Below are 144179 nucleotides of genomic sequence, written 5' to 3' on the forward strand. Positions count from 1 at the left end.
GGTGGTGTCAGGAGCTTGACGGACTGGTGACTGAAGGTGCAGCTGCTGGTGTACAGGGAGAAGAGCAGAAGGGAAATAACACAGCCTTGAGGGGAACCAGTGATGATGGTCCTGGGATGAGAAGTGTTTTCCCAGCTTCACAGACTGCTTCCTGTCTGTCAGGAAGTTCAGGGTCCACCTGCAGGTGGAGTCAGGCAAGCTCAGCTGGGAGAGCTTGTCCTGCAGAAGGGCCAGGATGATGGTGTTGAAAGTAGAGCTGAAGTCCACAAGCAGATTCTGCCGTAGGTTCCTGTGGAGTCCAGGTGCTGCAGGATATGGTGACATTAGCAACATAAGGATAGTTTGTTGTAAGAGTTGTACATTATCGCTTTGCTAATTTTAAAACATAACATAACTGTCCTGCAAAGAATTTAAATCAAACATTTATGTACATAAAAATAAATAATTTTCCCATGATTGTACTGATGTCATTTTGTTTGTTTTGGCAGTATTTTAATGACATTCAACGTGTTTGATTGTTTAAATTGTTCATAATAATAATAATAATAATAATCATGCTGCTCCAGCTCCAATTGCTCTGCAATCTATGCCTGCTTCTGGCCACAGTGACAGCAGACATTTTTGCATCCCAGTTAGCACCTGCATTTCAAACATGCTAAATCAAGACGCAAAAACAGCGCCCACAATCTGAGGTTTGTTAAAGGTGCCGCAGGTTGTATGGCAGCCTGGCTTCTGCTGGTCCGTCTTGTTTTCCAACCAATTTCCTTTCATGTGAGGGTAATTGTCTGGGTCAGATATTTTATAATTGGACATAAATGGGTGTTTCTTCAAACTGGTTTTGGAATGGCTAAAACAGGCAGACATTACGTTTCTGGAATGGCTCTGACCTTAACCTTAAGAGTGGTTAAACGTAAAACCAAAAACTTGTTAACAGCTACAATATATTATATTTGATATAATATTTTGGGTTTCTCCGCAGCTTGTTGAGGCACAATTTTTTAGTGGGGATATATATACTGAATTGGAAAAAGTCCATCATAAACTTTTGCACCCAATTCTTATTGGTTGTGCAACCATTTCATCCTGGAAAAGGAACAGCTAAAATGCATCATTAAATCTCCCCAAATTATAATGACAATCATGATGGTACTTTGTAAATAAGCATGACTTGTGCTTTCCTTGTTACCTCCCTCTTGTCTCCAGGCAACATCTTTGTGGTGAGCTTGTCTGTAGCGGACCTGGTGGTGGCTCTGTACCCGTACCCTCTGGTGCTAACAGCAATCTTCTACAATGACTGGACAATGGGGGACCTGCACTGCCAGGCTAGCGGCTTCGTCATGGGCCTGAGTGTCATAGGCTCAATATTTAACATCACGGCCATTGCCATCAACCGTTACTGCTACATCTGCCACAGCCTCCACTACGACCGTCTGTACAGCCTGAGGAACACCTGCTGCTACGTGGGCCTCACTTGGTTGCTCACTGCCATCGCCACAGTGCCCAACTTCTTCGTTGGCTCTCTCCAGTACGACCCTCGTGTCTACTCCTGCACCTTCGCTCAGACTGTCAGCTCGTACTATACCATTTCAGTGGTGGTCATTCACTTTCTGATCCCGCTGCTAGTGGTGTCCTATTGCTACATGAGAATATGGGTTCTGGTGATTCAAGTGAAGCATCGGGTAAAACCAGAGCAAAGGACGAGACTGAAACCCACCGATTTGAGAAACTTCCTCACTATGTTTATGGTGTTTGTCTTGTTTGCTGTGTGCTGGGCTCCACTGAACCTTATAGGTCTGGCTGTAGCTATAAACCCTGCAAAGGTGGCGCCCAACATACCTGAGTGGCTCTTTGTTACAAGCTACTTTATGGCATACTTTAACAGCTGCCTCAACGCCATCATATATGGACTACTAAACCAAAACTTTCGTAAGGAGTACAAGACCATCCTCCTTGCTCTTTGCGTCCCACGTTTGCTCCTCATGGAAACCTCCAGGTGTGCCACCGAGGGGCTGAAGAGTAAGCCTTCACCAGCTATAACGAACAATAATATAGCTGAAATAAATGTATAAATTGATGTTACACTGGGCAAGTAATTGTGCCATGGTTCACTCAGTGCCTGTTCTGGATGTGAATCTTTTTTCTTGTTTTTATGTGTGGAGTGATTCAGATGTCCCCCCAAATCTATACATAGTGGAAATTTGACAACATTTTAAATACCTCTCAATTACTTTAAATTTCATTAAAATCTTAATTTATGTCAGAAATTTAGTTCAAAAACTGAGAATCATCACACTCTGTGATATAATTCAAGGTTTTATTTCTTTTCATTTTGGTGACTATGGTCTTTTTCTCATAGGAAATTAGAATATTACGTACAACTAATAATAATAAAATGTAATACAATAATTTAGAAATGTCGGCGAAGTGAAAGGTTTGTCCATGTACTGTACAGTATTTACACTTTTTACTTGATCAGTGCTGCTTAACATGACTTACTGCATCAGTGCAGCCTGGCATAGAGTTTATCAGCCCATTGCTATATTGAGGTATTACGGAAGCCCAGGGGGCTTTATTGAGGCCTGTAGTTCATTTGCATTCTTGGATCGGGTGTCTCATCTTCCTCCTGACAATACTAAATAGATTCTCTTTGAGGTTTAAGTGAGGCCAATTTGCTTGTTAATCAAGCACAGTAATGCTATGGTCATTAAAGCAGGCATTGGTGTCGCGTTGTGGTTTAGGATTGGACCAAGTGCAGACAAGAGCTCGGCAGGATCATCTTTGTAATTCAAAGATTTATTTACAAGGTCTAAAAACGTAGCAAAAACACTGCAGGAAATGAACCAGAGCCTAGATACAGAGCTTACAAAAATCACTGCAGGTTTCCCAAGGCAAGGCGTGGCAAAAGATTCCCAAGGCAAGGTAATGCAAAAACATAGCATAATCAAGGACGAGAACAAGGTGTGACGAACACAAGGAACCAGCAACGAACAGAGACACCAAACCAACTAATTTACTGGGGAAAGACAAAGGCAGGTAATCAAGGGAACTGAGAACAGGTGCGACAAGGAGACAGGGGAGCAGAAAGAACAGGTGAAACAAATACAAAGGCTGAGGAAGAGTGAAAGGAATAAACAATAAACAGAAAACACAAACTAAGCAAGAGAATAAATCAGAGGAGGAAATAAAGAACTAGAATAACTATGAACTAAAGTAAACAGAGAACTAGAGGGAAAACAGAAACAAAACAATAACCTATTAAATAAACAAAGAGCCCATAACAAGAATCTAACTTACAAAATAAACAAACCAAACGTAAACAATAACTAAAGCTGGAATAAGAACAAATACCTAACCATAACTAAACACAGAGACACTAAATAAGAATCCAAGGGTGAATAATAATAATAATAATGATAATAATACAAAAAAAAAAATAAGAAAGCAACAAGAAAAGGAACTAAGAGTTAGAGGAACACAATACACACATGGAGATGGTAGAGGGAGGAAAATAAACTAATAAACATGATATAAACATCTAGACATAATAAACCATCACAAGACACCAAAAACAAAGTCCAAAATGTCAAACCGTGACAATTAGTACTTCTGGCAGTGTGGGAAGATAGCAATGTCTGATGAAAAATGAAATCAGCATCTCCATGAAGCTTGTCAGCCAAGGGAAGCATGATGGACAGCTGTTCTGACTTTGGACTTGAGAAAACTCAGTGGACCAACACCAGCAGATGACCCAAAATCATCACTGACTGTGGAAACTTCACACTGGACCTCAAGTAACACGGATTCCGTGCCTCTCCACTTTTACTCACAACTCTGGGAGCTTGATTTCCAATTAAATGCAAACTTTAATTCAAAAGCTGATCTTCCGTCCAATCCTTTTCATCCTTAGCCCAGGTAAGATGTTTGTGATGTGCTCTCTGGTTCAGGTTGAACACAATGAACGTGACAGCTGTTGGCCCTGTCTTGGACGCATCTGTGTGTTGTAGCTCTTGAAGCTCTGACTCCATCTGCATTCCCCCCAAACTCTTGAATGACCTTTGCTTCACAGTCCTCTCAAGACTGAGATTACTCCTGATGATTGAGTACCTTTTTCCATCACACTTTTTACTTCAACTCAGTTCTTAATTAATACGCTTGGATCCAGGACTCTGAACTGCCAAGTTCCTAAGAATTACCATTTGTGGCTTACCCGCTTTGTGGAGGACTTCAGTGACTGCCAGCTGGACAACTGTCAGGGGATAATGTGCACAAAATATAAAACATGTTTGCTGTATATTCAGTATTTTTATTTGTCAGTCAGTCAGTCAGTCATTTTCTACCGCTTCTTCCATAGTGGATCGCGGGGAAGCCTGTGCCTATCTCCAGCAGTCTTTGGGCGGGAGGGGGTGTACAACCTAGAGGTCGCTAGTCCATCGCAGGGCGTATTTTTATTTCTCTTATGTAATATTATATTTTTTTTGTGAGACAAAATTTAAAGTTATAATTGGCTTTAAGAAATGATAAAAATAGCCAAAATGTGTGCTTTATGTATAACACTCAGTACAGAACAAGTATAATATATAATCTTTCCTTTTGATCTGAATTACTAAAGCAAATAAAGTTTTTTAACATTTTTCCTAATTGATTTAGATACATCTGTATACCCAAGGTTTGGTATTTATTTGAAAAACAACCGAGGAATTTATGACCTCAAAAATAACAAACCTTTGCAGAGATGCTTTTGTCTCAAATACAACAGCATGTACGTTGGACACAGGAAGTCATGCATGATTTATGATTTCTACTTATCAGTTTACAAAAAGTAATTAATTCACAGGAGCATTACGTGAGAATGGATTGTTCAATATGTTCCCATTTGAAACCGTTGAGAATATGTTCCCTCTTCACTGTGATAGCCTCTCTACCCTGCATTAAAATACCGGCAGGCAACTATCTGACAGGCAGAGACATGAGATCCCATAATTACAAGCAACTGAAAACATTGGTAAACGAGTGGCACAAAATTACTTTCGTGGATATTTTTTTTATTTCATTACAGCCTATATTTATGTTAATTATTTATTTTCTACCATACCCCTGCATGTGAACAAAACAATTACTCGCTTCCTTTTTTTGCACTGATTGATTTGGTCAGAAACAGAAAGCAAAGACAATATTTTTTCTTGCTACTCTTTCTTTCCTCTCTCAAATGCAGCATTAATGAAAGAAAAGCCACATGATTTGTAATTTCCCCTAAAGTACAATCCTTTTGAGCTTTAATGCTCAATCAATTACCAAGTACCTAATGGTCTTATTTGGATTTAGTGGCTTAGAGTATTAGAGGAGGGTAAGGTGCTAATTTGGAGAGTTGTTGTGAACATCTCAGGCTTATTTGTGTGGAGAATGTAGGTTTATTAATTCACCACAACACGGTTTCACCCTCTTGCTTGTCTTCGGAACATGTTGCCCTCACAAAAACACAGAACAATACTGGGGAAACATTTGCTGTGGTTTTAAATAAAGGAAACACAAAATCTCAACAGGCTTTGTGTGTGAATGGGAAATTGCCTTGCGGTTATAAAAAAAATCAATTATTCTAACCATTTGGCTTTTTTCATGTATTGACTTATTTGAGGAGTTAAAAGCCTTTTTTAAAATTATTCTAAACTGTCAAAATAGGAAGAGTAGCTGATAAACAAAACTGCCCTACTTGTTTATTAAATGCCTGCGAGACATGATATGCATCAGAAGCCAGAGAGATGTAATTTCATGATAATGCAAGTGTGTCTGAGCGCATGTCACCCTACCCGAGATGAGCTCTGACAGCCTCCCGGCATAGCTTCCACCCCACAAAACAAGCATTTCACCTCACGGGGGAGGCTTTGAGATGTCTGCGTTACACATTCTTAAAATGATTCACTGTTTGTTGAAATATAAAAAGATTATACAAATGGATTTATAAACTTTCTGAAGGAAGATAGCATTTCACGTTTGCTCAGAGATCCATCCTTGGACTTTTTGACACTTTGCTGTGGTTTATAGCCTCTAAGCTTGGATGGGTTATTGGATGTCAGAGTCAAGCGTAAAGAGCCAGGTGTTGTCAAGTTTCCGAGCTGCAAAATGGAGCATATAACTGTTTACTTCTGCTTCTTAGAAATAAGTGATTGTGACGTGCAAAAGAAATGCAGCACACATGCCAGGGAAATGTCAGCTACTGGTTTGTAGCTAAAGCAGCTCAGGGGGATATGACAGCATTAGCTCTACCACAACAATAACTTATACACAAATGGGTCAACTTTCCTTCCTCCCATCCTATCTTCCACTTATATTTCTTTTCAACTCTTTTTCAGCTCTTTTTTCAAAATTATTTTCCGGTCTACTGAAGCACCGTCCATTCCTGCTGATAGTTTCATGAGCGGACTGATCAGTCAGTTCACAGGAATTTCCAGCTACCATTATGCTTGGGATACAGTACCTTGCAAAAGTATTCACAATGCTTAAACTATTTCTCATTTTGTCACATTACAATCACAAACTTTAATGCACGTTATTGAGATTTTATGTGGTAGACCAACACTACATAGTGCAGACTTTTGTGGTGTAAGGGAAATTATATATGGTCTAAATTTCATATACAGTAGCAAACTAAATATTGAACTTCATATTCAATATTATTAAGTTCATTTATGTAGCACTGAAGCACTGATTCAGGAGTACTTTCTAAAGTACAGGAAAAGTAAAGCATTAATAGCAGCAGTAGCTACTTAAGTGGGTTAATCTAGGAGAAACACAGCTAAACAGATAAGCCAGCAGTTAAATCAATAGCATGAGAGACATAGTATACGTAGTTAATGACAGCACCTTTAGCTGCCTTGTCTAGGAGAGAAGAAGCTAAACACATAAAGACAGGGTCAAATGTATCCCCTTAAGAGAGAGAATTGGAATTTATTGGCTGCAATGACTCAGCCGGGGACCCCTTTGAGGAAGGTGTCTAGGAGAAATGCTTTATCAAAAACTGTGTTCAGAATAAAATAAATAGTTCATAAATAGTGCAGCCATAAAACAGAAAAAGAAGACAAAAATAAAGAAAAAACAGAAAGAGAATATAAAGTGGATTACTGCAATCACTGCAATAAATTCATAACTGAAGAGTAGTAGGAGAAAGTAGCAGAGTGAAGAAAAGTGGTTAATATGCCCTTCAGCAGTCTAGGTCTATTATATAACTATAGAGATAGCTCAGAATAACCTCAGCTACTCAAACTGTAAGATTTATTAAAAAGGAAGGTTTTAAGCTGAGTCTTTAAAGCAGAGTGTCTGCCTCAATGACAAAAAACTGGGAGTTGGTTCCAGAGGTGAGAAGTCTGATAACTAAATGATCTGCCTCCAATCTAGTAAATCTAGTAAAATCTAGTAAACCCACAGTCAGATAGTGAAGTGCTCTGTTAGGGATAGTTGAGTTTAAACTGTGCGTGTAAGTACAGACCAAAAAACTTCTCTCCATTGAAACTTTATTAGAAACTTATGGTTTGGTTGTACAAGAGCTCTTTCTCCATTTAACTTATTGCCCACACTAAGGTGTATTTCTCAAAAAGAGCAACAATCATTCAGTACATTCATGTTTTATACATTGGATGATGTGGCCCAAATTTACAATGATTGATTGTAAAAAGGTGGGGGTTGGAATCCATGGGTGAGACTTTTTACTCCCCTTCGTGAAGATGAAACATTACTTCATCTCTGCCCCGGGTTAATTTTGATTCCTGCTCCAATCTGTCGCACAAAGCAGCTGGCTGTTGTTTTAGCCTTTAAACAAGTATTCACAGATCACCTCTAAACGAAGCATTACCAGATCACTGATGTATGATGGAGCTTTGTTTTTAAGGCTTCATCAGCGAAAAATAACAATTTTAAATTCTATTCTGGATTTAACAGGGCGCCAATAAAGGGACGCTAAAATTGGATAAATATGACCTCTATTTTAAATTTTCATCAGAACCCTTGCTTCAGCGTTTTGGATAACCTAAAGCTTTTTTTCTTTTTTTGGATTTCTGGATAGTAAAAAATTTAAATAGTCCAGCCTTGAAGCAGTAAATGCTACTAATAGTTGTAGCATCACTCTTGGACCATATATATTTCTAGTTTTGGAAATATTGTGGAGGTTAAAGAAGGAAGTCCTAGAACCATATTTAATATGGAGTTTAAATGACATATCCTGGTTAAAGACGACACCAAGGTTCTTTAAATTATTACCAATTTAATAATAATGGTCAATTTAATGCCAACCAGAGTGACTGGTTAAGTAGTTTGTTTTTCAGATGATTTTGTCAAAAGACGACAACTTCTGTCTTGTCTGAATATAAAAAAGGAGAAAAACAAAAGGTTATCTAGATTTTACATCTTTAAGACATGCCTGTAGTCTACCTATATCTAATTGAAATAATGGATAAATATAGTGGATTCCATCAGTGGAAATACATCCCATGCTGTCTGATAATTTTACCAATTTGAAGCATATGGTAAAGAGAATTGGCCAAAACACTGAATCATGTGGTACTCCATAACCCTGATGCTTGAGTAAGAAATATAATTAACCTTAACAAATTTGAATCTGTCAGATAAATATGGTCAAACCAGCCTAGTGCTGTTGCCTCGATCCCTGCTGCATGTTTGAGCCTTTGTAGGGAAATACTGTGATGGACTATGTCACATGCAGTACTAATGAATAATAATTCAGTTCAATTCAGTTTTATTTATATAGCGCCAATTCACAACACATGTTGTCTCAAGGCACTTCACAAAAGTCAGGTACATACATTCCAATTAATCCTAATCATTGAACAGTGCAGTCAGATTCAGTTATTTATTCAAATTGGATAAAAAGTTTTTCTATCTAAGGAAACCCAGCAGATTGCATCGAGTCATACATTTGTAGCATTCACTCCTCCTGGATGAGCATGTAGAGACAGTGGACAGTCACTGGCGTTGACTTTGCAGCAATCCCTCATACTGAGCATGCATGTAGCGACAGTGGAGAGGAAAAACTCCCTTTTAACAGGAAGAAACCTCCAGCAGAACCAGGCTCAGTGTGAGCGGCCATCTGCCACGACCGACTGGGGGCTTGAGAGAACAGAGCAGAGACACAAAAAGAACAAAGAAGCACTGATCCACGAGTACTTTCTATGGGAAGGAAAAGTAAATGTTAATGGATGTAGCTCCTTTAGTCGTTTCACCTAGAAAGAAAGAACAGATAAACTCTGAGCCAGTTTTCAAGGATAGAGCCTGAAAGAGCGCACATAGAGTTAGTCACAGTAAAATCAGAATCAGCTTTATTGCCAGGTTCGTACATACAAACAAGGAATTTGACTCCGGTAAACTTTGCTCTTTGGTTTGGTTTTTGCATTACAGAATATACATATTTACAATGTACAATATACACATATATAAATAAAAAGGTGCATTTACAACATCTGTATGCTGTTGTTTTGTACTTTATTGAATGTTCAACAGAGAAACAGCCTGGGGGAAGAAACTGTCTCTGTGGCGGCTGGTTTTAGTGAACAGTGCTCTGTAGCGGCGCCCTAAAGGTAAAGCTCTGAACAGTTTATGTGCAGGGTGTGTGGGGTATGCAGAGATTTTAGCAGCTCTTTTCTTGACCCTAGACCTGTATAAGTCCTGGATGGAGGGAAGGTCAGCCCTGATTATTCTCTCTGCAGTCCTGATTATTCGTTGCAGTCTGGACCTGTCCTGTTTTGTGGATGAGCCAAACCACACTGAGATGGATGAAGACAGGACAGACTGAATGATGGCAGTGTAGAAGATGACCAGCAGCTCCTGTGGAAGGTTGAACCTCTTGAGTTGCCTCAGGAAGTACAGTCTCTGCTGGGCCTTCTTTCGAACAGTGTCTATGTGTGAGGACCATCTCAGGTCCTCAGAGATGGTGGTTCCTAAGAACCTGAAGTGATCCACGGCATACAGTGTTGTTGAGGATGGTGAGGGGGTGTATGGGGGTGGTGTTCTCCGAAAGTCCACCACCATTTCCACAGTCTTGAGTGGGTTCAGTTCAAGGTAGTTCTGACCGCATCAGTGTACCAGCCGATCCACCTGCTGTCTGTATGCAGACTCATCACCGTCCTGGATCAGTCCAATGACAGTGGTGTCGTCTGCAAACTTAAGGAGTTTCACGGACGAGTCCGATGAGGTGCAGTCATTTGTGTACATAGAAAAGAGGAGTGGGGATAGAACACATCAATGGGGGGCACCAGTACTTATTGATCTGGATCGGGAGAAGATGATCCCCAGTCTCACCTGCTGCTGTCGGTCCGTCAGGAAGCTGTTGATCCACTGACAGGTGGAGGCTGGGACGTTGAGCTGGGTGAGCTTCTGGTGGAGGATGTCTGGTATGATGGTGTTGAAGGCCGAGCTGAAGTCTACAAACAGGATCCTGGCGTATGACCCTGGGTGGTCGAGGTGTTGCAGGATGAAGTGTAGACCTAAGTTAACAGCATCATCTGTCGACCTGTTTGCTCGGTAAGCAAACTGCAAGGGGTCCAGCAGGGGTCCTGTGATGTCTTTCAGGTGCTTCAACACCAGCTGCCCAAAGGATTTCATGACCACAGACGTCAGGGCTACAGGCCTATAGTCATTTAATCCTAGGATGGTGGGTTTCTTGGGAACCGGGATGATGGTGGATCGTTTGAGGCAGGAGGGGACCTCACATTTCTCCAGTGATTTGTTGAAGATCCTTGTGAAGATCGGAGCGAGTTGATTTGCACAGGCATTCAGGCATGATGGGGAGACGTTATCAGGTCCTCCAGCTGTCTTTGTTTTCATGTGCTGAAAGAGCCTATTTACATCTTCCTCAGAGATCTTTAGTGCAGGCAGAGGATCTGAAGGTAGGGGGTTGGTTGCTTTATGGGAAGAATTTGTTCCTGAATGGGATGTGGAGGAGATGGTTTGAGGTGTGAATGGCTTCTTGTCATGTCTGCAGTAGAAGCCATTCAGACGGTTGGCCAGGGGAGGATTCTGTTCAGGATGAGTGGGGGAGCTCCTATAGGCAGTCAGGTTTCTCAGACCGGTCCATACAGCCGAAGTGTCACCAGTAGAAAGGCTGTTCTTAAGCTTCTCACTGTAGCTTCTCTTGGCTGCTTTGATCTCCTTTGTTAGTCTGTTCCTGGCCTGCCTGTACTGCGCCCAATCTCCACTGCTGTGAGCTTCTTCCTTATCCCTGCGCAGATTCCTGAGATGTGGAGTAAAAGCTCAGTCAATTGCTATGTCTAGAAGAGAGAAAGGGTTAAACACTAAAAGACAGGGCCATGTGGATCATCGGTAGAGGGTGAGCATTAAGTTGTTGCCAGCAGAAGCCCGGACAATGCCCCTCTCCAGAAAGGTGTCACAGGTAAACACAGTGTCAGGCCAGGTGTAGCTTCTCGGAAGAGAAAAGAGAGAGAAAAAGTTAAAAGCTGAAATAACAGCAAATAATGCAACATTGGAGAGTAGTGTGTGAATGTAACGAAGAGGGTGAAAGTGGTCATTATGTCCACCAGCAGCCTAAGCCTATAGCAGCATAACTACAGAGATAGCTCAGGATAACCTAAGCCACTCTAACTATAAGCTTTATTAAAAAGGAAAGTTTTAAGCCTAGCCTTAAAAGTAGACAGTTTGTCCATCTAGAGCCCACTGATGGCCATTGTTATACTAAAAACCACAAGGATCGGGATCGGAATAATAGGACAAGTACAGACAGTATTATCAGTCTATTATCTGAGGACATGAAACATTCAACTTCTTATGATCTTTCTTTTAGCAATGATTTTATTCTTGGCACATTTCTGTAAAGGCCGTTTGCCCTAGTCTATTTTCTCTTCCACATCACAAATATGTACTTCTTTAAGTTGGTCTATTGGATGAAATCACAATAATATACTTTGAAGTTTGTTATTTTGACAGGATAAAATACAGAAACATTCCATGAGTGAGAAGGCGCTGTAAAAAAGCAGTCATATGAAAAACATGTACACTAATGGACAGCACCTTCCACATTTATTGACACCAGCCCTGGCAAAGATGTATAAAAACTAAATCTTTCACTGTAGTTTAGAAAAAAATTAACCTTTATTCAATGCAAATATCACAATCATTTTTGCTTTATGTTTCATTCTGGTCAGAGTATCTAGTATCTACTTTTAATCAGAAGTCCACTGGTTCTTTTTTCCTGCAGTATAAATATGATGAGATACAATGAGGGAGCTACATTTCTCTTAGCAGCTCTTCAAAATGGGAAAGACAAGTGAGGGATGTATTTCAGGTAAGACAAATGTATGTCAGGAAATTGATACAAGGAAACATCATCTGGCCTAAATTTGCCCTTATCTCCAGTCCAAGCAAATAAGACATTTCATCCATTTTGGCACATTTTGCATGGACCATGAACCTCTTCAAACATGACTGCTTCAGTCGTGGGACTATTCTTCATACTTTATTTGGTAAAGTGAATGTTAAACTGTTCCTTTAAATTTGGTAAACAATTAATTTACAGGTTTCAAAAAATTACTCAAAAGTCCTTCACCAATCGGGTAATTTTTGGATCTAACAGGGTTACAAAGTTATGATTATTTTCTTAAAGCTCTTCCAACTTAAATAATACTGTTTCCAAGTTCACCTGGTTTCTTTGAGATATCAGCTTTTATTTTTGCTATTTTGCTTTCACTTTCCAATAGAAACTGGCATAAACTATATCATTTTCTAATATTTATTTTTTAAGATGGGTGATTTGTATCTAATTTTTTGACCCAAGGTCTAAACAAGCTGCAGTGTTTTATGTTTTATTAATGGGTAATTATGTTGAAAAATTGCACTAAGAGAACTAAGGGTATGAATCGTTTTTTGTTTTTTTTCCAGTGACATAATACTTTGCTCTGTGGATTCTGATTTCATTCTCCTCCAGAGGGCCTTTTTGTTTGAACAAGTTTCAAAGACAGTAATTATTTGAGTGAGATAAAGGTCATTTCCACACCAGCAGCAAAACCTTGCCATGAAGGCAGTTCACACAAGATAAATGAGCAATGAGACATTATATAGCCCAACGTTTGCATGCAAAAATGTTTTTTTGCCAGCTGCATGAAAACCAGACTTAGCTCCTGCTCCTGCACCGAGGAATTTTTACTGTTCTTTCACTTCATTGCACTTTACACCAGCAAGGTTTCTTTGTGAGTCTACTGCTACAAAAGCAAGGCGCCTAATGGATTTTTGCAACAGTTTTAGGAATGCTGTGCTCTCATGCATATGATGGGTTGCTACATCTCCCGAAGGGCTGTGGGGAGTTTTAAGGTATAGTGGGTCCGGAGAAGTTGATAAAGGCTGGAATAATAAGTGAGGGTAAACATTTGATTTTATTTTTTCAGACTGAATTATAGACATCAGAGATTAGAGATTAATCTCTCTTTTGCTTGGGAAAACATCCCCATGCTCCCTGTTTTGTCAGAGTTCCAGTATGCCACAGTAGATACACAAGGTTCCCAAACTAATGTATAAATACAAGTATATTTACTTATATAATATAATATAATATGATATAATATAATATAATATAATATAATATAATATAATATAATATAATATAATATAATATAATATAATATAATATAACAAAAACACATGATTATTGTTGAGCATATTTAGAACAAGTAACCTGTCATATCCATGCTCCAGTGTTTTTCTGTGTACATATTTCAGACTGCCACTAACTCTACTGTCTCTCCTGCTAGAAAGGTCCTGGGAACAATAACCTTTTCCTCTGAAAGAAGTCATTGTTTTGTGTCTAAAACAAGATTCTTTACCTAATGTAACAGTTCCTCTTTGTCTGCCTGCATTAAGGTCCACCAAAGATTTAAAATTATGACAGTTACTATTTTGACCACCTAAGTTACACTTTTAGAATTCAATCTGCTCTTCAGAGACATTTTTATCACAAATCACTGAGTTTTATGAATGTTTTGAAGTCAGAAAGCTTGCAGTCATTGGGTTAATCAAAAACCTTTTGCTGCAAATCTTATGCTAAATATTAACCCGTTATGTGGGGTTATAAGGCAGCATTAATTATCATAGTCACAAAAAACATTCATAAACACAGATGTGTCTAAATTTATTCCACCTCCAACTATATTGACAGTACTGTAATTATTTTCATATAGTAGCCTCCCACAGTCAAATAATTGTTCTATTTAGGGACTTATGTGCAAATGTATAGTATCTCCACTTATTTACACTTAAATAAATAAATAAATAATAATAAAAATATAATATATTTATGGTGCAAAGTTTCAAAGGTTACATGTTTAGGTATGAATTTTCTGCTGATGGTTAAATCTATGGTGACATCTTTGTGATACATGTAATAAAAGTTGGGGGAAAAAAATTACTGTCTTACTGTGAGTAAAATATGTAATATTTCCTCTTAAATTAATAAAGAAATGTCAAAAAAAAACTCAATTATAATTTGGAGGCAGGCTATCTGCTGTGCCCCCCCCTTCTTTTAGCAGCCAAAAGAAGAAGACTCTCATATTACTCAATATGACCTTCCAGTTCATATTTTTGATTCTCTGCCCTATAAACTCAAGTTCTAGTCCTTCTAAAACTGCTTAGAAATTATTGGTTCACCACTAGAATCTTTATATTGAATATCTTGATTAGTTTGTATTTTCTTGCATTTACATGTTCTATTATTTCTCTCATAAAAAATCTAACCCTGTAACAAATTTGTAAACTAAATAAAATGTTTTTTTTTTTTTTAAATAGGAATCATAAAACAATCATGTTGTAACATATAACCTATGGAGGCAACCTTACAAATACAGGTCCTTCTCAAAATATTAGCATATTGTGATAAAGTTCATTATTTTTCATAATGTCATGATGAAAATTTAACATTCATATATTTTAGATTCATTGCACACTAACTGAAATATTTCAGGTCTTTTATTGTCTTAATACGGATGATTTTGGCATACAGCTCATGAAAACCCAAAATTCCTATCTCACAAAATTAGCATATCATTAACAGGGTCTCTAAACGAGCTATGAACCTAATCATCTGAATCAACGAGTTAACTCTAAACACCTGCAAAAGATTCCTGAGGCCTTTAAAACTCCCAGCCTGGTTCATCACTCAAAACCCCAATCATGGGTAAGACTGCCGACCTGACTGCTGTCCAGAAGGCCACTATTGACACCCTCAAGCAAGAGGGTAAGACACAGAAAGAAATTTCTGAACGAATAGGCTGTTCCCAGAGTGCTGTATCAAGGCACCTCAGTGGGAAGTCTGTGGGAAGGAAAAAGTGTGGCAGAAAACGCTGCACAACGAGAAGAGGTGACCAGACCCTGAGGAAGATTGTGGAGAAGGGCCGATTCCAGACCTTGGGGGACCTGCGGAAGCAGTGGACTGAGTCTGGAGTAGAAACATCCAGAGCCACAGGCGTGTGCAGGCTACAGGTGCCGCATTCCCCAGGTCAAGCCACTTTTGAACCAGAAACAGAGGCAGAAGCGCCTGACCTGGGCTACAGAGAAGCAGCACTGGACTGTTGCTCAGTGGTCCAAAGTACTTTTTTCGGATGAAAGCAAATTCTGCATGTCATTCGGAAATCAAGGTGCCAGAGTCTGGAGGAAGACTGGGGAGAAGGAAATGCCAAAATGCCAGAAGTCTAGTGTCAAGTACCCACAGTCAGTGATGGTCTGGGGTGCCGTGTCAGCTGCTGGTGTTGGTCCACTGTGTTTTATCAAGGGCAGGGTCAATGCAGCTAGCTATCAGGAGATTTTGGAGCACTTCATGCTTCCATCTGCTGAAAAGCTTTATGGAGATGAAGATTTCATTTTTCAGCACGACCTGGCACCTGCTCACAGTGCCAAAACCACTGGTAAATGGTTTACTGATCATGGTATCACTGTGCTCAATTGGCCTGCCAACTCTCCTGACCTGAACCCCATAGAGAATCTGTGGGATATTGTGAAGAGAACGTTGAGAGACTCAAGACCCAACACTCTGGATGAGCTAAAGGCCGCTATCGAAGCATCCTGGGCCTCCATAAGACCTCAGCAGTGCCACAGGCTGATTGCCTCCATGCCATGCCGCATTGAAGCAGTCATTTCTGCAAAAGGATTCCCGACCAAGTATTGAGTGCATAACTGTACATGATTATTTGAAGGTTGACGTTTTTTGTATTAAAAATACTTTTCTTTTATTGGTCGGATGAAATATGCTAATTTTGTGAGATAGGAATTTTGGGTTTTCATGAGCTGTATGCCAAAATCATCCGTATTAAGACAACAAAAGACCTGAAATATTTCAGTTAGTGTGCAATGAATCTAAAATATATGAATGTTGAATTTTCATCATGACATTATGGAAAATAATGAACTTTATCACAATATGCTAATATTTTGAGAAGGACCTGTACATCCCTGTTCTGGTTGGGTGCTAATTGACATCCAAATTGAACCATTCCTTCTGGGCGCTTTAACACTCAGAGTTACCACCACAGTGTGATACCAAAAGCAAAGAACTGGCTGCATAAATTAATGCTTTTAATCATCTCCTACTCTGAGAGGTTGTCCTGACAGTAGAAGATAAAGCTATGAATAACTCAAACTATTCTTAAAGCACTGTAAGTCCCACTACAGTCTCTCATGGAAACACTTGAAATATCTTCAGAAGGTCACGGTGTTGCATGTCTAAACAACAGGTGTGAAGTGTACAGTGCCCAGTTTTTGGCATGCACAACTGGTGACAATGCAGGCAGCATAACTTGGGGAGCCCAGAGAGCAATGGAAAAACTTCCAAAAAGCTCGTAGGAGAACCACAAGGAAAGACATCTTTGCATGGACCATGTAAAAATACAACTTTACTTTTGTCAAATACTTTCGTCAAGCTGTATTATTAAAATGCCTCCTCCTATTACTGGGTAAGAATGTGTATCTATATCTGGCTACATCTGTTGTGGGTTATGGTTTATTCCCAAAGCTCACTGCAATAAGCCATCTGATTTATTTTCACGTACACTCTTGTTTTCAGAGAAAATATATAATCAAAGTGTATCACACGATGAGTTCTTTATTTGGAATGATTGCAGATGACCCGGTTATGAGAAGGGGTCATTATTTATTTAATAATTAATTGGCAAATCTTCTCTTATGAGAGTTTTGTGCTTGTCAAAGTATTTCCCGTTACATCAAAGAGATAATATTTACAATAATAACCCCCCGTTCCTGAAGATTAGGCGATGCCATGTCCATCTTCTTGGACTCATCAACATCTTGAAAAGTGTGGTGCGTACATGTATTCAACCATCCAGTACAACCAACTGCCTTCAGAGGTCATCCAATTAGTAAACAGATTCCACCTGAGTATAATTTAATGTCAGTGTAACTCATGCAGGTCTGTGAAGACCTCAGAGGTTTGTTAGAGAACATTAATGAACATCATGAAGACCAAGAAACACAGCAGACAGGTCAGTGATAATGATTAGGAGAAGTTTATATTAGGGTTAGGTTATAAAATTGTGTCCTAACATTTCATGAATGTTCAATCCATCATCTGAAAATGGCAAGTATATGGTACAGCAGTAAAACCACAAAGCAATGGCGGACCACTTATAATGAAAGATTAGCGTTGGACAGCATTAAAAGAACAAGCAACCATGAGGCCCATAGTAAGTCTGGAGGAGCTGCGTGAGCTCAACAGCTCGGGTGGGAGAATCTGTTGACAGAATCTAAACTATCAGTAATGCATTCCACACATCTGTCAAGATTGTCAAATTATTGAAAGAAAGCTATTTAATTTACCTCTGCAGTTTACCACAGAGGACACAGAAAGAAGGAGCTCGGATCAGGTAAAAAAAAATATTTTTAGCCTGAATTTAAACCCTCTGTTGCAGAAAACCAACATTGTGAACACACCCAGTCCAGACCTTTTGAGCTATTTTGCCAAAAATTGTTAAAGATTTTGGTATTACTTTCCAGTACATTCAAATCCTGCCTTTGGTTCTTTCTATATAGAGTCTATATATTATCTCCATGCATGCTTGCATAGGTCCTCTCCAAATTATCTGGCTTCCACCTCTGTGGGAGGAAGCCAGAGCATATGTCAATCTTTTCAAGGAAATTCATGGTTTAAATGCGTTGCAGTTTTGTCCTCAGCAACCAATCACAAAGGGCTGTATAACAGTACAAACAGTTAAAGTTGTCATGCATCTTTTCTTGTTTGCAGTGTAATTATATTGCAGAGTTCAGCTCATTTGCATATGACACATTCACCATTCCTCAACCCACTTACACTGACACTTCTCTTACCCCTGAGCTGCATTAGCAAAACAAAAAAGTGTTGCTGACAAGCTGGGACAATGCTGCCAAGATTGATCCATGATGTTATGCATCATTTGATTTATTTTATTAGGACACACAGATGGCAAGCAGATCATGATGAGAGACACTGAATTTAACAAGTCTCTTAGAGTAGGCTGTTGGAAATTACTTTTTGGTCTATTTAATGCTCATTTAATTTCTGTACCTGCTTACTGCTGTCCATGGTGCAGGGGGATTTAAAGCCTCTCCCAGCAGCCAACAGGTGGGAGCCAGGTGTCATAATCCATGGCAAGTTTAATTATATAGCACCATTCATACATGAGGTGCTTTACATGACATTGAAGGAACGACAAATAAATAAGACCTTTAAATTTTGCTTAAAAGAGACCTTAATATGTCAAACTCTGAAAAACATTGCATGAATTATTATTATTATTATTATTATTATTGTTTAATATAAAATTTAAATCCAAATTCAGTCTTCCATCTCATGCTTCAATTACTCCTCAGTGATCAGGCAGACAGCTCATTGGTCAAATTATTTTATCAAAAGCTGCTGTAAACACAAAACATGTTTTCCTTCATGATTTGAAAGAATCAACAGTTTCTGCACGTCTCAGGTTTTCAGAGAATTTATTCCAAAGCCGATGAGCACATAAATGCTGACTCTCCTTGTTTACCTCTGGTCCTGGAAACATAGTCTATGCAGGTCTCTGAAGACCTGAGAGGTCAGCATGGTTCTTACCTGGAAAACAACTCAGAAAGGTATTTTGGACCAACTCCTTGTAGTTCTTTATAGATCAATGGCAGAGTTTGAAACTATATAATTTTACAAACATGAAGCCATCGTGGTGATTTAAGAACTGGTGGGATATGATCCATTTTTGGGATTATTTTGGGTTGTTAATTTATTTCAGTAGTAGTAGTTATATACTAAGTGTACTTCTTGTGATCTTTGTTTATTGGTTTAGATTCTTATTTTAGTGTTAGTGTTTTAGTTTTTGAACCGATTTTTATGCGCTGCTGTTTTCTTCTGATGCTCTCCATTGCTTATCTTTTTTTTTACAAGTTACTCATTAAAGGTTTATCTACAGCACACTAATGTCTCACTAAATCACTAAATATCTGCATTTGGGTCCACCTCCACCTCTAAATATGACACCAGCTTACACCCTGGGAAGCTCATCAGCCAAGCCCGAATGAGAGACGCGAGGCCATCCCCAAGTGGGCCCACCACCTGCAGGGGGAACCATGAGGGACCAGTGCAAAGAGGATTGGGCGGCAGACGAAGGTGGAGACCTCAGTGGCCCGATCTCCGGATGCTTAGGCTGGCTCTAGGAACGTGGAATGTCACCTCGATGGGGGAAAGGAGCCTGAACTTGTGCAGGAGGTCAAGAGATATCGACTAGAAATAGTCGGGCTCGCCTCCACACACAGCATGGGCTCTGTCCTCGAGAGGGGCTGGACTCTCTTCTAGTCTGGAATGGCCCACAGGGAGAGGTGATGGGCTGGGGTGGGTTTGCTTGTTGCCCCCCAGCTCAGCCGTCTTGTGTTGAGGTTTACCCCAGTGGATGAGAGGATTGCATCCCTGCGCTTTGGGTTGGGGACAGGTGTCTGACTGTCGTTTCAGCCTACGGGCCAAGTGGTAGTGCGGAGTACCTGGCCGTCTTGGCGTCTCTGTCTGGGGTGCTGGATAGTGTCCCTCCCGGGGACTCCATTATTTTGTTGGGAGACTTCAGCGCCCATGTGGGAAACGACAGTGACAGCTGGAGAGGCGTGATCGGGAGGAATGGCCTCCCCGATCTGAATCCGAGTGGTGTTTAGTTATTGGACTTCTGTGCTAGTCACGGATTGTCCATAATGAACACCATGTTCAAGCATAAGGGTGTCCACCAGTGCACTTGGCACCAGGACACCCTAGGCAGGAGGTCGATGACCGACTTTGTTGTCGTGTCGCCAAACCTTCGGCCGCATATTTTGTGTGAAGAGAGGGGCTGAGGTGTCCACTGATCACCACCCGGTGGTGAGTTGGATCCACTAGAAGAGGAGAAAGCCAGACAGATTTGGCAGGCCCAAGCGCATAGTGAGGGTCTGCTGGGAACATCTGGCAGAGCCCTTGGCCAGGGATGTATTCAACTCCCACCTCCGGGAGACCTTTGACCAGAATCCGGGGGATGTTGGAGACATAGGGTGCGAGTGGACCATGTTCTCCGAATCTATTGTCGATGCTGTTGCCCATAGCTGTGGCCGTAAGGTCTGTGGTGCCTGTCGCGGCAACAATCCCCAAACCTGGTGGTGTACACCATCAGTAAGGGACGCTGTCAAGCTGAAGAAGGAGTCCTATCGGCTGTGGTTGGCTTGTGGTACCCCTGAGGTGGCTGATGGGTACCGTGAGGCCAAGTGTGCCGCGGCCCGGGCTGTTGCAGAGGCAAAAACTCGAGCCTGGGAGGACTTCGGTGAGGCCATGGAGAAGGACTACCGGTTGGCCTTGAAGCGATTCCGGCACCTCAGGAGGGGGAAGCAGTGCTTCACCAATACTGTTTACAGTGGGGGTGTGAAGCTATAGACCTCGACTGGGGGCATTATCGGGCGGTGGAAGGAGTACTTCGAGGATCAATCCTGCCATCACGCATTCCCTGGTGGAGACAGAGGCTGGGGACTCTGGGTTAGACTTTTTCATCACCCAGGCTGAAGTCACCGAGGTGGTTAAAAAGCTCCGCGGTGGCAGGGCTTCGGGGGTGGATGAGATCCTCTCTGAGTACCTCAAGTCTCTGGATGTGGTGGGGCTGTCATGGTTGACACGCCTCTTCAACATTGTGTGGCAGTCGGGGACAGTGCCTCTGGACTGGCAGACTGGGGTGGTGGTCCCCCTTCATAAGAAGGGTGACCGGAGGTTGTGTTCCAACTATAGGGGATCACGCTCCTCAGGCTCCTTGGTAAGGCCTATGCCAGGGTATTGGAGAGGAGAGTCCGGCCGATAGTCGGACCTCGGCTTCAGGAGGAGTAGTGTGGTTTTCGTCCTGCCCGTGGAACACTGGACAAGCTCTATACCCTCTGCAGGGTACTCGAGGGTTCATGGGAGTTTGCCCAACCGATCCACATGTGTTTTGTGGACCTGGAGAAGGCATTCGACTGTGTCCCTCGTTGTGCCCTGTGGGAGTGCTCCAGGAGTATGGAATTGGGGGCCCTTTATTAGGGGCCATCCGGTCTCTGTACATTGCCGGCACTAAGTCGGACCTGTTCCCGGTGCATTTTGGACTCCGGCAGGGCTGCCCTTTGTCACCGGTCCTGTTCATAACTTTCATGGACAGGATTTCTAGGCACAGCCAAGGGCTGGAGGGGGTCTGATTTGGGGACCAGTGGATTTCGTCTCTTCTTTTTTCAGATGACGTGGTCCTGATGGCCCCCTCTAGCCAAGACCTACAGCATGCACTGGGGCGGTTCGCAGCCGAGTGTGAAATGGCTGGGATGAGGATCAGCTCCTCAAAGTCGGAGGCCATGGTTATCGACCAGAAAAGGGTGGCTTGTCCTCCTCAGGTTGGAGGGGAGTTCCTGCCTCAAGTGGAGGCATTCCAGTATCTCAGGGTCTTGTTCACGAGTGAAGGAAGAATGGAGCAGGAGATCGACAGACAGATCGGTGCAGCTGCCACAGTAATGGGGGCGCTGTGCCAGTCTGTTGTGGTGAAGAGAGAGCTAAGCCAAAAAGCGAAGCTCTCAATTTACCAGTCGGTCTACATTACTCCTCTAACCTATGGCCATGAACTTTGGGTCATGACCGAAAGAACGAGATCCTGGATACAAGCGGCTGAAATTAGTTTCCTCCGTAGGGTGGCCGGGCACTCCTTTAGAGATAGGGTGAGGAGCTCGGCCATCTGGGAGGAGCTCAGAGTAGAGCCGCTGCTCCTCCACATCGAGAGGAACCAGTTGAGGTGGCTCGGGCATCTATACCGGATGCCTCTTGGACGCCTTCTTCGGGAGGTGTTCCAGTCACGTCCCACCGGGAGGAGGCCCAGGACACGCCCCAGGACACGCTGGAGGGACTATGTCTGTTGGCTGGCCTGGGAACGCCTTGGGCTCCCCCCAGAGGAGCTGGAGGAGGTGTCTGGGGAGAGGGACGTCCGGGTGTCTGCTGAGTCTGCTGCCCCCGTGACCCGGTCCCAGATAAAGCGGAAGACGACGAGTACGAGTTCGAGTTATTTGGAAATGTTGAAATGCGTTGTTTTATATTAGTCATGTGTTCTACCTGCGCCACAAGTATAAAATGAATTGATAAGTTAAAATCAAATAAAATCTTGTCCAATAATATAACCCAATTCACTGAGCTTAATTTGTTCTCCTCAGCTTTTATGACATCAAAGTATTGTTACATGGAAACTCTAGCTCAGTGTCACATTTAAATACTAACACTGATTTTCAGCTACTGATGTCTCATTAAAGGACACAAGTCTTTCTAACTCTCTTTAATTTAAAATGAAAGAAAATTACCTTTGAGACTCGTATTACCAGATAAAAATGTCTAATTACTAAACCAGCCAAATCCCTTGTGGAATATGTTACGGCCCAGCTCAGCCAGCCTCAGGCCATAACAGAATGGAATAGAATAGAAATATCCTTTTTTGTCCCTTTGTGGAGAACAATATTGCTATCTGTCCAAAAGAAATCAAGATGACACATGTAAAAATTATGTGACGGGAAAAATATCTCTCCGTATGTGGTGCTGCAAAAGCAATGAGGATAGATATTAGGTTCTCACTAAAACCCAGGAAAAATTAAATTAAACAGTACTTTTAGTAACATAAATGAACCGAACTGCCAGCTTTATTGTCCAATTTAATACCTGGGATGATGACTGTTGAAACAAAGAGAGCAAAACTGATTTCACGAGTCATCAAAGCAATCAACAGAGTAGTAAATGGCTAAGCCACTCATGAATGGCTGTGATGAAGATGAAATTTAATAGAAACAAAGCAAATCACAGGAAACGAATGCAGAGAGCTCATAAACATGGAAAATAAATAGTTTTTATTTGAACACAATGAGAAGCTGTCAAAAACAAAACTTAGTGTCACACCACTGCAGGTCAGGGAGCACATTTCCAAAATCTCATTTCCACATTTAGTCGCTCCACACTGCTTCAGTTGCAAATCAAGCTCAATAAATAGAGGTGAATGAAGCGTTGTGCATTTAAGTTACAAACCCCGGATATGAACAAAAAGTGATATTAAGAGTTGTGTCTCCTGGTTCCTTTGCGTTACCAGAGTGCATCATCATTGAGAACAAAAAGGGCGTAAAATAATTATTCAGATTGTTCCCGTTTGTTCATCCAGCAACGGGCTAAAGAATGATGTAATTCACCATGACAGCCCTTCGTGTCTTTAGAGCCTGTGATATTCCGGCCGTTTTCGCCGGAACTGCTTATGAGTGAAATTGCTTCAGAAAGCAAAACGCTTATTTTGAACACACTTCATTGGTTTGTTCCTCCTGCTTTTGGTTGGTCCCTTTAAATAGTCTTTTTGAATTAAGTGTGTTTCGGGCAACCTGCTGAGCGTGGGATCACGGAGTGCAAAGCCAACTAGAGCAGAAAGGGTCACTACGAGAGGCTCTGTTAGGGACGTCAAGCCTAAATCACAGCTGGTGCATCAACACAAAACGTATACTTTGCATGAAAAGGATTAAATGACTCCACTCCTGAACCTCAGCAAGGAAGGCATTATTATTCATTGATAGTATGAGCACAAACGTACTCTGAGGAAGATCATCTAAAGGTCCTTTTCGGTGCAAATTTGAGTCACAACTGCAACACTTTTCTTAAAGATATTTAACTTGTTTCTATTGTTTTTATATTTGATTTCCCTAAGCAGTTGCTACTCATCATTTTGTTAAGAGTTCTGAGGTTATTTCCAAATAGTTTGGAGTTTAGTTTTCCAATTATTTAAGAATCTTAGACCTCTGCGAGGTTACCCACAGGTCAGCTTCACCAATGCCTCGAAAATCAATGGGCAGAAGGACTACAGGGATTGGAAAGGTGTTTCCATTCAAGCTCTGACTGCATGTCTAGGATTGTTGTTCTGCTGGAAAGAGAACCTCCGCCCAGTGACTAGACTTTTGCAGTTTCCTTGATACTGCTAAGGAAAAGCATCCCCACAGCATGATGCTACTACCACCGTCTTTCAGGGGAGCAGGGAGTTTAGGGTGACATGAAGTATTAGTATTCCCCCATATAGAGCTTTGCATGTAGGCCAAACAATGACTAATCACATATATTTGCCGTCTTCCCTCCACAATTTGTGGCTTTATGACATTATTTCAACAATGTCTTTACTTCTTGACACTCTTACATAAAGGCCAGCTACTGTGTGCTAAAGACACTGTGCACTGTTATGGACTGGCAACCGCCTCTTGCCCAATGACAACTGGAAATAGACACCAGCCCCTCCATGACCCTCCATGGAAAAGCAGGTCCCGGCAACACCTGAGCTCTGGATGCTCTCCTGGTGGATGGCCATGTCTTGGTAGGTTTGTAGTTGTGCCAAAGCTGAGGATATTGTTCCATAACCTAACCCTACTCCAAAACTATCCCTAACCTGTCTCAGAGAAGAGCTGGATTTATGCTGAGAAAAAAAAAATATTATTTCTGGAGGGCACTGGTTGCACAGGAATTTATTTGAGGTTATCAGAGGAAAGTGTTATGATTCTGGCACGTCTGCTCTACCCTGTCTCCCTGGCTGCAATCAGCAGATTAGATGCACCTGGTGGCTGCTGCAGTGTAGTGCAATCTGTGGAATGCCAAGCCCCTGTGTCTTCCCTGATATATACTGACTCTGACAAGCAGACGGTGCCAGATTTATGAAAGCCATTCATGTCAGTAGATATCCAGCGTTCCTTCCTGTCTGATCATTGTTCTTGACCTTGCCTTGCCTTTTGGATTTATGCCTCTGCCTGCTCCCTGTCGGACTATTTGGATTTTGGTTGTCGACCTTGTTTCCTGCATCTGGTTTATGCCTCTGCCTGCCCCTTACCTGATGCCTCTTGTTCCGATCGTTGACCCTGTTTCTGTCCTTCGATTATTGAGCCAGCCTAGCCCTCGGATTATTCAGCCTGGAGTCACTTCTTACCTGTGCTGTGGAGATCACCGCCTGCCGCCCACTGAGGTTTCCCCTCTGGGTTTCAAGTTCCACTCAAGACAAAAGCAGGTTAGTGGCTTTTCTGATCCCTGCAAAATCTGGAGAGACTACAAGTCACTAATCCCTCTTTCTGCCTCAGTGATTCCTGGAAGCTTTGAGGAGTGTTACTTGTGTGACGTTTTCCTGTGGCTGAATAAACCTTTTAAACTTTCAGTACTGTGTCTGGCTGAATCTTGCGTCCGCTTTTTTCTGATTCATAGCAGAAAGAGAGCTGAATACAACTGCATGCCACACTTTTGAGATTTTTATTTGTAAAAAATGTTGAAACCCATGTATGTTTTTCCAACTCCCCCCCCACATGGCACAACTGTGCTTTACTTTGTGTTGGTTTAGGACATTAAAGTTTGTGGTTTCAACCTGATACGATGTAAAAATGTTCAAGGGGTGTAAATACTTCTGCAAGACACTGCATTTTTCAGACCGTACTGCTCATTAGTTACCAGGATAAAGTTTTAGCCTCCTTGACTATAAAAATGAGAAAAGGATTTTATAGTTGTGGCATGTTTGGAAGGCCTGACTCTAAAAATAACAGTGGCCCAGCTTGGCTTTTTAAGTTTTCATATAAACAAACCGCAAGACTCCTGAAACAAACTCCTTTCGACAGGAAGGACGAAAATCGGAGACATTTTTCCCATATTGCCAAGAGTCATGTCTGTGGAAAAACAAACACACTAAATCAGCATAAATACACTACCGGTTAAAAGTTTTAGATACACTTTTTCACCTCATAAGTCTCTTTATTTCTATGACTATTTACATTGTAGATTCTCAACAAAGGCAACAAAATTATGAATGAACACACATGGAATCATATAAGTGTGAAATAACTCTAAACATTTTTATATTTTAGATACTTCATAATAGCCACCCTTTGCTTTGATAACTGCTTTGCTCTCATAGCATTTTCTCCATGACCTCTTAGTCAGCACAGCAAAGGGAGGCTACTTTAAGGAAAATCCTTCTTGGTGGTATGCTGACATTACCCTGGATACCGTGGCTCTTGATACATCACAAAGACTTGCTGTCTTGGTCACAGATGCGCCAGCAAGACGTGCACCAACAATTTGTCCTCTTTTGAACTCTGGTGTGTCACCCATAATGTTGTGTGCATTTTAATATTTTGAGCAAAAATGAGCTCTTACCCTGCTAATTGAACCTTCACACTCTGCTCTTACTGGTGCAATGTGCAATCAATGAAGACTGGCTACCAGGCTGGTCCAATTTAGCCATGAAACCTCCCACACTAAAATGACAGGTGTTTCAGTTTCATTGTCCAACCCCTGTATGTTCAATCTGTCATAAAGTAAAATAACTTAAATGGCCGATTTAAAAGTCTAAGAAACACACATTAATTTAAATTAAAGACAGTAAATGAAATTTTAATCTCATCAATCATCAATCAATCAATGTCATATGCTAGCATTTTTTAATCTGCTACCTTCCTCTTCAGTCTACATGAAGATAAACTTGGGTCCCCATCCAGCTTTGTTAGTCACAGTTTCAGTTCATTCTTTGAATTTATTCATCTGATTGTAGATATCTGCAAGATTGGGGGAGTAACTATTTTTCTTCCAAGCATTTCCTGACTTAAGAAGATCAACAGACATCCGCCTTAGTTACATTCTTTACATAAAAATTAAATTAGCACACACTACCCTAAAAGCCTTAAAATTCAAAACAAAAACTTCTCTCTTTTTATACTGACTACGTTTGTTTCTGTAGTGATTATTTGCATACTAAATACTTTCAGTTCTGTATTAAGTGGTGGCTGTCAGTGGGGGAGAGGTTGTAAATAGGGCTGATACAATTAATCAGATTAACCATGATCGATTATTGAAAAAAATCGTCAACTAATTTAGCAATGAAATAATCAACTGGAGAATACAGACTTTAAAACATAACATATCCTGAAGGAACAACCCCCTCACAGCAGTAATTAGGCCAGAATTGTACAAAAATATATAGAAATTTTGCTCGTACTCGTCGCCTTCCGCTTTGTCCGGGACCGGGTCGCGGGGGCAGCAGACTCAGCAGAGACGCCCAGACGTCCCTCTCCCCAGACACCTCCTCCAGCTCATCTGGGGGGAGCCCAAGGCGTCCGATATAGATGCCCGAGCCAGCTCAACTGGCTCCTCTCGATGTGGAGGAGCAGTGGCTCTACTTGGAGCCCCTCCCGGATGGCCGAGCTCCTCACCCTATCTCTAAGGGAGTGCCCATGCAACCCTAACTCATTTCAGCCGCTTGTATCCAGATCTCATGCTTTCAGTCATGACCCAAAGTTCATGGCCATAGGTGCGGGGTAGGAATGTAGACCGACCGGTAAATCGAGAGCTTTGCTTTTCGGCTCAGCTCTCTCTTCACCACAACGGACAGGCACAGTGCCCCCATTACAGTGGCACCAGCTCCATTCTTCCCTCACTCGTGAACAAGACCCCGAGATACTTGAACTCTTCCACTTAAGGCAGGAACTCCCCTCGAACCTGAAGAGGACAAGCCACCCTTTTCCGGTCGAGAACCATGGCCTCGGACTTTGAGAAGCTGATCTTTATCCCAGCCGCTTCACACTCGGCTGCGAACTACCCCAGCGCATGCTGTAGGTCTTGGCTAGAGGGGGCCATCAGGACCATGTCATCTGAAAAAAGAAGAGACAAAATCCACTGGTCCCCAAACCAGACCCCCTCAAGCCCTTGGCTGCGCCTAGAAATCCTGTCCATACAAGTCATGAACAGGACTGGTGACTAAGGGCAGCCCTGCCGGAGTCCAACAAGCACCGGGAACAGGTCCAACTTAGTGCCGGCAATGTGAACCAAACTCCTGCTTCGTTTGTACAGAGACCGGATGGCCTCTAATAAAGGGCCCCTGATTCCATACTCCTGGAGCACCCCCCACAGGGCACCACGATGGACACAGTCGAATGCCTTCTCCAGGTCCACAAAACACTCGTGGACTGGTTGGGCAAACTCCCATGAACCCTCGTGTACCCTGTAGAGGGTATAGAGCTGGTCCAGTGTTCCACGGCCGGGACGAAAACCACACTGCTCCTCCTGAAGCCGAGGTTTGACTATCGGCCGGACTCTCATCTCCAACACCCTGGCGTAGGCCTTACCAGGGAGCCTGAGGAGTGTGATCCCCCTGTAGTTGGAACACACCCTCCGGTCACCCTTCTTATGAAGGGGGACCACCACCCCAGTCTGCCAGTCCAGAGGCACTGTCCCCGACCGCCACGCAATGTTGAAAAGGCGTGTCAAGCATGACAACCCCACCACATCCAGAGACTTGAGGTATTCAGGGCGGATCTCATCCACCCCCGAAGCCCTGTCGCCGCGGAGCTTTTTAACCACCTTGGTGACTTCAGCCTGGGTGATGAAAAAGTCTAACCCAGAGTCCCCAGCCTCTGTCTCCACCAGGGAATGCATGATGGCAGGATTGAGGAGATCCTTGAAGTACTCCGTCCACCGCCCGATAATGCCCCCAGTCGAGGTCTAGCAGCCTCCCACCCCCACTGTAAACAGTGTTGACGAGGCACTGCTTCCCCCTCCAGAGGTGCCGGATGGTTTGCCAGAATCGCTTCCAGGCCAACCGGTAGTCCTTCTCCATGGCCTCACCGAACTCCTCCTAGGCCCAGGTGTTTGCCTCTGCAACAGCCCGGGCCACGGCACACTTGGCCTCACGGTACCCGTCAGCCACTTCAGGAGTACCACAAGCCAACCACAGCCGATAGGACTCCTTCTTCAGCTTGACAGCGTCCCTTACTGCCGGTGTCCCCCACCGGGTTCGCGGATTGCCGCCGCAATAGGCACTGCACCATCGACAATAGATGCGGAGAACATGGTCCACTCGGACTCTATGTCTCCAACATCCCCCAGAGCTCTCCCGGAGTTGTGAGTTGAATACCTCCCTGGCTGAGGGCTCTGCCAGACGTTCCCAGCAGACACTCACTATGTGCTTGGGCCTGCCAAGTCTGTCCGCCTTTCTCCTCTTCCAGCAGATCCAACTCACCATCAGGTGGTAATCAGTGGACAGCTCAGCCCCTCTCTTCACATGAGTGTCCAAAATATGCGGCCGAAGGTCTGACGATACAACAACAAAGTCGATCATCAACCTCTAGTCTAGGGTGTCCCGGTGCCAAGTGCACTGATGGACACCCTTATGCTTGAACATGGTTTTCATTATGGACAATCCGTGACTAGCACAGATGTCCAATAATGAAACACCTCTCGGATTCAGATCAGGGAGGCCATTCCTCCCGATCACACTTCTCCAGTTGTCACTGTCGTTTCCCACGTGGGCGATGACGTCCCCCCGCAGAATAATGGAGTCCCCGGGAGGGGCACTATCCAGCACCCCTGACAGGAACGCCAAGAAGGCCGAGTACTCCGCACTACTGCCCAGCCCGTAGGCCGAAACGACAGTCAGAGACCTGTCCCCAACCCAAAGGCGCAGGGATGCGACCCTTTCATCCACTGGGGCAAACCTCAACACGAGACGGCTGAGCTGGGGGGCAACAAGCAAACCCACCCCAGCCCGCCGCCTTTCCCCGTGGGCCACTCCAGACTAGAAGAGAGTCCAGCCCCTCTCGAGGACAGAGCCCACGCTGTGCGTGGAGGTGAGCCCGACTATTTCTAGTCGATATCTCTTGACCTCCAGCACAAGTTAAGGCTCCTTCCCCCCCAGTGAGGTGACATTCCATGTCCCTAGAGTCAGCCTAAGAATCTGGAGATCGGGCCACGAGGTCGCCACCTTCGTCTGCCGCCCAATCCTCTTTGCACCGGTCCCTCATGGCTCCCCTGCAGTTGGTGGGCCCACTTGGGGATGGCCTCGCGTCTCTCCTTCGGGCTTGGCCCGGCCGGGTCCTGCGAGGAGCAACCCAGCCATCAGGCGCTCTCTGATGGGTCCCAACCATAGCTGTCAAGTCTCCCGTTTTGGCCGGGAAACTACCGTATTTTAACCTCTTTCCCGCCATCTTCCCGTATTAGTATTCTCCCGTAAATCTCCCGTATTACAATATAATAATAAAAAAAACATTCCTCTGCTTCTTTCTCTGAATTCTGTCACTAGCCTCGCGAGAACTGCCACCTGCAGTAGCCAGGGTGGCAGTTGTCGCGAGATTAGTGCCGACGGCAGGAACAAACCTGGAACAACAGAGGAGAGAGGTGAATAGATGTGATGAAAGGGAAGGCATTCCTGGCAGAAAAAGAAAGACATCGTGCAAATATCTTGAAAAATGGGACAGTGAATTTTCTTTTCTGAATAGGAGCAGGATGGGGCACAGTCACGCATTCTGTAAGATTTGTAACTGCAATTTTAGTGTCTCCCACTGGGGAAGGAACGACATCAGTCAGCGTGAAAAATCGACCAAGCACAAGCGCTGGCTAGAGGCACAGAAACATGCCCAGGCGATGTCAACATTTGTGACTAGAAATACCACCGAGGCAGACCAGGTCATAAATGTGGAGGTTAAAATGGCAATGCTGTGTGCCAAAAACAATGTTGCTTTCAATTTCTGTGATGACTTCAATAAGTGTGTAGCTGAAATGTTCCCGGACTCTGCTGTCGCACGAAAATTCTCGGTGGGGAAAACCAAGGCTACCCAACTCATCAAAGGTAAGCTGAGTCAAATTAACTATGAGTATTGTGTATGCATATGCCTATTTAATAATGTCCTGTATGCATATTGTAGGGTAATGGTTAGCTAATTTTAATTACTGGGCTCTCTCAACAGGTGCCATAGCAGCAGAGCTAGATGACGAGTTGGCCAAAACATGCCAATCTCAGCCATTTTCCGTGATGTGCGACGAATTGAACAACATCAGAATCAGAATCAGAATCAGCTTTATTGCCAAGTTCGTACATACAAACAAGGAATTTGCCTCCGGTACGCTTTGCTCTTTTGTTCTGTTTTTGCATTACAGGATATACAAATTTACAATGTACAATGTACAATATACAATGTACAATGCAATATTCTGCATTACAGAATATACAAATTTACAATTTACAATGTACACATAAAAGCAAATAAAGAATTTGTCATCCTAACTGAACTCTACGATGAGACCACTCTGCAGGTCGTTACAAGATTCACAGAGATGCCTATATGCAACGTGGGAAATGCAGAAAATCTGTATGAAAAACTGAGTGAACCACTAAGGTAAGGGAACTGCACTGTGTTGTTGACATGTGTAATAGTTTGCATGTAATTATAATCATACGTTTTGTCTAAGTCGTTTTATGGTATTTTTTCTGTTATCATTAGAAAATGAGGCATCCCATGGGAGAACCTGATAGCCTTTAACTCTGATAATGCGAGTGTCATGAAAGGCAGACACAACTCTGTTATCAGCAGACTGAAACAGAGCCAGCCCCACGTCCAGGACCTCGACTACATCTGGCACAGCTGGCCACTGGCTGTGGCATCAGAGCAGCCAAGGTACCGGTGGAAGACATCCTGGTGGGGATATACACCACTTTGATAAAAGGTAGACGCAAATTTATTAAATAGGACTTCTATTTTTTCTAGGTCTGCAGGTAATATTCTTATAAACATTTTTCTATTTTTCAGTGCAAAAAGATGTGAACTCTACAAAGGGTTTGTAGATTTCACTGATTCAGACCACCTGAAGCTCTTCAGGTACTGCAGCACCAGATGTCTGAGTCTGCTAACCTGCATCCAGAGAGTGTTGAACCAGTGGGATGCACTGTAGGTAAGGATGGTAAGTCCAGCAGATATATACACAGTTAACTATGCTAGATTTCCATTTTAACCATTAATTGCCATCCTGTGTCCATATGTACTGTAGGCCTACTTTAACAGTCATGAGGAGGTGGAGAGGAGTGCCAAAGTGCACGATCTAGCAAGCCATCTGCGTGATCCAATCGTGAAGGCTTACTTCATGTTCCTGAGTGCTGCCCTTAAGCCTTTATATGAATTTGATATTGTCTTCCTGGTGGGTGTCAATCATATTGAATGAATTAAATATGATTGTACTTATTGTAGCCTTTTTATTACAGTGTGACCAATTCTATTTTCTGCAGTCAGAGGGAGTGCAGATTCACAGACTTGAAGAGGAGATGTGCAGGCTGATCAAGAGGATCCTGGGGTTCCTCATACCAGCCAGGGCCATCGTGGGTGTACCACTCAAGGAGGTGGAGTATGGAGAAGGACATCAGTTGGCTGACGAAGAGCTCTTTATAGGAGTAGAAACAAATCATGGCAAGGACAGAGCTCCCTGTGTCAGCTGAGAAGAAAATATTTCAGTAAGTATATTACCCAGCAGTTATATAATTATATCATCTTTTCACAGTATGAGATTATAGGCTGTAGTGTTTTTTGTTTACTCTTATGCTGTTGTGGATCTGTGAGAAGATTTTATGAAGCAGTGCTTCAGAAGATGTTCTCCTCCTTTCCTCTTGACCATCCACTCCTGAAGGACATGAAAGTGCTGGACCCTGCTGCTCGCCTTGACATTACTCCAGGGACAGGTAGATGTTAGAGTCAGTTCCTCATTGATAGAAAAAATAAATGAATATTGCATGGTTTAGATCTGCAATGTTCAGTCAAACACTTGATTTATTTTACAGTGGCAAGGCTAGGGGCCCTTTTCCCTCAGTTGAGCTTGAGTGAGGATAGGCTGAGAGAGGAACTCATTCACTATCAGGTGACAGATAGCAAGCATCTCCCACAAGAAGACAAAACTGACAGATTCTGGGGACGGGTAGCGAAGGATGTGAGGTTCAGTGAGCTGCCAAGATTAATGAAGGCTTTACTATGCATTCCCCACAGCAATGCCAGTTCTGAAAGAGTGTTCAGTATGGTAAGAAAGATTGTTACAGCGAATAGGATGGCATTAGACAACAGCACTGTTTGTGCTTTACTGTCATGCAAAATCAACCACTCTGGCCCAGGCCACAAATACACTCCATCAAAACGAGTCTTAAAGGACACAAAGTCTGCAACAAATCTGTATAATAAGTCTTTGGTGAATCCCAGAGAGCCACCAGAGTGAAAATGAGAAATTAAAATAAATTGTGTAATGAAAATAAAATGTAAATGTTTAACCTAAAGACAAGCAATGTATATATAAACTGAAAATGTGTGAAATAAATAAATGTGCTTGAATCCCCTTTTGTGTTTCATTTAGACTTTGTTATAACATAGGAATGTCCACAGCATTTCAGTGTCAACAAAGGTAGGCCTGTCAGATTCTGATTACCTTATTGTAGTCTGTAAGTGGTTGACAAGTGGTTATTTTAGATATCTTGTACACCTGTGCTAAAATGCAAGGGATACTGGAGCTTGGTCGGGGTCGTGGGATGGCTCGCTGCGGGCCCCAGAAAATTTCCCTTATTTTCAAATCCAAAACTTGACAGGTATGGTCCCGACCCCAGGTCTGGCTCCAGTGTGGGACCCCGGCTCCGCCATACCACGACGTCACGTGCCTCGAACGTATAGTGCTCATGAGGGTGTCTTTGCATTTTAGATAAAAAACCTTCTTTGCCTGTAAAGATGCTCTGTCCAGAACTCCTCGAGTGACATAGTTACAGCTTCACCTGTTGCAAATTCTGTAAAATAAATCTCCTTATAAGCACCTTTTTTCCATCCAATTCAAGTCATCGGAAAAATAGTCGCCAGATTATTCGATTAGCAAAATAATCGTTCGTTGCATCCTTAGTTGTAAACATTACCAGGCTGTTACAAAAAAAAAAAATCTGAATTTAGTATTACCAGTTAAAGAGACATGCATGTTTGGAGGAGGAAACAGAAGTACCCGGGGAAAACCCAGGAAGGCAAAGGGAAGAACACTGAGATTGGAAGTATGAACTCCTTCTTGAAACGAACTGTCAATAATTATAATAATATGTACTACAGCTTGGAATGTACAAACAAATAAATAAAGTAATCAAAAGCATGCCTGCATAAAGGCATTATTCATGTGAGTATAATCAGAATGAGCGTTTAGAGAAACATGAATTCAGCATATTTTTCTTGTTTAAACAGAGATGAAAAGCAATCCACAAAATGTGCTAAAATACTGAATACATTTGTAAGCTTTTTTTAAATTATGTATAACTTCATATATAATATAAATATAAAATATTGTTTTTTTTAATTAAAGGATTGGTCATTGTAGGAATTGTTGGTTTACAGAAGTGTAGCACTGCCACACGAGAAAGAAAAATAGAGACATATCACATTATAACATGACATGTTTAGTGCACTAACAATATTTCTGGAAGAATAAGACTTTATTGCAGTTAGGTATATATTTTTTTACAGTTGTTTAATATTTTACCATATTATCACCATAAAATTAGGATGTATGAGGATATTTTTATTTTAGCCAAATAAATATGTATCATCTAATGAAATATTGCATTGTTCACACAGAAATTGTTTTATGTGAACAATAATAGTTTTTACAATAGGGTTGGGGTGGCAGCCCTGTGCTTCTACAGGTTTCTTTCGATTTTAAGTAGCCTCATATGCTCATGGAAATAACTGCATGGACATAGTTCTGTGGATATGTTGAATTTTCTAATGAAATCTGGCAAAAATAGAAATTTGTGAAAAACAAATTTGTATTTCAAAATAAAAGTAATTCTAACCAGGACTGAATTGTACATGTGGAATGCCTTTTGGCCATTTTCCTTTTTTTGTTTCAAGATGTTTAACGTTGCGTGTTTTTCCCGCAGAAGAAGAATGAATAGCCGGGTTCTTCCAGCCCTAGATATCAAGTATACAGAAAGTCCCTCTGAGTTAAATTTAAAAGAACATGTCAGAACATATTAGTTGCTTTCTGTTCATTCTGAATGCTGTACTACACCGTAAGCCACTGTCATAATTGTGCTCTCACAAAACACAGCCTTCATGTCTACAGGACAAGATCCGGGAAGTCTGGCCTCGCGAGACTTGTTGGCGTCAAAGCTTCCTAACGTCACAGTCTCGTGACTTATGCCGGAAGAAGGGGGATTCACAACAACACGAACGGGAGTAAAACACCAAGAAACGGTTTAAATTCATTCCCGTTTTCATCTTGCTCTCGCCTCGTATCAACGCAGAGATGGACGGCTCTGTCCGAGCATCGTCAGACTCGTCTGCTGGACCTCCACCGTATATTAGAGGGTAGGAAACAGCCTTTGATTGCAACCGTTAGCAAACAAGCAGGGGGGTGCATAGCAGAGCTCCCTGCTTGATGTGTCCTAAATCTGGCCCGCAGTATTATGCTGCGTTCCATTAACTTCTGAAGTCATCTCCGAGTTGTAGCCTTCCAGTTTTCCTGCTGGTTTTCGTTCGTATTGCTAGCAACTGTAACAGCAGTCTTACAACACTGACAATAACACGGTTCTACGCAGTATTTCGTGCATATAAACAGCGTTGAAAGATCTCGTCTTTAAAACACTGAAAAGTAGTACGTGTATGACTATAAATAAAACGATCTGTTAAAAGCAGTCACAGTAAGAACGTTTTACTATTGGATGCGAGTAGGAATCATCCTTAATTTGGTAGTCGGAAGTCGTGTCGCTCCGACTTGTAATCCCGACGTTCCTGTTGAAATTTCTTACTCGGAGGTCGGAAATTCCGACTTCTGAGTACAAATGGAACGCAGCATTATCCATGGCCCAGGGACACCGCCACATTAGTGGCAGCAGTGTTAAATCTAACGGGACTATCTGGCAGTAGCCTGGCAGTGTTTATCCCGGTTCGGTAATGTGAACTTTTGCTCCTGCAGAAATGAAGGCTCCTTGGTCTCTGCCATGAAGACTCTTCTGTTCTTCACCATCCTCATGGTGACGCTGCCCATCGGATTGTACTTCTCATCCAAGGCTTACATCTTTGAGGGTAAAGTCATTTGTTTGTCACCACATTGTCTGCGTCAAACAGCATTTCAGGCTGCATATTATTTACAAATTTGCTGAAAATAATGAGACATCCACAAACAGTTAAATTAAAGTAACTAAAGATTTTTGCAGAATAAGCTCCCCTGCTGCAGTCATATAGCAGTGGCCTTCCCAAACTAAAACTCTACAGGCAGCAGATTATGCTTATAAACAGTTTACAGAGCAGGTGAGGAATGACAATATTTAAATTCTGCCTCACAATTTGGTGATACCAATGGGATTAATCCACACGAGCCCCCAGGAGTCCCCCAGACTCGTGATGTTAAAGATATTTAAAGCCTACAGAGAAACTTATAAAAGATTTTGTATGGGTAAGGCATAAACGTAACTGCATTTGTTTAGATTGTACACTTTTTCCAGGAAATTCTTGTAAAAAAAAAAGTCTGAATTCTTTACTGTAGTTTGATTTATCTGTATCTAATATCTTGTAATAATGCCTAGGGAGCTTCAGTTGAAACCAGATGTGTGCACATACTGTATAAAAAGACAGGTTAGTTATGATAATCAAAATGATCCCTATTTGCTAAATGTCAGAATAATGAGGGAGATACTTTTTTATTGCTTTCTCAAAATTCAGAAGTTTACATACACTAAGATTATTATGCTTTAAAAATGAAAACCAGACCTTGGGAAGATGCTGGCTGCAGCAGCTAAGAGAGTGGCATTGCATGTCACAGTAAAACAAGTCCAGCACAACGGCTTTAATTTTTAACTCATCTCCTGTGGTCTAATGAAATTAAAGACCATAATTGGACCATAATGACGGTTGCTAAACTTGGAGGGAAATAGCTGAGAACACCATCCCAACTGTGAAGTACAGTGGTGGCAGCATCATGTTGTGTGAGTGTTTTGCTGTAGGAGGCACTGATGCACTTCACATGATAGATGGCATCATGAGGAAAGAAAGGGCCAAAAGTACAGCTAATTAATATTGTGAGAAAATAGCCAAAATGTTTGACCCGAGTCATACGGTTTAAAAGTATGTCAACTTCTGACTGAGGAATGTAAAAAAAAAAACTGACTTGTTATTATGGCATTTACCAAAGGTAAACACTTGTGGTAATTCTAACTGACCGAAAACAGGAAACATATAGTCTGATTTCATGTCAGAACATAAGAAAAACGTATGTTTCCATAGTGAATGTAAGTGTCTGGTATCACGTGGTGTGAACACTAATATATGAAATTATAAAGCATTTCATGTTGTAATGTCCTAAGAAGGGACTGCTGCACATATTTACATGTCCAACAGCCACAGTGATGAGACTGATTGCCCTACACGTGGCTGCATTTATTTTTAGGATGAATGTAACTTTGTGCAATATGCGCTAGATGCCTTTTTGGACAAACTTTCATTTATCCCTAATGTTGCCACAATTTTTGGCTTAATTGGCTTTTTTCTGACTGGGCTTTGCCTACACCTCAGAAAACATTTTAGAAGTACGATATTTAATGCCTCCCCGGTCATTTATCTTAGTAATGTAGGGGGGAAAAAATTGAACCCGATCCAACCGCTAAAGCAGAGCAAACAGGACTTTATCCAAAACATCGGAGTGTTCAGGGTACAAACATGTTGCTGAGGCGCTTTAGTTTTTATGCAGACTTTCTCAGTTGCAAGAAACAATTAAAATTCTCACTGGACAAAGAAGAATATATACACCGATGTTTTCTTTTTGTACCAACTTCCCGCTACTTACGTCACAATCAGTTGTTTTTGGACCTCTGAGCTCCACTTTAATTCTTATTCTAATGTGCAGGGTTTTTTTACACCAATTTTTATGTTAAACTTCGCTGTTTGGGAATTCTGAAGAAACAAGCCTTTTTTTAAACCTCTTACTATAACGTTCGCATTTCCTATCTATCACTATTGTAGTGAATTTAGATATTTAAGACATTTTTAGCACTAATGCAGGGTGTCCTCCTCTCAGGTTCGATGAAGATGTCGAGCTCCGACAGCTACTTCTACGCAGCCATCGTAGCGGTGCTTGCTGTGCATGTGGTCTTGGCTCTGTTTGTGTATGTCGCCTGGAACGAAGGCACGCCTAAAAGCAAGGGCAAACATGATTAAGGCATGCCCTTATCAGCTTCTGAGGCCGCCGGAGATGGACAGACTGCAGGCAAGGATCCACAGTCCTGTCTCCTGCAGGCATCAACACTCAACGCTGCACCATCTACAAACCAGACAAGTCATCGGAGGGGATCTGGCTTGGCTCAGGCTTTAACCCCGAGGTTAGAGCAGGAAGTAGTGTATTTTTCTTGATGTGGGGGTGCGTAGACCGGAGGGTGCAATTTTATTGCCAGGCCCCAGCAGGCATAATTTTGTTTCCCCACACAAAATGATTCCTTTTGTTGACTGAGGACGCTTTGTTTTGTATTTGAAAGCCTTCGTCCTCGGATGCGGTTCGGCTCAGGGCTCTGAGTCCCTCCACACTAAGAGCTTTTGTCAGAATTCATCTGCACAACATGTTCTTTTTTTTTTTTATTTGAGTTGATCCATTTTAATCAAGAAAACAGCTGATTCCTTCCCTAATTTTCAGTCATTTTCCAAATACATTCTGTACCATAGAATAAAGTTAACCTGATGTCTCGTTAAAACGACCTCAGTCTTCTCTGTCATTCTCAATTAAGCGTTTTTCATCGCTGATTTGAATGTGTTTGTCCACTGTAGTGAGATGATGTCATAAAACATGGATTAGAAACCATTGTTTTACTTCAATGAATTCTTTGTACTGGAGATGTGTGATGTTAATGTAATTTTAGTATTTGTTGAATTACTCAAATAAACTTCAGAGTTTAAGACTTTAATTGTTTGCATGCTTTCTTATCCTGTGTCACTAAAGTTCACTATCATCTGAGATTTTGTATCAAAATATTTATTTGACATGTTTTGATTCACGTTACACTACGATTCTGCAAAGTTTGGTTAAAGGGATAGTTCAGATTTTTGAAGGGACGTTTGGTCAAAAGGCTTTAAAACATGGCGAGATGAAGCCTCTTGAATCACTAAGGATTTCCATCCAATTGCTTGAGTCATGACCCGAGGCAACAATGTGCTTCATTTACTGCGCCATTAAGTGGACAATAAATGTAAAATAGGCAGAATTCATTATCAGTCAGTCAGTCAGTCATTTTCTACTGCTTATTCCATAGTGGGTCGCGGGGGAGCTGGTGCCTATCTCCAGAAGTCTATGGGCGAGAGGCGGGATACACCCTGGACAGATCGCCAGTCCATCGCAGGGCAACACACAAACAACCATGAACACACTCATTCATACACCTAAGGGCAATTTAGAGAAACCAATTAACCTAACAGTCATGTCTTTGGACTGTGGGAGGAAGCCGGAGTACCCGGTGAGAACCCACACAAGAATTCATTATAATGACGTGAATTTTCTGTGTAAAGCTTTAAATTGACTAAATAAATGAATGGTGTTTGTGATGCCAATAAATCCTGAATATGGTGTCAATATGATCTTAATCTGTCTTTATGATACAATGGCTAGATCAAAATGAAAAGTGGAAACAAATTTGGGGTTGTGATGTGAATTTGCTTATGTTACTTATACCCTATAATGGTTATAATAACAGTGTTTACTTAACCTTGTGAAGCCTCCTTGAGATTAAATTTTTTTTCCAGGATAGATTTATAAAAATATGTTGACTAACTGGGGATCGAACCCAGATAACAGGTGCAAGAGCCAACTCTTAATCACTAGACTACCAACATATGCGAATGATCTTGATGAGCGATTTAACCAGCTGCAATTTTATACAAGTTGTGCTAAATGTTTTTCTATTTGTTCCAATATTTTCACCTTTCTTGCTGATTTCAAAGGAAAAAAGACACTCAAACAGATTGCTAATGCACACGCAATACGATCTCAAGACATCTAAATGTGACCGGGAATCAGCAGCGTTGTGCTGTCCCTTTTACTTAGAATCACGCACAAACCGGCGAAACAGTTCCTGAATCATTCACGTGGTACGGCCGGCTCTCAGGGCCTCGAACGTCTCCACATATGTTGTCGACACAATTAGTTGACTGTTGTAGCATCTTCTTTCAGCTACAGGTGTAAATGGTAAATGGCCTGTTCTTGTACAGCGCTTTATCAAGTCCCCAGAGACCCCAAAGCGCTTTGAACTACAAACAGAAATCCACCCATTCACACACTGACAGTGGTGAGCTACATTGTAGCCACACATGGGGCACACTGACAGAAGTGAGGCTGGACACAGGCGCCACTGAGCTCTGACCACCATCGGTAGGCAAGGCAGGTGAAGTGTCTTGCCCAAGGACACAGCGCCTAAGACAGACATAGCGGGGCCTGAACCTGCAACCCACCGGTTACAAGACGAACCCCAGCCACCATCACCACAGTCGGCAAGGTGTACTAGATCCTTTTCCAGTTCATAAATTACTACACATAAATTATACACTTTGCTAGTACCAGGCTTAACCCGCTTATACTTTCATACGTTCTTTAAAATTCTTATAGCATCGATTCAACAAGGAATCCGAAGTCCTCCTCTAAGATTTTGATCTACATGGACATATCATGCAATTGGTGCAGATCCATGATGTGAATCTCATGTTCTACCAAACTTCAAAGTTGTTCTGGTGGATTATCATCATCAAGTTTAAATGCCTAAATCCATTGATTTGCCGGCACATGATTGACCGATTAGCTTTTTGTGCTGGCAAGCAGCTGAACAGGTGTACCTAGTACACTGGCTGATTGTAGGATTTTTGGATTGCCTAGGGCCAGAGGCAAGGGTTGACGGCTACGCCACGAACTTCGCTCTGAAAAGTCTCATCCTATTTGAGCGCCACCTACCCCCTGGTTTCAACATTACCGAAGCAAACAAATGATTATTTACACAGAAAATAGGTAAAAGTGTTTTAGATCAGAGGAGCTATCTATAGAAAACTAAGATTTAATATAACTTCACACAAACTGTAATCTTTTTGCTTTTTACCCTTTTTTTTAAACTTTACATTATTATTTTTTTTGCATACTTCTAACGTCGTGTTTTCAATTTAAGTTTCACACCGGAAGATCACTGGTGGCGCACCGCCTCCGACCTCCTCTTCATATGAGCATCATTATTTGCCTGTGTTAAAATAACAGCCTAATGCATATGTGAAAATAATCTTAGGACTTCGTAAAATACTGTTTGCTTAAACCACCATGACATTTTAAGAGAAAAGAAGTCAGCTGTAGTCTTTCCACTTGCGAAACTAGCAGTTAGCTTCAGCATCTGGAACAAATTTTATGTACTGCTAACAAGATATTAATCACTAATACTCTTTTAGCAGTATATTAGTTCAAGAACAAACCCTTTTAAAGAAGAGGAATTTTCGGTGTATAGTTCAAGTTTTTTATGAATAACAGTATTGTAAAAATGAACCAGAAAAAAACCAAACTATGTCCGTGATTTCACAAAAACCCTCCTATCTTCCAAAGAATCTGCTGGTTAAAATCTTGGGTGAACTTTTTATGAGCTCTGCGCGTGATGAACAAGCTGTAGGACCACCAGGGGCTGTGACTTTTCCCAACATCTTTTGTATAAGCCAGTCTGAAACCAAAAAGCAAGCCACAAGCACAGATATCAGCCCTGTGCGTGTGAGTGTTGCCCTTCTGAGGTTGGCTTTGTCACATACAAGGTTTCTAACAGTGTTTATCCCATGAGCATGTTTAACTGTCACAACATTAACAAGCCCATAGGGCAGTAATCTAGTGCTGTAATGAAAACAACTGCGATTGATTGCTTTTCTCATGCCTAAAACTGGACTAGGAAAGAAAAAAAAAATTCTAATCATTTCAAATCAAAAAACATTCAACTTCCACACAAAATAACCCACGTTTTATGTGGCCTCAGAGACGCTGTAGTGAGATGAATCACTTCAGCCCTGATAACAACACAATCTTTCAAGAGTCCATGAGACGCTTTATTGACTTGTGCAGGAGGCTTGAGTTATCACATGGTGGCAGCAAATGGTCAGCCTGTTCCCACATCCCAATAAGGAGTGCCTACAGATCTGATGTTATAATAGTGTTTTCTGCCTCAGAAACCATGTCGGCAGCTGACTTTAGTTCACCTCCCCTCTCCCTCTCTATCGAAATCAGGGCTGTGCAGGCTGCAGTGATTTCAAACAGGAGGTCGTTGGTGATGAAGTGACAGGCCCTGTCAGCAGAATGATGGATTCAGTTATCATACATCAGAAGTCATCCGCTTTTTCCTTTTGGTTGCTATTTCATGAGTTCAGTTCTGCAGCAGTGAGTTGGTGCAAGGGCAGGCTTTGCTTCTGGCCCTTTGTCATTTATCACACATTCACAGGTTGTGCACATGGTGTCAGTGTGATGGAAAACAGGCCAAAGCGTGAAAATAATTGAGTCAGGGATGTAAAAAAAGAAACACACACACATGAACGATATTCCATGTGTCTTCCTCTTAAACCTTAAACTTACAGCTAACTCAAGTCTATTATCTTTCTTACTTCACCTCCTTAATTATTTATAAAGCACTTTAAGACAACCACAGCTTCAACAAAGTGTTGCACGTGTAAAATGAAGGAAACTTTAAATCATAAAACAAAGAATGCAATAAAAACAGGCAATTGCAAACAACAAGAAGTTGTAAAATAAAGTCTCAGGCTTTGCCAAAAGCCAAAGAATAAAAATGCGTTTTTAAGAGTTTAAAAAGTGGACAGTAAGAGGACATGTCTGATATGCAAAGGGGGATTAGGGATTAGTGGCAACATTAAAGGATTCTTTATGTGTAACACTGACTATCTGTTTATGGGGACACACATGTAACATACCATTCGGATGCTCTGGAAAACTACCCATTTATATTCATGATTACCCAAAGTAATGTCTAGTTAACCTTCTAGTCATGTGGTGTTGTGTGAGTTTGTGATGTCATCATTTACAAAAGGTAGCACCTGTGAAAGAACCAGATGACACGGCTCAGATTAAACTTTACCTATTTTAAATCACATTTAGCACATTTATCTTTTATTTCATTTTTATAAGTTATTAACTCATTTTTGAACAAAATAAAATTCAGCAGGGTAGAAAAAAAGCGTATATATGTGTGTGTATATATATATATATATATATATATATATATATATATATATATATATATATATATATGTATGTATGTACGTATGTGAATATATATGAGCTTATAACTGGTAATGACAGGGTTCTTAAGAGTTGTGATCACAGATTCCCAATTCCCTTATTAACATTCCATTGTAAATATTTTAATGATGTAATACAACCAAGCATTGAGTCATCTACAACAAAAAGTTTTTTAAAGATGTCTAGTGCTACTCTTAAGAAGATTTATACTTTGGGTCCAACAATGTTTGAATCAACCAGATTGCACACTGCCTAATGAAGAATAACAAGCTCATGTGCAGCAAACTTTGGAGAGTCAGACCAAAAACCACCCGTATTTATAGGAAATGTGGTGCTTTTAAGGGTTGCCAAATCCATCAAATTAGTTTTGTTATTTATCGATGTACACAATGTCTGGGTCACAAAGGACCACTCGGAGGCAATACTTATTAGGCTATTACATCCCACCTGTGATGCTTTCACAGATTGCAGTAAATGCCCACACCTCATCTAGATTATAGTACCCAATATATGAAGCTCGTAGAGTGGTGATGACAGAAAAAAATGAAAGAGTGGGGAGAATGTAGGTTTATTACAACTTATACCATCATTGTAATATTTGACAATCACTAATGACTGAAAGTAAACTGTGTTTTAAAGTCACTTTTTATTTGGCAGACAAGTAAAATGTGTAAAGGAGATTAAAAAAAATCAGAATGGATGCAAATTCTTAAGTATTATCCACAGCTGATGGATGTCCATATGTGTTATATAACTTCAAATGTTTTTGTAAAGACAAATAGGTTTTAGTTCTTCAAACTAATATACACTCATTACAATTTTTATTCTAAAATGTGGTTAACCAAGAATCATAAATGACATTGTACAGAGAAGGTTGTGTGTCCAGCAGATGGCGCCCTCAATGCACAAATGACAGTTTGGAAATCACAGTAAAAAGAGAGGGCAGAAGAGTACTGTGTCACGCTGGTGAAGACCAGTCCAAACTCAACCCCTCTTGAATGCTGCTTAGTTCATCAAGGTAAAAAAAAATCATAGTTCAAGGTTTAAAGATGGATTTCAGGAAATAAAACCAGCTATGCCTCCCCCATCTTGATTGGGATGTTCTTCATAGAATAAAAGCTTTGCAGGGATTTGGCTCCTTGCCCTTATGTACAGGTCTTTATTACTTTTAACTGAAGCCATACGTACAATTAAGCGGGACAAGCAAACATTTGATCTTCTTTGAAACAGACCGTTCATATGGAAGTCATATACTTACACAACACACACTAAAACACTCAAATAATATTCATAACGCTTTACACAAAACACAACACACACTGACATCTTGAAAATGTCTCACTTGAATACTAATGAGGAAAACAAGATTAGTTTCATGAAATAAGTCATTTAATTTTAAAGGGTATCAAATTACGTTCCACCAATTAGAGTTGACGGATCTTGGCACAGAGTTTTTATTCCCAAGGTTTGTGCTTTAATCTGACTAAATAGTTTTTGCATGAGGCCAATAAGGGTTTGATAAAAAAGGATCATCATGCAATCAAAAATAGTTAACCAAGAATAAAAATCACAAACATGTTGGGTAGAAACAAAACAAAAAAATGGATTGGTGACCTTGGGAAACTCATTCCAAAATCCTTCACAAGGCTAAAAATGGATCAGAGGACATGCTGTTAAACATCCAAGCATTGACATCAGTACTACACAACAAATCGTTTACAAAAAACTTATACACCACAGCCCATAAATATAATTTCGCAAGAAAGACCTCAAAAGCTGAAATGTAGAATGTAAAGGCTCCAAACTACAGCTTCTGAAGTCAAAACCGAGCAGGGAAAGACAATCAGTACATTTGCAATCAGAGAGTATACTTTGGAGGCGTAGTCATATTGGTATGAAGAAGGGTACTGTACTGATATAACACACAATAAATGTAACTATACTTGCCAGTGCTGTTGATCTCATTGGAATCCATTAGTTTGTGGGCATTACAAAACTATGATCTGCTTGTCATCAAGACTTCTAGATGCAGCATCCTCCATGCTTATTAGTAACCCTGATAAAGATACGAAAAAAGCCTTAAAACAAATTCCCATTTTAATGCCGTGGCAAAATATTATATATAATTATTTAGGCAAGTCACATCTTCTATTTCTGTACATTTATTCTAGGGAAGAAAAATAATCCCAAGTTTAGAAATAATTGTTCTCAACAAAATCACTGGTGCCCCACTCGTTGGCTCTCCTCACAATTCCTATGAAATGCACATAGCTGAAGCACAGCTTACTTTTTAGGTTTATATGACTGTCTAGGAACTTATATTATATATATATCATCAACAACATCCTGTTTCCCCTGTAGTGTAAAAATGACATGACAGGCACATATCTCTAAGTCACTCTTCAAAATGGGAAAGACAAGAAAGCATAAAATTCAAGTAACACAAATGTGTGTTGATTTTCTCAAGTTAGGGGTTCCTAAACCTGCCACCGAAACATTTCATGTTCATCATTTTGTACACATTGGTGTAAACAACTGTGGAGGAGGCTGTAAACTAATTCTGCGATAAAAACTTCTTACTTAGAGGAGCAAAACTGTGCAGTGATTTAATGTTTTTGGGTAGCTAAATTATTTCAATTTGAAGCACTGAATAAAATCATAACTCATAACTATACATCTGTTATCATTTAAACAAAATATATACCCCTTTTCTAAAATCAGTGAACAGGTGATCCTATGCAGTTGACTTTCATTTTTAACCTTCATTCCAAAAGTAGATGCGTTTTATTTTACCGACTATTTTAGTTTCTTTGCTGATTTATTGTGCTTTATATTGCAAATAACACTTCTGAGTATTCAACTGTTATTTCTGTCACATGCTGGCTTTGAAGCACATTGAGTTTGGCAGCTCAACAAACATGACTAAAGTGCTTACATCCAGCCAAAACTTAAGGTTAAAATGAAAACACTGAGAAAACCATGATTTATGAGAGACATGACTCTTTTGGTTTTAATACTTTTAATATACACAATAATTCATTTTGCTTTTCCACTGACAGCCGACGCTGAAAGGAAAATCATCAACAAGTCTAATGAAATGAGAGTGCTTCATCATCCTGAACGTTCATTTTAAGGTTTTGGTACTTAGACAGATAAACTTTTTATCCAATTTGAATAAATAACTAACTCTGACTGCACTGTTCAATAGTTAGGATTCATTGGAATGTATGTACCTGACTGTTGTGAAGTGGCCTTGAGAAAACATGTGTTGTTAATTGGCGCTATATAAATAAAACTGAATTGAATTGAAATACTAGAATGTGTGTGCTGTCTACATTACAGTATGAATCCTAAAACATGACGTGTTTATTCCTGCTCAACATATCTGTTTTGATATAGTGATATGTAGATGACTCATTCTTCACCTGACAGGTTCTTATTTGAGATAGATTAAATAAAACATTTTTGACTGAAGCAACAATATATGTTTTATTGTGGAGTTGATCTTGATTTATTCACATTGCCTTTAAATGTATTATTACCCTTTACATTTTTTAATATTAAACTTTTTTTGTGACATACCAACACAATTTAGTGCATACATTTAAAGTGGAAGGAAATGATATATGGTTTTATGTGCTTTATAGCAAAAACCTGAAGTGTGCATTTGTATTCAGCCCTCCCTTGAATCAGTACTTGGTGTGATCACTCTTCACTTTTGCAAATCTAGAGACCAGACCTATTCTTATTTTCAAAGTAGCTCAAGCTCAAACAGACTGGCTGGAGAGAGTTCGTTAACAGCAATTTTCAAGTATTGCTACAGATAGTTTGATCTAAACCAAGGGTCCCCATACTTTTCAGCCTGTGACCCCAAAAATAACAGTGCCAGAGACTGGCAACCCCCTAAAAATGCATATAATCTTTACACTCTATATTTAATATGGAGTGAGATAATTATATGCATTTTTAAAAGAAATTTATGAAAGTGATTATTTAATTTCATTATATATATATATATATATATATATATATATATATATAAATCTGACTTAAATGACCTGTCCACTGTGTTCCATGATCTTCAAGATGCTGTTTGCTCATGTTCTCATTGAACAAGATTAAACTACACAGAGGGACAGTAGTGCTTTTTAATATGGGCCATCTGGGCAGTTGCACAAGGTGGCATTAGAAAGGGGAGCTCCAGTGCACCATACAAAAAAAAAATAACTTAATTGTTTGTAAGTAGCACCGTTATCGAGTTTTTTATTGCTTTTTATGTCCCGTCGATGAGGAGTTGCCACCCTGGTGTGCTGCTTGATGTCAAGAATAGGGAGATCAGGCTGCATTTGCTGTTCAGCCACGTCTCCACATGGGTGGTGTTATCCTGTGACAGGTTGGGTTCTTCTAAGTGGATTGTCTGAATGGCTACCTTTACCTCTACCCAACAGGAAAATTTCTAAAATTATGTTTTCTCTTCATGTTCAGCACAGGAGTTTTACATTAGGGAAGGTTTTATGGGAGGGGAAAATTGGTTCCAACGCATTATGTTGAGGGGTTTTAACAGAGCGAAGGTGAATTTATATTTACAGCACACTTTTCAAATTCTCTGTTTTACTAATAAAAGAAGTTGAAAATAATAACATTTTCCTTCACCTTCATAGTGATGATTTACAGTGTGGATCTGTCCCAAAACATCCAAATAAAACACATTGCAGCTTGTGGTTGTAATGTGATAAAATGTGAAAAGGTTGTGTTATTAATACTTTTGCAAGGCACTGCAAATGTGAGCATGAATAATATAAAATGATATATAATGATAAGTATACGAAATAACAGCTGCAAAGTTTATTTTCCAATTATAATCCCTTCCCTTTTCCAGATTTGGAGTGGAGACATGAAGGAACTGCCGGCGGTGCAAATTTAAGACAGGTTTATTTTGAGCAGTTAAACAAACACGGTCGTCACCAAGTGCTTTACAGGAAACAAACACAAATACACATACAAACAAGGATCAACCCAAAAAAATGTGTTCACAATTATGTACTTCATGGGTGTTGAAATGAAATACAAAAACAAGAGACAAATCTTGGAACTCCTGACACCAGTCCAACTTCTTCTGGGATTAGAAACAGCCAATCCAGGGTCCAAAGTGTTGTCACATATTGCACAATTCTTCACTTCAAGTCAGAGCAAGTGAACTTGATCATGACCTCAAAACAGGCAAAGGAAGCTAAACATAACTCTTCACCCTATCTTATTTCATTCACTGAAGTCAGGCCAGAGCTGAACTCGTTCCTGCCCTGGAGAACTTTCTAAGCTTTGAGAAAAGAAAAAAAGCCAATTTAAACCTGACCACACTTTATAATTTAATGCAGAGAGAGTCATAGCATAAACATGCCAATTCAGTAAACACCAATATTAATACATTTTTGATAACATTCTATGAACCTAATTTGTGTCCCACAAACTAATTGTGACCTGGGTTAAAAAAAACAACTGAATTTCACAAAATATGAAATTAAAGGCAGCAAAGCAGGATCATTCATCTGAAAAATGAAACCCTTGTGTGTTTAGGTGTAAGTCTGAAATGTAACCCCCCTCCAATGTTGGAATGAGTCAAACCTGAGCCATCTTGTGTGAGAAGGTAACTTCCGCATGTACAGCAGCTTTCTCGACAATGTAAGATTCCCCTCACAACTGTTTTAAGACCCTTCCAAGAAACATAAACCTCCTCATATCTTCAGATCATCTATTCTAGTCCGGCTGCTACTGTGCTTTCCAGCATGGCTAGACCTAGTTTGCATAGGGGACCCAGGGGCTGATACTGTTTTTCCGTTCAGGTCACATTCCTCTGGCTTGCTGCTGCTCCTCTCCACCGCTAAATTGTCCTTATTCTGCTTGTAGGCCGCCTTGCTGTGGTAAGGGTGGAAGGATGAGTCTGTGCCCTCAGACATTGGGGAGAGGTTGTAGCTGGGTACAGGCGGGTAAACTGCCTGGACTTGTCGGTGACCTGGGAAGTAGTCATCGTAGCTCGGCACGAGCGGCACAGCGGCCTCGCTGGGCCCCTTGGAGATGCTCTGCAGGTGTTGTTGATTCCTCTTGAAAGACATGCCCTGGCGACACTTGGTGAAGCCCAGGTGATAGATCTCTATGAGGTTTAGGAACAGTGACACACTGGCTACCCCAAGCATGAAGATGATGAAAATAGTTTTCTCTGTGGGGCGGGATATGTAGCAGTTAACCACATTGGGACAAGGTGGTCTGTCACACGTATACATGGGTTTCAGCTCAAAACCATACAAGAGGTACTGGGCTACAATGAAGCCCACCTCAAACAGTGTCTTAAAGATCACATTGAAGATATATGTGCGCAAGAGCTCCCCTTGAAGTCGCACCCGTCCTTTCTCATCCCTTATGAGAGCTTTCTTGTGATGGGCATCCACAAGGGAAGCTTGCTTCTCAGCATGTTTTTGCCCATCCTTATCTTTCTCCTTCTGCTTCTCCTCCATCCGCACCAGGTGGAGAATGTGTCCCAGATAGATGAGGGTGGGCGTTGACACGAAGATGATCTGCAGCACCCAGAAGCGGACGTGGGAGATGGGAAAGGTGATGTCATAGCACACGTTCTCGCAACCTGGCTGCTTGGTGTCGCAGGTGAATCCCGACTGCTCGTCGCCCCACACTTTCTCAGTGGCAGCGCTCAGGATGAGGATACGGAAGATGAACAAGACAGTGAGCCAGACCTTCCCAATTACGGTGGAGTGCTCCTGGGCTTTTTCCAGAAGCTTTCCAAGCAGGTTCCAGTCTCCCATGGCTATGTCAGGTCACTAAGACGGAATTGAAGAAGAGTTACACAAAAATCTCTTAATCTGTAAATTATTAATATCAAAAGCTTAGAGTATGTTTCCTTGTCCTAAGTGACTCTAAATTTTCTAAAAACTTAAAAGAAGCTCCCAACAGGCAAGTCTCTGAACTGAGCTGCTAACCAAGCGTTCAGCTGCTGAGTAAGTAATGGCCTCATCCATGTGGATGCAGACAGTATTATATTTACTTTAGGAGAGTATATATTTGGCGGGTGTGGACAGGGGCAAGACAGGTTTCAGGCATGATTCTGCACGTCCTGGCCTTCACAACTCAAACCAAGGCAACATGATCCTCCAAGAAGTTGAAATAAAACACTTGGCAGATGTGGTGGAGATTCAAACCAAAGACATTTGAATAGTCCTGCGACTGTTAGCTTTGGATACAAATTATGTGCAGTGGTATGGCACTACTGTGAGTTGAACTGATGTCTTGGGAGCCACCACAAAGACATTTCTTAGATGCTTTAACAATTACAGGCCGAACAGTAACTGTTAAAAAACTTTTTTTAAATATAAAACTCGCTCACTCCAAAGTAACATAGAAACTCAAGGAATTTACAGTAATAAAAGGTCAGAAAGTGCTAGTCTAAAGGTATTGGAAAAATCTCTCATAAATCTAAGCTCTACAGCTGCTTGCTAGAAACTAAATGCTCAAAAAACACTTCTAAACACATAAATAGTATATAGAACTCACATTTAATGGGAAAAAAAACCACCTTGTCAACCTAAAACATCTCCTGGAGTGAAGCTTTTCATGTCCTGGAGGGTCCATTGGGCCGTCTCGTCCTGCAGACACAGGCCTCAGTGCGGCGCCTGATCCGAGGGCCCTCAAGCTTTGCCCTTGAATGGACAGGAAAAGCAGACTCCTTCCAGCGAGACGCTTCGTTCCGCACTGAAAAAACCATCTGACTCAGTCATCCATCTTCAAAGCTCAACACAGGCAGAAATCAGGACCCAGGCTGCGGCCCAGGGGTCTTCCGCTGACCACCACAGACGCTGGAAGCCCTCTTAACCATGTCCAGGCTGCTCTCCCACAACACCCCCTCTCCTCTGTGGTTAAATTTGGCATAGTGGACTCTCTCTAATGTAAACTTCTGAAGACCTTTTTTCTCAGCTGTTACACTGAGTGACAGGGAAACGAGCCAATGATGTTTGTCTGTTAGACCTGTCTAGCCAAAAGAGCCCCTGGGGTCTAAATATAGCAAAGGGGCCTATCTCCTATCACCAAGGGCGGGTGAGTGGCATGATTGGGAGATGAGTAGCCTATGGTACTCCAATGTTACAGCTTAAAGAGAAACAGAGGAAGAAAGCAAGCAATCGGTTGCAAAATAACACATCACTTAAATAAATAACTTCAAATGAAGTCAATTGACCAGATCATATTACACAATGTACACATAATAACATACTTGATTTATGGTGTTTACCTGTCAGTGAACTGATGCATTTTTATATATGCATGTCAACAACGTGTTGAGTCAACAAAAAATGACATGTAAAAACTGTGACGGTGCTTTTTGACATAAAATCTTCAGAACCCAACTGATGCAAAGAAAGAAGCCATACACAGATGCAACATCTAACCAAGATCTACTGAATAGCTGGTCAACTTCAAACATTTATTAGAGTCAGGAGGAAAAGCAATATCTAGAACTTTTTATTAAAAAATATCACCTCAATAAATGCTAGGTTTTTTCAGGTTTCACCCTCTTTACAAACATTTTTAAACAACAGTACAACTGGACTTAGACTGAGTTTGTTTTGTTACAAAAACAAACAAAAAAGATATCTTCATGCTTTGGCACAGGTATAGTGTTTTTACCCAGAAGTTGAAATTTCCAAGTTTGAATTTGGAATATTTAACCAAAATGGCGCCGCAGATGGTCGCCTCGGCGTGTTGGTGCGCATTGTTTTGTTTAGTTTTTTTGCTTTAAAACGGTCTTCTGTGATGGTACCCGGAGCTCACTCACCAGAGAAGAACTCATGAACATCAGGGCTACTACACCAGAGGAGTTATTTCCAACTTTTCTACCTACTGCTCTGGAATATTTGGACATTCTGGTCAAAGGTTCCGCTCACCTTTGTTCACGCGGTGAAACGCCGGAAGAGAGGGAAACGGGCTGGGGTTCTGGTACGACTTCACCAGCGTGGACTACGAACACCGTTACCTGGAATATTTCTCTCTAACATGCGCTCACTTCCCAACAAAATGGAGGAACTACAACTGTTGTTGGGGAAAAACAGGAACTTTTATTCATCGGCAGTTTTGTGCTTCACGGAGACGTGGCTGTGTGGATTAATACCGGACTCTGCGCTGCAGCTGGCAGGATTCCAGCTCTACAGAGCGGACAGAGACACGGAACTCTCCGGCAAAGCGAAAGGTGGAGGAATCTGTTTTTACCTCAACAGTGGTTGGTGCAACGACGTGACAGTGATTCAGCAGCACTGTTCTCCAGACCTGGAATCATTCATCATAAACTGTAAGCCTTTCTATTCCCCCCGTGAGTTCGCTTCGTTCATCCTGGTCGGTGTTTACATCCCACCGCAAGCTAACGTGCAGGTCGCACAGCGCATGCTCGCCGACCAGATACTGAGTGTGGAGCGGACCAACCCGGACTCCTTAGTAATCGTTGTTGGCGACTTTAACAAAGGTAATCTGACCCACGAACTCCCCAAATATAGACAGTTTATAAAATGTCCGACCAGAGAGGACAACATTCTCCATCACTGTTACACCACCATCAGAGACGCTTATCACTGTTTGTGGATTTCAGCTCTGCCTTCAACACCATCGTCCCAGCTCTGCTCCAGGAGAAGCTCTCCCAGCTGAGTGTGCCCGACTCCACCTGTAGGTGGAAAACTGACTTCCTGTCTGACAGGAAGTAGCGCGTGAGGCTGGGGAAGCACGTCTCTGACTCCCTGACCATCAGCACCGGTTCCCCCTAAGGCTGTGTTCTCTCTCCTCTGCTCTTCTCCCTGTACACCAACAGCTGCACCTCCAGTCACCAGTCTGTCAAGCTTCTGAAGTTTGCGGACGACACCACCCTGATCGGACTCATCTCTGATGGTGACGAGTCCGCGTACAGATGGGAGGTGGACCATCTGTTGGACTGGTGCAGCCAGAACAACCTTGAGCTCAACGCTCTAAAGACAGTGGAGATGGTTGTGGACTTCAGGCAGAACCCAGCCCCACCTGCCCCCATCACCCTCTGTGACTCCACAATTGACACTGTGGAATCTTTCCGCTTCCTGGGAACCATCATCTCCCAGGATCTCAAGTGGGAGCCAAACATCAGCTCCCTCATCAAGAAAGCCCAGCAGAGGATGTTCTTCCTGCGGCAGCTGAAGAAATTCAACCTGCCAAAGACTATGATGGTGCACTTCTACAAAGCTATCATTGAGTCCATCCTCACCTCCTCCATCACCATCTGGTACGCCGCTGCTACAGCCAAGGATAAGGGCAGGCTGCAGCGTGTCATTCGGTCTGCTGAGAAGGTGATTGGCTGCAGTCTACTGTCGCTCCAGGAACTGTACACCTCCAGGACCCTGAAGCGGGCTGGGAAGATTCTGGCTGATCCCTCCCACCCCGGTCACAGACTCTTTGAGACTCTCCCCTCTGGCAGGAGGCTGCGGTCCATCCGGACCAAAACCTTACGCCACAAGAACAGTTTTTTCCCATCTGCCACCAGCCTGGTTAACAAAGCCCGGAAACCACACTGACCCCCCCCCCCCCCCTTTTTTTTTGTTTTGTTTTTTTTGCTGACAGGACACCTGTAACCTGTAACTCTATGCGTTACATTAACGCTCAGCTTGGACTCCTGCTTTACTTGCACTGCCATACTTGCACAATGATCACCTGCACTGTTGTATTGCTCTTGCATCTTATACTGCTCTACATTTACTCTCACTCACTTAAAACTGTGCACATATATTTATATTATATTGTAGATATGTTTATACTGTTTAATTTGTACTGTATTGCACTGACTACGCCAAAACAAATTCCTTGTATGTCCAAAAACGTACTTGGCAATAAAGCTTTTCTGATTCTGAAAAGTTTTCTAGTACTCAGAAATCCAAGTAGGTAAGTGAAAATGTACATACCAACTCTGACCTCAAAATCCAATATGGCTGCCTTTGATATAAAACAATGGGGGAAAAAAACTGCTTATCTGCAGTTCTGACAGTTTGTTCCTCATTAAATCCTTTTCACAAAATACTGGACAACTTCCCTTCTGTAGAAGTTGCTCAAAAATGCTTAGAAAGACTGCTGTTAGCTCCTGTTGCTAAACGTAGCTAGCCTGGTCACTGCTTTGAACCGAAACATGATTAAATTGGGGTTCGTGTGATTTCCAGATCCAAGACTCCGCAGAAGGAGTTCTCAAAATGTTTACCACCACCTTCTATTTCAAGAAGCAAAGATCAATTATAATGTGTTTATTAGGTCTACATCAACGTTTATTTGTTCATATTTACCTTGCAAATAATTAATACAAACAATTTTGCTGCAGTTATATAAGTAGGTGGGTTTCTTAAATCAACACTTACAATACAGCAACTTTCTTATTTTGCTTTTGAGTAAAGTCCATGTTTAAGAGCACTTTGTCCAAATGATGTTTATTTGTTTAGTCATTTTGACTTATTGGTTTTAAGGTACCATGAGTCAACATCCCATCTCAATTCATAGTGGCAACAGTTACACATCATATTAGATTGCCTTATATGACTGTAACAGTTAAACATCATCCCTTAATGTACAGTGAACCAAACACTTGAGCTCAATAAATACTTCAGCTAAATAAACACAGCAACTTTCTTATCTAGCAGTTTGATTGCTTCACTCTTATTTTGAACTTTTTACAAGGCAAATCTGCTTTTTTCATATCGACACAAGAAAGGTGGTTGTAGTTTTGTAACCTTAATGGTGTCAGAGGAAAAAAATTTAATAAAAAAAGGCAAAGAACCTTTTCTAATATATGTTCATGTGCAAACAGATTAGGTTTCCAAAATGATACATTTACAATGGAAATGTTTCACAGCACCTATTTTATGCTAACTTTTTGTGTTCTGGAAGGATTTCACTCATATATACAACTCTGCTGGCAGTAAACTAGAAACTTCAAGAGCATGGACCGACAGCACCTGCAAGATCTGCATTCCGCTTGCAATGTTCTCTCACGCAACAAATAGGCAACCCTGAACATAACAAATGAAGGCATGACCGCTGATGGTTTACTTAAAATCAGGCAGTTTCCCAAGGTCTCGACTTGCGTGCGAATGAGTGGAGGACCCTGAGAAAGCAACCTAATGCATCATGGTCTGCCCGGTTGGAGTTGTAGAATAGTCTTCAAATGCTTTAAATGGTTTAGGCAAGAAAAGCGGCACATTTTTTAATTCAATAAAGAAGAAACAACAAATAACTGATTTTATTATATATAAATAAATGGTAAAATAAAATATACAGTTTAGGTGTCATTAATGCAGAGGATACTTATTTGACAGGCATGATTCATTAGTTTAATGAAGCCTCAGAAGGCAGAACACCTCTCTCCCTTTTCCGTTGGGATCTTTTTGGTCACACTTAACTTTGATTTGAGAGAATGATCTGCTATCAGCTGACTGATTTCATTTTGTCTGTATGATGACAACCTTTGAGTTATCCAAGCTGCTTTTGACTCATCCTCGGGGCGACTCATGCTCCGTTTACAGGCCCTACCTATGAGGTAAACCACCTCGGCCACGTTGAGCAGCAGGCACACCCCAGACACTGCCAGCATGAACACTGTGAATATGGTCTTTTCTGTTGGTCTGGAGACGAAGCAGTCCACCGTGTTGGGGCAGGGGTACGAGTCACATTTCACCAAACGCACCATTTTAAAGTCAGGATAGATCAAGTAGAAGATGTAGAGGAATGCCACCTCCAGGACGATCCTGAAGATAATGCTGATCATGTATGTCCACCAAAGAGCTCCAGTGATCTGAAATTTCTGGTTCTTGATGTGCTCCAGCTCCCTGGGGCTGCCGCGGCCCGACCTTTTCATCGCCTTCTTGTCGACATGTCGCCGATGGGCCACATGCATCGCCACCAACAGGGCGGGGGTGGAGACCAGGATTAGCTGGAGAGCCCACAACCGGATGTGCGAGATGGGAAAGAACTGGTCGTAGCAGACGCTGTTGCAGCCGGGCTGCTGGGTGTTGCAGGTGAAGCCGGACTTCTCATCCCCCCAAACGCTCTCGGCGGCAACCACCAGCACCAGGATGCGGAAAATAAAGATGACGGAGAGCCAAATCCGTCCGATGCCGGTTGAATGCCTGTTTACACCGCTGATCACAGCATAAAAGCTCCCCCAATTCATCTTCGACTCCAGGTCTGTAGAAAGGTCAAGGTAGAATACATCTCTGATTATTTAATCAAAATGCATTTAAAAAAAAAGCTTTTACCTTTTTTAAAAGCCTCTTAAGAAAAAAAACACAATGTAATAGGAGACAAACTAAGCCTTTCCAGCAGCCCTGCCAAGAGTTGGTCTACTAATCATACTCTATCAATACTTATCTCAATGTAACAAAAGCAAAACAGTGTTACAAGATTAGTTTTCCGAGCCTTACCAGGCTCATCCGGCGGTGCAAGCAGCGTAAGCAGCACCGGGGCCAAAGATGACCATCCTGAGGCTTGACATGAACATTAAGCTGGGCTTGTGGGACACAGCTGACAAGACATGCCAAAGTAGCCTGCTGGCTCTATAAAAACAGGGGCGATGGCCTAACACAAAGCAGCATCACAAGACGCAAGAAATCGAAGCCAATTGCAAAACTTTTGCTGAGTCACGTGGTTTGCTGACACTGTATTAATACTGTACACCAAAACTGGCCTACGGATTCATTCAGATAGACACACAGAAGGAAGCTGCAATTCCTTCAAGGACCCAGACAAACAAGTCTGATCTATTGGCAAAAACAACATATAAAAAAAGATAGTTTCCTTTCAAACACTACACAGAATATGGAGTGCAAGGATTTGTCCTGTAAGCATACTTTCTTGATTTTATTGGCACATCAGCCATTAGCCATATGAAATCCAAGCTCTTTTCACAATGAATGTTAGTATAACACAAAATGAGGAAAGAGCACATATTTTACCTTCAGCTGTGGTGGTACACAAAAATGTGTACAAAAAGGAAGGAAAATAAATAAAATATTGTGCTTTTTGGCGAGCCAAAAGGCTGGATTGAGAACACCGCGCGTTTGGAAAATGCAAATCATTCCTCCGCCACTTGCCGCTGCCCTGCACCGTAGCAGTCATATGCTCTTATATAAACTATTTACATACAATGGCAGCCTTTATCAGGCTGCAACAAGACTCTTTAGAATTCGGATAAAACGCCTCGATTTCCGCCCACCCCGGGGCAAAAGAAGGAATCTGTGTGGACACAAAAGGCCTTAGCCCTGCCACATTATTTATTGTGCTTAGCAGGGCAGTGACGTGAAGGAAGCTTTTGACCTGGGCCACTTGCTGCAGAGAACCAGGTTGGCAGTTCACAAAACGCATGACTGTTCAGATAATCTACGGACAAAGAATGTGATGATCCTCTGAACTGTTCTTTTTGCAAATGCATTACACACCAGTGATGTTTTCGAATTATTTTCACAGCTTGAATACACCTTGGCAGAAACATTGGCCATAGTATTAACCCGCTTTTGTAAAATTATAACAAATTGTCACTCATTTACAACAGCAGTTTGTGCAGAACATATGAAAGAGCATTTATTGGACATGAACTGAAAGTGAAACGAGATTAATCACTCATTGCTCATGCTCTTAAACCCACCCAGGTGCACAATGCAGAAATGGATTTTATTTTATGGATCCGTGAAGTGATTCTTCACACTTGGTTCCCATTAAAATGTCTAAAAGAGGGGGAAAAAAGAAATTTAGAGTAACTAACTGAACTCCGGGGGAAACAATGCCCATTTGTCATGTCGCATACATTGAAATAATCTATAACAGTACACTGTGCCATTTCTGCATCACTTCTGACAAGTTCAGTGGGAGGGTTTACATGGAGAAGCCAATTCTTTGAATGAACTCAAAAACTCACATTTAACCCACAAGACAGACACAAAGACAAACTGTGCCAAAGACAGCAACTTTATTTCAAAAGCAGAAACATACATGCAATTGTACAATAACTTACATTAGCAAAGACAACAACTTTTTGACCTAAATCAAAAAACTCTAACGCAAAGAAACAAAAAAAGACAAAACAGAGGTTTTTTTGATATACAAACTAATTTCACAAAATAGCTAATCTAGTTTGACTGGAACCATCTATCACATGTGACAGGGTGCTTGTTATTTTGCTCAGTCATACATTCATCACATCTCATGTCCTCCTTCAACCCAAATATGACGCATGCTCTCCTACATTAAATCTCGGTATGTCATTAATCTCAGTTATACAAGTTGAATAATTTCTAGAAGTCAAAAGGAGAGAAAGAGATGTGAAGGGAAGGAATCGGATAGGTTTACCTAATACCATGTTTCTCTGGTTGTGGAAGTACCATTACAGTACGGTGGTACACAGAAGAAATACTGATAATTGATAGCATGTTAAATACAAATATCAAGTGTAATGTAGTGAGCAATAGTGAAGTAGGAACTAAATGGTGGTGGCACATTTTGCAAGGTTCTAGTCACCTATGAAGTTGCATTTAAGAACAAACTTCATCCAGGTCCAGCTCATAGTTTAAAAAGCGGTTAGATTTGCTGAATGATGAATTTACAGTGATCAAGCTAACTGATATTAGTAACACAAGCTAATAATGCATTTCTCTGCAATTTCCACTTTCAAATACTGTAACATGTTCACTAAACAGTGGTTGTAAAGAACCAAGTGTGCAACTCATTTAATCAAATAGTCAGATGTACAGATAAATCGCTTATTTTCCCCACTTGCTATCATTAATTGGATTTCTCCTCCAAAACAGTTCCAGTGCTTAGTCAAGAGTCTGTGCTAGAGACTGTTCTTAATTGGGAAAAGACCCGGATTGTTTCTCCACAAATAGAGAACCACGCTTCCCCAACCCCTATCTAATTGATACCACCAGTGCTGGAAAGAGAGAAGAAATATTAACACCACAGGAAAGGAGACAGTGAGCTCGTTATTCTTTTTAATGATGTTGAAGTTCTGTGTTTTTACCGTTTCTCTTAAACTGAATCGGGAAGAAAAACTCCAGAGTTTTAAACAGCATTTAAAACATTTTCTTTGGTTGTTAATCTTCGTGAGCTTACGTCTAGCTCTGACGAAAATGTTTGTTTTTCTTTGCTGACCTAGGAAATGCTTTTTCAATAAAATAGACCCAGTTCACTGTGCCAAAGTCTGTGCATGCAGTGGTGGAAATACATAGAACTGGTGCCAACAGCACCAGTTTAACTCTGGAACCGGTTTAGTGAGGGAAAACCCCAAGGTCTTATGTACTAGGCAACCATATTGAAATTTGAAGTCCAGTTGGTGAGAAATCTGATGTTACTACTTAGAATTCTGACTTCTAATTTTTCCAGTTTCTTTTTAAGTAAAAAAACTACTACTTAAATGGCATCCATCAACCAATCATGCAGTATCAATAAATAATACTTTTATTTCTTCTTTTCTTTCTGCTGCTTAATAAGTCCTATATTACGGTTTTAAAAAGCCTGTAGAGACGTTGTTACTTGGAAAACTTAGGTGGTCATTCCCATCAAAACTTCGAGAACCTCTGTGGTAATGAAAAGCAACCCATTTTAAGCAGAAGCGAAGGAAGTACAGAATGAATACATATAGTATTACTACACTTGGAATAGTCTACACAAACGCATATTAATAATGTGTGGCATGAAAAAATATAAACAAAAACATAACATAAAAAAATAACGACAAAACAACTAAATGCAAAAAGTTAAAACCAAACTGGCAAAGAAAGTAATTCTGCAGTAAGCCCAGTCAATAAAGTGAGGTTTCTGCTGAAGAGTTCAATCTTTAAAGTGAAATGTATGTTATTAATTAAGCCATTGCAGTTTGTGTAACAAATGAAACGCATGTTAAATACACCTCACTTTCAGAAGGTGAGGTAAAGATCAATAATGGCTCTAACTTCTAAACATACTACTAAAAACTGAACCACGTATGAGCTCTGTCTTAGCTAGAAGACTTTTGAAACCTAAGTTGACTCCCCTATGTGTATATATATATATATATACACACAAATAATTTGTACACAGCAGGTCAATCTAGACTTAGAATTGACATATTATGTGTAATAAAAGCCTCTTTTGCTACAAAGCAGATCTGAAATGTTCTTTTACTCTAGTTTCCTATAGAAACTCAGTCATAGCTTGCAGAGTTTTCTTCTTGTTGTGAGAGTAGCATGAGATGAGATATTTCTCCCATTCAGACTCCCGTTCCCTCATTTGAAGTTGAACAGCACCTATACATAAACAAGAGGCAACAAAAATAAGAATTGCAAGCAAAACGAGCCAAACTGCTAACTAACTCCACTTACTCTTCTTCAAAAGGCTGTTATTCTTTAGTTTGTCATGCTTTGCATGTCCATTTTGGGCCAATCTCAGAGAGAGAGATGCACCCCTCCTAAAAAACACACAAAAAAAAACAACACAAGAACTTACCAACTTTTTAACATATTTACAGTTACTTGCATAACTATCACTTTACAACAAGAAAATGTGTTTAGTGTGACTGATAAAACAGAGCAATGCATCCCTGTAGAGCTGAAGGTAAATGATTAATGATTTTCAAAATTCTAAAGATCTGTAAAGTTTGTTGTGCATTTGCATGACTGTGAATCCTTTGTAGAACCACCTTTAGATGCAGTTCTAGTTCCAAGTCTTTTGAGCTCTGTCTCTACCTCCTTGGTAGAGCAAGAGAATGAAATTTATTTTCCATCTTCGCAAATTAGCTCAAACTCAGTCTGATTGGATTGAGAGAAGGGCTGTGAACAGCAATCTGAGAGCATTGCCACAGATTCTTGACTGAACTTAGGTCTGGGCTTTGATTAGGCAGTCCTAACCAAACCTATAAATGTGCCTTGATTAAAACCATTCCACTGTGGCTCTAGCTGTATGTTTACAGTGGTTCTCCAACCTGATCTCAAGTATTTTGCAGCCTCTAACAGCTTTGCTTTCCAGTTTGCTCTGCATTTTGCTCCGTTAATCTCCACATTTTACTGACAACTTTTCTGTCACTGCTGAATAAACGCATCCCGACAGCATGATGCTGCCTTCACGTTTCACACTATAGGAATAAGTGTTTTCAGTATTACCTCTTTGCCATACACTGCAATTTCAGTCTCATCTGATCAGGAAACCAGCTTCTATGTCTGTGGTGCCACCTATCTGGCTTGGCCCATACTGCAAAAGGCACATCTTAAGGGATCTGAACAGTGGCTTTGTTCTTGCCATTTTCCCACAAAGGCCAGACAAATCAACAAATTCTCCCACCTGAGCTGTGGATGACCTGCCTGGTGTGTTACTTTATGGTCCAGTTAAGTGTTTTTTCACTAATGTTCTCTAAGAAAAACATTTTATTGAGGAGTATCAAAGTAAAGGGAGCTGAACACAAATGCCTCTGATACTTCTCAGATTTTGCATTTGTAAAACATTTCCCAACTATGCGTCATATATCTTGCTCTACACAATAATGCACGGCATTGTGTTGGTCTACCACATAAAATCCCAATAAAATGCATTAAAGATTGGGTTTGTATTATGACCAAATGAACATTTTTAAAGGACCAATGTACACAGTCACTATAGGTTCCATATGAGCATTTGGACTTTCCAAATTCAATACACCACTTCTATCTCAAAACTAAAATGGTTTCCGTATTTTAAAAACATTACTTAATGCCTCTAATGATTTGAACTGATGGCGTTTTCCTTCATTTCTTTAATGCATTAATAACCAAGTGGTTTATCATAAAGTACCTCATAGCTCCAAGTTTGCCCTTTTCCAGAAACAGCTCTACTGTAACTGTGGGCCCTTGTGGGTAGAATCTGGCATAGAGAGTCCTGTCATGTACCATCGCTTTGAACCAACCCACCGCCTCCTCAGTCCAATCTCTGCCATTAATGGGCGTCACCTGTAAGGGGAGGAAGCAGACATAGCACTGAATGGGAAATAGTGAATTTCCTTCATCATAAGGCAATAGAAAAAGCTCTGACTAAGTGCAGGGCAAAGGAGTAGTGGACTACTCACATGTGCCAGAGAAACCTGCAGAGCCTGAAGTGGCAACACAGCCATTTCTGGGGAGAGCAGCTTAATATTACAGAGTGAGACACAGTAACTGTCACCATAGTCCAGCCTTTTCACCTCCATGTTTATGGACGACTCTCTCCAAGGCCCATCTTTAGCATTATTATCTAGCATCCAAAAGACATAACAGGTTAGTCTGAAATTCCCAAGAGGTAATAGTCTGACTAAGGGACGCTGCTACCATCTAGAGGAAAGTCTTTGTAAAACCATTTTACATTCAACTGGACTCACATCTGCTCACTCCAGAGATCTTAGCCACCTGAGCTCTACACCAATGTTCATTTTGGGGAAGCCAGCAGATAACCTGAGCACCAATGTCTGGAATGCAGTTCTGCTCAGCATGCAAATGACTGACTTTAAGGCTGCAAATAAAAAAGAAGCAATTGCATGAGGAAGAACAATTAAACAAAAGGAATCTAAAACAGTAAGAGGCAAAAATAAATACGACCTAATTTAAATCCAAAACTGATTGGGGAATTGGTGACAGGGACGGAGATATGACTAAGCTCATGACTTACTCTGTGAAAAGAGCCTCCAGTTTCTTGGTGGAGTCAGCATGTTGGATGTAGAAGTTGCTGGGGCTGACAACATGAGATACCACCACTTCAGTTTCTTCAAACTTCCGGATCTCAAATTCGAGAATATTTACATTATTAGCTGCCAGCCCATCCGAATGGCCCAAGTTATTCTCGGGTCTGGGTTGTGTGCACTGCAGAGTTTGCAATTTCAATTCTATATTTGGACAAGGGTTCTCCACCCGAGGAAATGCATTTAGGGACTTTTCACTTTCCGAAGGACTACTATGTACAGATTCTTCCAGCGGAACCTCTGTGTAGATATCTCCCACATCCCATAATTCAGTTTGTGTGGCGATGACGCAACTGTAAATCAAAGATCCGTGAGAGTTGACTCTTTTCAATCTGAAAACTGCAGCTTGGCTAACATTGGTGTGCAACGTTTTAGGAGCTCGTTCATCAACACGATTGTCTGTCACATGTCTGAATTGGCAGCTTTTTTTTTTGATGGTAGCTGACGTTCGGAGTGGAGAATCCGAATTGTTTACCTTGTATTTGCATTTAGTACACTCCAAACCAGTGGGCTCGAGTAAACCAGTGGTTTTAGCTTTCTCTTTGAGAAAGCACAGCAGCTGGGAGGAAGTTTGCTTTTGGTGTTGCACCTGGACGTTGTCGCCATGGCCCCAGATTACCTGAGATTTAGGGTTACACTGCGTCATCTCTGAGAATGCATCTTGTAAAGGAGGTAGTAGTGGTTTCGACTTCTCTTCAGTGATCACATTGCTCTGAATAATGTCAGGAGGGACGTGCATGGAGACTTCTTTGGTTTTATCCTTAAAAACAGCCGTCTCTTTCGGCTTTAAAAAACAGGAGATGGCAGTGACAGCAGTGCTGTCGAAGCTGGATGACTTGTTGCCATGTTGCTGCACTAAAGGCCACAGAGAGTGGAGTGAAACTTTAATCTGCTGATGGGACAGAGAGGCTTTGAGTGGCTGAAAGTAGTTGAAGCTCACCCCGTCAAATGATTGACGGTCTGTGGACATAGAGGAAGCAAGGGCAGGTTTTATTCATTAAAGTCTGAAAATACATCCTTTATAGCCCTGAACTAAATCATTTGATTTATGTGACTTACCAGCTTTATGATCCTTTATGAAAGCTGAGAGCTTTGCAATTTCATTGCACTTTATGTCCACAGCCTTTGTAACAACTTTGAACCCACTGGTTGAAAAAGATGAGTTGAGGACACCATGTACCACTTCATATGTCTGTTGGACAAGTCAAAGTGGTTTAAAAAAGGCTGAAAATAGATATAACTAATAAAAACAGTTCTGGGAATTAACTAATAAGAGGAAAAACTATACTGAGCAGCAGTCATAAATCTAATCAAAACAGCCAAAGTACTGTCTTTCAACTCAGCTGCTCATAAATCTCTCCATCTTGGATCAAACCAAAATGCTAGATTGGATCAATTTGTTTGCTGGAGTCTTTTTTAGTTTAAAGGGCTCCATCACAGTGAAGGAAAACCAAAATTTGTCTGTGATTGTGTATATTTTGCACAAACACAGAAATACCAATGATGCAAACTGAAGAAGACTCACCATTCATCATGTAGTGACGAGTTGCTAGATTATGGAGGCCTAAAGTCAAATTATTACCAGATGATTTGTTTGTTCTTAGTAATTGGTAGTAAAAATCTCCCTTTTTTCACTAGTTGTTTTGAAGAAATATAGGCAATTTCCCAGCTAATGCAAAGGAATACCCCAAAAAAGGCCATAATTCAATATACAGTATAAAATAGTCTAATGAAATAACAAATGAACATGGCTTCCCCCATCTTTACAGGGTTTGGTGGCTCCTCTGGCTTTTTTCACTTTTGGTGTTTTCATACAAGGAGGAGCGATAGAGCAAACCTTTATATAACAGCTTTTTTACGGTAAAATTACCATCATGATTTCATCACCATCGATCCAACAGATTTTTTGAAGTCCACAGTCAAGGCACCAGGAACTTTTAAGGACCAGATGCTTGCTTCTGCTCATAAGCTTCATGGAGAGGTTTATTTCATTTTGCAGCAGGACTTGGCACCTGCCTACACTGCCAAACGTACCAAATGCTGGTTCAATGGCTGTGATGTTATTGATTGGTCAGCAGACTGGCCTGACTTGAACCCCAAAGAGAATCTATGGAGTAATGACACCAGGAAACTCAGAGACACCAGACCCAACAATGCAGATGACCACCTGAAGCCTGTTATCAAAGCAACCTGGGCTTCCATTACACCCGAAGCAGACACCATACCACCACCTACTGGACTGGAGTAAGGACAGGAAATTAACTAGAAAAAAACACAGATCTAACAGATTTGTGTTTTTCAAAAAATGACATAACATCAGCTATTATTTCTATTATATTAATTCCAAAAAGCTGCTCCATTCTAGAGTTAAGGTTGAATCTATTCAGTGCTTATTTAAGTCATCTCCTTTCTGGTTCATATGCAATGCATTCCATGAAAACATGTTGAGCATAGTCAGGCATATTGCAATGATCACACAACCCTGTTGTAGGTTTTCCAATCACTTTAAGTGTTTTGTTAAAACCTACATGACCTTATGTGTGATGTGTAATAACCAACTCTTTGTTTTCCATTTTTCTTTATTTTCCTTTCATGTCCCACAAATTTCTGAATGTCAATTATTTGCATTCAGGCTTACTTAGTGGAATGTAGAGATTTACTTTTTTAGATTGCAATGATTGTTTAGCTATAATGTCTGCCTTCTCCTTTAACTCACCCCCCACATGTCCATTTATCCAAACGTATTCTACTCTGACGCTTTTGAGGTACTTTGTACAGAATATGATAAATCTCATAAGATGCAGTTGAACAAAACCCTATACTATGTGAAACCTGCACATTCAGTTCAATTGCCAATCCAATTGTAGCTATGTATGTTGGTTTTGCTGTGTTCCCCATTTTCCTGCCAGGTGTAATTTGCTAGATGTGATTGATCATGTCCTTTGACAATAATTCATAGAGGCATTTCTTCCACTTTAATGTGTAAATGCTGCTACTAGTGACGTTCTAAATGCCACACATCATAACCACATCAGGTAGCTTGAAATTCAATCTTGACTTTATCCAATATGTTTCCAAGTACGTTTTTCATCAAAATGAATGCCCACGGACCTAACAAGTCTAACTTGTCCAAGTGTTTAATCATACAGTTTTAAGAACATTGATTTAAGTATTTTAGGAAAAGATAAAACAATTTTAAAAACCATTCACTGGACCACAATTCAGCTTCATTGACTGCCTTCTGCATTTTACCCTTAATATAATCTATATTGCGGTTCTTAATCCATAAAACTTCATCGTCTGATTATGATGATCTGACAATCCATGGTTCCACTTTCATTAATCACCATTATGAACAACACAGCACGACACACACGACGCTGAAGTACCATTCTCTACATTATATTTGAATATACTTTCCCCACTATGGCTTCAACAGTTCTTTAAAATAAACTGAAATGGCCAACATGCATGCTAGCTAGCTAGCTAAATAAATTGGTTTAGCTAACACAAACGTGACCTCTGAGCGTCACAGCTTTTCTCATCGATGCAGCTAAACATTACCTGGTTAGTGAAGTCCCGGAGTTCTTGCTCCAGCTTATTTCGAGCATTTTCCAGCAAATACAGTTTGTAAGTTAACTGCGCTTTCTGGACGGTTCTGGAAGGGCGCGGTTGACTCAACGTAATCATCTGCAGAGACGCCATATCCTCTAACTGTCAGATGGTCGATCCGCGCCACCTAATTCGAATTTTTCTGCGCGTGCGCAGTATCCCAAGATAGGACGCGTCAACGGGTAGATTTTCGTTAGAACGCCGGTCACTTTCATTGCGTTGTTAGCCAATTAGCGCTGAATATAGCTCCAAGTGTAAAAAAAAAAATACCATTCATTCTGGGTGTGAACTGTTACCACACCGCAGCATAGTGATGTCAAAATGAGGCTTTTTGAAGTATTTGAACCATTGTGTCATAAAGTGGTTCACAACCCAAAGCTTCATTCAATTCCCTTGGGTGACATCTACTGGAGGTAGTGATTGTTGCACCAATTGAAGCCCTGCAAATGTGATGCAACTCTTGTGTAAATAATAGCACTTATGTATGTACACTGCTCAAAAAAAGAAAGGGAACAACACAAACACAAACAACACAATATAACTCCAAGTAAATCAAACTTCTGTGAAATCAAACTGTCCACTTAGGAAGCAGCACTAATTGACAATCAATTTCACAAATGGAAAAGACAACAAGAGGAAATCTTTGGCGATTAGCAAGACACTCAATAAAGGAGTGGTTCTGCAGGTGGGGACCACAGACTACTTCTCAGTACCTATGCTTTCTGGCTGATGTTTTGGTCACTTTTGAATGTTGGTGGTGCTTTCACACTTGTGGTAGCATGAGACGGACTCTACAACACACACAAGTGGCTCAGGTAGTGCAGCTCATCCAGGATGGCACATCAATGCGAGCTGTGGCAAGAAGGTTTGCTGTATCTGTCAGCGTAGCTTCCAGAGTCTGGAGGCGCTACCAGGAGACAGGCCAGTACACCAGGAGACGTGGAGGAGGCCGTAGGAGGGCAACCACCCAGCAGCAGGACCCCTACCTCCGCTTTTGTGCAAGGAGGAACAGGAGGAGCACTGCCAGAGCCCTGCAAAATGACCTCCAGCAGGCCACAAATGTGCATGTGTCTGCACAAATGGTTAGAAACCGACTCCATGAGGATGGTATGAGGGCCCGACGTCCACAAATGGGGGTTGTGCTCACAGTCCAACACCGTGCAGGACGCTTGGCATTTGCCAGAGAACACCAGGATTGGCAAATTTGTCACTGGCGCCCTGTGCTCTTCACAGATGAAAGCAGGTTCACACTGAGCACATGTGACAGATGTGACAGAGTCTGGAGACACCGTGGAGAGTGATTTGCTGCCTGAAACATCCTTCAGCATGACCAGTTTGGCAGTGGGTCAGTAATGGTGTGGGGAGGCATTTCTTTGGAGGGCTGCACAGCCCTCCATGTGCTCGCCAGAGGTAGCCTGACTGCCATTAGGTACCAAGATGAGATCCTCAGACCCCTTTGTGAGACCATATGCTGGTGCGGTTGGCCCTGGGTTCCTCCTAATGCAGGACAATGCTAGACCTCATGTGGCTGGAGTGTGTCAGCAGTTCCTGCAAGATGAAGACATTGAAGCTATGGACTGGCCCGCCCGTTCCCCAGACAGGGGACCTGTCCTGTTTTGTGGATGAGTCAAACCACACTGAGATAGTCGAAGACAGGACAGGACTAATAATTTGTGAGTATAAGCTGGTGTTTTCCACATGCTGCTGAAGTTGGTATCCACTGGGACATCTGGGACATCATGTCTCGCTCCATCCACCAACATCACGTTGCACCACAGACTGTCCAGGAGTTGGTGGATGCTTTAGTCCAGGTCTGGGAGGAGATCCCTCAGGAGACCATCCACCGTCTCATCAGGAGCATGCCCAGGTGTTGTAGGGAGGTCATACAGGCACATGGAGGCCACACACAATACTGAGACTCATTTTGACTTGTTTTAAGGACATTACATCAAAGTTGGATCAGCCTGTAGTGTGTTTTTCCACTTTAATTTTGTGTGTGACTCCAAATCCAGGCCTCCATTGGTTAATAAATTTGATTTCTATTGATGATTTTGTGTGATTTTGTTGTCAGCACATTCAACTTTGTACAGAACAAAGTATTCAATGAAAATATTTAATTCATTCAGATCTAGGATGTGTTATTAGTCTTCCCTTTATTTTTTTGAGCAGTTGTACATATGTGATTTTAGTAAAGATTCTGAGAAATAAACTCATGAAAAAATAATACTTTAAAAACAATGTGAACTGTAGGGGATTACAGATGAAAAATAGCCATTAGGCTAATTCTGGCTTCTTAAACTTGAATTGTCATTTGTTTTATGAAATTCCACTGTCCCATTTTAAATAAATTAAAAAAACAAAAAAAATAAATGAAGTGAACATTTTTGATTTGTCACTCACACTCATATTTTCTTTGGGAGTGTGCTTGGTGTACTGAGTGTTTTTGGACATTATGCTTGGTGTAATAAAGAGGGTGCTTGTGTTACTTCAGGTGTTTTTATTCAAGAAAAGTAATTTCTGCACAGTAGAAGGGCTCAAATGGTTTCTTTCTTTTGAGACAATTTCTCCACCTTTGGAAAATACTCTTTCACTGGGAACAGAGGAGGCATAAGTTAGGATACAGTGAAAGGCTGGGAGTCCTTCACTATGAAGTCCACAAGAGCTTCATCAAGCTCTTGCTTCCTGGATCCTAAAAAAAACAAATAAAGAAAAGTAACTTCAATTTAACTTACAAACATTTAACTGTCATTCTTTCTAATTCTGCATGTATATCTGTGTTATGCTGACTTTGATTGGTGGCAGAAGGCTGAGTGTTCTCGTGTTTGGCTCTTTAACGCCTCAGCATTGATGACGTATTATTATTATACGTCAGTAGCTGCGGGCAAAGCAAACACTGCACGTGTAAAACCAAGATAACAACCCGTTACCGCACCTCTTGCATAACATGATACCATGACTGTAAGACTACTGCATAGTATAGGCTATAGGCTTTCTAATAAACACTTTGAATGTACATTACCTTATTAGGTGGCACCAAATCCAAATATTCCCACACTTGGAAACACTTCCTAGATGGTTATGACAGAATAATCTGTCATGGATGTGAACCGGGGCTTGAGAGCATCTTTAATACACTGAATCACGCCAAATGTTTGAAACTCCGCCAGTCAACTCGAAGCAGTCAGCTGACTAAATGCGGTCTAAATGAAGCAGTGAAGTGGTTCACACGTGATCGGTGACGTCACATGAAGCAAGGTCCGGCCCACTGCTTCACCATAACTACCCTGTCGAGTTTGAAGGGTGCTTTAAAGCCTCGGGGTAACATCACTACCGCAGCAGCCCCACTTTTTGTCAGCCTGTAGGTCAGCCAGCGTGGTGCTGGTTTGTTTGTCCTTCCGTGCTTGACCCAAAGAGTCTTGCTCTCAGTTACAGCCGTCGAATTTTGGCCGGTACGCAGAAATCAATGTCCACCATGTTGGAAAGCAGCCACCTTTTTTCACTGTTTATTCCATGCAGTTTTAGCGCAGCTTAAACCATAAGTAACAAAGATCGTAATGCTGTTGGTTTTTCAAATGTGTTTAACGATGTGTTCTTCTGTATTGAGGCTTTGAAGCGCGTGAACTATTTTTAGGAAGGCTCGTGTCGATGACGTATGCGGCGATGTTTGAGGCCTCGCGCATAGTGTTTTTACAGAGCCTTTTATCTATGAGCCTAACAAACGGTACCACGTGACTCATTCAGAACATGGTAAATGGATTTGTTATGAAAACATAACAGGCAGCAAAAAAATAACAGAAGAAACCACCTTAAGCTCAGACGTTTGGCAAAAAGTTTTGAAAAATAAATGTATAAAATTTTGGCTATTAAATGTTACCATTTTCAAAAATATAGATTTTAGCATAACCTTTTTTTTATATCATAAATTCATATAAATTTTTAAATGTACATATGCTGTTTATATACTGTAAACAATTGAAGATGTAGGTATTTGATATTATTGTTAGTTCAAAAATAAAACTGCTACTCTGCTCTTTTAATGCATGTTAAGAGCAAAGTAGTAGCTTTTATTTTTCACATTTTAGGATATTGATATTTTTTTTATGTTGTGTAGTTCGTGTGCAATTCTAAATTCTAGGAACTCTACACCTTTTGAAGCATTTTATTTCAAAATAAATATATAATAGGAATTTAAATTGAATTGAAATTGAAATAGTATTACTAGATATTTAGTTGCCTTATTGTCTGAAAGATGCTGCTGTTTTACATTCTGATTGTTCTAAATTCAGTGGAACAGTATAATCTTCCAGGTGGCAGTAGCTTGAACAGCTAACTGGAGGAGTGAGATGGCTCTGTCACTAAAGTAATGGCTTTCTTCTAACATATCTCCTTAAAAATGGTCTGCGGAGATTGCCGCCCAATGACCCTCCCAGCCACTCTCCCTCCATATGATGCAGAGTGTTCCTGTCACTTGCTCTGCAGTTGCTGTACCAAGATGTGATGCAGCTTGTCAGGGTGCTCTCAGCGGTGCCCTGGATAAAGGTGGTGATAAATTGAGGACTTTTCACTTGCTTCAGCCCCTTGAGGAAGCCCTTCCACACCCCAGTGAATGTTCGGCTTTATAAAGCGTATCATCCCAGCCCCTCCACGCCCATATCTGAAGCTTTCTCCTCACAATCCAGCCTGAGACGTCTTCCCACTGAATCTCTGTCATGTGTGAAACGACCGCAGCGGAATGGGGAGTTGGAAGTTGATCCACCACTGACACACTGCAAGGACATTCTTGCCCTGATAAGATGCAGTCAATGTGTAACAACGGTTTAGGTCAGTGTTACATCTATGTCTGGCATTTTGTGTATAGACTTTCTCCACTTACCTGCATTGATTGTCTATAAAATGAAGAAATAATAATAAAAAATCGTTTGATGTTAATAAGATGTAAAGAGATTTCCTAAAAATAATGCTTCCTCTACAAAAATGTCCCAGATTTACTTAGATGCTTTTTCTGTAATAGGCCATTTGGCGCTAATACAGAGTATAAAAACTGGCCCTAATGTGCTACTGAACAAGCTGCAGCTCATGTCTAAATGCCAGCTACTACAACCTCCAAGAAGAATGACTGTAATTTACCACTTGCATTCCTCTGGTTTCACACCTAACATCCACTCCATATTGTATTGTTGGAGTCCTCTTTGCTTGAACTTGTCAAGCTGCTACTTGATCTAGAAAACTTGTGGGGTGGGGCTGTTATGTGGCTCAAGGACTGTCTGATACTCCTGCTGGTGGCAAAATTCAATTGGCACAAGAAAGTTTCATACTGGTAATTTGCACCAGTTTAAAGCACAATAGGGGGAGGTTGAGACAACAAGTTCTGCAGCATTACTGGACCCTATTGTTTATGCTTCTGCAGTATCATATAATTAAAGTTTAATAATGGCTTTTTAGTTGAGTAAATTTGATACAGTTCAGGTGACAATGACAAATTCTGGTAACACCCAGTGATTCTCAAAAGTGTACAACACCCCTGTTAAAATTCCAGGTTTTTATGATGAAAGATATAAGACTGTGATAAATCATTTTAAAGCCCTGTTAATCTGACATACATCCTATTTAAGTGAGAAAAAAAAAACCTTAGGGAGAAGGATGTAAAACAAATTATAAAAAGCTGAAATAACCTGGTTTCATAAATTCACTTATCCAAATAAGTACTTTGATGTACTTTTAGTGGACAGTTTTCTTTCTTAGGGATCTGTCTGCATGCCACATCTTGACTTGGCAATGTCTGGCTTCTCTTGCATACCTTTTTCAGATCCATCAGATGGCTAGGACACCTCTTGCCCACAGTTCTAGTGAGATTACCCCACAGATTTATTTATTTATGGGCAGATTGAGTGTTGGACCCTTCCAAAACTTTAGTTTTTTTCCTGGAAAGAGCCATTCTTTTGTTATTTTGGATGTATGCTTAAAATCACTGTGATGCAGACAAATAATATCCCTTCCCTCCATCTTCAGCTTTCTATCATGACCATTTTCGGTTAAACTGACGGATATTTGAAACTGTTCATCTATCTTGACGAAAAAAAAAAAAAAAATTTAACTCAATTTCATCTTTAAAAGAATAATCCAGTATTGCATTCTTTTGGGGATGCACAGTATTGATTTTGTGTCAAAGAAAGTATTTGCAATTGTGACCCAAACGTTCACGCTTGGTTTCTTCAGACCATAAGACTTTGTCTCACAAGGCTTTGGAGATTTTAGCCAGGCCCGTGTATTTTCTTTTGAAGAAAAGGATTCTGTCTTGTAACACTCTTCATTAATCCAGACATATAGAGAATACAGGAGATTATTAACTAAGATGTAGGTCTAGACCGCTGTAACGCATGAATATGCTTAAGCATTCCACAGAAGCCTTGGAGGTTTGTTTAGAGTCATTGAACTGCTTTAAGGCAGGCCTCGGCCCCAGTCTTTTGCAGCCTCTAATAGGTTATCTCCCAGCATTGTCTTGTATTTAGCTCATCCATCTTCCCATCAACTCTGACCTGCTTTCCAATTCTGAAGAAAACCATCCCCACAGCATGATGCTGACGCCACCATGTTTCACCATGGGGATTGTGTGTTCAGGCATTGGTTTCCCTTTAATTTAATTTTGGAGTAAAAGTGGCTGAACATCCACACTTTATTTGTGTAGCAATTTTGGAAACATAAACAGTCACAATTATGTGATAGACCAACTTTGTTTTGCTCTATCGACTGACAACATGAGAAAAAGCTGAGGAAGTATCAGTTCTTATGTGAAGCACTGTGTAATGCTGAGGAGCTATTAAACTATGAGATTCCTCTGATGCTTTGCAGCATCTCTGCAAACTGTGGCTTTAACCAAAATATGCAGATGAACAAAAGTCAGAAGAATGTGACTTGCATAGCTGAATGTTATCCATGATAATTCGATTCACTATAAATACCATGTCTGAACACAAGATGAATGAATGCTATAAATAAACTGAAATGTGCTTCAACAGTACGTGTTTTAAGTGTGCAAAGTTATGCAAGCAGGTTGTACATTTTAGCTGCTAACAGATTACTTTCTATCATTCTTGTTTAACTGAACAGCATATACAGGTCCTTCTCAAAATATTAGCATATTGTGATAAAGTTCATTATTTTCCATAATGTAATGATGAAAATTTAACATTGATATATATTAGATTCATTGCACACTAACTGAAATATTTCAGGTCTTTTATTGTCTTAATATGGATGATTTTGGCATACAGCTCATGAAAACCCAAAATTCCTATCTCACAAAATTAGCATATTTCATCCGACCAAAAAAAGAAAAGTGTTTTTAATACAAAAAACGTCAACCTTCAAATAATCATGTACAGTTATGCACTCAATACTTGGTCGGAAATCCTTTTGCAGAAATGACTGCTTCAATGCGGCGTGGCATGGAGGCAATCAGCCTGTGGCACTGCTGAGGTCTTATGGAGGCCCAGGATGCTTCGATAGCGGCCTTTAGCTCATCCAGAGTGTTGGGTCTTGAGTCTCTCAACGTTCTCTTCACAATATCCCACAGATTCTCTATGGGGTTCAGGTCAGGAGAGTTGGCAGGGCAATTGAGCACAGTGATACCATGGTCAGTAAACCATTTACCAGTGGTTTTGGCACTGTGAGCAGGTGCCAGGTCGTGCTGAAAAATGAAATCTTCATCTCCATAAAGCTTTTCAGCAGATGGAAGCATAAAGTGCTCCAAAATCTCCTGATAGCTAGCTGCATTGACCCTGCCCTTGATAAAACACAGTGGACCAACACCAGCAGCAGACCATCACTGACTGTGGGTACTTGACACTGGATTTCTGGCATTTTGGCATTTCCTTCTCCCCAGTCTTGTGGGGACAATGCAGAATTTGCTTTCATCGAAAAAAAGTACTTTGAACCACTGAGCAACAGTCCAGTGCTGCTTCTCTGTAGCCCAGGTCAGGCGCTTCTGCCGCTGTTTCTGGTTCAAAAGTGGCTTGACCTGGGGAATGCGGCACCTGTAGCCCATTTCCTGCACACGCCTGTGCACGGTGGCTCTGGATGTTTCTACTCCAGACTCAGTCCACTGCTTCCGCAGGTCCCCCAAGGTCTGGAATCGGCCCTTCTCCACAATCTTCCTCAGGGTCCGGTCACCTCTTCTCGTTGTGCAGCGTTTTCTGCCACACTTACTCCTTCCCACAGACTTCCCACTGAGGTGCCTTGATACAGCACTCTGGGAACAGCCTATTCGTTCAGAAATTTCTTTCTGTGTCTCTTGCTTGAGGGTGTCAATAGTGGCCTTCTGGACAGCAGTCAGGTCGGCAGTCTTATCCATGATTGGGGTTTTGAGTGATGAACCAGGCTGGGAGTTTTAAAGGCCTCAGGAATCTTTTGCAGGTGTTTAGAGTTAACTCGTTGATTCAGATGATTAGGTTCATAGCTCGTTTAGAGACCCTTTTAATGATATGCTAATTTTGTGAGATAGGAATTTTGGGTTTTCATGAGCTGTATGCCAAAATCATTCGTATTAAGACAATAAAAGACCTAAAATATTTCAGTTAGTGTGCAATGAATGTAAAATATATGAATGTTAAATTTTCATCATGACATTATGGAAAATAATAAACTTTATCACAATATGCTAATATTTTGAGAAGGACCTGTAAGTCACATTAAAGGTGGACACATTTTTGAAAATGATTTATGTTTAATTTTTTTTTATCTCACAAAAACTTGTTTTAGCACAATTGTACATTTTTGAAAGCTATTGTGTTTTATGGTTTGGAGGCAGTACAGCTGCTGTGCTAAAAAATTAGAAACTCTAAATTCACAGAAAAGAAAACTTACAACTTCATGTGATCTGTTTGTAGGTATTAAATCAGAAGATTCAGACTCTTAAATAAGGACTGCTAACATATTGTGGTAATTAAGTACAGCCTGTTTAACGAGTGCAGCAAGACTGATGCAGAATAACATATTCCATGGTTAAATCCAGAAATGTTACATAACTCAGATTGTCTTTTAGAAATCTGTAAATCATTTTAACAAGGGTTCATCCTCAAAGTGTGATAGTTTCTTTTCTGGTATTCTTTTGGACTTCTCCATTCTTGATTCTGGGAATGTTGTGAAAGGCTTGAAATCAAAAGTATTTCATCTCAAGGTACAGGTTGATTTGCAAACAAATGTTTCACAAAGTGCAGGCAAAGGATCTATTCATCTGTAATCAAGGCAACTTGGGAGCCTGGGTGTAAATTTTAATCACAATTCTTGTACTGAGTGTGTTATGTAAAGTGACACCCTTTTAAAGATGTGTGGAAAGCTTCAGTATTATGAGCCAAATTAAACAAGAAGTCTTTGCTGCCTTTAATCAAAAAGGAAAGTTGTTTTTGCAGACACTATTCCGGGTCAAGCAGAGTTAAACTCCCAGGAGTTAGTAGGAAATCTTTTTTTTTTGTCCAGTTTGCATTTGAGCATTAATTACTTACTTTAAACAAAGTTCTGGCCAGAAGTTAACATACACTCAGAGGTGTTGATGCCATCTTAATTTTGAGCTTTAATTGAAGCATTTAAAAAGTTTTTATTTTGCAGTTGACTATTATTTGTGATTAGATTGGATGATTGAAACTTGGAGAAAATGTTTGGCAATTTATTTATTTCATTAACAAACAGCCTGAGAAATCCTCCTCATGCTGATTGCCAGCTTGATCACACACTGCAGTGGAATGGCATCTCATTTTTCAACCAGCATCTGCTTTAAGTCAGCCAATGTAGTTGAGTTGGTCACTCTTGTATGAAATACCGAAAACATTTTTAATGTTTGTTTGGGATCACTGTCACATTGGAACACCCAGTTCTGAACGAGTTTCAACGATCTGACCAAAACAGTCACTCTGAGGTGAAAAGATATTGGTTAGGATGTACAAGAAAATAAACATAAACCACAACGGCTTAGGTCTGTCATAAACTAGAAGCTGCCTGTTCACCAGTATTACCTTCCATAACAAATGAGCGATATGACTTAAGCGGTATGATATTTTGTTGTATTCATTGCAACAACAATAAAAGCAACAATAAAAGAAGTATGTTTTTTGATTACGAGCATGTTTTTTCCCCTCAGTCAAAACCCAACAAATACAAACACTGCTCTAAACAGAAACGCTTTATCAAATAGACTACTTTCAGTACACTTATTACATTAACTAAATCAGCTGTGCTTCTAAACAGCATAATTATATAAATTCATATTTTAAATTATATTTATATTTGCCATGGGCCTCTTGGCTGCCCAAGAGGAGTTTCCCAACATCAGAGTTTAATTAACATTAAGCTTTTGGAATGGCCCAAATCTAAATCTTATTGAAAATGATGGAATATGGTTAAAAGTTGTGTCTGTGGAGGGCAGCTTGTGGTGTAGAGGTACACCGTGCGTAGCATATACAGGGGCAATTAGTCCTCGACACCTGTCCGGGGTTCAATTCCCGACTCTGGGACCTTTGCTAAATTTATTCTCCTCTACTCTCTCTCTACCCATTTCCTGTCTGTATACTCTCAAATAAAGTGCCACACAAAAAACAGTTGTGTCCTTGCAACCAACCAGTATAAATGAGCTCCACCAAATTTGTCCAGAATTGTGGTCACGTATCCAGTCAGACTTATGCCAGAGGCATTTTCAGAAATTTTTCTATTTAACTTGCCAATAGAAATTTAATTAGTAGTAGGGATATATGCATGTAAAGTATTTCAGTCTATGTGTGATTTTGACCCTATATGGATTCGAGAACGTCTACAATAATTTACCTCAGTGCACCCACTTCTTGTTTTGTGAAACATTACTGAAACTTTATGCTCTATGATCATTCCACCAGGGAAAAGAGTAGCACAAATGCCTCAATAAAAGCCGCACATTTTTCACTTTATCACAATGGTGAGTGCATTTAAACATTTCACTAGAAATGCAGATTGTGTACAAAATAGACTTTTGGGATATCACACCATAGAAGATCTTTGAGTGCAACAAAGCTTCCTGCTAAAAACAATGAGCAATGATGATAATACAGTTACAAATAGCATTGTTATAACCATTTGTCCAAAGTGAACTCCCTGCCCTTCTTTTTGAACGGAACAGTAAAACGAAGGGTTTTTTAGGTATTCTGGCATCGTCAGGTTCCTCACTCGTGTAAAGCATTCGGCCCGGCTAATGTCAGGCAGTCTAACACCCATCTCATTCAAGATTGTCAGCCATCTGCTGTCACAGCAGTTGAAATTATTCCCACTAATAAACATCGTAGTCAGGTTTGTGGATACAGCCTGAAACAAAGAATAGTTTAGAGTCATAAAAGTGTTGTTTCTTACATCAATTACTCTTAGAGGAGAGCAACCTAAGCTGTTAGGTGTCCTATTGAGTTTGTTGTTTGATACATTCAACTCTGTCAGCGCTGGCATGCAGGGCAAAGACAGACACGAGCTATTCATGTCTATCCCGCTGATAATCAAAGACTGTAAAGTTCTTTCCACACCTTCCAGTGCCCTCTCATGCATTACCATGTGGAGGTTTTTTGCAAGATTTAAGGAAATTAGCGAGGTTCCCTGAAAGCTGTTTGGGGGAAGCATCTTTACATAATTTTCTCCAAGATTAAGATGTTTAAGCGTCTTCAGCTGCCCAAATGCAGCGCAGGAAGATCTGAAATCAATGGGCTTTCTTGACAGAGATCTACTCAAAATGCCGCAGGGTTGCACTGCATTGTCTTGCAGATTCAGTGTTTCAATTTTTGTTAGCGCCTTAAGGAAGGGCGGGGACACATGGGTAAGACCGTTGCTCTGCAAGTCGAGGTGCTTTAAGGCAAGAAAAATAATCTGACGAACTTGACTCTGATCGCTATGATTCCTAACATTCCAGTTTATATTTTGCAAACAGTTATTACTAAAATTCAGTGTTTCTAAAGAGTAAAGCAAGCTCAATGTCTCAAGAGGAAAAGAGCTGAAGTGGTTAAAGCTTAAGTCAATATAAACCAGTGGCATTAGCCTCCAGTTTGCATGCAGATAGTTTTTTCTATGCATTTTCTCATTTACATTGTCCTGATAGAGAGAGTTAACTTCATTTACCATCACAGCCTCTGAATCCTGGGCACCAAGCAAATTATTTTGCAAATGTAGATACTTTAGTTGGTTAATTTTTGGTAGAATTGGAAAGTATAACAGCTTGTTGTGACTGAGGTCAAGAACTTCAAGATTGTACAACACAGCATCCTCATGAGTAACAAAGAACTCCATTGAATTTCTGCTGAGATTCAAATATTTCACTTGATATAGAGTAAAATCACAAATAAATGCAAGATTGTTTCTTGCTAAGTTGAGAGATTCTAATCGGCTTAGTGGTTCAAATGTCTGCGGTGCTATTTCCGATATCAGATTATCTTCAACATTAAGACTCCTTATGCTTTTACTCTCTCGAAACAGGCTGGGTGACAGTTTTATCAAAACATTACCAGTCATCTTAAGTTGATCAAGACAGGACTTGTTTCTCAGTAACAGTTCAGCAGCGCCATTACTCAAGCCGTTCACTGATAAGTCCAAGTTCCTGAGTCCGCCAAGGAATCCGAGGGCTTTGCTGCTGTTGCCAAGGCTGACGCTCAGTCGATTCCTGGACAAATTCAAGTGTACAAGTCGGGCCAGGTTTCCAAAAGCCCCCTCGGAGATGAGATCCAGCTGGTTGCTGCTCAGGTCAAGCTGCTCCAAGTACGGCAGAGCAAGGACATGTAACTGTGTGATGAAGTTATTTGACAGATCAAGTCTTCGGAGCTTCACATCCAGATCCAGGGGGACAGAGGAGAGGTTCTGGTTGCTCCAGGACTGTTTCTTTAAATGAAATGAACATTAATCATGGTTAAAATAAATTCGATATACAAAAACCATCAGTGTGCCCTAAATAAATTCCTTTCAAGGATTTGGCATTGAGCCTACCTGTGGAGCATGATGAGTCCTTCCAGGTCTGCAAAGACCTTGGGTGATTGACCAGAGAAGTAAGAGATTAGAGAACATATTTCTAAGCATGGCATCTGCCCTACTGTACCGTACCCCTGCTGTTGCCAGAGCTCACACACACCACCTCTTATAGCCATGCTTCATAAAAAAAAGAGAGTAAACAGCTGTGGACACCAGATACAGACAGTGTGGTTACTATTTTTAGATGAAGACTTCACTGATTATTTGTCACTTTTTATTAAAATGTAAAATACAAAAATCCCCTTGATTCAAATCATATAAAAGTATTTCCAACATAGATCCTCATATTTTTGTTAGTTTTTTGCAACAAACAAAAAATGTTAAATAAATGACACTTGTATAAAGCTGATTTATTCCAACATCTTTATCTTGTTGATACATTGCAGTATTTACAGCGTTCTGTGCAGTTTTATTTCAACCAGGAAAAGCATTTACAAAGTGATGTAAATTTATACATCTGTTTGTTCCTGCCAAAGTCTGTGGAAAGCGGAAATCAGTCCTAAAATAGAGGAGAGGAACAAATAAACAGACAACGCATTGGTGGAGCAGGGGAGAGCGATGAGGCATAAAGAGACGCTCTAAAATAGAGTGATGAAAGGACCTGGTGGGACAGAAAAAGAACAGCAGGGGACAAACAGGAAGAAAAGTTTTAAAACATACATTTCAAAGTATAATAAATTCAATTTAGATATAAGTACAGAGTGAAAAAAGTAGTATGCAGAGTTGATCTTACTGGCACCCCTGGTAAAGATGTCTAACAAGCCTTAAATTATTCAAGTGTCTGTTACAGAGGCTGAATTTCACAGAAAATTTCAGACTAACTTTGTAATACTTTAGTTTTTTTCACTTCTAATTACTGATCCAAGAGTTTACTGTTTCCATGGGGTATAAATATAACATCACAAAGGCCCATTTCTGTAAGCCACTGTTAAGTTGAATGAGGAACCAATATTGTTTTGCCACGACACACTGAGTACAAAGGTAATAGAGATAAAACACAAAATCTCTAAAGTTTACAGAAATGCAACAAAGAGCGGCATCTTGGAGTCACCAAGTCTCCATAGCAACCATTCCATGGTACCTACCAGGCTAGGATATTAAAAAATAATGTGAGGGTGAAATTTTATTTCTATATAGTACAATAATAATATTAGTTGCAACAAATTCAGAATTTGAATTGCTTGTCTTTCAAATCAATCATCAAGATGCTACCAACTCTGTCACATTTTTGTATCCTGGGTTTTATAATCTGGGTTGTGGGCATCCACTGCAGTAAGGCCATACCAAGTAGGCTGAATACATAACTTGAGGGAAAATGGTATATTCATGACCATCACAAACGACAAATGTTCCATACATCTGTTCGCGATATTGTAATTGCGGACAGTGATATTGTAATATATTGCAATATCACTGTGCACAACAACTGCACAATATTGCAAAATATTGTGCGGCTATTGTGAGGTTTGTTAAACACTACAGAGTCTTTAACTAGAACTGTGAACTTTGGTCCGAGGAGGGTCACATTAAGCTTTTTGCCTCCACTCCAGGTGGGGTTGAGGTGAAACAAAGGATGAACATGTAGAAAAACATGTAATTCCCTCTATTAAGTATAATGGAGGACCTGTGATGCTGTGGGCCTGTATCTCTTCCAAAGGCCCTGGGAACCTTGTTAGAGTGCACAGCTTAATCAGTTATTTTGAAATACCATGTTCTAGCAGAACAATTCAAAATGTATGACCACATCAACACTGAAACTGTTGTCTAGACATAAAATCATTTTTTTTTTTCCATTTCTCACAGTTCATCTACAAAGGATGAAAGGGGAGCTGAAAAGAAGAAAGCATAAGAGAGGACTCAAGATTGAATTATCAAAGGTATTCAACTATCCTTCTCTCTGTATGCTCTAAGCTTGTGAAATACAAGTAATTGAACCATTCATTCGATTTTGCCAAAAAAGGCTTCTTAATGTGATTGTTTTTTCCCCACAATATAAATGTACTCAAATTTAAAGTTCTGCCATAAAATATACATTTATTTTAAAGCATGTTACACATCTTTACTGTAAGTAAATGGCAGGTTTTTGTATTTACATACAATACACTTAAAGTTTCCAACTGTTTTCCTGTTGCTGATAGTTGTTTATCAGCATCCCTTCACACAGCTCTGTGCCAATTTCCCACTTCCTGCAGTAACGACATTTATTCACATGGGCTTGTTTCAGTTTAGCTGAACGACACCAAAAAAGGTTGAGTCAGCCTCTAGAGAGATCAGAGCCGAAGGCCGAAAAGGGATCACCATTTCCAGCTCGTCACCCTGGAGCAAGTGCACAGTGCCTGTAACAAAGAATGTATGTGGAATCGTCTGAATGGGTTCAAACTAAAACACTTACATTTCTTTTTCATCATATTGCATGAAAAACATATCTTTATTAACAACTAATTGTCGTCATTGAACTAGTTAAGAAGTTCATCAACTACATAAATAATTTGAGGGCGTGTAGAGGCTGCATTCTCAGTATAGTTCAAAGAATAAATCTGTGCTTGGTTAGACAGAAGTACCTAAAAATGGATCAACATCTATCTTTGAAATTATAATTACTTCACATTTTATCAGAAACATCCATTTATTATGAGGTCTAATTTAGGAGTAAATTGAAATTTCACAACTTAACCTCAACTCTAGCAGAGTATGGTCTAGATGACTCTAGAACTATTTCTGAATTATCAGTGACTTTAATTTCAAACATGAATCCTCAAAAGGCTGAGATTTCTGTGATTTTATCCAAATATTTCCTATTCTGGTTGCTTGACATGGACTGATTGAGTCCATGTCAGGCCAAGCTATGTATATGGTAAGATGTACAGGGGTTGGACAATGAAACTGAAACACCTGGTTTTAGACCACAAAAATTTATTAGTATGGTGTAGGGCCTCCTTTTGCGGCCAATACAGCATCAATTCGTCTTGGGAATGACATATACAAGTCCTGCACAGTGGTCAGAAGGATTTTAAGCCATTCTTCTTGCAGGATAGTGGCCAGGTCACTATGTGATACTGGTGGAGGAAAACGTTTCCTGACTCGCTCCTCCAAAACACCCCAAAGTGGCTCAATAATATTTAGATCTGGTGACTGTGCAGGCCATGGGAGATGTTCAACTTCACTTTCATGTTCATCAAACCAATCTTTGACCAGTCTTGCTGTGTGTATTGGTGCATTGTCATCCTGATACACGGCACCGCCTTCAGGATACAATGTTTGAACCATTGGATGCACATGGTCCTCAAGAATGGTTTGGTTGTCCTTGGCAGTGACGCGCCCATCTAGCACAAGTATTGGGCCAAGGGAATGCCATGATATGGCAGCCCAGACCATCACTGATCCACCCCCATGCTTCACTCTGGGCATGCAACAGTCTGGGTGGTACGCTTCTTTGAGACTTCTCCACACCGTAACTCTCCCGGATGTGGGGAAAACAGTAAAGGTGGACTCATCAGAGAACAATACGTTTCACATTGTCCACAGCCCAAGATTTGTGCTCCTTGCACCATTGAAACCAACGTTTGGCATTGGCATGAGTGACCAAAGGTTTGGCTATAGCAGCCCGGCCGTGTATACAGGTCCTTCTCAAAATATTAGCATATTGTGATAAAGTTCATTATTTTCCATAATGTCATGATGAAAATTTAACATTCATATATTTTAGATTCATTGCACACTAACTGAAATATTTCAGGTCTTTTATTGTCTTAATACGGATGATTTTGGCATACAGCTCATGAAAACCCGAAATTCCTATCTCACAAAATTAGCATATTTCATCCGACCAATAAAAGAAAAGTGATTTTAATACAAAAAACGTCAACCTTCAAATAATCATGTACAGTTATGCACTCAATACTTGGTCGGGAATCTTTTTGCAGAAATGACTGCTTCAATGCGGCGTGGCATGGAGGCAATCAGCCCGTGGCACTGCTGAGGTCTTATGGAGGCCCAAGATGCTTCAATAGCGGCCTTTAGCTTATCCAGAGTGTTGGGTCTTGAGTCTCTCAACATTCTCTTCACAATATCCCACAGATTCTCTATGGGGTTCAGGTCAGGAGAGTTGGCAGGCCAATTGAGCACAGTGATACCATGGTCAGTAAACCATTTACCAGTGGTTTTGGCACTGTGAGCAGGTGCCAGGTCGTGCTGAAAAATGAAATCTTCATCTCCATAAAGCTTTTCAGCAGATGGAAGCATGAAGTGCTCCAAAATCTCCTGATAGCTAGCTGCATTGACCCTGCCCTTGATAAAACACAGTGGACCAACACCAGCAGCTGACACGGCACCCCAGACCATCACTGACTGTGGGTACTTGACACTGGACTTCTGGCATTTTGGCATTTCCTTCTCCCCAGTCTTCCTCCAGACTCTGGCACCTTGATTTCCGAATGACATGCAGAATTTGCTTTCATCCAAAAAAAGTACTTTGGACCACTGAGCAACAGTCCAGTGCTGCTTCTCTGTAGCCCAGGTCAGGCGCTTCTGCCGCTGTTTCTGGTTCAAAAGTGGCTTGACCTGGGGAATGCGGCACCTGTAGCCCATTTCCTGCACACGCCTGTGCACGGTGGCTCTGGATGTTTCTACTCCAGACTCAGGTCCACTGCTTCCGCAGGTCCCCCAAGGTCTGGAATTGGCCCTTCTCCACAATCTTCCTCATGGGTCCGGTCACCTCTTCTCGTTGTGCAGCGTTTTCTGCCACACTTATTTCCTTCCCACAGACTTCCCACTGAGGTGCCTTGATACAGCACTCTGGGAACAGCCTATTCGTTCAGAAATGTCTTTCTGTGTCTTACCCTCTTGCTTGAGGGTGTCAATAGTGGCCTTCTGGACAGCAGTCAGGTCAGCAGTCTTACCCATGATTGGGGTTTTGAATGATGAACCAGGCTGGGAGTTTTAAAGGCCTCAGGAATCTTTTGCAGGTGTTTAGAGTTAACTCGTTGATTCAGATGATTAGGTTCATAGCTCGTTTAGAGACCCTTTTAATGATATGCTAATTTTGTGAGATAGGAATTTTGGGTTTTCATGAGCTGTATGCTAAAATCATCCGTATTAAGACAATAAAAGACCTGAAATATTTCAGTTAGTGTGCAATGAATGTAAAATATATGAATGTTAAATTTTCATCATGACATTATGGAAAATAATGAACTTTATCACAATATGCTAATATTTTGAGAAGGACCTGTATTGACCCTGTGGAGCTCCCGACGGACAGTTCTGGTGGAAACAGGAGAGTTGAGGTGCACATTTAATTCTGCCGTAATTTGGGCAGCCGTGGTTTTATATTTTTTGGATACAATCCGGGTTAGCACCCGAACATCCCTTTCAGACAGCTTCCTCTTGCGTCCACAGTTAATCCTGTTGGATGTGGTTCGTCCTTCTTGGTGATATGCTGACATTACCCTGGATACCGTGGCTCTTGATACATCACAAAGACTTGCTGTCTTGGTCACAGATGCGCCAGCAAGACGTGCACCAACAGTTTGTCCTTTTTTGAACTCTGGTATGTCACCCATAATGTTGTGTGCATTTCAATATTTTGAGCAAAACTGTGCTCTTACCCTGCTAATTGAACCTTCACACTGCTCTTACTGGTGCAATGTGCAATCAATGAAGACTGGGTACCAGGCTGGTCCAGTTTAGCCATGAAACCTCCCACACTAAAATGACACGTGTTTCAGTTTCATTGTCCAACCCCTGTATATTTCAAGATGTGTATGTCGACACGCATTGAATCATTTAGTGACACCATCTGTCTACATGGGAGTATTTGTTATGTTTCTTCACTTTAAGGTATAACTAGTTGAATATGTGGGTCAGTACTTAAAGAGAAGCCGATATACAAGGACTTGCAAGGCGCAGGTTAGAGAAACAGCTACCATTTTGTTGGGTAAAAGCTTTCTTGCCTTCACAGTAGCTACAATGATAATGGCAGACCAGTGTAGTGTGTAATCACAACTAACTCGCATAACTATTTCTTGCTTAAATATCAAAAACACAAGTCCTCCTTGTTAAAATTACATTACCTTTGGTTAGAATTAAAATCAATGATATCCAAAATAACATTCTTATTACTAAAACTTAGATTCCAAATCTAAGATTGAATTTAGAACTACAAAGTTTACAGTAACTACACATTCTTAAAAGGTTAAAACAACATTTTTAAGAATAAAGTTAGACTGGATATTATATCAATATAGGGTTCATAAATCCTTTTCTTAAATCAAAAAGAACATCTGAGATATCCAGGAGAACCTTTTAATCAATCCACAACATTTTAGATATCTCAAGCATTGTTCTTCTAAGGACAAATTACTGAACAAATGACTTTCTTCTTATCTCATGTGGTTAGGGCTTGCAGCTCCAGATAGAAATACATACATTCCTTTAATACACACTGTGGATGTCTGAGACAGTAAAAACAACACATTTCAAGATCTACAATATATTTCTTACCAGTCATTGAATTTCACCTGGGTTAGGTTAAAATGACCTCCGATCAAGTTGCCCCTGTTTCCATCTAAATTGTTGCTATAGTATTTGAGATAGCTTTTCCAGATGCACATAGTCATAGTTATATTATTTAAATTTTTTGGGAGCGTTTTCAAACTACATTCAACAACCAGAATAGTTTTTCATTTAGGATATTTTGAAATGTTGTGATATGTCAACTGTGCTATATTTTGGGTCATTCTGACATCTGGAAAGCTGAGAAGTTCTTTTTGATTGTGGAACACAACCCATCAGCCAGTTAGAGCAGTTCAGACTGTTAATCATCATCTCTGCTTTAAACCCATCTGTTTCACTCAGTTTTACTGCTAGTTGAGAAGGAGCTATTTTTCCTGTTGTATATTTAGTGTTCTTACCATTTTTTATTTATTACTCTTTGTAAAGCACTTTGGTCAGTGGGAAAATGTTTTTAAATGTGTTATATAAATATATTTTGGATATTTTGTACAAAATCGGCCAGCTATAAAATATAGCAATGCTTAGTGAAACCCTGTTTTAGTCTAAGTGCAACAAACCTGCAGTGTAGCATGTATTGTCATGAGCTCCCACTGTTATGTCCTGCAGACAGCGCAAGAGCTCTGTAGGTCTTGTCTCAGCCTCAGTGGAGCTCCAGCTCTGAATGACATGACCCATAAATGCACGTTGACCTTCAAATAAAACCTGTGAGTTAAGTAGAGCATTATTTGAATACTTGGAACAAATCATATGCAATATCAACTTAGTTACGCTTGATTTGGAATGACACAATACTTGTCCAAACACCAAGTAATAACCATCTTCTTGGACAACGATCCTATTTTCCTTCTGTGAAATTGTATTTCCTCGCTGAGCAGAAACAGTCCAGGGGATCACAGTTATATTTCCTGGGGGAAAAGGCAAGCCACATGTATTCATAATGATGGCAGAAAGGAGGAGAGCTTAGGCCAAATATTTGAATTCAGTTTTACCTCTTCTGTCTGGCTGTTTGTTAGTGTTCGCTCTTAACTGCAGGAATGATATCGGAGCTGGCAAGAGAGGCAGATAAACATCATGCTTGAATTCTCCTTTAACTTTGCAGATATTGTTTCTGATCCCACTACCAGATTACACTGTAAAACCCAACAGCACATTTTAACTCCTGAACAAATTAAGTTCTGATAACTTGGTTTTTTACAAAAGTTAGTCACTGACTTTCATCAACTATCTGCAATTTATAACTGTTTTTAGTAAAACTTGCTTAAAAACAAAAACTTTCATTTTTTCATAACTTAAATGGATTATTTTGACTAATTTACTAAGTTAACTATACTATAACTTTAAAGACAGTTTTTTGTCTTATGTTATTGAAAAAAAGCTAGTTGTACTTGAAAAAATCAAATGTTCTAGGGACATTTCTCAAGTTTCTTTAAGGATAATTATCAAAATTAATGATTAATCACACTGTATTATGTTTAAAAGCATCAGATTCACTATTATACAATAGACCTACATGCTTGCAATTTCTAGTTAAAATTGTTTGTGTCCCAAAAAGTGATGAAAAAAACAAAATGCCTATAGCCATACAGTCAGCAGGCTCAACCCACAGTTACTTGAAATAGGAACAGACATTGTTTGGCTGAACAAACAGCACCAAACATAATTATGTTCTGTTGTGAAATCATAGAAAATCAATATCCACTAACATAGAGTTCTATTCCACTGATAAGACCATTTTCACTTCGAGTTGTTTAAACGGCTGAAGTCAGCTAAAAACAGCCAGCGCCTGGCTAGCTGTTAGCTCCCACCACTCTAAGGATTTATTAAAATTTTTAACAAGCTCACAGTACTATTAGATTTTTCTACTACAGGGAAGGGAACCATTACTGATAACTTTGAAATAGAACCCCACGTCAAAAAATGCAACTAATCCTTTTAGTTGGCTTCACTTAAAGATTCTAGTGACATTTCAGTAACCAAGAAAAATTTTAGTAAAAATAACCTAATAAATATAAATTACAATAGCGGAACATATTGTAGGTCAACACTTTCTCTGATATTAGAGGGTACCGTCAAAGATTTTTTCAGGTTATATCAGGTATTCTCTAGAACATTCCTCGAACATTTTTGGAAAGTTCCCGAATGCAACTGCAGTCGGCAGATTCCCAGAAAGCTCCAGGAGAGTGCAGCCTGTATTATGTAGTGCCACCTTCGATTATTCGGTGCTAGTTTCTCCTGACTTTATTTGCATGAGAACGTTTAAACAGAACAATAGAACTCAATTAGATTAGATAAAAAGTTTATGTATACTATACCTGTTTGAGTCAAACTAATATGACTCAAGTCGAGTTTCATCAAAAGCTTACTATTAGGGTTTTACAGTGCAGAGCATAACTAATAAGCACACTTTTCTGTTTTATTTTATTTTTTTTCACAGCTGCAACCCACCTCTGCAGCTGCTCTGTTCCCTCTTTACTCTCCTAGAAAAGCTCTTCAGAGAACTCTGAGCTCTTTGGAAAACACTTTGCTTCATGTCCTGGGAGAAAACAAAGCATTAAGACAAAATTTATTATTGCAGCACTATCTGAATACTCACTAATGGCATAAATCTAAGTAGTACGGTGTCCAAGATGACGCCATAGTGCGTAATCATTAACATACCTCCCTTGTTTTAGACATCTTGGCCAATTTCGAATGGACTCCCTCAGAACGTTGCTGATTTAATTGCTGACTTATGTCCCCTCGGAGTTTGTGAAGATCTCTTTCTAAAACACTGACCCTATGCACGAGGAAAAGGCTAAGACAAAACATGATCGCCGTTAGTGAGAATAAAGCATTATAGAGCATTGTAAGACCAGCTGACTGGATGTTCCCCCAGCTACTCATATGGGTGAGGTCGCACATCAGTGCATGCCGGAAACCTGCAGTTTCAAAATGAGGAACTGTCCTCTTGCTGCATCTTAGAGATGGAACTCATTTAAAAACTGCTGAAATTACAGCCAACTCCATGGCCTGTTGTGAAACTCACGGACAACGTAAAAAGCCAACATTTTAGACAATGGCCTTGCTCCCACAGCATCATTTATCCTCGTCAGCGCTCATGCCAGCTCGGGCTGATATGAAAAGGAGGACGGGAGGCCTTTAAATGAACACCACCGGCTGCACAAACACAAAGGACGAGAGAGGCGAGCTTAGGCAGAAAATGAAAACATTTTAATCCGTCAATCAACTCCATTTACAAAAGTATATTCCATTTTTATATACATTATGTACAGGCGTGTATTAACAACTTGTTTCTCTACATGGATTCAGTCATAAGGTAACTAAACAAAAGCACTTTGAAAACATATCACTGGTATTCTGCAGGGATACTATAGTGCAAATGTGCGCAAACATATATATATAGTGCTGTTGCTCTTTGAATACCTTCCTTCTTCCTTTCACCTCATGAAGTTTTTAACCCCTTCTTACACAACTTATTGAAAAGGCTTAAATAATAGAAACAGGAACTAAATCATGACAAAAACAGCACCTTGCCAAAGTATCATGTTTACATTTTACCACATAACCATCACAAACTTTAAGTATTCCATTTTTTTACTAATTAAAATCTGAAAAATGTAAGTTGTGTATGCATTTAGCTCCCCCTTCTCTAAAACTTGTAATTTAAATCCAGTGCAACTAACTGCCTTTAGAACACAGCTAACTAGTAAATAAAGTTCACCTGTGTTTAATTTGTTCTCAGCTATTCTGTAAAAGCTTCAGAGGGCTGTTAGAGAACAGCCTCATAAAACCATGGAACACACCAGACAGGTCAGGGATAAAGTTCAAAGTGGGGTTAGGTTATAAAACAATATCCAAAGCACACAGAGCACTTTAAATCCCTCATCTGAAAACAGAGAGAGCATGTCACAACTGCAAACCCACCATGACATCCCATCCACCTAGACTAACCAGGCGGTAAAGGTAAGCATTAATCAGAAAAGGAGCAAACAGGCCCATGATAACTCTGGAGGAGCTGCAGAGATCCACATTAGTTCTGCACTAAACACATCTAGCTTTTAAGAAGTCCCATATAAAACACTATGCATGGCAGACAACTAACAACCTGAACATACCCATGGTACTGGCAGCATCATGCTGTGGGATTGCTTTTTTTCCAGTGGGGACAGGGAGACTGTTTGGAGTTGAAGGTAATGAAACTAAATACAGGGCAATCCTGAAAGAAAACTTGTTAGAGGCCGCAAAAGACTTGTGCCCGGGAAGGAGGTCCAGCTTCCAGCAGGACAACCGCAATCATACAGCCAGAGCTCCAGTGGAATGGTTTCGATTAAAGCATATTCATGCCTAATGCAAGAATGGCCTAGTCAAAGACCAGACCTAAATCCAATTGAGAAGTTGTGGCAACACTCGAAAACTGATATTCACAGATGCTCTCCATCCAATCTGAGTGAGCTTGAGGTGTTTTGCAAAGACAAATTAGCCAGGATGGTAACTGTAGGTGTGCAAAGCTAATAGAGACATACCCCTTACACAATTTTCAGGTTTTTATTAGTAAAAAATGTTAAAAACCGTGAATCATTTTCTATCCACTTAAAATGACTTAAAAAACCTTTCTGTTGGTCTATCATGTAAAATCCTAATGAAATATATTGATGGTTGTGGTTGTAACATGACAAAATGTCAACAGCTTTAAGGGGTCATGAACCATGAATATTTTTGCAAGGCACTGTTACAAGTGTTTTTGTCATCATTTAACAGCACTTAAAAGTATGTAATTACTAAGTACCTGTCAGCAGTGTCCTTCCTTGTTATAAAGAAAGATGCTGCACATAGAAGGTGACTATAAATAGAAACTTGTGTTTGATGAGGATAGCTTTTTCCAAAGGGCTTATCTCTATGCACAGAATCATGTGGAAAGGAAGCATTAAAGTCTTTAGAGTCCATTTTAAGGCAGACATTTGAAAGTTGACAAAAGTCACCAAGGTTCCCCGAATGTCCTCCACACATTGGGCTTGAACGGAACCCATCAATCCCACATTAGGAAAGATGAAGACAGCATACGGGGAGTGCAGTTAACCGTTCTGTACAGCAGATGGAGCCTCTCCAAGCCTGACGCTGCCCAGGAAGGTGGTGTGGTTGGTCATGTTTATTAGCGTGTACTCGTGGGCTATGCGTATGGAGATCTTCTGGCCCGAGCGCAGCAGGCTCACCCCGGCCGTGTAGCAGGTGTTGAACTTGCGCTGTCCTGTCTCGATGCTGCACGTGCAGCGTAGGAACGGGCTGGAGTCCACCATCAAGTCATAACTGGCGATGTCAGTGAAGTTGAGGTAGTACACCTGGTGGGAGACAAATCCACACGAGACTGAGAGTGGTAATCGAAACAAGTGCAACATGAAGATTTGGGGGTTTTCTGAAAGTCTAAACAGCTGAAGCAGCAGAGGTATGACTTACAGAGCTGCACACTGAGCCACAGAGGGACAAAAATGACTCGGGCATTAACAAAGCAACTAGGTTTTCTTTTAAGATCAATTGCCAGTTCGTCTGACTGTAATTTTAAAGGAGTTACGTCAAGGACCGTACTCACTTCTACCTGACTATATATGAAGTAGACACCGTCCAGCAGCACCACCAGCTCTCCGGTGCGAGGATTCATCCTGAACACGTCTTTATTGATGGACACCATCTTCCAGTTCCTGAGGACGCCTTGAGACAGATCTAAACATGCCACAACAAACACAAGGCGATACAAATGGTCAACATAAACTAAAGCTCGAGGTGTGTTTTGACAAAAAACAGATCTTGGCACTGACAGAATATAAACCTGGTTAATGATGCTTGTGCTCCGTCTTAGGAGCATGATTGAGTTAGCATGCAAGGCTTTTGGTCCTGAGGTTAGGCCGCATTGCTCCAACGTTTAACCCAGGCTTACATGTATTTACTGAACATGAAACACCAATGGGAATACAGTTAGGGCTATTATAATTTTGCACAATATTACAGTCAACACTGATCAAACGTTTCACCAGCAGGAAAATATTTGCGTTGGCATTTTAGAGCAGATCTAACATTTATTCTGCACAAGTCAACAGAAAAACAAACAAATCTGCTGGAACAACCAAAAATAAGCTGATGAAATTTGTTTGAATAGTTTTAGTATATAAACAAATACTAAAATACTGGGCTGCACCACCGTGGAGCCCAGTATTCTGGGCTGGCACAGTTAATAGCACTGTTGCCTTGCAGCAAGAAGGTACATTGTTTGTCTCTCAGCCGGGGGTCTTTCTGCGTGGAATTTGCACGTTCTCCCTGTGCATGCGTGGGTTCTCTCTGGGCCTTTATTTTGCTAATTTTTATGTATTCCCAGACTTGAGATGATGTTCTTCATCTTCAATTTTCCAGCTGATAGCTGAAGCTTTTGGGCCACAACTGCTCATATTTTCACCCACCTATACAAGCAACTTAATTTTACAGTTAACCTCATATCATGATGCTGCCACCACTGTGTTTCACTGTTGGTATAATCTTTTGGAATTGTTGCCCAAAGTTTCAGTCTCCTTCAGACTGTAACAAGTATTCCCGAACAGTTTCAGAGGTTTAAGCCAGACTTTTTTCCTTTATTGCTGCAGCCAGTTCCATTGCAGTCTCCCTCACCAGTTTATGTTATGTTGCTTTAATCAGTTTTGGAGAAACAGAAGCTTTCAGCTTTTGTATTTTTACCTAATAACTGATGATTGTCTTCACTCTATGAAGGCCCGATGTTGTGGATGCCTTTGCACTCTTCTCCTGACTGATACCTTTGTAAAATGAGATCCTTTGTAACTTCTCTGCGATCCAAGCCTTTAGCTAACCCAGGAAATTCCAAATAAAAAAGGTTGACTTTATTTTAGATGAATTAGGTTTGGTTTTTTCACTATAAGTGATATTAGGCACCAAATAAAACTAAATGGAAATTTGCTTTCACTAACTATTAGATTAGTTGTTTTTTTTAAAGTTTTAGCAGATCGGAGTGTTTTTCAGTTGAACTGAACACAATAAGTGCCACATTATACATGGAAAAATTGAAATGATTTATCATGGTTTCATATTTTTACATCACACAAACTTCACATTTTAACAGTGACTTATAGATTTTAGAGGGCCACTGTATTTCCATGTAAAGAGTATAATGTCTTCAGATGTGGTGTGCTGCATCTCTTGAGCAAACCATCAAAGGCATGCCAACAACCTAAAGAAATGTCATTTGTTTTCTTGTAATTTCGATGTTTGGCTGGCCCGCCTGTTGGTATAACTCCAAAATTGTGTGTTTGACAAACAGCACTGACAGGGATAATTCGTGCTTATTGCTTTGTGTCAAACACTGTAGTATATCTCTGAGTTAGCATGAGCAAGGCACCCACCTTCCCTCACTTGGATTGTTGTTTCTTGTCCTTGTAAGTGGACCACTGCTGGCTGGAAAACAAAGATCCCAGTTGACTAATTTGCAAAGGGGTAGGCTAGCCCTTTCATTGACAAATATGTGTAGAATTAGATTTATTTCAAAGAAAAAATGTGACCCACTCTTACTTGGAATTTCTTTGACTTATCAGGAACCCCTGCAACAATAAAAGACAAACATGATAAAAAAAGAATCCTACAGTTCAATGTTGGAGAGAAACAAAAGGAGGAACAATGATTAAACAAAACATAAGCTGACATAGTTTAAAGATAAATCACTGCTATTCTGCACAATGTTTGACAACCTGAATCAGAGTGCTTCACTGTAGAGGCAACAAGTTAATCAATTTTGACAACTTGAGCCCCCTTCTAGTGTGGGAAAGTAGCTATGAGCTGGGGGAACACTGTAATCTAGGTGGAAAATCTCTGAGCTTGGTGTTGTCGGTTATCTTGGTTGTATTTTGTGTTGAGTCCTATACCTGCCGGACCTTGAGCGCCTGGTGGTCCCTGTGGTCCAGGGGGTCCAGGAGGTCCTGTAGGCCCCACAACATTGCTTCCTGGAATACCGGGGATCCCTGGGATGCCCGGCGGGCCCTGAGGCCCTGGTGGACCAGGGGGACCAGGGGGTCCTGGCACAGGCCTTTTTCTCCCTGGAAAAAGAGAAAGATAATAAAGGTACTTTTAATAGAATAGTCAGGAGCCACAACTTTATTGCATGATCTCACAATATGTACTAATATAAAGGCAGGCTAGAGCCATAACAATTTTGACTTCTCCTGTGATGGAAAAAACAATTACAGATAGAGTGGTTGCAAAAATATTCCAATTCCACATATTCCAGACGTTACAACCACAAACCTCACTGTATTTAATTATCTTTTATGTGACAGACCAACACAAATATATGCATAATTGTAAGTGGAAAGAAAATAATGCATGGTTTTCAAAATAATAAAGTAGGAAACCGAAAAGTGTGAAACGTTTAAACTTACTTGTGGATGATCAAACGAGCTAAATCTCAGTCAGACCGCAAAGGGAACGTCTGCCAACATTAATTTTCACGTCTTGTTACAGATTCCCAATTTGATTCAGCTCTAGACTTTGACTTAGCTGTAACTGTCTTTTTTTCTTTTGCACTCGCCAACATTTTTTTCATCACTGACATTGTGTTTACCTAAATCCATCTTCCCTGCTACCTCTGAATAAAAGCATACCCACAGCATGATGCTGCCACCTCCATGTTTGATTGTGGGGATGGAGCACTGAGGGTGTAGGTTTTCTGCTCCACAGAGTAGGCCAAAAAGTTCAATTATTGTCTGATGTGACCAGAGCACCTTCTTCCGCATGTTTGTTGTGTCAAACTGCAAACTTGACTTCTTCTGGCCTTCTTTTAACAACTGCTTTCATCTTGCCACTTCTCCAGGAAGAACAGATTGAAGACTGCATGACTGCAGTCCTGTTATCGGATTCTCCCACCTGAGTTGCGAATCTCTGTAGCTTTTCCTGTTAGCATCTTGACTACTTCTCTCATTGCCGGGCCTTTCAGTTTAGGTGGACGGAATTGTTATGGTATATTTGAAATTGTCCAATACTTTTTCCATTTTTATGAAGGATCAAACAGATCTCAGTGAGATGTTGAAAGCTTGGGATGATGTTTTATGCCGTAACCCTTCTTGAACCTGTTTAAAAGTCTATCTGTGACCTGTCTGCTGTGTTCCTTTGTCTGTATGATTCATGGCCTCTGAGGTCTTCACAGAACGACTGTATTTACACTAACTTGACTTCTGGAGGCAACTGGTTGTATCAAAGGAAAAATCACTGAATACAAATCCACCTCACATTTTTCAGACGTTTTTGTAAAAAAAAAGTTTAAATCTAGTTCTCCTTCCAATTTATACCATCCCAATTGGAATTTAATGATATAAGCTGCAGTCTTATCAAAGAGCAAAATAAAAGCAGACAAATACCTTTTTTCTTGTCTTTCCTCCTCTCCTTTCCGTTTGATTCTGAAATACACAAAAACAGCGTAATCATTCCCGAAATGGTCTCCCTAAACATTACCATCTCAGATAACATCCCAGGTGTACGCCTCATTCCGTGCAGGTATCCTAATCGGGCTTAAAATACCAGATTCAGACATTGCTCGTCGGAACACACTGGAGTGGAGGTATGTCAGTCTGCGGTATTTCGTAGTGTAGTAATTTGTAAGTGCGGTTTCACCTCCTCTGTATGAACAAGTGCCTTAAGCATTCGCAGGCAGTGGAACTAGAGAAGATCATTAGAGAGATACTTTATCCTGCCAAAATCCTTTTCTTTGAATTAGGCCCAGATGGAGAACGCAGATGAAAGTGTGTGTACATGTGTGCATGTATTTGTTTAACCATGCATTCTCCACCGGCAACCATCCACCCCCCACCCCCGTGCGCGCTCTCCGTCGCTGTGGTGTGTGAGGCCATGCACACTTGGATAATATAGCTGGGACATTGTTGTCACCTCTTCAGAGTTAAAATGCACGCGCGTGCATATATGCTCAGCTGAGGAATCCTTTCAAAAAGCCATCTTGCTCGTGTTTACCATGTCATTAGAACTACAAAGGCCATTTAACCTTAAAACCTCACAGTTTGAGTCCCCCCTCAAACATATGGGCCAGCATTTCTCCTCTGGCTAAATGAATGCATCCGCGTAGATTTCTCTTAACGAGCAGCCCTATCTGGAATCTGGTGCCCGTTAGAAGAGTGCTGCAGACACACTCACACACACACAAAGCAGCACACATCTAAGGGTGAGATTACAAAAGCCTTTGTCTGTGTGCTCGGTGCAGAGGAGAGTCCTGGAAATGATTAGTGTTTAGAGGCTCGGGACTTTACTGATTTATGTAGAAACTCTCAAAGGTGAGTTTTTTCTTCTAATTTAAACACAATCACAATTCCCCCACCCCAAGTATTCAGTGTCACGCCACAGACGCTGGAATGCCTTGTGATCATGGTGCACTTGTTGTACTCAGACACGAAACTTCAAAGTCTTTGCTTTTTTATCTGCATAGCTCAGATTCTAAACAAAAGCTAATTCCGACATATTGGCCACATGTTTTTTTTTTTTTTTTTTTTTCCATGGAGCTATTCATTAACATAAATCAGTATGAATTAATGAATGCCATCAACGCTGCTGATTTTTATGTCTCCCATTCAGATGATAGGTGCGAATGACGTTTGGGAGACTCTGTTATTGTGAGGTTGAGGTAAACTAACAGGGTCTCGCTGTCTGTTTCGAATCGGTGCAACCCTCCCAAAGCCCTTGTTTTCCTTGCTTGCTATCCAAGTATTAATCAATCCCATGTCACTTAAAGCGTTTGCTCTAAAAGCGCAGCCAAATCATGTGGTGGGGCCGCTTTGATAAGTTAGCACAAAGAAGTTTTTAAAAAAAAGCAACCCTAAAATAATTAATTCCACAGAGAAGTGAGAAGCCATTAACATCCAGTTTTCAGAATATAGGAGGCTTAAGCCCAACATAAGACCTTTATTTACACAGTAACCAAACCCTGTTACTACAGAAACAATTGCTCAACAGTCGAGTCAGCAGGTGCACTGTAGTCAACAAGGATGCACCAATCCAGAAGATGGCTTCTGCCAATTTTCCTGTGATCAGCTTTGATCGGGAGACACACTTCAATGCCCAAATAGGGTTTCATTTTGTAATTTATTCATTTTTAAGCTGGTTTCAAAACCATTATCTCTATCAAACAACGTAAAGCCCTTTGTCCTATTTCTTGTGTAATAGTCCTAACTAAGGATGCAAAATTCCAAGAAATGTTAAAGCTCCAAAATTTCCAAGAGAATTAATGTGAATTTATGGAAATAAAAAAAGGAATCTATGGAAATATGCAGGAATAAACCTGGAATTTTAAAACTCTGGAGGTTGGCTCTTAACAGGGATTTTAAATATAGTTGAGGAAATTATGTTTTAGCATAATCTTGACTAAAACAATCAGATTTCTAGCAAGAAAACTTGAGTGAATCGATGCCATTTAAACCACATGCACATGGCATACCGCTGACTGCAGCGGTACTCAGGCCATGCCCCTACGTCGTACTCCTTCTTCACATGGACACATGTTAGAAACTTGTACTACTGGTGCCACATCTGTGATCACAATTAGATTTTGAGTGTGATATTCATAAAAAAAAAAAGTTTAAATGTGTTTTTATAATAATTAAATATTTTTCTTGATATTCACATTCTTGTTGTTCAATGAATGAACTGAATGACCCATAAAATAATTCAATTTTGATAAGGTTTTACCTATAAATAAATCTGTTCACAAGTAAAGTTTTTTTATTATTTATTTATTTATTATTGAACAATTTATTTAATTATTTTATGTATTATGTTGCATGGGTCTCTGCGTATGAGAAAACAAAATGTTTATGTTTGGAAAGCGCAGTTAATTCAAACAAGGTTCCAATTTGGAATAGTCAAAATGTTCCAGGATCAACTTCCCATGAAAACTCTCTTCCTAATTGCAAGGGTAATCCCAACACAAAAAAATCTGAATCGATCGAACTTGAAATTAATAGTTCAGACCTCAAAGAAAATGGAATCGCTAGGTAGAAGCCTAATTGTTGCACTTCTAGTAGTTAATACTTAATCTACAGGTGGAAAATGACAAAACGGGAAACTCAGCGTCTGATTACAGCTTCTCCATAAGGGTGTGGATGAATAAAAAAAAAAGAAAAAGCCAAACAGCTCACACCTGTTTCCAGTTCCCTGCCAGGACTCCTTTTTGCCCGCAGAGTTCTTCCCCTGCCGTCTTTTGTGCCGTGAAAGTCGCCGTTTCTGTAGAGTGACCTCTCCTGAAAACAAAGGAGAAAAGGGAAAATTTAAGCGTGGAAAGTTACACAAAATTCAAGCATGCCACAAGCGTCGAACAAAAGGGCCGTGACTCGAGCAGCTGTGGATATCAATAGCAGCGATGCCATCTGAGACAAAGTCGGTAAAGTAAACAGAAAATAAAGGGAAAAAATCCAAGGTTTTAAGAGGAAAACAGACGTTACAAGTATTGATTCTATTGTTGGTGTATAAAGTTTGTACAGAAACAACTAGGGGCATTTAAAAAGACGTGAGCCAGGACATTCACTTGTGGCCAAGTCATTGTCTGTCCTGGTGGGGGCTGTAATTTATCCTGTAACCCGAGTCGTTTCTGTCTGCGTCTGAGATCGTCACCTGGCCACGGCTGTCTAAAATTCACCTTTTTACACAAAAGCAGGACATGAGGTGCGGTTAATTTGAGAGCAATACCTATTCATGGGGCACCTGGTCCCAGCACTATTCACTGGTGACTTGAATAAGCAAAAAAAAAAAAAAAAAACAAAGTCAAAGAAACAGATCTGATGTAGCAGATTTAAGATCCCTAAATTCAAATCTCCAGAGCTGTCTTTTTTTATGACCTACATTTTGGTGTACTGACCTGACCCTAACTCCCTCAGTCTGGAGTTTTAAAGCCTAAACTGACAGTTTCTGATTCCCTTGAAACCTGGCAGCAAAAACATAGCAAAATAACCAAAAAGACTATCTTTAATCATATCTCACCAAATTTTTTTTCAGTCGTGCTGAAATCTTACAATAACAAAAATGTACAAACCATTAAGCCTTGCATTAGCAGAAAAAATATAATACAACATAAGGAGCTTAATGTTGGCGTGGCTGAAATTTTCAAAGGAGGAACATGTTCTACACCCTGGTCCAAATACAATATAGTCAAGAAAAAAAAAAAAATCTTTGACTTTTAAATCTATCCTTTCTAATTAAGCGCAGGATCGCACGTACCCTTCATTTCCACCTGTAAAGTGTATAATATTTGAATTCACATGATAGATCAACAAAAAAAGGCTTAATTGTGAAATGACAAGAAAATTATGCATGGTTTTCAAAATGTCTTACAAATAAAAATGAAGTACAGTTACAGCTGCAAATATTGCAGCACATCTAGCAGAAAGGTCGACCATTGCAGCTTTGCTCATCCAGATACAGACATTTAAAAAAATAAGGGCAGCCGATTACAATATCCAATACTGTTTATTTTATTAGGCCAATATTAGGGCTGTGAAATAGATAAAGAACAATTTAAAATAAAGGAAATTACAAAAATAAGGATTGATCGCAACTGATATCGTCATGACAATTTTTCACCAATAATATTGTGATCACATAATTTTCTAAACTCGTGCAACCATAGCCTGACATATGCATTTTTGGCATTTAAGATTTTGAATCATAGTTTTCTCCAAAATAAAAAAAGAAGTAAAATATTGGCAAATATATCATGAGACTGGCGTTTGTTACTGTAAATACAAATTTTCAATTCTTTCTCAATTGGCTTTATATCTAGACTTTGACTGGGCCAATCCAACACATATTCTTTATCAGGAAGCTCCTAAAGGCAACGGTATTCACTGGATTTTATTTAAAAGTATCAGAGTACAAAGGTATTGAATAGCAAAGCACGCAATACTAATACTAAAAGAACTACAATACTACTCAAATTGTGAATGGTAAAATATTGTATAAATTATAAGCAGCTTTATAAGCTGTATCACTTTCCTTCCATTTCACAATTGTATGCTATGTGTTAGTCTACCACAAAATACCAGTAAAATAAACTGAAGTTTCTGTTTTTAAGATGACAAAATGTGAAAAAGTTAAATCCTGAATCCTCAACATGATATCAACCCCTTCTGATGCAGCATGAACTCCCAGTGCCTCCCTGTGTGGTTTTAAACCAAAACCACTGACAGACCATAAGAAGACAGAGACAAAAAGTTATGTTTCCAGTTTTCTATACCTCTTTTCAGATGTGGGAACCCCCCCCCCCACCTCATCAATGCCTTCCCCGAAGCGAGCGATGAGCTGAATCATGTAGAACACCCCCCAGCTGGCTCAGGGTGTAGTTAACATCTACGTCCCTGATCAGCTGCCAGCCGTGTCTGACCTTACAAGGCCCGGGAAATCCAGCACCGATGGATGAGCACAAGTTGGAATGGTTTATGGACACACAGCCACTCCAGATGTTCCTGGGAGCAGAAATGTTCGCTGTTCATTTGGCGTGCAGGTGCCTCCACATCTCCTCTCCAGCTGTTGGCGTGTAAAAGAACGAGGGGGAGGCTAGAAAAGGTTGGGGGCTGGGAGGGATCTCAAAGTATTCTTGATGTGCATGTTCAGCCATATGGCTTTACACTTTCGTCTGGTCTGACGGCCAAACATGATCTCGCAGCCAATTTCTGGCCTGAGATTAAGGCCCCAGCAGAAAGACAAACAAGCAGTCTGCGAGGCTACTACCAAACTGGTGGGGCTGACAGATGAAGGTGAAAGGGAGGGAAAAAAACTAATTTTAAACAAAAAGCTCCCATTAAAGTACTATGCAGAATGGTTTCACACTCTCGCTTGCTCAGTTTCACATCATTACAACATTTGCAGCCCTCACAGTCTTCAAAGGCACGCGGAGTTACAGTAAATCAGGATGACAACGTGTTGGTATGTTTGCCAAGTGCCAACTATTGAGTAAATTATTTTTCATTCTTTTTCAGCACAAAGGGAAAATGCAATTAATTAAAGGGCTTTCAAATCTTCAAAGTGAGGGGGGTTGCTGTTGCGAGCCGTGGATGCGATTCCCCGTTGCTTCGTGAGGATATGACTAAAATTCAGTCACCCCAGGCTGTGTAATTTTGCTATTACAGGATTCTTTTTTTTTTGCTTTTATTAAGACCTGTCCAGCTGCTTGCATGCCTGCCAGCACTTTTAACATCAGATTCCATTCATATTTATGACGACTGAAGTAGATTCTCCTCTATATATTTTTCCACAAAATATCCATCCTGGTGGCAGCACAAAAGTGTGAAACCCAATAGTCCTTAAGAATGCGAGGTTACAAAGTTGAGGAGGTGAAACCGAGGGCTGGTGGCTGATGTTGCACGTCGCGTGCCCGTCACCGCTGCGCAGGCATTACTAACCCCAGTGGCATGTATCCTCCTGAGAGCCAACTGCTCGTGATACTCCTGTGATTCGAGCGATTGGATTCAACGATGACAGTGTGTTTTCTTTTAACACACTACACACACAAAAAAGGGCCGCCTTCTCGTCTCAACTGCCTCTCTCTGGGCAAACCATTAGTTTTAAACCATAACCCGGGTAATTCAATAACTGTAAGCATACACTATGAGGTTGAATCTGAGGGAAATGTAGCCTGTCAGCATCCAATCATTCCTCAGATTGTTGCAACACTTGCTGGCGGAGAGATTCCACTCTTGAATGCGATGAGAATTTATTATTCCGGTTGATGCTTGCGACAACTCTGGACTCAATCTGTTTGAGCCATCTGCCAGTCAGGATGATTCAGGCTTTATGCGTTTGCAATCTCGTATCGTAGATGTTTTAAACTTCAACTGCGCTTTTACGACTGAGGTAATTCATTTCTGGTATGAAATCTGACTGCACAATCATGATACTTGCCGTTTTAACTATCAGCAACAAATCACAATCTAAGAAGGTCACAGCCCACCCTGGGCGCCTTAAAGCTTGTACGCTGGTGAGGACTTTTGAGTTTGATTCCCATCAAACTGGCTTTTTTTTATAGCCATTAACCAGACTCCAGATGTTTCAGCATGTGCTCTCTTTGAGACTTTGAAGGCACAGATCAGAGCACAGAATTATTTCATACAATAGAAGGCCTGAGAAGAAAACATGAACTGAGCTAACACAATCAAATAATCCTTAGATCATATTTTAATACATTTCTCTAGCCGATTTCAGGTGGATAAGGGCGCTACATGGCCAACCCCAACATCTTGCCACCATCGTGGATCTTAGAGCTATTCACACCTGGAAGGAGGTTGTTTAGATTTTACTGTTGGGAACTGAGCAAATCTGCAATACAGCTGGGATTTACTGCCTTGCTCAAGGGCAATACCAGCTGAGCGGTGGAGGTGAGGACTGTTTAGCTCACTTCCCAGACCCAGATCATAAATGGCCGGCTCATCTGTTCGGATTAAGAGAGCAACTGGTGGGATTTGGTAAAACTGTGAAGTTTTTAAGTGGTTCTTAACACTAACCTGCACTCTGGAAACAGATGCTTAATTTTATGGTTGTTTATAAAAAAATCTAAAAGATCTGAGTGCTCCCATTCCTATTACCGTCTATTAGAGATGAATAATAATTACTCACATGGAAAATTAAAAATAGCCTCAAACAGATTTTATTTCTGCCAATTCTGCAGGATAGGATTTGCATATATCATCATCAGTTCCATTTCTGATGATAGAACCAATATTCCTTTCTAGAAAAGTTATTAATAGCTGCTTTCCTCAGATCAGATGCTCATCTGCTGTTTTAATCTCCAAATTGATTGAGCTAAGACAAATGGAGGGCCTCAAAACATATACTCTGAAAGAAGGCAACATGTTATGACTGATGATATCCAATAAAGTGTATATTACAGTCTTTATAAACACTAGCCCATTTTTCACCAAAAGCCTCAGGATTTAATGCCCCAGGATTGTGTATGTTCTTTTTCCACTGCTCAGAAAGGCCCCGGGCCACATATTTAAATCAGCCAAATGTCATATGGGGAAGTTGTGAAGAAAACTGCAATACACCTTCATTCCAGCAGATAGCTATATTCTTTTACTCAGTTTAAAAGACTATTATCTAATAAATAATTTGAAAAATGGTTTCAACTGAAAATAAATGGTTAGAGCAGCTTTAGAGTTATACAGTCGATTAATTCTTCCCATTATTTCTTAAGTTGCACTTGATCAATAAGCAGGAAAAGATTAAATCATTATTTTACATTTAATTTTTACCAACCTGCATCTGGCCAGAGTTGTTGCTATAGAATAAATAGCATGATTCAATTATAATAATGACTAAAAACTGATTAAACTTAATTTTCTATCATCACTATCAGCCAAACTAATGTCAGCTATATACAGCACAGACAGAAAAATGTTTTTAGTAAAAATGCTATTTATTATAGTAAAAAAAGAACAGATAATCAGTCCAGACGTACATGGAACTGATACTTTAACTGCCTAGTCATAAGAAAATAATTATATAAAGTTGAAGATTCATAGACAGTGGACAATTGAAAGGACAATAATAATAATAATCATCTTTATTGGTCATTGCACATGTACATTACAATGAAATTTGTCATCTGCATTTAACCCGTCCCTTATAGGGAGCAGTGGGCTGCCATTGTGCGGCGCATTCTGGGGCTTGCTCAGGGACCCAGAGTGGCAATCTGTGGGATACAAACCTGGCCCCTTGTGTACCCTCTGGAACACAAACCTCCTGTTCTAACCACGAGGCCACCACTACCTACACCCTAAGAGAGTGAAGATTACGAAACTTTTGGGAAAATGCATCCGAATCAGGAACTGTGGTCTCTCCTCCTGCAGAGTTCTCTGCATAAAACTACGAAAAGTGAAAAATAATAGTTCATATTCCCCTAAGTTAGGTTTACATGAAAAGACAATCTTAGGGAAATGGATATTTTTTATGTATATGGAAAGGTTTAAGTGCTCTGATCATCAGCACTGCATTACAATATTTTTTCTTACAGAACTGTGGCAGAACACTTTATAATTAATGAACATCAACTTAAAATGTGAAAATTTTCTAGAAAAAATATTCAGTTTTACTTTCTGGTACTTGCGGTTATTCACCACATACCTACTAAACGCGTGGGTTCTCACCGGGTACTCCGGCTTCCTCCCACAGTCCAAAGACATGCCTGTTAGGTTAATTGGTCACTCTAAATTGACCTTAGGTGTATGAGTGTGTGCATGGTTGTTTGTGTGTTGCCCTGCGATGGACTGGCGACCTGTCCAGGGTGTACCCTGCCTCTTGCCCATGGACTGCTGGAGATAGGCACCAGCTCCCCCGTGACCCACTATGGAATAAGCGGTAGAAAATGACTGACTGACTGACTGACTGACCTACTAAACGTTTTATATTCAGTTTCAGCTGCCATAGATAACAGGTAGCGGGAAATCCCAGAGTGCGGGCCAAGATCAGGCAGTGGTTAGTGGGGAAGTCCCAGTCCACCCGCCTGGTTAGCAGCCAGACCAGTCTGTAAGCGGAGCTTGGGTGCTTCGAAAACTCCGAAAGAACATTTCAAAACAGGCTCATTCCTGATCAACTGAATGCACAGATGAGGTTTTGTCTACTTTTACACTTGAAAACATCTTAAAACTATTTTTGTGACAAATTAACGGTACAATACAATACATTGTACACTTACCTTTGCCATTACTGCAGCTGGTGGTGCTAATGTGTCCGTGCACACAACCCCGCCCCTTTTACAACCCCAGGAAAAGTCCTACTTCAGACCAGGACCATTTACCCATGAAGGTAAAGCCCCGGGAAAATGAAATTACCCGGACAAATTTGTATCGAAACGAACCCTGGTTCATTCCACAAGCAATGGAAAATGGGCTAATGGCTTCTGTTGAAAGAAATGCCTCTTTACCAATTTGAAACCATGCAGTGCCATTTCTTCCCTTTTTACTTCCATTTCCACATATAATATTTAAACAATGCATACCAGCTTAATTCGGCTCTGGGTCAATTTGCCCATTCACACCTGCACTGTGCCTTTTTGTCCTTTCTTACTTCCCTCCAACAAACCTAAGTTAGTTTAGATATAAATAATGACAATAATGGGGTGGCTGGTGCTCATCTTCAGCAATCATTCGACATGAGGCGGGGTGCAGCCTGGACATATTGTCTATCACAAGGCAACAATCCTAATATCTCATGTGTAATTTAATTTAACTGTATATTGTTTTATGACATCTACTTTTATGAAATATGGAGCACGAAATATTCACTGGCATCACGTGGTGGACGGCTACATGTCAAAACCAAAGACGTTTGTTACAAAACCCCAAAAACTACAAAGGTAAGAAATGTTGAAAGGGCAAAATGGAGTTCTGGTCATTTCGCCCCTTCTCTATTTCTCCATTTGTAGTTTGGTCATACCAGACTTGTCAGTCTACTGCTTGACTTTTTATACCGACCATGCATTAATTTGTATCCAGTTTGACAAACTGTGTTATGGGAGTTTACTTGGGAGTCATTTTAGTTTAAGGGGTTTTTATCTGTCATATTGTATTAAAGTCAAGACGCAATCAGAAGCAAAGTAAAAGGGAGTTAACCTGAGTTTTCAGGAAGCAATATACAATTAAATAAATTTTTAAAAGAGATCTGAATATGTTATGGCCTATTATCACCATAATAAAAAAAATACGTGACTACAATGGAGACAAAAAAGTATAAAAATAAAAAAATATTTTTTACTTACACGAAAAAATGTATGGGTATAAAATGGGGGTATAAACTTTCTATAGGGAAACTCTTCTTGTTTGATTCATTAAGCTGCTAAACTAAAGAAAAAGCCCAATTTTCTTTATTTTAAATAATTCTGATGCACTTGTTTAATGTACCAAAATGGATTTGTTTTGCAAAGCAAATCTGCTAAAGTCAATCAGACCCGCTTAAAAATTTATCCAAATCTGTTTAGCATCATGAAGACACCCATACTACCCGTTTTTATCAAAACATAGCTCATTTGCACCAAAACATGAATGTAGGGTACACATGCTGTGAAGGAGAGTCGAGTACCAATTGATTCATGTTTGTCATGTCAGATGTATGCTGGTTGTTCTGCTACACTTGTCTGTATACCTGCACGTCACATTGAATTTCAACCATTCCTGCTGAGGGGGCCTTTGATGAAGACGTGTGTAAAGAATCCAATAAACCTTATTTTTTGCCCTACAAGAGATTCTTCAAAGGAATGGCCTGGAAAAAAAAGGCTAACAAGTGCGGCCTCTGCGTCTCAATGCCACATGCTCCTGTTTCTCCAACTATGTAAACTGTGGGATGTGTAATCAGAGTTGTTTAATGCAGACATCTGGCATGGACAGCATCACAGCACTGTTAAATATTCACAGCTGGGCCACAGTCTTTCACCTCATGAAGCATCACCATCTGGGCTGAATACCAGGCCCATCTCACTCGGCTACAACAAGGCAAACTGCTACTATCTAAAATAAGCCAAGCAGAGGGAACGCTTAATAAATAGGCTGAGCTTGTGAGAGAAAAATGTAACAGAGAAATCCCAATACAGGCAATGGATTTCATTATTGTTTCCTACAGAGGAATAAATGTGTCTGCGCTGGAAAACTTAAATTCCTTCGGGTGACCATCATGCTGACAGCTCTGCACAACTAAATGTCCCACACAGAGGTTCATTTTCTTACACAACCGTTGGGTAGAAGTCAGACAGCCGTTCAAAGTTGCAATACCCCCATGGGGTATTGCACCTGCTGGTGATCCAGTTAATATGCAGTCCACCTGCTGCTCCAACACACTCACTGACCCGCCCGTGTGGTTCCAGCTGGGCAAAACTCTGAGCATCTACCCTTTTTCCTGTTTCAGGAGGTAAAAAATGAATAACTGGAATAATTAATAAATTGAGATATTGAAATTAAGGAGTTTATTCCAATATAGTCTCCAATAGGAGATACTTTACAGAGGGAAAGCAGATGAGTTTACCTGACAGGTTAAAAAGCTGCGGGAATCAAACATTTCTTTTCCAACATACCTGCCTAAGAACTGGGTTGACAGAAGCGGGTGAGAGGATCCTATAAAGTAAGTTGGCCAGGACAGAGCAGACACACAACCTGACACCATGATACAGAAACAGGAGCAATCAACCAGCCTCTGAAAGAAGAAGTGTGCTGAATCACGTTACAGGTTTTCTTTTTACCTCTCGATCCTCTTCGCTGTGGCTGGTGTCCACTCGCGGGTGCCCGGGCGGCAGAACCCCCACCGGGTCAGCCAGGTCAACCCCGGCGGGTGTCACCATAGAGTCCCGCTTCTGGTGGGTAATTTCCCTTTTCACCTCGGAGCGCAGGTCCAAATAGCAGACAAGGGTGACTGCGTGTAGAGTGAGCGACAGCAGGAATAATCCTAGGAAGACAGCGGTGCCACTCCGACCCCTGCACTTCTTGCCGCACATGCATGGAGCCCCCCTGGGCATCACCGTGTCCGGGACGTCCTCCGCGGGTGAAGCGTCATCGTATGCCATTATCGGAGGGAGTGCGGGTCATATGCTCCTTATCTCGGCATAATCAGCTCGTCTTGTGGCGCGTCGAGCCGGGACTATTCATTTACGTGGAGGCTCATAGGTGCAGCAGCTGCAGGTCGGCTGCAAACTTCTTCCAGGACCTGTAGTAACAATGGATATCCCGCCCACCTCGGCTGTGATTGGTCTGGAGCAATGACTAACCCAGACGGTCCGGGATGCTGTATTCAAAAGGGCCAGTGGTTGAGCGACCCCTAATGGACAAAACAAATACTGCAACACGTGTAGACGGGACGCTATGAGAGGAAAAAAATGAACACATGGATTTAACTAAACCAGTGGTTCTCAGACTTTTTAGAAAAACCACCTTAGTAAATACTGGTTTTTTCATATACCACAGTCTTTAACTTCAAATTTATTCAGCCATATTTCCCCTAAGGGCAGTTGGGTTGCAATAAAACCCCAAAACAGATATTTATTAAGAAACATGTACACAATTACAGTATCTAGGTATCCACAGATCAACAGGCAATTGCTGCACATTCTGACACATTCTTATCAATAAATAAGAAATTCTCATTCAAAAAGAAAAATCATATTTTTAGCTTCTCTGCTTTCTTGCATGCAGAAAATAACTATAAAAAAGCAAAACATTTATAGTACCTCTGTCTTTACAGACGAAAACATTTCTTTCAGTTTGCCATGTAATACTATAAAAAACAATCATTCAAAAAGGTGTAAAAAGCATGTAACCAAATTCCATCCATTCTGTATACATGCTTAATCTTTGCAAAGTCATGGGAGGGCTGGTGTGCAGGGTACAACCATGACAGGTTTAATTTGGGAGTTTCATGTTTGAAAGTGAAAAATTGTACATAATAGTCCCAAAAAATCACAAGTCTGAGAAGCAAAGTCAGATATTACTCACCAAATCCAACCGCAAATTTCAACAGGCTTCCCTGCATGTAAGACATAATGATAGTGGAAGAGAAAAATGGCTTTTGCCCCTCTGACTATTTAAATCTCATCAAATCAGCCATGTACTCCTTTAGTCAAATTGGTTCTGCACCATTTTAAAAGAAAAACCAAAAAGAAATACATTGTAATCAGCTTTCATTGCTAATAGCAGTTAGCCTGGTTTACATATCAATCAGCAACTTGCACTGGTTATTTGAACTAGAACCCAGTTATGTCTGATTTTATATTGTTCCCAAATCCAAGTTTGGACTTTAAAGGCAAATAGAGCACCACATTTATACTCAGCAGCACGTTACTGGTTGACCGTCACCCTCTCTTGTCACCCAAATCTGACGTCTATCTTAAAACAAGCAGAATCTCAAAAATGTCCTAACAGTTTATGTAAACACTATTTGATGGACCTTCAAACCATCGCTACTTTTACCTTGAACAGTTTTTACATAGTAGGCTATGATCTTTTTCACGGGAAATGAAAGTAGGAGTGGGAGTGCCACCAATGCACAGACTAAAAACAGAACATGTAAAATTGATGTAAATCGATGGTTCTCAAATTGTCGTACACACAACACTGGCAATACCGGGCCAGCCTTAAGTGGAAAATTTGGTATGAAGAACTTAAAACGTAAATGTGAAACACATATACCATTGTAAGCTGAACTCTTGTGTAAAGCTAATAAGCACACACCAAAATGTAAGTTATTCAGGCACAAAACAAAGTACTTGTAAAGAAGTGCACTGCGGGATATTTTAAGTACCCCTATAAAAATTGAAGTGGACAGCAATGAACCAGAAACAAGTGCTTATGGTGTACTAATGCTGTGTTTCATGTTCTTGGTTCTGAGGATAACATCGTGCTCTAGTTGTAAGTTTGACATCAAGTAGTATTTGCTAATTGCTGTGCTCAGTGAGCTGATAAACTAATCTCCAACCATAATAATCTATTTCTCAGGATTTTGTACATTCAAACACTTTGCCAACATATCCAGTATCCCAACAACTGCAACTATCACTACCTTTTAAAAATTGCAAAGGCCATATTGTATTTTGAGGTTAGGTTGGTGAGAAACATCCGACTTTGCAACTTGGAATTCCAACTTCAGGGGAACCTTCTGTTTATTTTTTCAACTTTGACCCTAAAACGTTTAGATTAGAACTCTAATCTAAAAAAAAAAAAAAAGAAGAAGTGTAATAATTAATATAGCGTTCACTTAAACAACTATAAGTTTTGGGTTTTACACCACTTTAAAGCATAACAAGGTGAACATTTTTCTGCTTTATTTATGAGCCAGTTATTCTGAAAGCAATGTACATATTTTGCTGTCAGATCCTTTTTCACACAGGCCGATCATTAGCTGCACACTGCGTCTACATCCTATTTATGCATAAAAAATCATCAGCCTTTGTGTAAATACCAACCCAATGCACACTCGAAGTTGGTTTAAAGGTTCCTAAGACCCAATTTGCCTAAACCACTGATTTTGAGATAGGATTTGTTATTAGGCTGATGGAAGTTTTCTTTGGTCTTGGCCCCCCTTGGACTAAATATTAGAACCTCACTTCACACCTCACAAAAATCCTGAACTATCCATTTAAGGAGCAATCTCTGTAGAAAGATAGAATTTGTTGTGTCGAACAGCATGAGAAGTTATTTTCACACATGCAATCAAAGCCACGGTATCAACCCTTTAATCCTATAAAGAATCTGAGATGTTTCTTAAACAAGACCTTTGCAGTGGTCTGACTTTCCCATTTTGCATTAAACAATTTGACAAAAAAAAAGCCCGCTTTGCCACTCTGAACGGAAACAAACATTGTCACACTGCATGCTGTAGTCATGGTCATTGCTTCCTGCAATCTGTGGTCCAGCACAGTATTAGCAAACACGTAGGTGGCTGTTGTACACTGTGTGGAGCCTCGAGGCCAGAAAATACATTTCGTGACTTACTTTCAGTGACGTACACACAAACAGATATGGGTGGTCACTGATGTAATGCATATTGTTTATACATGTGTTTTAGGGGTCTGGGCATTCTATTTTTCACCAGTGGACTTTGTTTGGCACTGTGGTTTTTTTAATGTTTGTGGCAGGTCATGGAGTGGTGTTTCTCTGTAAATACCAGCTGGTGTAATTGAAAAAAAACCCCCAGCTTGTTGCAATTCGGGATTGTACTATCATCCTATAGCAAAAAAGTGATTCAAACACTGTAAACAGCTTTTAAAAAAATGACACAGCATTTTGATATTATATAACCACATTTTACTGTCAGGCTGTATGAAGAGACCCGGAGGAGAGTCACAATGAGGTCAGAAGCACCATCAAATGCACTGAACACGTGTCGCTCAGCTGGGCACTGGGAATGGTGTGACATTTATGTTTCCAAAGTGGTGGTTGAGGACAATTCTTTAACAAGATTAAATGCGGCCTTGAGGTTTCCATGTTCCCAAAAATCTAAGGCTAAGACTTTCTTTTCTCGATGGAGACACTTTGATCTGTTGTACAAGGAACTAAAGCAATACTTGCACATCGGGGTTGTCCTTGAAATTCAGGATGATGAAACCGGCAGCCTAATCGGGCTTGAAACTTGGGCTATTGATGGATCACCACCTTAGATTAGTTTTTCGGGTATGTGCCAAGACACATTTATCTTTATTTTGGTGGGACAAAACCTGACATTTACGTGCACTTGACCTACATAGGGGTGCGCTCCTTCATGGTAGTAGCTCAACCTGACAGACACTGAGGAATCATTGGGTTTCGACAGGAAATAATGAAGAGGAAAGACTTCTGGAAATCAGAAAAAAAAGGGGATTTCATCACAGTGAAATAGTTTCACAATATGGGGCTTGTTGTAGTGGAAAAACTGAACTGAAATGATATACCTTTTCAGATTTATTCTCTAAGTATTTTACTTTCCGCAGGCACAAACAGTTTTATTTTTAAAATATGTCATCTTCAAAAGAGGACATTCTACTCAGCTGCCACTGAAGGGCAGCATTGCCAAGCTATAAATCATTATGACTGCATTCCTCTGTTCTGATGAAGTTAAAAAAGCAGCTTCCCATTACTTATATAACAAAATTTATTATTTTATTTTATTTGGTTTATATAGTCGTTTTGGTGGACTATTGCTCTAAAATCAAGCCTCCACTTCTTTTTCTGCAGTGACGTTACCCCTCCTTTGTTAGCTTGGAGAACAGAGAAAATAGAGAAAAACATTCAAAGTAACTCTTTTAGGGTCTGCGGCTAATCCTAAGCGTGTTCGCCACGCTTCTCATTCAAGAGGCAGCCACAATTACTTTGAGAGGCTGAAGATTTGGGGCTGCAAAAGTTAAGTGCATGCATTTTCTAAAATATTTGGCCATTCCTTTTTTTATTCAAGGTATTTCTCACTATGAATGAACTTATATGCCGAGTCGCATTTCTTCTGTTAGATTTAATTACTTTGCTTTGGTAAATCAGAGACTGAACTGTAGGTCAGAGACGACATGGCTGAATTTGATCTGCTGCCCTGTTACAGACAACACACCACAACAACAATAAACCCTGTAGCAAATGACCACCACTTCTGTTGTGATTTCTTGTTGTTTGACATTGACAAGAGCAGGAATAAGTCTTAAAATGTACCCAGGGCTTCTATGCAGCGTTCATAAACCCTGAGCCACTCTATCCCCTGTGAGCTTATAACAAGATTTAGAGGCTTTCGTGCCAGATGATAGAAGTTTGAAGGGTGAATAGGTGGTGTTATAATATACCAGCAGAAGTCAAAGATGATGCCTGCTTGGTCTTACAGCGAAGGAGTGGCTCTATGTAATTCCTCCTTTTTGGAGGAGTAACCTTGGCTAATTTATGTGCTGTGGAATTTGATTTCTTAAATCTCCACAAAATTGGAGCCTGTCAGCCATTTCCAGGAACAACTATTTCCTGCTCATTGTGTCTATCTTAAGAATCCTTTTAAGGTCACAGCATCCTTTACTTGCTGGTCTTTTTGACTTCTGCAGATTTTTCCTTCCTTTTTGAAAGTCCTTTGTAAACCCAACGGATTTGTTAAATAGACTAGTTTAGTTTGGCAAACAAGATTTGTGTTTTTTTAAGGAAACTGTTTAGAGTCAGCAAGCACTATGTTTAAATTGAATTAGGGTTTAATTATGTTTTTATATTGAAACAGACTCCATAAAGTGATAAGCGTTAAGCATAGCTAGTGCATGTTTGCCAAAAGATTCAACTATGTCATCTGACTAGAAGACATTAAAGCCTTCCACAGGTTTACTGTGTCCTCTACATCAAGGTCAGATCTATGAAGTGCATGACTAATAGTTGACCTAGTGACAGATTCACCTACCCTAAACTGTAGATCTCTGCAGCTCTTTAGGTACCCTGGGCTTTTTGGCTTTCTGAGTCTCTGGGTTTTAAAGACACTTGCCCTTTCCAATGCAGTTTTTTGGTAGTTAACTATTTAAGGTGGCTGTTTTTTCACCCCTTGACCATTTTGTACTTTTGAAGTTTAGTTTGTTTCATACCAGTCTTTCAAGTTCCAAATGAACCTTGTGCCATCGGATGTTTCGTTTCAGCCATTGGATTTTTTTGTATTCGCTGTGGGGGACATTCTGTTCCTGCTTTTTAAACAAATGACTTCATGTATATTTCCTCTAACCTACTTATTGCCTACTCTGAGGAAATATAATTATACAATTCCAATATTTACCAGAAGGTGGAAGTTATTTTGGTTGGATCCAATAGCAATTTCTGTCATATTTCCATAAATCCACAGCCCCAAACTGTCAGTTCTAGGAACAGATTTGACCCACATGCAGTAAGCAATCAGGAGACAGAATTACGGCAAGGATTTTATTTACAGGAAACGAGGAGGTGCGGGGATCTGGAACCGGGATACCAACTGTAAGGTAAGTAGAACTGGTAAGTAAGGAGTAAATCTTAGAGTAAATATTCTAAACAATAAATCTGTCTTACCAGAATAGTGGTGAGATCTGCCAGGAGGGGGGAGAGACCAAGAAGTTGTGCACCAGTGAGACCTGAGAAAGTGAGTCCTTGATACAAGCTGTTTGGTACTGAGGCTCTGGTGGTGGTGCTGCAGTAGGTGGAGGGTGGACAGGGTTCACTTGAGGAGGTCAGAGGAATTATGGAATCAGGAAGCTGCCAGCAGGTTGTGTCAGATGAAGAAACATGAATCTTGGGTCTCTTCCGTGAAGCTGGAGATCTCATCTCCAGAAATCAAAAATCCAAAACAGCACACAATGCTGAGGGCGAAGTCAGGTTCAGGTAATTCAGCCTGCGAAGGAGCACACACACAAAGATTACTACGTAGAGCAAAGATAAATTGTGGCTTTAGCTTGTACCACTAAGGGCAACACTCTGGCAATGAGTTGCTGGCAGCATCCTTCTTAAATACCCCTCCAGGGATGATCAGGGAAATAGGGAACACCTGTCACCTCTCCTCATGATCTCCAGTGCCATCTAGAGGCTAAGCACAGTAAACAGCACCAGCAAACAGACATATCACTCAGGTCCTGACACAAACTTGGATTGGAATCACCATTAAAGAAAATAGGTTGTAATATAAAATTCTTTAAAAATAATATGCATTTAAATTAAATTATATATAATCATATTAGAAAATGTGAATATGTATCCCAGTGATGCTTGTTTGTCATTAAAAGTACAACTTTTAAACAGGTATTGAACATACTTTTTATTAAGCCCACTGTTATGTATTAAAAATGCAGTTTTTTGGTCTGATGTAATACTCTAATCTTGAATGTTGTGTTTTTATTAGCTGTAAGCTGAAAATGATCATAATTAATAGAAATAAAGGCTTGACTTACTGAAATAAATACACTTTTAATTGATATTCTAATTTACTGAATGGGTCTGTGTAACACTTTCATCAAAATGCCTAAATGTCAAGAGAAGCATACTGATGCACAATGCCTTAGTAAATGGCTATGAAACATTTCAGGAGGGATGCCATTTTCAGGATTAAAAAAAGATCATTCTTCAATTTCCATCCGTCTGTCCGTCCGTCAGTCCATTACATCCCATTTATCTGATAGGCCAAAATATAATCCAGTACAACAAATTTCTTCAGAGGTCAATTATTTAGTAAATAGACTGCCCCTGTGTGTAATGTAAACTCGATACAAGATAATTTTAGAGACTAAGGAACCTTTAGACAGGTCAGGGAGAATGCTGTGAAGAACTTTAAAGCAAAGTTAGGTCATAAAACAGTATCTGATCATTTCAACATCTCACTGAGAAGCGAGTATGGTGAATCTGTTAACCAACCAAAATGTTGCTGTCCACCTAAACTGCGAGGTCAAGCAAGAGGAGCATAAAATCAGAGAAGTAGCCAAGAGGACCCTAGGAACTCAGCTCAGGTGGAAAAATCTGGCCTTTATGAAGGTGAGACAAGAAGGAAGCTATTGTTGAAATGAAGTGATAAAAGTTTGCCACAAGCCATGTAGAAGACACTGCAAATGTGGAAAACGATGCTGTGGTCAGGTGACAGCAAAACAGCACAGATTTGGCCCACATGTGGTGAAATGTGGATGTCTTTTGGTGTGAGGATGCTTTCAGGACAGGGAAGCTGTTCAGATTTTATAGGTGGATTTATGGAACAAAATAAAGGGGGGGTTTGGAAGAAAACTTGTTAGAAGCCTGTGCTACCATGTAATGGTTTAGATCAAAGCATATTTATGTAGTAGAATGGTCAAGCTGAAATCCAACTGAGATGCAAGAGTTGAGAAATTATGTTCAAAGATGCTCTTCATCCAATCTGACTGAGCTTAAGCTATTTTGCAGTGGGCCAAAATTACTTTTTGTTGATATGTAAAGGTGGTAGAGACAAATCCTGAAAATCTCTTAGCAAAAGCTTGTTCTGGAAGTTATTTAATCATAGGTAGAGAATACATGCCTCATGTTTCAAATGTTTATTCAAAAAAGAAATTAAAATCATGTATCCATTTCATTTCACTCCAAATTCATGCACAACTTTGTGTTTTGGCCGGTTACGTACATTTTTAATAAAACACATTTATGTTTGTAGTTGTGACGTAACAAAAAGTGAAAAGGGCCAAGAAGTGTGGATACCTTGGGAAGACACTGTATGTCACAATAATGCATAGCTTTAAAATCCCCCTTTCTCTTTGTTCCTTTGACACAAGTTTAACAACCAGCGTTTGAGTAAATGTAAATTGGTATCTTCTTTTAGCTAAGATCACTGGTGTATAGTAAATGTGTCAATGACAGACATAAAGTGTTTACATGTTTTAATGAAAGTTTCTGCACCTAGGAGCAGTTTACTTTTGCCAAAACAGTTTAATAAAATATATTAAAACAGGGATGTTTTTCTGAAGAGGCTGTCAAGTCTCGCCTTGCCTCAAGCTCAGCAGTCCTCCTCTGTGAGTAACCTTCTCTAATGCCCTGCAGCCCCATCAGTGGAGACATGGTTCTGCTATTGTACATATTAATGAAAACCAGCAGATCTGGAGGCCGTAGAACATGCTCACATGACACAAAGTGAAGATCTAATGACACACAACGCTGAATTGTTCTCGCTGTGAAGAGTTCATTAATGTGTTGCCACTAAATATGTGTTCATAAACTAAAACCATCTAAATACATGATGTTTTTAAATGCTTAGATACCTGTAGTCGTGGGTGATCTGGCTCTCAAATAGAGAAGCCATTTGCTAAAACAATTTCATAATTCTTCTTTCAAGACTCATGAATATTTCCTTGTGTAGGCTGATGAATACCATGGAAACTCAAACTGACATGCTTGTGGTTATTGCAACAGGGTTACAGCACAAAGCATGCTTCACTGATTTGCAGCTGAATGTGAAAGGACACATTTAAAATTGCTGGCAAAGCTTTTGCGTCTTTTTCAGCAAAGGGAGTTATGTTTCTAGAACAACCTGTGGGAGACATATAATTCTCTTTTTTTATAACATGTTGGCACAATTTCCTGAGGTCTTCTGTTTTTGATGTGTGCCCAGCAACACTAAACCATTTGATAACTTTGTGTTGTTAACATGGTGCAGGAACATATGTTTGAGTTCAGAGGAGTTGGGATTTTATTTATTTTTTGGTAAATATTGATAACAGGTGGAAAATATCTCATAAAATGTAAAGAAGCACTGATTGGATTTTTCCTCCCTGATGCAGATTCTCAGTTGTTTGAGTTGTGACCTGCCAGTTTCAATTCATTAGTTTTTTTTTGTTTGTTTGTTTTTTTACGGAGAACTAAACAGAGAAAACAGAAACATATGCTGCTGGTTTCCAGTTATGGATTATCCTCATTTATGCTTCAAAGCATATGTCCCTAACTTAAAAGTGCATCATAGTACAAGTTGTTAGTTTTGATGCATTTAATGAATACACACACACACACACACACACACACACACACACACACACACACACACACACACACACACACACACACACACACACACACACACACACACACACACACACACACACACAAATGTGATAGATTGAGAAGGTACTAAAAAATAGAGATTTGTGTACTTCAGAATGGAAATGTTCAAGCTAGGCATTGCACGAAGTTGTTAGAACATCAAAAAAGAGGACAATTTCACCTCAGGCTAACTGCTACAGGTCCTTCTCAAAATATTAGCATATTGTGATAAAGTTCATTATTTTCCATAATGTCATGATGAAAATTTAACATTCATATATTTTAGATTCATTGCACACTAACTGAAATATTTCAGGTCTTTTATTGTCTTAATACGGATGATTTTGGCATACAGCTCATGAAAACCCAAAATTCCTATCTCACAAAATTAGCATATTTCATCCGACCAATAAAAGAAAAGTGTTGGGTCTTGAGTCTCTCAACACTTTTCAACAGTCCAGTGCTGCTTCTCTGTAGCCCAGGTCAGGCGCTTCTGCCGCTGTTTCTGGTTCAAAAGTGGCTTGACCTGGGGAATGTGGCACCTGTAGCCCATTTCCTGCACACGCCTGTGCACGGTGGCTCTGGATGTTTCTAATCCAGACTCAGTCCACTTCTTCCGCAGGTCCCCCAAGGTCTGGAATCGGCCCTTCTCCACAATCTTCCTCAGGGTCCGGTCACCTCTTCTCGTTGTGCAGCGTTTTCTGCCACACTTTTTCCTTCCCACAGACTTCCCACTGAGGTGCCTTGATACAGCACTCTGGGAACAGCCTATTTGTTCAGAAATTTCTTTCTGTGTCTTACCTTCTTGCTTGAGGGTGCAGATGAACAAAAGTCAGAAGAATGTGACTTGCATAGCTGAATGTTATCCATGATAATTCGATTCACTATAAATACCATGTCTGAACACAAGATGAATGAATGCTATAAATAAACTGAAATGTGCTTCAACAGTACATGTTTTAAGTGTGCAAAGTTATGCAAGCAGGTTGTACATTTTAGCTGCTAACAGATTACTTTCTATCATTCTTGTTTAACTGAACAGCATATACAGGTCCTTCTCAAAATATTAGCATATTGTGATAAAGTTCATTATTTTCCATAATGTAATGATGAAAATTTAACATTGATATATATTAGATTCATTGTACACTAACTGAAATATTTCAGGTCTTTTATTGTCTTAATACGGATGATTTTGGCATACAGCTCATGAAAACCCAAAATTCCTATCTCACAAAATTAGCATATTTCATCCGACCAATAAAAGAAAAGTGTTTTTAATACAAAAAACGTCAACCTTCAAATAATCATGTACAGTTATGCACTCAATACTTGGTCGGGAATCCTTTTGCAGAAATGACTGCTTCAATGCGGCGTGGCATGGAGGCAATCAGCCTGTGGCACTGCTGAGGTCTTATGGAGGCCCAGGATGCTTCGATAGCGGCCTTTAGCTCATCCAGAGTGTTGGGTCTTGAGTCTCTCAACGTTCTCTTCACAATATCCCACAGATTCTCTATGGGGTTCAGGTCAGGAGAGTTGGCAGGCCAATTGAGCACAGTGATACCATGGTCAGTAAACCATTTACCAGTGGTTTTGGCACTGTGAGCAGGTACCAGGTCGTGCTGAAAAATGAAATCTTCATCTCCATAAAGCTTTTCAGCAGATGGAAGCATGAAGTGCTCCAAAATCTCCTGATAGCTAGCTGCATTGACCCTGCCCTTGATAAAACACAGTGGACCAACACCAGCAGCTGACACGGCACCCCAGACCATCACTGACTGTGGGTACTTGACACTAGACTTCTGGCATTTTGGCATTTCCTTCTCCCCAGTCTTCCTCCAGACTCTGGCACCTTGATTTCCGAATGACATGCAGAATTTGCTTTCATCCAAAAAAAGTACTTTGGACCACTGAGCAACAGTCCAGTGCTGCTTCTCTGTATCCCAGGTCAGGCGCTTCTGCCGCTGTTTCTGGTTCAAAAGTGGCTTGACCTGGGGAATGCGGCACCTGTAGCCCATTTCCTGCACACGCCTGTGCACGGTGGCTCTGGATGTTTCTACTCCAGACTCAGTCCACTGCTTCCGCAGGTCCCCCAAGGTCTGGAATCGGCCCTTCTCCACAATCTTCCTCAGGGTCCGGTCACCTCTTCTCGTTGTGCAGCATTTTCTGCCACACTTTTTCCTTCCCACAGACTTCCCACTGAGGTGCCTTGATACAGCACTCTGGGAACAGCCTATTCGTTCAGAAATTTCTTTCTGTGTCTTACCCTCTTGCTTGAGGGTGTCAATAGTGGCCTTCTGGACAGCAGTCAGGTCGGCAGTCTTACCCATGATTGGGGTTTTGAGTGATGAACCAGGCTGGGAGTTTTAAAGGCCTCAGGAATCTTTTGCAGGTGTTTAGAGTTAACTCATTGATTCAGATGATTAGGTTCATAGCTCGTTTAGAGACCCTTTTAATGATATGCTAATTTTGTGAGATAGGAATTTTGGGTTTTCATGAGCTGTATGCCAAAATCATTCGTATTAAGACAATAAAAGACCTGAAATATTTCAGTTAGTGTGCAATGAATCTAAAATATATGAATGTTAAATTTTCATCATGACATTATGGAAAATAATTAACTTTATAACAATATGCTAATATTTTGAGAAGGACCTGTATGACAAAGGAAATAGTTAATTTTTCAGGCAGATTTATGCAAGAAGCTTGTTGATGACAACAAAATGAGTTTGGTTAAGATAAAACTTGGAAAGGCTCACTTCTCCAGTTGCAGTATGTGAATATTTGTACCTGTATATGTCATTTTGAATCCGTGTGGATTACAGAAAATACACAACAACATTATGCACAAAATTCTTGTGTTTAAAATTAATTTGTTGTATGATCATTCCACCCTTCTAAAATTAACATTTGAAATAAATCATCAAGAACCCAAAATAGCTTGACATGCATGCCTAGGATGAGCACATGTGAACCTCTCCCAGGAACTAGATGTTATCCAGTCCTAATGTGGAAGTGGTAATTATTGCTGCCTATTAATTTTGAGATGACAACAATGCTGACCCTGTTCATTTATAAACATGGAAAAATCTCAGTTGTCAATGAAATTACAGTGAAAAGCAAGTTAAAACACTTAAGGATTCTGAGGAAATGAATCAGCAGACTGTGTCCCAATCAGATCCTATATACTCTGCTGCCATCTCCATCACTGGGGGAAAGTTTACGTTTTGGCTTTTTAGGCATTAAATTGCCCTCGAACCCTCTGCAGGTACAGTTATTGAGACATAACTGAGGCTATCCTCATGTAGACACTTGAGTACCTCTCACATCCCATGAAGCCGATGCCAGTAAAGATGTGAAATATGAGCAAGATCCCTCTTTATATGAGCCTTTATGTGTGCCAGAATGATGGTTTACAGCCTCTTCGTTCCCTCGGATGTTTTCAACACTGCTTGTTCTGAGGCTCATGTGAAGCTGTCACCTTCAATAAACAGTCACTACCCTTATCAAAACCTCTAAGCCAGACCAGCAGCATGATTAAGAAGCACACCTGAGGTGAACCCAGAGGTAATCTACCCTGCAGCGTCTATTTCTCTGCTGCCCCCTCTTTGTTTATTTCTACCTGTCTGGCTTGTTTAGGTTTCCTGTAGGTTTGGACCACATTGTCGTGGCCTTGATTTGACTTCAATAATCCCGCTATGAAATCACATCATTGTAATAAAGGACTCTCATATGTAAGGGATTTCATTTCTACACTGTGACCTAAGTCCATTTTGTATGGCACCATGTGCTTCTTTCAGTCTCCTTCAATCTTTCTCTCGCTATCAGTCATGCCTGGGAAAGATAAATGCCCGATTGCTCGGGTCAGTGTTCATACTTTTTTCGCCCCACCTGCCCTCTTTAAGATGAATGACTGCAGTGCTCTCTGTGACTTCACTTAAACAACACAGCCCCATTCCTTCCTTCCAGCAGCTGAAAAACAGGCTCAAAAAAAGACAAATGGAAGCTAAAGAAAGCAAGCAGCTTAAAGTAATTGTCCTTAGCAGAGAGAAAAAAAACTTCCAAAGAAGTTAATCCCCGCACAGCATGAAAGAAATATTTCAAATTGCCCAACACTTGAAGTGACCCAACTTATTTCAAAGTATTTAGAATTTTTTACGCTTTATAACAAAATGGCAAAGATAAATCAATGTTTATTTTATTTAAACAGGATTTTAAGGGAAATCAAACCTATTTCAAAGCCCATTATCACTGGCCTTCTGTTTAGAGAGTGAGAAATACATTTCCAAACCAATTCACAAGCTTAAGTAAACCAAAGTGGGAAGAAACTGAAGGTTCTTTGGAGGACAAAAAAAGCATATGGTAAACAAATTATATAATCAATGTGGATAAAAAATACATGGAAATTTAATTGACTGCTGAAACTGAGATATCTCACCCTTTTGTTATATTATATGTCTATAGCCTTTCAGTCCACATGATTAAAAAACCCAACTCAGGTCAAATGACACCAGAACTAAGTTAATTTCTGTCAACAGTTCTTCCAACTGTCAACCTGGATAAAACCTTTAAAATGGGATTTAGTTTAAAAATACCAACATATTGGTCTGCAGGTGGTTGAGGTAGGTTCTCCATCTCTTGCTAAAGTGTTTACAGAGCCGTGAGGAGTTCATAAAGTAAAGTATTAATGTCGCACCACCAGGCATATTCACACTCTGATGAATTCAAAAGGCACCAAGAGACAGCTGGGTGAAACGTGTAGCTTAATACTGTGTCAGTGAAGGACTGTGGCTGGTTTAGAAACCTGGCTTTACTTTGACACTTCTGAGGATTATGTACCCAGTCTATTTATATGTGGATCTTTTGTGAAGGCTGCTAATGGAGCAGAGCTGAGTCAAGAACATATTTTGCCAAAGGGATTTTAACTATATTCTATCGCATCACAAGTGTTTCTTGTTGTCTCATATTGCATGTCACAGCACTGTATCAAATCATCTCATATTCCACACCCTTGTATCATGTAATATTTTATTATATTGCATTGTATCATTTTGTATCACATGTATAATGAATCGTGTTTGATCATGCATTTATTTTGCATCCTATCATAATGTATTGTATTGTATCATATCATGTTGTAGCTCATTGTATTCTATCATATTGCATTTTATTATATTGTTTGGCATTGTATCATGTGGAATTTTATTGTATTATTAACTATATCTCAATGAATCACATCATATTGTATTGCATCATATCATATTGCACTGTATTAAAAATTGTGTTTTATTGTGTTTCACCCTGTCCACATTTAAAACTAGTTAGAGTGGCTTAGGTTATCCCAAGTTATATATGTAGTTATGCTTCCTGCTGGAGGACATGATAACCAGTTTGCCTCACTATGTTACATTCGTCTACTACTCCAGTTTTCCATTATTTGCTGTTATTTCAACTTTTAACTTTATTTTTTCTCTCTGTTTTCTCTCTTCATAGAAGCTACACCTGGCCTGGCTCTGTGTTTAGCTGTGGCACCTTCCTGGAGGGACGCATTGGCTGAGCTACTGGTGCCAACAACTTTATGTTCTCCTTCTATAGTTGAAACACTTGTCCCTGTCTTTGAGTGGTTGACCCTGTCTCTCCTAGACATGGCTGTTGGCTGAGCTTTACTATGACTAACTTTATGTGCTCTATTCCAATGTATATACTCTAAAACTGGCTCAGAGCTTATCTGCTTGGCTGTGTTTCACTTCTAGATGAAACCATTTAAAGAGCTACTACTGCCTTTAGCATTTTACTTTTCTTTCACATAGAAGGTACTTCTCTGTCAGTGCTTCTGTGTACTTTGTGTGTGTATGCTCTGTTCTCTCATACCCACAGTTGGTCATGGTAGCTGCCCACACTCACTGAGCCTGGTTCGGGTTCTGATGGAGGTTTCTTCCTGGTAAAGGGGATTGCTGGAAAGTCAGCAACACAACGCAAGCGACTGTCCACTGTTGCTACATGCTCATCCAGTAGGAGTAAAAGCTGCAAGTCACTGACTCGATGCAGTCTCTTAAGTTTCCTTACATAGAAAACGTTTTAATCAATTTGAATAATAAACTGAACTTTACTGCATTCTTTGGTGACTAGGATACATTTTCAAAAGTTTTACACACACTTTCTCATTTAATGGTTTTCTTTATGTTTATGGCTATTTACATTGTATGCAGATTCTCACTGAAGGTGTCAAAACTTTGAATGAACACATATAGAATTATGTAGCAAAAATTATAAAGGAACTGTAAATATATTTATATTTTAGATTTCTTAAAGTAGCTGCCCTTTGCAGTGATTATTGAAATATTAACCTTTAGCAATCTCTCAATGAACCTCTGGGAAGTTCTTTCAAGACTCTTTGGAAAGCTATTTGAGGTGACCACCTCATGAAGCTCATGGAGAGAATGCCAAGAGAGCAAAGCAGTAATCAAAGCAAAGGGTAATGATTTTGAAGAATCTAAAATATACAAATGTTTAGTGAGTTATTTCAAATATTTTGTTTACAACTTATTTTAATATGTGTGTTCATTCATAGTTTTGATGCCTTTGGTGAAAATCTACAATCTAAATACTCCTGAAAATAAAGAGACCCATTAAGTGAGGAAGTGCATCTAAAACTTTTGACCGATTGTAAATGACTTGGCATTTGTCTGTATAATTCAATTTAATTGACTTTGTAAAGTGCCTTGAGATGACATGTGTTGTGAATTAGTGCTATATAAAAAACTTAATTGAATTGAATTAAATTACATATCATATCATATTGTATTGTATAGTATAATTTCATGTTACATCCAGTAGCGTTTTATTGTATAAAATAATATTGCATTATATTGCATCCTATTGATGTTTTTTTACTGTATATTTTATTGTGGTATGTTGTTGGAATTATGATTATCGATTAATTAATATTTATCCAGAATTATAATTAACAATCATAATTTGACTAAATTAATTTCTTAAACAAAATCCTCATTTATGAATCGAAGACCAGGAATGTCTTCTGGTGTTGTAATTGTGGCTCATCGCCTTTGATAATTACAATCGTTAAATACTCAGTAATAATTGATAACTATTACCAGAGATGTCACTGTTTAATCAACCGTTTCTACCGAAACGTGGGGAACTTTTAACCTTATTTTGACTGACGAATCACTCTTGCACAAAATAAACACAAAACGCCTTCTCTTTATCTATGTGAATATTTATTAAATCACAGCGTGATAAAATCCGCTCTTCCGATTTAATAATCTTCACCTACTCATACATGCAAAGTTCTACACAAAAAGGGGGTAAAATATCTAACTAAACAAAATAAAGCAAAACTGCAGTGAGTGTGTATGGGATCAACCAGCAGTTATGGCCAAAGTGATAATATGACAAGGGAATATGGTGTTGAACCAAGCTTTGGGAGCGCAGCCCACCAGAAAGTGTAGCTCAGTGAGATGCACAGTCATAAAACAACTCTGGACAGTGGTGCGCACACAAAGAGTTATAAAACTTTTGGCGGCAAGCTAGTAAGCAGTAAAGTTGAAGACAAAGAAAATGGTGAATTTTCCCATGAGGTTATTATAACAGTTCAGTTTCACAGCGCACCTGCGCACAGGTGTTTGCACGGTAAAGACACACTTGCGAGACATGGTGGTCTCCGAAAGTACCAGCAAGTTTCAAAGCAATGGCATGCACATACAATTCAGAACACATTAGACTCTAAATGGCGACTCTAATCGCACTAAAACCTCCTACTCTATCCTGCCCACAATATCCTTAATAAAGAAATAAAATAAAAATAAAAAGGATGGGTTTTACTTTGTTGAAGTCTTCCTTCTGAGCAGAGGGAGAGAGGAAGAGGGGGGAGTTGGAAGTTAACGTGTGTCCACAGTTAACTTCGGGAGGAGCGGTCAATCTTCGTCCTTGGCGAAAAGGAAAAATATGATCTGACCGTCAGCAGTCGACCAGAACCAAGCAATGAGGGAAAGTTGCGTCTCCTTGAAACTCTGTGGTTTTGGTTACGTGTTAAACTCATGTCTTCGATCGGCAAAGTGAAATTTCTGGCCTTCTTATTCTAGAAACCTCGTTCATGAATTTGTCGTTGGCCAACAAAGGAGAATAAATGAAATCCACTTGGGACTCTTCTCCAGAAATTGATGCGCTTCAGTTGCTGGTTTGGCTTCCAGCGTGAAAAGCAAAGCTTCTTTCAAATGTTCCTTCCTATATTGCCTCCTGTGACGTCAGACCTGGGACGGCCCCATCATATCAGCTGCAGTGGCTGCTGGGTTTTGTAGGACAGACTATCCTGTGGTACAAAATAACCGATGACGTTGGAAAGGCATAGTGGCGTCCAGCAACGTGCAAATGGTCCAATATTCAGCAAACAAGTGGTCCAACAATGTGGAATGCTGGCACAGATATTAGCACTGTTGTCTTGCAGCTTGAAGATTGAGGGTTTGAATCCTTGCCTGAAATCTTCCTGCAAGGTTTGCATGTTCTTCCATTGCATGAGCAGGTCCTGTTATGGTATTCCAGCTTCCCCCCAATGTTCACAAACATGGATGTTTGGTAAGTTGGTCTCTCTAAATTGCACTTCTCTTTGAGTGTGTGTGTGCGTGCATGGTTGTTTGTCCTGTTTGTCCGTGTGTTGCCCTGTGATGGACTGGCTATCTGTCCAGGGTGTTCCCTGCATCTAACTCAGTGACAGCTGGAGATAAACACTAGATTGATTTTTTAATTTACATCACTGAACAATATTGTTTTACATTAAATTGCATTGCATACTATATCTATAGTACAAGAGCAAAAATATATATATAATAGTAATAATAGATTTTATTTGTAATGCACTTTACATTTCTAGCAGAATCTCAGTGCTATAGTCGATAGAAAGATAAAAACAACTAATAAAAACAGGGACATTAAAATGCAGATAAAATACACACGTTAAAGTCTTGAGGCCAAGAAAAATAAAAACCAGAACAAAGCATTTAAAGGAGGCCAGTAAAAACATTGCATAAAAAGAAAGGTTTGGAGGCCTGTTTTAAAATGTGTCTTAGGAGCCTTCAGATGTGGAGGCAAATTGTTCCACAACCAAGGGGCAGTGCAGGAAAAGGCCTGATCTCACATGGGACGTGATTGAGTCCTGTGAATGTGCAGGTCAGAGTTGGACGAAAGGAGAATGCGTGACGGACAGGGAAGGGTGAGAAGGTCTTTTAAATAATGTGGTGCATTACAATGCAGGCACTGGAAGGTAAGCAGAGAGATTTTGTAGATGATCCGGGTAGAGACGGGAGGCCAGTGAAGAGAATGGAAAATGGGGTAATATGTTCATGTTTTTGCACTCTCATCAGGATCCTGGCAGTGCAGTTCTCAATGTATTGTAATCTTTGTATATTCTTGCCAGGAATCCCAACAAGAAATGCGTTGCAATAGTCAAGTTTGGAGGAAACAAAGGCATGGAGGAGCCTTTCTGCATCAGAGAAGGAGAGTGAAGGCCACAGTTTAGCAGTATTTCGGAGGTGAAAGAATGAGATTTTACACATGTGCTTAATATGGCTTTCAAATGTGAACTGTGGATCAAAAATGACACCAAGATTGGTGACTGTACTGGAAAGAGAAATGTTCTGGGCAGAGAAAGTAACGCTGAGAATTTTTTGTTGTTGAACCTGATGTCAAGTACCAGTTTGAATCACCTCAGTTTTTAAACTGTTAAGATGGAGACAATTTGCCACATCCATGCCTTTATCTCCTCCAGACAGGCTGTAAGTGTAGAAAGAGAGGAGAATTGGCAAGGTGAAGGGGCTAACAATGATGAAGATGGAATGGGTGGTGTATCAGAAACACATAGCTACCAAGCTTAAGGTACAGTTGGGTATCATCAGCATAGCAATGAAAAGAAACCCCATAGCTGGTGATAATGCGCCCTAGAGGTACCATGTACACATCAAAAAGAAGAGGTCCGAGAATTGGTCCTTGAGGCACACCGCAGGAGACAGAATGGCCTAATGAAGACGAATTCAGGTCTGTCCATCAGGTCCATCGGGCAGTGCTAGTGAATCCTATAAGGTGCAGTAGGTGGTGGAGAAGGACACAGTGGTCAACAGTGTCAAATGTTGCTGACAAATCCAGAAGAATAAGCAACGAAGAAGAATATAAATCAATATCCTTGTCACAATATTGAGCAATCAAATCACAATTGCATGTTTTCCTGACATTGTGCAGCCCTGGTTTCTACTGTGAAGTTCAAACTGACTCAGTCAAAAACTCTTTGTTGCTTGTTTATATTACATTTTACATATGTAGTAAATATTCAGTTGAACAAATGGACTGCAATTAGTTTACTAGTTCACAGTTTATCAGTTTGCAGCAATAAGATATCTTGGCAGATTTGTCAATGGAGGAAAATGCATGGCTGTGCATAATTATGTACTAAACAAATGACTGATTATAATCAAGGATAATTCATCAGCTGGATGAGAAGTCAGGCAATCAAACGTCAGTAGTATTTGTTGTCTTGAGAGACTTATTCTTGATTATTTTAGACTGACAAACAAGCTATCATTGCTACTCTTCCCAATTTGTTTTAAGAAATTAAACATACATCTCAAACCATCCAGCCTACAAGCTCTTCTTAAGAATGGGATCTGCAAAAACTACATCCCTACCCCAAAGTTCACATGTAAGAAAAAAAAATGCGTTGCAGTATCGTTGCAGTATTTAAAAAGAAATATGAATAGAAGTAAACATGCAGTCTCTAGATGGATGAAATTCAGATAGTAATCTGTCCTAGGAGGAAGACCGTGCCTGCTATCAATTCTGCAATACACGAGGCTGCAAATGCTCAGGAAAAGACGGCTTTGATAAACAAGGAGAGGAAACAAGATTAACTGACAAGTTTTTGTTTAGAGGAGGGCCGTAAATCTCAGTCAAGAAAGTTACAAAGATCTCTCGTTTACAGCTGTGAGTAATTAGGAAAATAGGCTCCTTCACATTTTAGAACACAATTCATTGAAGGTTTATTTTCATGGGAAAAGTTCAAAGTTCACTGACAGTTTTCAAGTGAACATCTAGAGGTCAACTCTGCATTAACCCCAAACCTCCTCACCTTTTCTGAAAGCCATATGAAAGGATCTCTTTTCCTGAATGAAATTATTAATAAATTTACACACACATCTACAGCATTTTACATCTTACTTTATTAGTTCACATTATGGCAATGCTGATAATTTTATTTGATTCATCTGTACTGTGGTGTGTTCAACTTTCTAAAATTGTCTGGAAATGCTAATTACATCAACTTTGTTCGTCAGTGTCGGTCACTTTCTTCACTTCAAAGTTTGCAGCATCTAATAAAAAACTGTATTTTACTATTAGTAATAGTAACACTGCAGATGAGTTTTACTACAGTATGTACATATTATGGAAATTATATTAGGTCACAGAATTTGTGAATTTGGTCATATTTGGTGCTAAATATAAAATATATCCTTCGTAACCAACGTAAAGGGCTTGATGGGCAGTAAACCTCTTTGACCTAAGATACATCACACTAAAACCAAATGAGATTCTGCAGTCCCAATGCACTCGTCTGATGAATACAGTCCATCACTGCATGCACCAATGCAAGTAAAACATGTCAAACAAAGAAAAAACCAAAAATACATAATTACAAAACATTTCAGCTCATTCAAGGTGGTTTAACAAATTAATAAAATAGAATTTATTATGAAATTTGTGGATGTTTTGTCCTCTGGTTTAAACAATGGGGAGAGTAGCTTTTATAAGTGCATGGTTTAAAAACCATGACATTGGTGCATTAGTCTTCATGGTCCGGGTAGCTGCAGCCCTTTAAAGGATCCATTAATCATGAATCATTTGTACCGGTTCTTAGCCTGCCTTTCGCAGTTGTTGGTTCTGTAAGTGCTAGAATAAAAACAGCACAGCAAAAGATCCCCAGAACCTTTAAACCACAACACAGACTATCAAAGTGCCATTATTATTTTTTTCTTTGTCAGACTGAGAGTTTGCCTTTGCTTTTCGTGAAATTAAAGGTTCATTTTAGTGTGATTTAAAGGCTACTTAAAGTAGACAAGTAGAATTAGGCTGTCACATACAGCTCGAGGAAACAAAGGCAGGGCAGAGGGTATTTACATGTGGCATAGGCATTCCTGAATGTATCATTAGCTAAATCAGCAACCCAATAAGCCAACCTTTGTCTCTGATTTAGAGGCATGATGCACAAGACAGATCTGATTTGCTGAACTATCAACATTTACCATTGCCAAGCTCAGGAAGCCTGCCACTGAATTGCAGTGACTATACAGCTGCTGCCAAAGAATCCACAAACATTATTTCATATAAAAACAAAGTGGAAAGAAAATGATACATGGTTTTTAGTTTTTAAATAACTTTTTACAAAGCTCTACTGTCTCCTACATGTCTACTGCATGTATTTAGTCTCTGAGTCAATACTTTGTAGAACCACCACCATATACTGCAATTACAGTGGCAAGTCTTTTGGGCAATGTCTCTGGCAGCTTTTCACATCTACTTTTGGTTTTTGCCACAACTTCAATCAATGGTATTTAGGCATTATGTATATGCTACTTCATTGTAGCTCTGGCTGCATGCTCAGAGCAGTTTTATGCTGGATTGTGAACCTCCAGTCCAAGTCAGTCAGTACCAGTCCAACTCAACAGTGGTTTCTATTTAGTATTCCTCAACAAGAAAAGCAACCCCACAGCAGGATGCTTGTGTGCTTCACTGATTAATTGTTCCTTGCATGGCCTGTCAGTTAAGGTATCTTGGTAGGTTTGCAGACATAACCCAAAAGCAAAGCAAGTTTAAAATGTAACTTCATCAGTCAGTCTGAATATTATTGTCACACCCAGTGAGCTTTAGTCAGTGCACTCCTGACGATGACCTTGTGACCTTTTTAGGTCTGTTCTTTTCAAATCTTAGACATCTTTCCTTTAAAGAAATATGTCTGGACAATAATTATTCACGTTAATCTTGTATTTCTTTTTAAACATTTAAAGGAAGACTTAGAAAGCTTTTGTTGTCAGTATTTCTATCTCACCTTGAAAACTTCCTCAAAGGACCAACTGTCATTTCACATTCCGACTTTCTTGCTGATGACCTCAGCTTCTTCTCGCCCTCTATCTCCTTTTCTCCATCTCATTATCTCTCCAAATATCATAACTTATTCACAAGCTCTTAAAAAAGGCCGACTATATCCTGACACAGCAATATCCCACCAAGAGTCTGCCAGTTCATTAAAAAACCTCATCAAACATGCACAACACAAACACGCACACACACATACACACACATTTCCAGCTAATTCAGCTTTCTGAAAGCATTGCTTTGTGTTGCTAATAAGTTTCACTTTGCTTCCATATTGGGTCTTGCTGTGCAGGATCTGGATCTGAGGTGGACTAGGTGAGAGCACACTGCAGCGAGGGAAATAGACTATTCTGTCAACAAACCTGCAAAAAATCTGTGCACCTTTGCTCTGCCACAAGCAGGAACACCAGATCTCAAAAGTTTTACATTATGCTGTCAACTGTCACATTCCCTAATAATTTCCCCCTCCTGGTATCCCGCTTTTTAAATTGCCTGCACCTGGTTGCCATGTTGGTTGCATGTTTTTGATGAGAATCACTTGCCAAGGAATGCTTTTCACTGGTCTCTCAGTGGAATAGCTTAGAGCTTTATTAGGGACCATACGCCTGTCTGACAACAACCGTTGTCGTGTTAAATCCCATATGCAGCTGTGTGTTAGTCACAGAGTCTCACAATTTCCCTGCATCTGTGTGTGTGTGTGCTCTGTTGGGTAAACGGCCCTCTTCAGGTTTATTACCTGGCCATGAATCATGAGCCTTCATTACAGCCAGCTCATTGTGCTCTGAAGGTTAAGCAAACCAATTAGAGTTCCCCACACGCCTTTGGGGTTCTCAGCAACAACTGCGTCCTTATGTCTTGCATTTTAAGCAGGAGAGATGAGTGCTGGGATTAAAAAGAAATAGAAATCGAGAAGTACGGGAAAAAAAAGGGTTAATGATCAAGAGTGCAGGGGAGAATACAGAAAATATGAGGCAGAAGAAGAAGAAGAGGGAGAGTAGGAAACAGACTATGGGAGGAAGAAAAAAGAAAGAGAGCCTATTAAAAGAAATGACACCGTCATGGTTCACTGAGTAGCCCTGTGCTTAATGCTCTCTGGCTGTCAGCACCACAGTCAGCAGCACTGGCTGGCTGCTCTCAGGGGGACGCTGTGTTGCTCTGTGCTCTCAATTAACTTTGCCGCTTATTAGAACAGATATCAGAGAAAGATGCTGCCAACCGGAGCGCAGGTCCGGTAGAGTGCAAGATGTGGTGTGGTGTAATAATAATGCAGAGTTTCTTTTTTGGGCAAGGTGGGGATCCTTAGCATGTTAGATTTGAACTAAGAGGTCTTCAGACTGTTTTTGTAATGCACACATTTCAAAGGCACACACACTGAGGTTGACTGATGCAGATGCCTCCTAAGTCGTCACCAGATCCGTTTTCCACAGATCCATGAGTACACAAGTCTGTGAGCAGGCTGCACAAGCCCACAATCTTCTGCTTTGGCAACAAACAGAGATTTGAGAAATAATTTGTCTCATTTGGTGCCTTTCAAAAGTATTCAGACCGCCTAAAGTTTTCCAAATTTTTGTCACTCTATAACGAAATACTGCAATTGTATATAATTTGGATTTGATGTCATAGATCAAAAAAAGGAAAATTGTGAAGTGAAACGAAAAGGATGCATGAGGTTGGATTTTTTTTATTACACACTCTGCCTATATGTAATTTAATCTGAGTACAAATCCAGCAGTTCTTTGGAGGCTTTGAAAATTTGTTAGAGGATTAGAGAACAAACAGCAACTTTAAAATCAAAGAACACAGCAGAGAGGTCACTGAGTTGCTGAGAAATTTGAAGGAAGGTTGGTTTTGAGCAACGTTTCAGGATTTGCCCATCTCATAGAGAACTGTTCAATCCAACATCTAGAAATGAAAGGAAAATCTACCAAAACACATAAAGTAAAATGCCAGGCATTATTCAGAGAAGCAACCAAGAGACCCATGGTAACTCTGGAGGAGCTGCTGAGATCCACATGTCAGGTGGGAAAATCTGTCATATACTCCACTAATCTGGTCATTGCTAACAGTGGCAAGAAGAAAGCCATTATTGAAAGAAAGCCATTAAAAGGACCCATTTTGCGTGCCGGGTATGCATCAAACACATGGTCGGATGAGACCAAATGGTTAAATGTTATATGTGAAATAATTTTTTTTACCATGTAATAAGTTAGATCAAAGCATATTCATGTGTTAGATTGGCCTAGTCAAAGTTCCGATCTAAATCCAATCTAGAATCTGAGGCAACATTTGAAAATTGATGTTCATAAACACTGAACATCCAATCTGACTGAACTTTAGCTATTTAACCCTGTAGATGTGCAAAGCTGGTAGAGACTTGAAGATGTAACTGCAGCAGAATGTGTTTTAATAATATTGACTCTGTATTGGTATTGGGTCTGAATACACATGTGCCTAACACGTTTCTTAGTTTAATTTGTAAAACCATTTAAAATGTTTCCTTCCACTTCACAATCATGCATTACTTCATATTAGCAGATCATATAAAACCTCAATAAAACACAATGAAATTCATCATTGTAATATGACAAAATGCAAACCATTTTCAATGCATGTAAACACCTTGGAAGGCCATGTTTTGTGAGGGGCACCTTAAGGATTAAGGTACATTGAAGCAACTGATGAAGGAAGGTTAGAGAAATGCTAAAATTACAGCTTTCGTCCACATGCAAAGTGGATTAAGTTCCATGAAATGTGGTCTTTTCAGAGCAGCATAACAAAAGGTCATTGCATTGGTGAATCACAGAGGAGGAGAGTTTAATACCATGTGACTGTATTAGGTTGTTTTTTAAATCTTGTGAAATGTAGGATATACACAATCACTGACCTTTTTCTACATTTTTTATTATTTTACATATGTCTGAAATACGTGTATGTTTAACAGTTTTTTATATTACATACACAGAAAGACTGAGGGAGAGAAAATTGGGAGAGTGAGAGTGATGATCTCATCCAGGAGATATAAAGATGAGAGGCTGGGAATGGCTGATGCTGGCACTCCAAGTTGCCATATTAGCATTTCAGAGGGAATAGTAGAAGAATCAGTGAGGAAACTAAAAGGCTGTTTCAGCAGTGACACACAGACACAAGGACTAATGTTCAGTACCTCCACCATTCCTCCTTTTTCATTCTGGTCTTCCTCTCAGCTGCACTCAGTCAGAACACCAGCTAAAGATGAATGACTCTCAGGACCTCATTATATTCTGCCCTTTTTTTGCTTAATCACTGTTGGTGCCAAGACCTATTTATATTCCACACATTTCTGACCAGTATTTTGTTATAGAAATTATATATTTCTTCATTTTCTTGCCTTTGATAGGCACAAAAAGCACATTTATCATTGTTGTTTAGACAGTTTATTTGCACTGCTATTAAGGATAAGTAAAAACCGTAAACATAAATGTTCTGTTTATAGTGGTAGCATATTCTTACACACAGAAAAAAAAAAAAGTTTAGTTTTGGCAGGGGAAATAATACCGCACCACAACCATTAGGTCCCCTAAAAATCCTGTTAGATAAATGCAAATGAGGTATTTTAATTAATTTAATTGATCAGAACATTTACTGAATGTTGGTTGGTGATCTATTTCTTTTTTGTCTTCGGGGGTATAAATATGCCATGACAAAGAGGTTCACTACTCTTAGCTACTACTAAAAATGGAAAAAAACAGGAGAACATCCCATTCAGTGAAGGCAGACCAGTCTTTTAATTCTGTTCATGTCTCCTGGTTGAAAAACAGTGAAAGATACTAAATGTGAGGCTAACACACTTTTTTTTTTAAAGTGGCAAATTGGTTAAACAAAAGCACAAATGTGGAGTTTCAAAATGTTTTTATTTCCCATTTCCAAAAATCCTATTTTTAAGGGTCCTAAAACCGTGTTTCCATGTCAAAGCAAGGCTCTGCTGTTGCATGATAGTCCAATGTAATATACATTGATTCTACACTACATTTAATGGAATAGATGAGGAGTTTCAAGTGCACTCTTCATTGGATTCTGAAAAATGGCTGAATTGCTGTAAAGTTGAGTGAACAGATTCGACACATGCTGATGTTTGGTTCTTTACTGAAAAAAAGATACAAAACTCTTCACATTATCTGTGTATCAATTTACAATCAATTTATTCTGTATTTGCTTATGTACAAATGTTTCAGGAGCTGAACTTGATGCTCTGCTCCCTGGTATAGTGTCGCTTCAGGAGCTGGTCTGGCACTTTACACAGTAGTTGTCCCCTCATTCAGTTAGATTTCCTTAAAGCAGGTTGAGGCACTGGGGTCACAGCTGCTGCCTTATCAGCTTGACCTGTTTTAAAACGCCAACATCATCAGAGGAAAAGAGTCTTGAAATGCCTGTTAGTGCTGAGCTTCGGATTTCCATACACAGCCCTCTAAAAGCCTCACTTACTGCAACCTGATAACAGCTCCAGGTGTCTGGGTGACGTCCAAATAGCTGTCTTTAGTCTTGGCTGGGTTAGAGTTGCTCCGTTTTTTGAGCCAGTGCATTCACAGCCTCCTTGCTTTCCTTTTTTATTCCACTCTGTTCTTTCCTTTCCTCTGCTGTCCATCCTTTCACACATCTACTCATTTTCCCTTTGCCTGGGAAACTTCTCCTGAAGACTTTTTTTTTTATTAACAGAACAGCTCTCCATTGATAAACATGCTCTCTGAGTTTCTTGTCAAAGACACTTCTGCCTGCAGAGTGTTTTTTTCTCAGTACCTTTCAGCTTCAGTTAAACTGCAGGATGAGAATGGAGTCATATTTACTGAAGTCAGCAGTTTTATTATGGCTTATATTGCTGTGGAAGCAGTGGGTTCCACATAATTTGTTTGTAATGCTGCATCTCTTGGGGTAGTTTGTATAAGATAAGGTAAAACCGTTAAATTTCTTTTCCATCGCTGTGGTCCATTCGTACATTATTCATGCGCTGGGTCATTTTGGGTAAATTACTTTGGGGCATCCCTGTTCTCATATAGAACCTGCACATTGTGTACATTACACATGTTTTTGTTCCATGTCCAGCACACCAGGAGGTTTTGTTGCAGCTCTGAGATTTTAAATTTGAGGCAATAAATCTTTGGAAAAATAATGCACAGAACCATTGTTCTTATATCACAGCCAATGAGCTCCCTTGATATACCAGTGGAAAAGTTTTATTCTTGGATGAGTACTTAATGTTTTTGTTTTTATCAACAATGCACATCTACAAGGTGTACATTATTTTAAACTGTATTTTAAGACAAAGTTATCTTTTTATTGTTGAAATATACCATCAAATGTGGCCACTCTTCTTTTAGTTAATTTAAATAGCTTGGTTTCCTGTCACAGACCTGGCTTTTACATATTGTCAGCAAATTGTCAACAAGATTGATGTCATGGTTTTAGGGACAGCATAGAACATTAATGTCAGTCTGATTTATCTAATAAAGAAACGTTTTGAAAGGTAATTGTCAGCACCCTCCTTTTGGACTACACACCTATGTTCAATTTATAGCCCCCCAACCCCTAATGTAACTCACATGAAAGGAAATTGGTCAAAAGGTTCAACAGCTGTTGGAACCCCAGTTTCACTGTTCACAGTGAAGCAGGTCTGAGAGGGTGGTCCGAGGGCTCGGTGGTGCCAAATGTATGGCAGCCCCACTTCTGCCAGTCTGCCCCAGGGCAGCTGTAGCTACAATGTAGCCTACCACTGTCAGTGTGTGAATATGTGTATAAATGGGTGGATGATTACTTTAGCATCCTCTGACTTGATAAAACGCTATACAAGTGCAGGCCTGAATTATGAGGTCTGATGTTTTAAACACAACTGCAGTTCTGTTCTTGTCGTCCTTCATTTGGGAAGATAATTGATTTTCCTTTCAAACAAAATGACTCTGAGTAACATTTCCTGAAGGTATCTGCATGGCAGCTTTTCTAGCGTAAATTACATTTAAAATATGCAAACAAAATGAGAGTTTATGTCTAAATTACATTAAAGTTATTGACAGACATCCAACAGATCTCCAGTCTGCTGTCTAAACCAGATATGAATGTCATTCTATTAATTTAGTAAGCTTAGTATTGCACTGATTACAAAATTTTACTTTTCACATTTTTCTCAAGCGCAGATCTGCCACTGACATTATAAGGTAACCAGACCCACCATAGTATTGGCCTATTTATCTACCAGGATAGGACACTTTGAAGAAAAAATCAAAATAAATTTAGTCTGTGCTTCAAGACACCCTGGAGATATGTTGTTGTCATAGCCAGTGCAGCTTAATATTCCCAGTACGCTTTAGATGTGTGTTTTGTTTCTCAGTATTTTCAGATCACAGCTCAAAGACTTAATTTAAATGTTATATTTTGCATAGTTTCACACTATACTACATTGCTTTTGTCTCTTACAGTTGCTTGTGTGAGATATGTCCATGAGGTTGAAAGAGCTAATTGTGTATGATTCAATTCTCATCACAGCTTGACTGTGACAAATTCTTCCAAATTTCCTTTAATCTTTAATAGAAATAATAGGAAGAGTTTTTATTTTTATTTTTTTATTACAAACGTTTACGTTAACCTGACCCACACTGCTGATAAGAGGTGGGGCATGCTTCCAAAAAGCTTCTGCTTAACTTTCACTCATTGTTAAACAAATTTCAGCACTCAGCGTCCAGTGTCCTACATGTTTAAGATATTGCCCAGCTTTAACACACCTGATGAAATAAAAGAGTCATTAGCAGACTCCTGTAGAACTTGATAGCAGCCTAATTAATCAATTGAAATTCACTGTTGTACAGCAGAGACACATAGAAAACACCTTGAACATCTGACCCAGTGGACATGAAGTTCTCAACCTTAGATTTTCACTCTTTAAATCAAATCCTTGGAGATAGATTAATGTGACTCAGGCATGCAACTTTTTTGCAGTTAAATACTGAAGAAGTGTCTCTTGTAAAATCTCTTTTAGTTGAGAAATTAATAATGGACTCAAATCGCTTCATTAATCTCAAATTTGTAGTAAACATTATGGAAGTTAAAATTTCTGTTGCACACAGTTGCACTCAATTTTTGGAGTCTTTTCTTTTTATTTGTAGTTCACATTGAACTGTCCCATTAAACTAAATTTAAAAACCTTAATGCAAAACAAGTCAGGTTGTCATGATATTTAGTGTAATTGAGGAGATTTCTCAGCCTAAGTTGGTGTTACTATTTTACCTTTGACAAAATTATTCAAAGAAAAATGTATTGGAAAAAAAATCAACCTTGATCCCAGAGCAATGTTGCACTTTATTGAACTTGCCGCTGATTTTAAGACTTTCTCTGAATCATAATTGTGACACATAGTGGTCTGTGTGAGGAACACTGGTTCTGTCTGCAGATAAAAATAATTTGTAATGAAACAATTGCTGCAGTATTGTTTTATCCAACAACTGAATTTAAATGTCAAAACTTCACACTAATTCCAGCAATGTTCTGTGTCTTATAACTTTAATGTCATAAAAAAACACACATATCCAACATGAATACACTGAAAGTTCCTGTGAATGCAAATACTAAAAAGTTCTATCCCCTCAGAACTTGTAGAGGACTGGAATGTGTATGTTGGTCTGACCCAGTTTCTCCATTATCACAAAATGTTGAACATGCAAAAATGGGAAGATGAACCTTAAAATGAGAAGATTCAGAATATCCCTGAGGCGTGTGGCTGGAATAAAATCTACCCAACCCCGGCAATCTGTATTCCAAAGAGGATGACATTCAAGTCTTTTTCATGTATTCATGTTTCTCTCGTCCACCTGCTTTCATTTTGCCCTTGCCTTCTCTCATCTCTTGGTGTCCTGTGTGAGTGGCTTTTGTCCCTACAGACCCTCGGTCACGATAGGTAATAGAATCATGAGGCGGGTATCAGTTAGACAGAGAGGATGTGAGCTTCCTATTACTAAAGAGGCTGATGTCTTTGGATCGTTGCAAGTTATAACCTTCAAAAGGGTCATCATCCTATAATCGGAATGACAGCATCAGACAGCAGCTGATTTAAAGATGCTGGTAGAATTTTCAACAGGAAAAATCTTTTTTTTGGAAAGAAATATATGGCTGCTTAGATAGCTCAAGTTGCTGTAATTAAAGAAAGTACCTATGTGCAAATGTGCATAATACAGGCAGACTAAGTAAAACACAAACGTTTACATACACACATCATGAGCATGAATGCCATTCATTTTGGGATTTTAAAGATTGATTTTAGATGTTCTTTCTAAGTGACTTACTGATACAACAAACGCATTGAGTGATTTGGACTATTTTGAATGTATGGTGGATTTTCCACACAGGGTAACAATTATACATACAGGATCCCATACAATCATACAGCCTCTCTAACATTTGCATAAATGTATCTTGAAGTTGCACCTCAACCACATAATTTTGTCATTGTTAACAAACTTCTGACAAAAGTCTTACTGGATGTTTGAACAGTCTTCTTGGCAGAATTTGTTTAAATTGGTGGGTTTCCTGGCACTGACCAAGTCCTCAAACTCTCAATAGGTTTATTTCTAACCCTTGAAAAGGCCTCTTTTAGATGCTTCATCTATTCCAAAAACAGCTTTGTTATATATTTGGGATCACTGTTTTGTTGGAACACCTGGTTGTGACCAATTTTGATCCATATGACCCAAGCTGTCATCATCAGAAGAAAGGAAATTGGATAAACCCGAACAACTAAGAACCACCAAGGCACAAGCTTGTAATGAAACTGCTAAACTCTGGGAAACAGTTTTATGATCAGATAAGACAGATACTGAGTTGTTTGACCACAATGACAACAGATATCTTTGGAGAAGTTAAAGTCAGGATTTCAAAGCTAAGAATACAGTGCCAACTATCAAGCAAGGAGGTGATAGCATCGGTCTATATTTTTCACAAAATGGATAGAATAATGAAGAGTGTAGTGACTACGAATCTGAAAATATTATTCAATATTTAATATTAATATTTTAATATTTTATCAAGTAATATTTTGGTCTGTTAAGGGTTGTCCTGTGAATACCAGCCCAGTAAGGCGATTGTATTAGGACAAAATAGAAAGGTGTGAGCCAAGCTCTGACTTTATTGAACAGCAAAACTCTGCACACACATGGAATGAATTCAAACAATTTCTGAAAATACAAGAATTTATTAACAAAAATAAGTCAACTCATAGTCAAACATATTTCAATCAACAAACTCTTTACTATGCTAAAACAATCCAACTAAACTACCAAGCAAAATTAAAGAATAACGAAAACTAATGGACTATGTACAATATAAACAAGCTAATTAAAGATGATTGAAAACCATGATCGAAAGAATGATGCAACATTACCATGCAACGTTATTTATGTTTGAGAACCAAGGATTATCTTGAAGAATCTGGAAGTGAAGTTAAGTTAGTCTTGGAACCAACTTAGGCAATAATCAGCAAACGTTTAGACAACCATTCACAATGCAAGATCAGATAAAATATTATTTTAATAAAAAAAATGTTTTAAAGAATGATCTGCTGAATAAAACCAACCTTCTGGATGACTAATTCTAAACGGTGTCTCATTAGCTGCCTTTATTTATTAAAATAATATTTAAAGAAATATTATTAAAGGAAATGGTAAAATATTGAAGGGAATATTTTGGAAAAGAGCCAAATCTTTCTGTAGAAATGGGGCTTAATTGTGTTTACTTAGTTATCAAGTTTAGTAAAATAATGTTTACGGAAATATTATTTACTGGATTGAAAACTAACAACCTTTCTGGGTAAATATTATTTAGCAGCAAGCATGTGTCCTAAGCTGTTAGCAGTGAAAGCTAACAAAAGAAGCCGATAGCTTAGCACCAGAATCAAACACACACCTTTAAAAATACCGTTAATAAAAGGGTTAAAATGCATAAGCACGGACGGCGCGTTATGATCAATCTTCTGTGTTAAAATCACCCCTTTAAATAAAGTTTGTCTTAACTTTAAAAACACACAAACACAGAACACAAAACTGAGCATGTGTACTGCAGATAGCCTGCTAACACCAAGATAGCAGAGTTTCACACAAACAAAACCAAACTTCATAAAATGAAAAACGTTCAGATCATAAATCTTTTTCTATTACTCTGCCCAAACCCTAACCTCGTATAAACCGTGCTGAGGAGTTGTCTGGGCGACAACGAAGTTTGAAGAAACATCCACTTTGAACAAAGGTTAGCTTCGGCTGACCAAGCTGCACGTTACCACGGTGATGTGGCTCCTGTTGTCCTCCTTTCAGACTGGGAAACTGCTCCACTCGCCTTCATAGAGACGGCGTCTCTGCAGGTAATTCTCTGGAACACAGTTTGCTTCAGCAGGCATCAGAGAGAAAGTAAAGCAACGCTTTTACCTTAATTTACCCCTTTTTATGAATGAATACCGGATACACAAACAGTGATTCATTCGTACTTAACTTAGTGCATATGATTGCGTGATCGTATGAAACTCTCGGATCCAGTTGAAGAGTTTATGTCTGTTTGCCAGCACAGAGACATTAGCGCGCTGTGCCTCCCCTATCCCGGTCACCAACGTCATGGAAGAGATCGGACCATTGGAATGGTGGGGGTTTTATACGGGCAGTGGCATCATGGGAAGTCCGCTGTTACCCTCCTTCCCCTTCTGAAGTTGTGCTGGAAGTCGGTTAAATGCAATTTATTTTGAAAGTTCCAGAAAAGTTTGTACTGCATCTTTCATGTTGTATCCATGGCTGTAAACCCAACAACAGAAAGGGCAAACTCTAAACTCTTCATCTCCTAGATGGATTAAATTGGGGCACAATTGGATGTTACATGGGAACTTGTTCTGGTATACAGCAGTCGAATTATAAGAGTCCACAGGTCCATATCAAGAATTATACCAATTTAAACAAACTCTACAAATTCCTCCAGGAAGAGTGGTCAACTATCCAGCAAGAGTTATCCCAGATTTCCCTATTATTTATCATAAGTTCATTAGCATTCTTAGCACTGTCAGGTAAGTAAGACTAATACTGTTGTAGGAAATGTTTTCTATACTTTGGAGAAATATATAAATATTTTCCTAAAATGCATTTACTTCTATGTTTTCTGTACACAGGATTACAATATGGCTTTTACTAAGTTATGAAGGCATTAAAGAAATAGTTTATGCTATTTAAACAAATCCCTTTTAAAATTTGCTCACTTTTGCAGATTAATTAAGTAATGAAATATGCAGACCTCTTTTGAAAAGTGAAAAGTTGATACGATGCTGTCAATGCTCATTCATAAAAATGAGCTAGAAGTCTAAAAATATCAATCTCCTCCTTCCAAATTTAAGTCCACACACACTCAGAGATGTTGCTTCCTGTGGCGGCAGCTGTAGGTTTTTATGTGTATTTCTGCTGCTGTTTATTCCCCCCTTACCCTCTCCCTTATCTAATGCCTTTCACTGCAGATGGTTCAACAAACAAACTGCAGCCATTTGATTCATGTTTCATAGAAGCAGGCCAATTACTGAAAACGAATTCTTTCATAAATTTCTGTGAGTGACGTAAATGAAAGCATCTCGGAGCCCGGTTTTCACTGCATCATAGCAATGTCTGTCTTGGGGTCCAATTCACAACATGGGTGTTCCGATGGAAGCATTAGGGTTGCTTGCCGCAGTAGGAGGGTGGTATCATGATTAATTTTGGCTTGTTTTGTTAGTGCAGGAAGCCACAGAAAAGCTCATTACAATCAGCTGGTTTTTGTCACAGTCTGGGCTCCCTCTCATCTCCCATAGCGAAGCGGGACGATACAGCTTTCCTGAATATGCATTGATGATGATTGCATGATTTATGCATGAGCTTCGTGGCACCTAAAGACCATCCAGCCGAATAGAAGTCCTCGAAACTCAGAAATTGGAGCTTTTCTCACTATTCTTTAAATGTTTGTTTCAAGCACTCCTTTACATCAGTCACATGCCACAGTGAAATGTATGAAAACACAACTGAATAACTAGGAGGAAAAGATAAAAGAGGCTTTTTTACTTTAATATTTACCAAGTTCTTGTACAACTCCATTAGGAAACATGATGTAAGCTGTCATGTTTTCTTGCAGACTACATTCGGTGTTCACTTTGTTTCATGTTTCTGTTTGAGGCTTTCAACTGACTATTATATGCGCAATTAGCCTGTTATAATGGCATAATTGGCAGTAAAAAATGGCTTGTCAGAAGAAAAGAATTGAACCAGGACAATGATTGATGGTTATATGAGAGTCACCAGACTGATGTGTGCATTGACCTTCGAGTGAGCAGAGCTCATGTGGATGTTGACCCTTTCATACATCCAGACAAGGCCTCCCAGACAGCTAGAGTGTGTGCTGCTGTTGCAGCAGGCCCAGGGGTGTTCCTGTTAGTTCTGATAGATGATGATGATACACTTGGCTTACTACTCATCCCACAAATGTTTCTGCACAGTTACTTCTTATCAGCAACACCTGACTCTTGAGTAAAGCTATGTAAACAGAATATTCCAAATTTGCCAACAGGTCAATGGAGTTTGCAATGGTAAAAAGATTTGCAATATAATAAGTAAATCTTTTAAAAAGTATGGCATCATTAAAATTAGACACGCGTACTTCTAGCTTGCATCATGTTTCCTGATGACTTTGTACAAGTACTTAGTAAATATTAAAGTAAACAAGCCACTTTTATTGAATTAGCGGAAGACGACAAGTACGAGTACGAGTAGGAGTAAGCCTATTTCTAAAAAAAACGTTTTCAATATTCATTTCAGTACAATACAAAGACAACTGTTTGTTTTGTACTAAATTAAATAGCTTATTGAATTCAGTATGAAAACATGAAAAGGAACTTTTGGAAAGGGAATAAGCTTTCTGCTCTTTGGCTTTTAAAAACATTTGAGCAAGAAGAAAGCAGTGCAGCTGCTTTATTTTCACTTACAACAAACCCCAGATAAATAAATAAAAAATTAACATAACTTAACATGCACTGTGTATACAAAATGTATATATACTTGGCACAAAACCAAGAACTAGTCTAATCTATTTTAAAAGGGTCCGGTGGAGTTTTGCTTTGAAAAGTTGAACCAAAGCTTACAGTAAGTCATTGAAAGTCAAATATAAATCAAAACAAATCAGATGAATTCCTTACTTTGTGCCTTGAGTACTTTCACAAAGCTAAATTTGTAGGATGATATGTAGAGGAATTTGCTTTATATAAAAAATCAACTGCACTGTATTTTTGGGGGATTTTATGTTATAGATCAACACTTAGTAGTGCATAATTGTGAAGTGGAAAAAGATGCATGGCTTTCCAATATTGTTTTTTTACAAATAAAAATCTCAATAGTGTGGCATGTATTTGCATTTAGCCCCCTTTACTCTGCTCACCCTAAATAAAATCCACCGCAACCAACTTCCTACAGCTCATATATGTAACTTGTGTGAAATATAATCACAGTATGAATGCAGATGTTCTTTGAAGTCCTCAGAGGTTTTTGAGAGAATA

At 40.0% G+C, this 144179-nt stretch overlaps 7 protein-coding genes across 14 annotated transcripts in view; 2 read left to right on the forward strand and 5 right to left on the reverse strand.

Moving 5' to 3' along the window:
- The window catches only part of mtnr1c (melatonin receptor 1C), a 21135-nt gene extending 18056 nt beyond the window's left edge, over window positions 1-3079 (forward strand). The window contains exon 2 of the mRNA XM_047353981.1: window positions 1204-3079. Within this exon, the coding sequence (XP_047209937.1) occupies window positions 1204-2069 (866 nt within the window). The 3' untranslated portion in view covers window positions 2070-3079. The remainder of the gene's footprint in view (window positions 1-1203) is intronic.
- Window positions 3080-35463: 32384 nt separating this feature from the next.
- On the forward strand, window positions 35464-39236 carry vma21 (vacuolar ATPase assembly factor VMA21). The gene is made up of 3 exons (XM_047352832.1): window positions 35464-35655; window positions 36263-36372; window positions 38360-39236. The coding sequence occupies exons 1-3, from the start codon at window positions 35594-35596 to the stop codon at window positions 38497-38499; spliced, it is 312 nt and encodes a 103-aa protein (XP_047208788.1). The 5' UTR covers window positions 35464-35593; the 3' UTR covers window positions 38500-39236.
- Window positions 39237-48495: 9259 nt separating this feature from the next.
- Window positions 48496-52406, reverse strand: LOC124859850 (gap junction alpha-3 protein-like). 2 transcript variants are annotated; one of them, XM_047352704.1, is made up of 2 exons: window positions 51162-52406; window positions 48496-50409 (listed from the first exon to the last, which is right to left on the reverse strand). In XM_047352704.1, the coding sequence occupies exon 2, from the start codon at window positions 50392-50394 to the stop codon at window positions 49315-49317; it is 1080 nt and encodes a 359-aa protein (XP_047208660.1). In that variant the 5' UTR covers window positions 50395-50409; window positions 51162-52406; the 3' UTR covers window positions 48496-49314. The 2 variants fall into 2 exon arrangements, with proteins under 2 accessions (XP_047208660.1, XP_047208659.1); XM_047352703.1 differs by having other exon boundaries at window positions 51140-52406.
- Window positions 52407-55856: 3450 nt separating this feature from the next.
- Window positions 55857-67230, reverse strand: LOC124860057. Its single transcript, XM_047353033.1, has 12 exons — window positions 66903-67230; window positions 65209-65403; window positions 64398-64530; window positions 63269-64298; window positions 62982-63112; window positions 62694-62857; window positions 62423-62577; window positions 60982-61067; window positions 60815-60906; window positions 60699-60714; window positions 57850-57993; window positions 55857-56821 (listed from the first exon to the last, which is right to left on the reverse strand). The coding sequence occupies exons 1-12, from the start codon at window positions 67041-67043 to the stop codon at window positions 55974-55976; spliced, it is 3135 nt and encodes a 1044-aa protein (XP_047208989.1). The 5' UTR covers window positions 67044-67230; the 3' UTR covers window positions 55857-55973.
- Window positions 67231-69431: 2201 nt separating this feature from the next.
- Window positions 69432-80036, reverse strand: LOC124860655 (transforming growth factor beta activator LRRC32-like). 2 transcript variants are annotated; one of them, XM_047354135.1, is made up of 3 exons: window positions 79926-80036; window positions 79451-79820; window positions 69432-69639 (listed from the first exon to the last, which is right to left on the reverse strand). In XM_047354135.1, the coding sequence occupies exons 1-3, from the start codon at window positions 80013-80015 to the stop codon at window positions 69563-69565; spliced, it is 537 nt and encodes a 178-aa protein (XP_047210091.1). In that variant the 5' UTR covers window positions 80016-80036; the 3' UTR covers window positions 69432-69562. The 2 variants fall into 2 exon arrangements, with proteins under 2 accessions (XP_047210091.1, XP_047210090.1); XM_047354134.1 differs by lacking the exon at window positions 69432-69639 and having other exon boundaries at window positions 76599-79820.
- A 1801-nt stretch (window positions 80037-81837) lies between these two features.
- On the reverse strand, window positions 81838-89345 carry LOC124860753 (tumor necrosis factor ligand superfamily member 13B-like). Of its 2 annotated transcripts, XM_047354304.1 has the most exons (6): window positions 89139-89345; window positions 88926-89013; window positions 87470-87526; window positions 87273-87385; window positions 87038-87182; window positions 81838-82303 (listed from the first exon to the last, which is right to left on the reverse strand). In XM_047354304.1, exons 1-6 carry the CDS (start codon window positions 89322-89324, stop codon window positions 82188-82190), a joined length of 705 nt encoding a protein of 234 aa, XP_047210260.1. In that variant the 5' UTR covers window positions 89325-89345; the 3' UTR covers window positions 81838-82187. The 2 variants fall into 2 exon arrangements, with proteins under 2 accessions (XP_047210260.1, XP_047210259.1); XM_047354303.1 differs by having other exon boundaries at window positions 87038-87385.
- Window positions 89346-89668: 323 nt separating this feature from the next.
- Window positions 89669-108247, reverse strand: eda (ectodysplasin A). 5 transcript variants are annotated; one of them, XM_047352728.1, is made up of 8 exons: window positions 107740-108247; window positions 98665-98764; window positions 95882-95920; window positions 94394-94564; window positions 94038-94072; window positions 93878-93929; window positions 92071-92195; window positions 89669-91816 (listed from the first exon to the last, which is right to left on the reverse strand). In XM_047352728.1, the coding sequence occupies exons 1-8, from the start codon at window positions 108058-108060 to the stop codon at window positions 91553-91555; spliced, it is 1107 nt and encodes a 368-aa protein (XP_047208684.1). In that variant the 5' UTR covers window positions 108061-108247; the 3' UTR covers window positions 89669-91552. The 5 variants fall into 5 exon arrangements, with proteins under 5 accessions (XP_047208684.1, XP_047208686.1, XP_047208685.1 ...); XM_047352730.1 differs by having other exon boundaries at window positions 92065-92195; window positions 94044-94072; window positions 94403-94564; window positions 107740-108246; XM_047352729.1 differs by having other exon boundaries at window positions 92065-92195; window positions 94403-94564; window positions 107740-108246.
- Window positions 108248-144179: the final 35932 nt, after the last annotated feature.

Source organism: Girardinichthys multiradiatus, chromosome 23 (assembly GCF_021462225.1).
Source record: "Girardinichthys multiradiatus isolate DD_20200921_A chromosome 23, DD_fGirMul_XY1, whole genome shotgun sequence".
Taxonomy (NCBI): domain Eukaryota; kingdom Metazoa; phylum Chordata; class Actinopteri; order Cyprinodontiformes; family Goodeidae; genus Girardinichthys; species Girardinichthys multiradiatus.

Excerpts from the sequence above, each read along its gene's own strand:
- vma21 (XM_047352832.1), top strand. The coding sequence starts at position 35,594 with ATGGACGGCTCTGTCCGAGCATCGTCAGACTCGTCTGCTGGACCTCCA. Across the intron at positions 35,656-36,262 it reads CCTCCACCGTATATTAGAGG|AAATGAAGGCTCCTTGGTCT; the intron begins GTAGGAAACAGC and ends TTGCTCCTGCAG. Across the intron at positions 36,373-38,359 it reads CAAGGCTTACATCTTTGAGG|GTTCGATGAAGATGTCGAGC; the intron begins GTAAAGTCATTT and ends TCCTCCTCTCAG.
- LOC124859850 (XM_047352704.1), bottom strand. The coding sequence starts at position 50,394 with ATGGGAGACTGGAACCTGCTTGGAAAGCTTCTGGAAAAAGCCCAGGAG.
- LOC124860057 (XM_047353033.1), bottom strand. The coding sequence starts at position 67,043 with ATGGCGTCTCTGCAGATGATTACGTTGAGTCAACCGCGCCCTTCCAGA. Across the intron at positions 64,531-65,208 it reads ATGGTGATGAAATCATGATG|ACATATGAAGTGGTACATGG; the intron begins GTAATTTTACCG and ends CTTGTCCAACAG. Across the intron at positions 62,578-62,693 it reads TGCAGGTTTCTCTGGCACAT|GTGACGCCCATTAATGGCAG; the intron begins GTGAGTAGTCCA and ends CTCCCCTTACAG.
- LOC124860655 (XM_047354134.1), bottom strand. The coding sequence starts at position 80,015 with ATGCTTAGAAATATGTTCTCTAATCTCTTACTTCTCTGGTCAATCACC. Across the intron at positions 79,821-79,925 it reads GGACTCATCATGCTCCACAG|AAACAGTCCTGGAGCAACCA; the intron begins GTAGGCTCAATG and ends TTTCATTTAAAG.
- LOC124860753 (XM_047354303.1), bottom strand. The coding sequence starts at position 89,324 with ATGCTCTATAATGCTTTATTCTCACTAACGGCGATCATGTTTTGTCTT. Across the intron at positions 89,014-89,138 it reads AGATGTCTAAAACAAGGGAG|GACATGAAGCAAAGTGTTTT; the intron begins GTATGTTAATGA and ends GTTTTCTCCCAG. Across the intron at positions 87,386-87,469 it reads CAAACAGCCAGACAGAAGAG|GAAATATAACTGTGATCCCC; the intron begins GTAAAACTGAAT and ends CTTTTCCCCCAG.
- eda (XM_047352726.1), bottom strand. The coding sequence starts at position 108,060 with ATGGCATACGATGACGCTTCACCCGCGGAGGACGTCCCGGACACGGTG. Across the intron at positions 94,073-94,393 it reads AGGCGCTCAAGGTCCGGCAG|GGGTTCCTGATAAGTCAAAG; the intron begins GTATAGGACTCA and ends TTATTGTTGCAG. Across the intron at positions 91,817-92,064 it reads TCATATATAGTCAGGTAGAA|GTGTACTACCTCAACTTCAC; the intron begins GTGAGTACGGTC and ends GTCTCCCACCAG.